At 42.4% G+C, this 118,197-nt stretch overlaps 1 protein-coding gene and 2 pseudogenes across 9 annotated transcripts; all 3 read right to left on the reverse strand.

Moving 5' to 3' along the window:
- Positions 1 to 36,179: 36,179 nt before the first annotated feature.
- On the reverse strand, positions 36,180 to 39,369 carry LOC110743605 (annotated as a pseudogene). Its single transcript, XR_002522922.2, has one exon. The product of XR_002522922.2 is annotated as an uncharacterized LOC110743605 (transcript).
- On the reverse strand, positions 36,558 to 95,613 carry CSNK1A1 (casein kinase 1 alpha 1). 8 transcript variants are annotated; one of them, XM_009209368.4, is made up of 11 exons: positions 94,885 to 95,613; positions 94,115 to 94,221; positions 68,736 to 68,862; positions 63,877 to 63,975; positions 61,391 to 61,474; positions 56,660 to 56,799; positions 55,381 to 55,459; positions 53,486 to 53,560; positions 50,668 to 50,774; positions 48,815 to 48,927; positions 36,558 to 40,044 (listed from the first exon to the last, which is right to left on the reverse strand). In XM_009209368.4, the coding sequence occupies exons 1-11, from the start codon at positions 95,005 to 95,007 to the stop codon at positions 40,037 to 40,039; spliced, it is 1,062 nt and encodes a 353-aa protein (XP_009207632.1). In that variant the 5' UTR covers positions 95,008 to 95,613; the 3' UTR covers positions 36,558 to 40,036. The 8 variants fall into 8 exon arrangements, with proteins under 8 accessions (XP_009207632.1, XP_009207630.1, XP_003900394.1 ...); XM_009209366.4 differs by having other exon boundaries at positions 48,779 to 48,927; XM_009209367.2 differs by lacking the exon at positions 36,558 to 40,044 and adding an exon at positions 40,629 to 42,315.
- Positions 95,614 to 101,164: 5,551 nt separating this feature from the next.
- LOC116274970 lies at positions 101,165 to 101,728 on the reverse strand (annotated as a pseudogene).
- Positions 101,729 to 118,197: the final 16,469 nt, after the last annotated feature.

Here is a 118,197-nt window from a genome sequence, read left to right on the forward strand (position 1 = left end):
TTTTTTTTCCGAAACAGAGTCTTGCTCTGTCACCCTGTCACCCAGGCTGGAGTGCAGTGGTGTGATCACAGCTGACTGCGGCCTCAACTTCCCAGGGCTCAAGTGATCCTCCCACCTCAGCCTCCTGGGTAGCTGTGACCACAGGCACATGCCATCACGTCTCGCTAATTTTTGTGTATTTTTAGCAGAAATGGGTTCTTGCTATGCTGTCCAAGCTGGTCTGGGACTCCTGGGCTCAAGCAATCAACCCGCCTCAGCCTCCTGAAGTGCTGGGATTACAGGGGTGAGCCTCCACGCCCAGCCTAGCATTTTCAATAAATCAGAATGTAAGCCAAGCAGCCATGAGAGGCTGACAAGCATGTCTGTGGACTGGGAAACCTGCGTTAGAGACTGACCAGTGCAGGGCTTGGCGAGCTAGGGTCCCGACACCAGACACACATCCCCCAGGCTGGGCAGGCCTTCAGTAAAGCCCACAGCTGAGCACATCAGAGGGTCTCAGGAGGGCCTGGTGGCAGGTGGAAGACACTGGCCAGATAAGCACACGGCATCAGGCAGTGGAGTGGAAGAGGTGCCAACTGCCAGGGATCCATGACCTGGGGGGCCTCACAGGGCTGGGGCAATGCATTCTCTTTTTTCTTTTTTTTTTTCTTCTGAGACAAAATCTCACTCTGTCGCCCAGGCTGGAGTGCAGTGGTGTGATCTCAGCTCACTGCAAGCTCCGCCTCCCAGATTCAAGCAATTCTCCTGCCTCAGCCTGCTAAGTAGCTAGGATTACAGGCATGTGCCACCACGCCTGGCTAATTTTTGTATTTATAGTAGAGACAGGGTTTCACCATGTTGGCCAGGCTGGTCTCGAACCCCTCACCTTGTGATCCACCTGCCTTGGCCTCCCAAAGTGCTGGGATTACAAACGTGAGCCACTGCACCCGGCTAACGATGAGTCTCATTTCCTGTCGCCTGGCTGGAGTGCAGGCCCGGGATTCAGCTCGCTACTGCAAGCCTCATTCCCGGTTTACCATTCTCCTGCCTCAGCCTCCCAAGTAACTGGGACTACAGGTCTTCGCCATCTCGGCCTGCTAGTTTGTATTTTTAGTAGAGACGGAAAGCCCACCGCGTGTTCGCCATAGGATGGTCTCATCTTCTGACCTCGTGATCCACCCGTCTCGGCCTCCCAAAGTGCTGGGATTACAGGCTTGAGCCACCGCGCCCGGCCCTGGCTAACGCATTCTTAAGACTACAAAAGCATAAATTCCATCTTTGTCACTTGCCAATAGTAGCTACTTCTTAGAGGTGTAAGGATTAAATTGATAAAAGTGTATAGTGGTTGTTCGGCGTGGTGGCAGGCGCCTGTAGTCCCAGCTATTTAGGAGGCGGAGGCAAAAGGATCACTTGAGCCTGGGAGTTCAAATCCAGCCTGAGCAACATAGCCAGACCCTCATCTCAGAAAACAAACAAAGTATATGGAGGCTTCCCCCCACCAAATCCAGAAATCATTCAATAAATACCTCTTGTAATTTGAGGTGGGAAAGAGAATTCAGAATTTTACCACAGGACAGAAATAATATCTTAGTTTATAGATCGGGGACTGAGGCCTAGAGAGGCAAAGGGTCCCGGTTTGAGTCCTGGATGAGCGAGGAGCAGGGCCCAGGTCTTCTGTCAAGTCCAGCCTCTCCCACCACACCCCATCTAAGGAACAAGCCAAAACACAGGAACAATGACTCCTGGAAACCCCCATCTTTCTGGCACCCAGAAGGGCTTTGCCCCACATCCAGTGGGCAGCTCAGGAGCTCTTCAGAGCCCTAGGCATTCTCATAGCCCTCGTACTGGGTTACACCTTTGAGAAGAGACAGAGGCCCTGCCCTCCCACACATAAGGTATCACCTCCCAAGGTGGTCACTGGGGGCAGGGATGGAGCTGAGAGGAAGGCAGGGCTCCCAGGCTGCCTCTGCCCTCTGGGTGCTGCCTCTGTTTCCCAGGAGCCTGCTTGGCCTCATCAGCATCTGCCCACAGCCTCCTCGCACCTCTTCTGATTTACAGAGCAGTTTCATTCACATCCATGATCTCTCTGCTTCCTGTGGCTGTTTCTCAGAGCTACAAATTGAGGCCGGGACTTAGAGAGCTGCTGGTCAGCAGATTCCAGACACAAGCCCAAAGCCACCAGGCCACAGGAAGACACTCTGCCTATTAGAAACGTGACTGTTGGCCGGGGATGGTGGGACGCCTAAAATCCCAGCAGTTTGGAGGCCGAGGCAGGTGGATCACCTGAGGTCAGGAGATCAATACCAGACTGGCCGACATGGTGAAACCATGTCTCTACTAAAAATACAAAGATTAGCCAGGCATGGTGGCATGCGCCTATAATCCCAGCTACTCAGGAGGCTGAGGCAGGAGAATCACTTGAACCCAAGAGGTGGAAGTTGCAGTGACCCAAGAGAGCGCCATTGCACTCCAGCCTGGGCAAAAGAGCAAGACTCCATCTCAAAAAAAAAAAAAAAAATCTGAGTGGGAAGGCAAAGTTGCAAAGTTAGAAGAGTAAAATGGAGATTATCTTTGTGACTCTGGGGCAGAAAATAACTCCTTAAACAACTCAAGATAGGCCATCAACTGGACCACCCTTTTCCAGCTGCCTTCTGAGAGTTGATGGATGTTAGCTACCTTATTGCTTTCTGAGGTTGCTTCCAGCAAGGTGCCCAGGACAGGGAAGAATCACAAGAATAAAGGAAAAGTAAAACTCTTTGAAAGGTCACTTTCTCTTGGTGTCCTGCAATTCCTATGAGATTGCGAGAGGAAAAAAAAAAAAAAATCAAAGCACAACCTTGCCACAGAGATGAGGCAAGTCTGACGGTCCTGGTTTCCAGTGGGCCTCAGAATAGAAGCCACTGCCCAAGAGCCCTCTCATACGAAGTGTTCTGCTGCTGTTAACACGAAAAGGAAAAGAAAAGACCAAAGGAAGAAAGACGGCCACTGGGCCGGGCGCGGTGGTTCACGCCTATTATTCCAGCCCTTTGAGTGGCCGAGGGGGGTGGATCACCTGAGGTCAGGAGTTCGAGACCAGCCTGGCCAACACGATGAAACCCCATCTCTACTAAAAATACAAAAATTAGCCAGGCCAGTAGCTGGCACGCTTGTAGTCCCAGCTACTCGGGAGGCTGAGGCAGGAGAATCGCTTGAACCCGGGAGGCGGAGGTTGCAGTGAGCCAAGACTGTGCCACTGCACTCCAGCCTGGGCAACAAGAGTGAAACTCTGCCTCAAAAAAAAAATTTTTTTATTTTTTTTTTTTTTTTAATTTTTTTTTTTGAGGCAGAGTTTCACTCTTGTTGCCCAGGCTGGAGTGCAGTGGCACAGTCTTGGCTCACTGCAACCTCTGCCTCCCAGGTTCAAGTGATTCTCCTGCCTCAGCCTCCCGAGTAGCTGGCATTACAGGTGCCTGTCACCACAGCCGTCTAATTTTTTGTATTTTTAGTAGAGAGAGGGTTTCGCCACGTTGGCCAGGCTGGTCTCAAACTCCTGACCTCAGGTGATCCACCCACCTCAGCCTCCCAAAGTGCTGGGATTACAGGAATGAGCCACCACGCCCAGCTAATTTTTGTATTTTTAGTAGAGACAGGTTTCATCATGTTGGCCAGACTGGTCTCAAACTCCTGACCTCAGGTGATCTGCCCACCTCAGCCTCCCAAAGTGCTGGGATTGCAGGCATGAGCCACTGCACCTGGCCAAACTCTTGTTAACTATAGTGGCTCTACTGTGCTGTCGAACACTAGAGCTTACTCCTTCTATCTAATTGTATTTTCGTGCCCATTAACTAACCTCTATTTATCTCCCTCTTCCTCCAACTCTTCCTTCCCCGGGTCTCTAGTAATCACCATTCCACTCTCTACCTTCATGAGATCAATTTTTTTAGCTCCCACTTATGGGTGAGAACATGCAATATTTGTCTTTCTATGCCTGACATTACGTTCCCTTAACATAATGTCCTCCAGTTCCATCCATGTTGCTGCACATGACAGGATTTTCTTATTTTTTATGGCTGAATAATATTCCATCATATGTATATACCGTATTTTCTTTATCTGTTCATCCATTGATTGGCACTAAAGTTGATTCCATATTTTGGCTATTGTGAATAGTACTGAATAAATGCCAGAGTGCAGGTATCTCTTCAATATACTGATTTCTTTTCTTTTGGTTGTATACCCAGTAGTGGAACTGCTGGATCATGTGGTAGTTCTACTTTTAGTTTTTTGAGGACTGTCCAATTGTTTTCCATAGTCTCTGTATTAACTTACATTCCTGTAATTAGCCAAGCGCGGTGGCTCACGCCTACAATTCCAGCACTTTGGGAGGTCGAGATGGGCGGATCACCTGAGGTCAGGAGTTCGAGACCAGCCTGGCCAATATGGCAAAATCCCCTCTACTAAAAATACAAAAATTAGCCAGGTATTGTGGTGCACACCTGTAATCCCAGCTAGTTGGGAGGCTGAGGCAGGAGAATCTCTGGAACCCAGGAGGTGGAGGTTGCAGTGAGCCAAGATCGCACCACTGTACTCCAGCCTGAGCAACAGAGCAATAATAACAATTTACCACCAACAGTGTAAAAGCACTTCCCCTTTCTCCACATCCTCGCTAGCTTCTGTTATTTTCTTTCTTTTCTTTTCTTTTTTTTTTTTTTTTTTAGACAGAGTCTCGCTTTGTCTCCCAGGCTAGAGTGCAGTGGCACAATCTCGGCTCACTGCAACATCCAACTCCCAGGTTCAAGCGATTCTTCTGCCTCAGACTCCTGAGTCGCTGGGATTACAGGCACCCACCACCACACCTGGCTAATTTTTTTGTATCTTAGTAGAGACAGAGTTTCACCATGTTGGCCAGGCTGGTCTCAAACTCTTGAGCTCAAGCGATCCACCATATAGCCTCCCAAATGCTGGGATTGGCTTGTGATCTGTTATTTTCTTTTCTCTTTCTTTCTTTTTGTTTCTTTGTTTTTCTTTTGTTTTTTCTTTTGTTTTCTTTTGTTTTGTTTTCTTTCTTTTCTTTCCTTCCTTCCTTCCCTTCCCTTCCTTCCCCTTCCCTTCCTTCCTTCCTTCCTTCCTTTCCTTCTTCCTTCCTTCCTTCCTTCCTTCCTTCCTTCCTTCCTTCCTTTGGCTTCCTTCCTTCCTTCCTTCCTTCCTTCCTTCCTTCCTTCTTCCTTCCTTCCTTCCCTTCTTTTCTTTTTTTTGAGACAGAGTTTTGCTCTTGTTGCCCAGGCTGGAGTGCAATGGCGCAATCTTGGCTCACCACAAGCTCTGCCTCCTGGGTTTAAGCGATTATCTTGCCTCAGCCTCCCGAGTAGCTGGGATTACAAGCATGAGCTAATTTTTTGTATTTTTGATAGAGATGAGGTTTCACCATGTTGCCCAGGCTGGTCTCAAACTCCTGAGCTCAAGTGAACCACCTGCTTCGGCCTCCCAAAGTGCTAGGATTACAGGCGTTAGCCTCTGCGCCCGGCCTGCTATTATCTTTTTAATAAAAGCCATTTGAACTGTGGTGAGATAATATTTCATTGTGGTTTTGATTTGCATTTCCCTAGTGTTATTGAGCATTTTCTCATATACCTGCTTGTCATTTGTATGTCTTCTTTTGAGAAATGTCTATTCAGATGTTTTGCCCATTTTTTCATCAGATTGTATGTTTTCGTGCGATTAAGTTGTTTGAGCTCCTTATACATTCTGCTTATCAACCCCTTGTTGGATGCACAGTTTGCAGGTATTGTCTCCTATTCCGTAGGTGTCACTTCCCTTTGTTGATTGTTTCCTTGCTGTGAGAAAATGTTTAGCTTGATATAATCCCATTTGTCTATCTTTACTTTTGTTGTCCATGCATTTGAGGTCTTACTCAAAACATCTTTGCTCAGATCAATCTCCTGAAGCATTTCCCCAATGCTTTCTTCGAGTAGCTTCATAGTTTCAGATCTTACATTTAAGTCTTTAAACCATTTCGATTTGATTTTTTGTGTATGGTGAGTGAGAGGGGTCTAGTTTAGTCTTCTACATGTGGATATTTAGTTTTCCCAGCATCATTTATTGAATAGGCTGCCCCTTCCCCAATGTACGTTCTTGGCACCTTTGTGGGAAACGAATTGGCTGTAAATGTGTGAATTTATTTCTGGATTCTATTCCACTGCTCTATGTGTCTGTTTTTTTGTTGTTGTTTTGGGGTTTTTTTCTTTCCCTTTTTTTTTTTTTTTTTTTTTTTTTGGAGATGGGAGTCTCACTCTGTCACCCAAGCTGAAGTGCAGTGGTGCAATTTTGGCTCACTGCAAGCTCTGCCTCCCACATCCACGCCATTCTCCTGCCTCAGCCTCCCGAGTAGCTGGGACTACAGGCGCCCGCCACCACGCCCAGCTAATTTTTTGTATTTTTAGTAGAGACGGGGTTTCACCATGTTAGCCAGGATGGTCTTGATCTCCTGACCTCATGATCCGCCCGTCTCGGCCTCCCAAAGTGCGGGGATTACAGGAGTGAGCCACTGTGCCTGGCCTTTTGTTTTTGAGATGGGGTCTCAACTCCTGTCACCCAGGCTGAAATGCTGTGGTGTGATCTCAGCTCACTGCAACCTCCACCTCCTGGGGTCAAGTGATCCTCCCACCTCAGCCTCCCGAGTAGCTGGGGTCACAGGTGCAGGCCACCACACCTGGCTAATTTTTTATTTTTTATTTTTTATATTTTTGGTAGAAACGGGGTTTTGCCATGTTGCCCAGCCTGGTCTTGAACTCCTGAGTTCAAGTGATCCACCCTCCTCAACCTCCCAAGTAGCTGGGACCATTGGTGTACACCAGCATACCTGGCTAATTATTTTTTGTACAGACAAGCTGTCACTATGTTGCCTAGGCTGATCTCAAACTTCTGGGCTCAAGAGATCCTCCCACTTCAGCCTCCCAAAGTGCTGGGATTATAGGTGTGAGCCATGGTGCCAGGCTGCATGTCTGTTTTTACGTCAGTACCACACATTGCACATATGGGGAGACTGAGGCCAAGGGAGGTCAAACCAAATTCAGCAAGCTGGTGAGTAAAGAAAACAGGGTTTGAACCCAGGTGTACCCGAGTCCAGAGCCCTTGCTCTCTGTCCACCCATCTTCGCACCCTCCACTGATGGCTAGGCTTTCCTGCCCTGGCTGTGCCCATGCCGTTCTCTGTGCCCCTGACAGGGTCCCCACCTCCATCCAAGGCCCATTCAGGACTCTGAGGTTGAGAGAGCCCAAGAGGGAAGGAAGGCGCCACTTGCAGGCCCTTCCAGCACAGGCCGATCTGGTGCTGCCACCATCTTCCAGCCAGACCCTCACCCCTGGGAGTCAGCCCCCGTCCTTCATCCCAGCAGCCTGCTCGGCAGCCTTTGGCCTGTGTCTGTTTATGGCTCCTTTCCCCAACCACTGACTCAGCCCTTCCTTTTTTGGGCCTTTAAGGACTGGAAGGGGGCAGGGAGAAGCCACCAGGCTGAGCTTCAGACTGTGAAACTCCCTATTGCTGCAATAGGAGTAAAAGCCCACAGCCAGGCCAACCCAGGAGGATCACTTGAGCCCAGGAGTTTAGGAGCAGCCTGGGCAACGTGGCGAGACCCCGTCTGTATAAAAAGAAAAATAAATGTCCACAGCCAAGCAAGAGCTGGTGGAACAAACAGCCCCTCCTGAACCTCCTGTCCCCTTCAGTACCTCCATCATCGGACTCTCTCTACAGCCAGGACAGAGTCAAGCTTCAGCTTCCTTGCCTCTAAACTGTGGGTCATAATAACACCCGCCTGTAGTAGCTCGCTAGGGCTATCATAGATAGCAAAGTAACACAAATTGGGTGACTTAAATGACAGAAGTATATTGCCTCTCATTTCTGGAGGCTGGCAGGCCCAGATCAAGGTATTAGTAGGGCTGAGTCTTTCTAAGGCTATGAGGGAAGTCTCTGTTCGAGACCTCTCCTAGCTTCTGCTGCTTTTCTCGCAGTCTTTGACATTCATTGACTTATACATGTGTTACCCAGACCTCTGCTTTCATGTTCACATGGTTCTCACCTGTCTGTGTACCTCTGTGTCCAAATTTCTCTTTTTGTAAGGACAGCAGTCATACTGGATCAGGGCCCTAATGACCTCAACTTAATTTGATTACCTGCAAAGACCCTATTTCCAAAATAAGGTTACAATCACCAGTACTGGGGGTTAGGACTTCTGCATCTCTTCTTTTTTTTTTTTTTTTTTTTGAGACGGAGTCTCGCTCTGTCGCCCAGGCTGGAGTGCAGTGGCACAATCTCAGCTCACTGCAACCTCCGCTCCCAGGTTGAAGCAATTCTCTGCCTCAGCCTCCTGAGTAGCTGGGGTTACAGGTGCCCACCACCACGCCCACTAATTTTTTGTATTTTTAGTAGAGTCAGGGTTTCACCATCTTGGCCAGGCTGGTCTTAGACTCCTGACCTCGTGATCCACCTGCCTCGGCCTCCCAAAGTGCTGGGGTTACAGACGTGAGCCATCACCCCCAGCCAACTTCTACATCTTTTAGGGAGGGAGATGTTCAAGCCATAACACCGCCTCACAGAATTGTCGAATGGATGAAATGAGCTAATGCATGCTGTGCCAGACACAGAGTCATCACTCAGCGAATGTTCTTTACTATCATTTTGTTATTATTTCTCGGCACAGTGGCTGCCAGTGTGCTGCACTGGGTCCTAAGGGGTGGTCATCCCAGGGTAGTGCAAGAGCCCCACAAATCCCTGAAATGTGACCAGCAGTGGCTCCAGAATTTCACAGTAAGGAGGAACGTGGGGGCATGGGAGGGAGATCAGGTTGGAAGGGGCTCAGCACGCTCACTGATGGATCTAAGCTGTCATGTCACATGACAAAGACAGCAGTGCTTCCTGGAGATGCTCTGAGTCCCACTCGATGCGTGACTGTGAAACTGCGCAGCTGTCCACCTGTGTCAGATCCTATCGCTGCTGTTGTAAATCCTTAGTGAAGCTTGTAGGGGAAGTGACAGTCATTGCTGGTGGTGAGTCGGCTGACTGATGTGCTCCCAAGGCTCTCCTTGATACAGGCACTTCATGCACCACGTCACCATGCTAGGCTGGTAGTCCCAGGAGGCTGAGTCACGGGGTGATGTTGGGATGCTCCCCTCGGCGGGGCTGTGTCTTGTGAGTGGTCACGTTGGTAGGGACGGCAGCTCTCTAGCTGGGAGGCAACAGACCTCCGTGCGTGAGCATGAGATGACGCAGGCTTCTCATCTGGGAGACCAGATTCAATCTCAAAGTGCTGCCTGCCTTCCGCACTTAAACTGCTTCCTCACTCAGCACTTTGTGAAGTTGAAGTTCAAAGTCCTGAATGAAAGCCTTGATAATGAATCTGACCCGACGATGATACAAAGCTTCAATTATGGAGCTTGTAAAACAATCCTGATATATGTGTGCTTCCTTGCATCTCTTCTGGGTTTCAGTTGTTCCCTGTGCCCTTTTATAAAAGTGTTTTGAGGCCGGGTGCGGTGGCTCATGCCTGTAATCCCAGCACTTTGGGAGGCTGAGATGGGTAGATCACCTGAGGTCGGGGGTTCGAGACCAGCCTGACCAACATGGAGAAACCCCGTGTGTACTAAAAATGCAAAATTAGCCAGGTGTGGTGATGCATGACTGTAATCCCAGCTACTCGGGGGGCTGAGACAGGAGAATTGCTTGAACCCGGGAGGCAGAGGTTGCTGTGAGCAGAGATTGCACCATTGCACTCCAGCCTGGGCAACAAGAGTGAAATTCTGTCTCCAAAAAATAAATAAATAAAAATAAAAAATAAATGAGTTTTGAAAGTTGCAAAAATGGAGGCTTGAGCAGGGAGCCTGGTAGAGGCATGGGGGAAGGTGGCCAAGAAATAGCTGTGGATCAGCCTGTTGGGCAAAGATCCTGGAACTTCAGTTTTGGAGGAGTGTCTGGTGGTCTAAGCCATAACAATAATTAACTTCTCAAAGCATCCTCTATGCCTGAGTACCAGACTTATGGCTCTTTTTTTTTTTTTTTAAGACAGGGTCTTGCTCTGTCACCCAGGCTGGAAGGCAGTGGTGTGATCATAGCTCACTACAGTGTCAAATTATTCCTGGGCTCAAGCTATCCTCACTTCAGCCTCCTGAGCAGCTGGGACTACAGGTGTGTACTAACCTGTCTTGCTAAGTTTTGTATTTTTAGACACAGGATCTCACTATGTTGCCCAGGCTGGACATGGCTCATTTTATTAAATCTTTGCATCAATGCCATGTGGTCAGTAGTATAATTACATCTGCATTTTATAGATGAAGAAAAGAAATGAAGGCTTAGTGACTTGCTGAAGGTCACCAAGCAAGTGGCAGGTGAACAATTTGAACACAGGCCTGATTCTAGGGTCAAAGCACTTGTCCCTGATGCCGGTCTGCTGTGGGCTGTTATGAGGACCCCAAGGCTGAAGCACAGCAACCAAGTGTCTCTAGCTTGTGTGTCTATGTAAATAAAGCAAGAGACTTAAGAGCAAGTAGAGAGGCAGGGTTCACCATGTCCTCTGTTAGGCCGGACGAAAGAACTGGTCCAGATCATACAACTGTACACTCAAGATGTGAAGAGGAGGCCAAGGCAGGTAGGTCACTTGAGCTCAGGAGTTAGAGACCAGCCTAGCCAACTTGGTGAAACCCCATCTCTAACAAAAATACAAAAAAATTAGCTGGGTGTGGTGGTGCACGCCTGTAATTCCAGCTACTCGGGAGACTGAGGCAGGAGAATCGCTTGAACCCAGTAGGCGGAGGTTGCAGAGAGCTGAGATCGCGCCACTGCACTCCCACCTGGGGGACAGAGCGAGACTCTGTCTCAAAAAAAAAAAAAAAAGTGAAGAGGAATACTACACAGCAATAAAAAAGAGCAAACTATTTTGATACACAACAATGTGGGTAAACCTCACAGACACAATGTTAGGCAAAAGAAAACCAGACTCGACACTGGGAGGTTTACATGCCTGTAATCCCAGCACTTTGGGATGCTAAGGCAGGAGAATTGCTTGAGCTGAGGAGTTTGAGATCAGACTGGGCAAGATGGTAAAGCCCCGTCTCTACAAAAAGTAAAAAAAATTAGCCAGGTGTGGGCCAGGTGTGGTGGCATGGCCAGGCGAAGTGGCTCACACCTGTAATCCCAGCGCTTTGGGAGGCCAAGGCAGGAGAATGGCTTGGGCTGAGAAGTTTGAGGCCAGACTGGGCAAGATGGTAAAATCCCATCTCTACAAAAAGTATAAAAAAATTAGCCAGGTGTGGGCCGGGTTGTGGCATGGCCGGGCACGGTAGCTCACGCCTGTCCCAGCACTTTGGGGGGCCGAGGGGCGCAGATCACCTGAGGTCAGGAGTTCGAGACCAGCCTGGCCAACATGGCGAAACCCTAAACTAAACCCTCAATTAAACCCTCTACTAAAAATACAAAAATTAGCCAAACGTGGTAGCAGGCGCCCGTAATCCCAGCTACTCAGAAGTCTGAGGCAGAAGAATTGCTTGAACGCGGGAGGTGGATGTTGCAGTGAGCCAAGATCGGGCCATTGCACTCTAGTCTAAGCAACAGAGTGAGACTCTGTCTCAAAAAAAAAAAAAAAAAAAAAACACAACTTAGCCAGGTGTAGTGGTGTGTACCTGTAGTCCCAACTACTTGGGGGGCTGAGGCAGGAGAATTGCTTGAGGCCAGGAGGTTTAGGCTACGGTGAGCCACGTTTGTGCTACTGCACTCCAGGCTGAATGACAAAGTGGAACCCAGCCTCAAAAAAAAAAAAAAAAAAAAAAAAGCTGGACACGAAAGAGCACACGCTGTTTGGGTCTGTTCAGGTGAAGTTCTAAAACAGGCAAAGCCAATCCTTTGACGACAAAGCCAAGATGACAGTTGCCTTTTGGGGAGCCTCCTTGGGTGATAGAAATGGCTCATATCTTGAACTGGGTGGTGGGTAGCTGAGTGGACAAACATGTAAGAATTCATCAAGGTGTTTACTTCAGATGTGTGCCCTTTATCATATATAACTTATATCTTACATTAAAAAGGTGTGAAGAGGGGGCCAGGCACAGTGGCTCATGCCTGTAATCCCAGCACTTTGGGAAGCCAAGGCGGGTGGATCACTTGAGGTCAGGAGTTTGAGACCAGCCTGCCTAATATGGTGAAACCCCGTCTCTACTGAAAATACAAAAAATGGCCTGGCATGGTGGCTCAAAACTGTAATCCCAGCACTTTGGGAGGCCGAGGTGGATGGATCACCTAAGGTCAGGAGTTCGAGACCAGCCTGACCAACATGGTGAAACCCCATCTCTACTAAAAATACAAAAATTAGCCGGGTGTGGTGGTGGTGCACGCCTGTAATCCCAGCTACTCAGGAGGCTGAGGCAGGAGAATTGTTTGAACCCGGGAGGGGGAGATTGCAGTGAGCCAAGATCCCGCCACTGCACTCCAGCCTGGGCAACAGAGCAAGACTACATCTCAGAAACAAAACAAAAAAAAGAGAAAGAATTAGGCTGAGATCTGTTTAAAAAATAAAAATTTAGCTGGATGTGGTGGCACATAGTCCTAGCTACTTGAGAGGCTGGGGTGGGGGAGGATCAAGTGAGCCCAAGAGGTTGAGGCTTCAATGAGCCACGATGGCACCATTGCACTCCAGCCTGGGTGACAGGGTGAGAACCTGCCTCAAAATAATAATAATAAGGCCGAGCGCGGTGGCTCACACCTGTAATCCTAGCACTTTGGGAGGCCGAGGCGGGCGGATCACCTGAGGTCACGAGTTCAAGACCACCCTGGCCAATATGGTGAAATCCCATCTCTACTAAAAATACAAAAATTAGCTGGGCGTGGTGGCAGGTGCCTGTAATCCCAGCTACTCAGGAGGCTGAGGCAGGAGAATCGCTTGAACCTGGGAGGTGGAGGTTGCAGTGAGCTGAGATCACGCCATTGTACTCCAGCCTGGGGGAAAAGAGCAAGACTTTGTCTCAAAAATAATAATAATAAATATTTAAAAATAAAGTATGCTTGGGGAAAGGAGTGGAGGTGGTGCTCATCCCTGGTAGCTTTTTTTTTGTTGTTTTATTTTGTTTTTGCGTTTTTTTTGATGCAGAGTCTTCTGCTCTGTCACACAGGCTGGAGTGCAGTGGCATGATCTCAGCTCATTGCAACTTCTGCCTCCTGGGTTCAAGCGATTCTCCTGCCTCAGCCTTCCACGTACCTGGGATTACATGCATGTGCCACCACACCTGGCTAATTTTGTGTTTTTAGTAGAGACAGGGTTTCACCATGTTGGTCATGCTGGTCTCGAACTCCTGACCTCAAACAATCCACCCGCCTTGGCCTCCCAAAGTTCTGGGATTACAGGCATGAGCCACTGTGCCCGGCCATCCCTGGTAGTTTTTTTTTTTTTTTTGAGACGGAGTCTCGCTTGTCGCCTCAGGCTGAGGCAGGCCAGATCTCAGCTCACTGCAAGCTCCGGCCCCGGCGCCATTCTCCTGCCTGCTCTCAAGTAGCTGGGACTACATGTCACACCTCAGCCTCAGCTGTTTTTATTTTAGTAGAGACGGGTTCAGCCAGGATGGTCTCTATCTCCTGACCTCGTGATCCGCCCGTCTCGGCCTCCCAAAGTGCTGGGATTACAGGCTTGAGCTACCGTGCCCGGCCCATCCCTGGTAGTTTTAACGTCCAAGATCCTGACCCAAGGTTTGGCCCATTCTCTCCTACAAGAGTCCATCTGTTGCACTTTTTAGGATTTCCATAGCTGGGAGGGAACTTCCCTTGCTCGGGAGGGCAAAATAGCTTTTGTCACTCTCTTATTTATGCATTCACTCATCTATTCTTTCAATATTCAAAGACATTTGTAGAGAGCCTGCTGTGTGCCAGGCATTGTGTTGAGCAAACAGACCAACAAAACATCTGTTCTCGTGTTGCTGTCATCCTAGTGGGGGCTGAGATTATTGCTACTCTAAAATAAGCAGTAAAGTATACAATATGTGAGTTGGAGAAAAATAAAACACGGAAAGGAATGAGGCGTGAAGGATAGGTTGCATCTTCACATTTGAGGTGGCCTAGGAAGGGCTCACGGAGAAGGTGGCATTTCAGAAAAGCTGGAAAGGAGAGTCTAGGCTGACTGCAAGTGCAAATGCTCTGGGGCCAGCCTCAGTCTCCGTGAGGGAGGCAGGCAGAAGGTCAGGGTGACTGGAGAGGGTGGTGGAGGGAGAGCCACAGGAATGGGGTGTGGGGAGTGACGGAGGACTAGAGGGTACAGGGCCTTTTTCCAATCGGGGCCTTACTCAACTGAGATGGGGTTTTCACAGTCAGCTACCATGATCTGGGAAATATTGCAAACCATCACCTGCCACCGCTGCGCGCTAGGCAGAGACCATGAGAGGGCTATGATGGAAGGGAGAGGAGAGTTTCCAGGCTCACTGGCTCTACTGTGGCTGGCTCTCCACCTTTGCTTTTCCCATCCAGTGAGTAGCATGAACCTCGACCCGCCAGGGCACTGGAGAGAAGAGGAAGGAGGGCCTATGTCCTGCACTGTGGAGGCACCAGCAGGGGCTGGAAGCAGACAAACAGCAGCCCAAGCCTCTCTTACACAGAGTAAGAAATCTTTGCTGAGTGCAGCATGTGGAATGGACCCTGTGTCCCTGTATTGCTTCTGGAGGTTTTCCAAGGAAGCAAAAGTTGCCCAGCAAGGTTCACAAGAAGCTCCTGACTATAGGCAGAGTGGGAAAGATGAGGTGGAGACAGTGAAGTCATCTCAGGCAGGGCGGCACCCTCCTCTCCTGGCTGCTGGAACTGCTGACCTCACCTCCTTCCCGCACCCAGGAACCCAGGAGGGAGCCGATCACCGTGGGGGAAGGGTTACTGGGACTGTGGAACCATGCTCTGGCAGGACAAAGCAGTCTTTACCTGCAGCATGGCACTTTCTCAGGGGTGCCGGCCCGGGTCATGTCCATTCACAGGGGGAAGGCTGGAGGGGAGGGAGTCCCTGTGTCTGTGGCCTCGCTTTCTCAGCACCTGCTGTGTGGCTCCTGCACATCAAAATCCTGCTCAGGGCTGTTCTCCCTCCTGTAAAGCAGGGAGCTGAGCTAGAGGCTTCTTTTTTATTTTTATTTATTCATTTATTTTTGAGACAGAGTCTCACTCACTTTGTCACCCAGGCTGGAGTGTGCATTGGCGCAATCTTGGCTCACTGCAACCTCTGCCTCCCAGGTTCAAGCAATTCTCCTGCCTCAGCCTCCCGAGTAGCTGGGGTTACAGGTGTGCCCCACCACGCCGCCTGGCTAATTTTTTTGTATATTTAGTAGAGATGGGTTTTCGCCATGTTGGCCAGGCTGGTCTCAAATTCCTAACCTCAAGTGATCCACCCACCTCAGCCTCCCAAAGTGCTGAATTACAGACAGGCACGAGCCACCTACGCCAGGTCCTTGCCTTTTCTTTCATTCTACAGCTGTATCCAGAGAGCCCACTGTGTGCCTGGTCTCCACACTGGGGGCCTTGGCCTCAAGGAGCTCAGTCCAGGGGGGCTCCTAGGGCCAAGCCTATGGGTACTCTACTGGCTTCTTATCTCTAAAAGGGGTGAAGCACAAGGCTGTTACCCACTTATGGGCGCATCCCAGGTGAGCTGACGTTTCCTCCCTTGTCCTCATTGTCGATGTCACCTCCCCATGGAAACATGCCAGGCCTTACATTTGAAAATACAGTCAAGCTGGGCACAGTGGCTCACACCTGTAATCCCAACACTTTGGGAGGCTGAGGCGGGTGGATCGCCTGAGGTCAGGAGTTCGAGGCCAGCCTGTCTAACATGGTAAAATCCCATCTCTACTAAAAATTCATTGCACTTCAGCCTGGGCAACAAGAGCAAAACTCTGTCTCAAAAAGAAAAAAAGAAAATACAGTCTACAGGCCAGGTGCTGTGGCTCATGCCTGTAATCCCAGCACTTTGGGAGGCAGAGGCAGGTGGATCACGAGGTCAAGAGTTCAAGACCAGCTTGGTCAACATGGTGAAACCCCGTCTCTACTAAAAATACAAAAATTAGCTAGGTGTGGTGGTAGGCGCCTGTAGTCCCAACGACTCGGGAGGCTGAGGCAGGAGAATCACTGGAACCCGGGAGGTAGAGGTCGCAGTGAGCCAAGATTGTGCCACTGCACTCCAGGCTGGGCGACAGAGCAAGACTGTGTCAAGAAAGAAAGAAAGAAAGAAAGAGAGAAAGAGAGAAAGAGAGAAAGAGAGAAAGAGAGAAAGAGAGAAAGAGAGAGAGAGAGAGAGAGAGAAGGAAGGAAGGAAGGAAGGAAGGAAGGAAGGAAGGAAGGAAGGAAGGAAGGAAGGAAAGAAAAAGGAAAGGAAGGAAGGAAGGAAAGAAAGGAAGGAAAGGAAAGGAAGGAAGGAAGGAAGGAAGGAAGGAAGGAAGGAAGAAAGAAAGAAAGAAAGAAAGAAAGAAAGAAAGAAAGAAAGAAAGAAAGAAAGAAAGAAAGAAAGAAAGAAAGGAAGAAAGAAAGAAAGAAAGAAAGAAAGAATACATTCTATACCATACCACCTGAACGCTTCTGATGAGATATTCGAAAATACAGAGCCCTGAAGTCATCTCCTACCCCCTCACAGGCACATTCATAGGCTCCTCATGGCATACAGAATCAGCCTGTCTCTGTGCCTGGCACTCATGGAGGTCCACAGTCTAGGAATTCTACTTCCCTTCTGCCCCCTTTTCACACCCCATGCTCCAGCCCTTTGGACTCTGTAACCTCCTCAGTCCTCATAAGGACTTCACTTCAGCCTCAGGCCTTTGACGTGCTTTGCCTACAAGCCCTCTTCCTACAACTCCACCAGCTAGATGTTTACGTAGTCCTTTATATTTACCCGTATTTTATAAAACATTGCTGAATGCTCATAAAAACCTTGTGGGACAGATGTCCTCCTTTACAGCTAAGTTGAGAGATTTGTCTAAGGTCACACAGCTGGTAAACAGAGGGGCCAGAATTCACTCCTTAGGCTTCAGTACTGAGCTCTCCACCCCTCACAGTGCCTCTCCCAGCTCCTGAGTAGATGTGGGGCCTCTTCTCTGGATGGACCACAGTTGTCTGAGGGCAGGACCTGAGCCTCCCCGGCCTCCTCAGTGTGGGCCATTGATGTCCGGCACATGCTGTTTCTCCTGCTCCCCTGGACTTTGGCCATCATCCCTCTCAGGCTTGGGGAGAACAGGCTCTTCTGGCAGCCACCCTGGGACAAGTCTGGCTTTCCCAGGTGGCTCCAGCATTCCCTCCACGAGGCAGGTAGGGCAAGCTGCTGTGCAGATATGCAGCTACCATGACTCATCCACAGACTGGGCATGGCCCGCCTGTCCCCTGAGCAGAGCTGTGGAAACCAGATAGGTGGGTCCAAACACAAATCAGCCCATCCACCCACTTTTTCTAGGAGCGCAGGCCCCAGCAATGTGGCCCTTGCTTTTTCCACTTGGACAATGAACTCAAGGAGATAATGCTTTAACCCTCTAGGTCTGCCCACCAGTCAGAGCTGTGTCTTCCTACATCAAAACCCACCTAATCCAACCATGTTCCCTGAGATCGTGAGAAAGAGTTCTTTGTGAACTCGGCCTCAAATTCTGGGAATAACTTCCACTTGGATATGAATACTGGCTGTTCACATTCATCAACAGCTATGTGCTTGGCACTATTCTTTTTTTTTTTTTTTTGAGACAGAATCTCACTCTGTCACCTGGGCTGGAGTGCAGTGGTGTGATCTCCACTCACTGCAACCTCCACCTCCTGGGTTCAAGAGATTCTCCTGCCTTAGCCTCCCAAGTACTTGGGATTATAGGATCGTGTCAGCACACTCAGCTAATTTTTTGTGTGCTTTTAGTAGAGACAGGGTTTCATCATGTTGGACAGGCTGGTGTCGTACTCCTGGCCTCAAGTGATCCGCCTGCCTTGGTGTCCCAAAGTGCTGGGATTACAGGCGAGAGCCACTGTACCTGGCCGTGCTTGGCACTATTCTAAACTCAACAGGCCAGGCGCGGTGGCTCACACCTGTAATCCCAACACTTTGGGAGGCCAAGGCAGGTGGATCACCTGAGGTCAGGAGTTCGAGACCAGCCTGGGCAACATGGTGAAACCCCGTCTCTACTAAAAATGCAAACATTAGCTGGATGTCGTGACAGATGCCTGTAATCTCAGCTACTAAGGAGGTTGAGATAGAAGAATCCTTTGAATCCAGGAGGTGGAAATTGCAGTGAGCCCTAGATCAGGCCACTGCACTCCAGCCTGGGAAACAGAGTGAGACTCTGTCTCAAAAAAGTGTTACACTCAACAGAGCTTTAGCCTTGATACCTGATGGTGGGCGGATAAGACAGGAGGAAAATTTTTATCCAATTGTCTAGATCAAGACCTGAATCTCAGGGTAGAGAAGAAAGTTAACCTGGGTCATTGTCAGTGTCAGAGTGAAATCTAGTAACTTGGTCTTCTACCTCCCCTAGCTTCAGTGTTATTTCCAAGGCATCAAGTTGCTTTCCAGGAGGAAGGAGGATGCTGCTTCTGTTTTAGAGCAAGAGTTAATGGAAAAGAAAGTTAGCAATGTATGCAGCTTTGATGTTGTGACTTCACCTTTAATAGAAATGGGAACAAGCCAAGGAAAAGGTCCCAGTGAAACCTGAGATAATTAATGTGGTCAGAAAGAGGCAAGAATCCATTAGATCCAGATACAAAAGCAAAGTTAATGGCCTGAACTAAAATGCTAACAGAGGCGAGTTAGGGGCCAGCACCCCCACACAATTTTCCAGAGTGCTTTAGCGAATTGAGTAGAGGCTGCTAGTTCTCTGTATTGTGTAAGAGCTGACTGTAAATGGCTCAAACAGCTGACACTGAAAGCTTTCAGCAAACTTGTCTTTTTGAAGCTGGAGGTAAATGTGGTAGGCCAGCTTTCCCAGGCCACCTCTGTTGATTACGTTGTTTTTTGTTTGTTTTTTTCTTTATTACGTTGTTTTTTAAAGCAGCATTTTAGATCATGGATTGATTTGCTAATTATACAGGGTAAGTCTTTGAAAGAGATACTCAACTCACGGGGAGGGATTATAACAGTGGGAGCTAACTTTCAGCTCAAAGGAGTTTCAGGAATCAGATCCAGAGATTGAAACCTGGAGAAGAAAAGGAATAAGAATGAGAGCTGGAAGAAAACTATTGAGACGCCTTGCTTAGGGTCCTGGGCCTGTGGGCAGCCTGGTTCGAGAAGCTCCTACTCTTGGGTTGGACGTGGTGGTTCATACTTGTAACCCCAACACTTTGGGAGGCCAAGACGGGTGGATCGCTTGAGCCCAGGAGCTTCAGACCAGCCTGGGCAACATGGCAAAACCTCATCTCTACAAAAAATACAAAAATTATTAGGGCATGGTGGCATGCGCCTGTAGTTCCAGCTTCTCCAGAGGCTGAGGTGGGAGTATCACTTGAGCGTGGGAGGTCAAGGCTGCAGTGAGCTGTGATTGTGCCATTGCACTCCAGCCTGGGTGACAAAGTGAGACCCTGTCTAAAAAAAAAAAGAAGGTCCTGTTCTCATGGTCCCCCAACCAGTGGGCATATTGTAAAACCGATCTACCTTATTCTAGAAGCTTGTCCTGGCTGGGCACAGTGGCTCATGCCTATAACCCCAGCACTTTGAGAGGCTAAGGTGAGAGGATCGCTTGAGTGCAGGAATTCTAAACCAGCCTGGGCAACATAGTGAGGACCCCACCTCTACGACATTTAAAAATAAAAAATTGGCCTGGCACGCTGCCTCAAGCCTGTAATCCCAGCACTTTGGGAGGCAGAGGTGGGTGGATCACAAGGTCAGGAGATCGAGACCATCCTGACTAACACGGTGAAACCCCGTCTCTACTAAACATATTTTTAAAAATTAGCTGGGCGTGGTGGCGGGCGCCTGTAGTCCCAGCTACTCGGGAGGCTGAGGCAGGAGAATGGCGTGAACCTGGGAGGCAGAGGTTGCAGTGAGCTGAGATCGCGCCACTGCACTCCAGCCTGGGCGACAGAGCGAGACTCCGTCTCAAAAAAAAAAAAAAAAGATCCTGGCCGACATGGTGAAACCTCATCTGTATTAAAAATACTCAAATTAGCTGGGTGTAGTGGCATGCACCTGTCAAATCCCAGCTACTAGGGAGGCTGAGGCAGGATAATTGCTTGAACCCAGGAGGTGGAGGTTGCAGTGAGCTGAGATTGCACCACTGCACTCCAGCCTGGCAACACAGCAAGACTCCATCTCAATAAAATAAAATAAATAAAATAAAATAAAATATAAAAAATAAAATAAAACATATAAAATAAAATAAAATAAAATAAGGCCAGGCACAGTGGCTCATGCCTGTAATCCCACCACTTTGGGAGGCCAAGGCAGGCAGATTGCCTGAGGTCAACAGTTTGAGACCAGCCTGGCCAACATGGTGAAATCCCATCTCTACTAGGAACACAAAAAAATTAGCTGGGCTTGGTGGTGGGTGCCTGTAATCCCAGCTACTCTGGAGGCTGAGGCAGGGGAATTGCTTGAACTTGGGAGGCAGAGGTTGCAATGAGCCGAGATTGGACCACTGCATTCCAGCCTGAGTGACAGAGTGAGACTCCATCTCAAAAAAATAAAATAAAATAAAAAATAAAAAATTAGCCAGGTGTGGTGGCTCATACCTGTAATCCCAGCTACTTGTGGGGCTGAGGTAGGAGGATCATTTGAGCCCAGGAGGCAGAGGTTACAGTGAGCCATGATCATGCCACTGCACTCCAGCCTGAGTGACAGAGTGAAGCTCTGTCTCAAAAAAAAAAAAAAGAAAGAAGAAGAAGAAGAACCTTGTCTTGATCCATTTTAGTGCTGCTAAAACACAATACCTGACACAATGAGTAATTTATAAAGAACAGAAATTTATTAGCTCATGGTTCTGGTGACTGGCAAGTCCAAGATCGAGGGACTACTTCCTGTTGCATTATAACATGGTAGAAGGCATCACATGGCAAGGGGCTGTGCACAGGAGAGCAAGAGGGAGCCAAACTCACTTTTTTTTTTTAAAGAGACAAGGTCTAGGCTGGGTGCAGTGGCTCATGCCTGTAATTCCAGCACTTTGGGAGGCCGAGGTGAGTGGATCTCGAGATCAGTTCAAGACAAGCCTGGCCAAGATAATGAAACCCCATTACTACTAAAAATATAAAAATTAGCCGGGCATGGTGGTGGGCACCTGTAGTCCCAGCTACTTGAGAAACTGAGGCAGAGAATTGCTTGAACCCGGGAGGCGGAGGTTGCAGTAAGCCAAGATCGAGCCACTGCAGTCCAGCCTGGGTGACACAGCGAGACTCCGTCTCAGAAAAAAAAACCAGACAAGCTCTAGCTCTGTCACCCAGCCCAGGCTGGTGTGGAGTGACAGGATTACAGCTCACTGCAGCCTTGACCTCCCAGGCTCAAGCAATCCTCCTGCCTCCAAATTCACTTTTATAACAAACCCACTCCCATGATAAGGGAATTCATCCATTTGTGAGGGAAGAGTCCTCATGACTTAACTACCCCTTAAAGGTCCTAACTCTCTCTTTTATTTTTTTAAGACAGGGTCTCACTCTGTCACCCAGGTTGGTGTGTAGTGGGACAATCACAGCTCACTATGGCCTCACCCACACCAGCTGAAGCAACCCTCCCACGTCAGCCTAAAGAAAAGCTGGGACTACAGGCATGTGCTACCATGCTCAGTTAATTTAGTTTTTTGTTTTTGTTTGTAGAGACAGGGTCTCAGTATGTTGTTACCCAGTCTGGTCTTGAACTCCTGGGCTCAAGTGACCCTCCCAACTCAACTTCCCAAAGTTCTGGGATTACAGATGTGAGCCACTATGCCTGCCTAGGTCCTATCTCTCAAAAACAGTTGCATTGGATATTAAGTTTCCAACATATGAGCTTTGGGGCACACATTCAAATCACAGCAAAGCTCCTTCAGGGGAACGGCCTTAGAGAAAAGGCGTTGCCATGATACAATGCTGAAGGAGGAACTGTTGGAGTCGTTTGCTGATTTTCAATAAAACAGCTCCAAGTGATTTTTGCCAAGTATCTTGGAAAGAATCCAAAGAATTGAGTGACACTGTAATAACAAAACTCTTTCCAGTTCCACATAATTTTGTGAAAAAGGCTTCTAAACTCATATGGATTAAAATAAAAAAATAAGGATAGTGTTGATAGTGACTCCTGTTCCAATCTAGGAATCAATAATATTTATCAATGTATACATGAACATACCTTTTAAAAATCCATCTCAATAAATAAAATGTAACTCTCCATATGCAAACTGTTATCAAATTTGTATTGTACTTATGTGGTTTCGATCAGTTAGGTCTAATAACTGTAATGGCAATTCTAGCCAGAAGAAGTAACACTTCAAGGTTTATGGTCACAAGAAATTAAAAATTAAAATTGGAATTCAAGTGCCTACGTCTGTTACAAAGAAATGCTATATGGCAATCATTAAAAGAGAGTATAGCATGGAAATGAATGGCATGTATGACTTAATACTGTGGGAAAAGTGAAATGGAAATAGGAGTTCAAGAAGAAAAAAGAGCAATGTGAAGTTTCTGACTGAAATTTGTCCATGTATTTTCCAAGGATGATAGTAAGTAGAGCTGCCCCAGAAGGGTGTGACTCCAGTTCCTCAATAAGTGTCACCAGCCCAAGATAATCACACTTGAAAGGAGGCCATGGGCTGCACGTGGTGGCTCACACCTGTAAACCCAGCACTTTGAGAGGCTCAGGCAGGAGGATCACTTGAAGTCAGGAGTTCGAAAACAGCCTGGCCAACATGGTAAAACCCCGTCTCTACTAAAAATACAAAAATTTAGCTGGGTATGGTGACGGGCACCTGTAGTCTCTGCTACTCAAGAGGCTGAGGCAGGACAATTGCTTGAACCCAGGAGGTGAAGGCTGCAGTGACTCCCAGATCCTCACCACTGCATCAGGCTACAGAGCTTCAGACCTGTATCAAAAAAGAAAGAAAGGAAAACATAAAAGACAAAGCAGCAGAGCTTTCATGGCTGCTGAGTGGCTCATGCCTGTAATCTCAGCACTTTGGGAGCCTGAGATAGGGAGATTGCCTGAGCCCAGGGGTTCAAGGGTAGCCTAGGCAATATGGTGAAACCCTATCTCTTTAAAAAAAAAAAAAAATTAGCCAGGCATGGTGGCATGTGCCTGTGATCCCAGCTACTCGGGAGACTGAGGCAGGAGGATTGTTTGAGCCTGGGAGGTTAAGATGGCAGTGAGCTGTGACTGCACCACTGCACGCCAGCCTAGGCAACAGAGTTGAGATTCTGTCTCTAACAAATAAAGCAAGCAGTGAGAGAGAGAGAGAGAGAGAGAGAGAGAGAGAGAGAGAGAAAGAGAGAAAGAAACAAAGAAAAGAAAGCAGCAGCAGTGAGAAAAGAAAAGAAGAAAGAAAGAAAGGAGTTAACACTATGGATATCTTTCATTGACCTTGGGATATAATTAAATTTCAAATCTGAGTTCTAATGGTGCTCAAAAAAGTACAACCCCCTATAGAAACCCTCCAACCACAAGTTTTGCAACTACTTAAAGTTACAATTTAAAAAACTAGATGTCGGGCGCAGGGGCTCATGCCTGTAATCCCAGCACTTTGGGAGGCTGAGGCAGGCAGATCATGAGGTCAGGAGATCAAGACCATCCTGGCTAATACGGTGAAATCCCGTCTCTACTAAAAAATACAAAAACAAAATTAGTCGGGCATAGTGGCAGGCGCCTGTAGTCCCAGCTACTTGGGAGGCTCAGGCAGGAGAATAGCATGAACCCGGGAGGTGGAGCTTGAACCCGGGAGGTGCAGTGAGCCGAGATGGCGCCATTGCACTCCAGCCTGGGCGACAGAGCGAGACTCCGTCTCAAAAAACAAAACAAAACAAAAAAAATCACTAGATGTCAAAAATTAGCCAGGCATGGTGGCACATGCCTGTAATCCCAGCTACTAGAGAGGCTGAGGCAGGAGAATTGCTTGAACCTGGGAGGCAGAGGTTGTAGTGAGCCAAGATCATGCCACTGCACTCTGGCCTGGCTGACAGAGTGAGACTCCATCTCAAAAACTAAAAATATTTAAAATGAATAATAAAAAACTAGATGTCAACTTAAAAGTGTGCAAAGAGATACACTATTTTCAGATTTATTTTAGGGACATGTGAGCAAAAGTGTTTGAAAAGTCTAAACCAGCAGTGACAGCCAACAAGATGACCATCCACATTTCATTTTTCTCAAAAGACTCTTCATTTCCAACCCTTTATCTTGGGAGAACTGAAAACCATTTTCTCTCTGCTTTCTGATCTGAATCCCAATTAACATGAGAAATAGGAAGACAATAGTGTTAAGAGTGAAGAAATCCAGAGGGCACAGCAGCTGACACCTGAAATCCCAGCATATTGGGAGGCCGAGGCAGGGGAGGATGGCTGAGCCCAGGTGTTTGAGATTAGCCCGGGCACTATAGGGAGACCTCCATCTCTACATTAAAAAATAATAATAATAAAAATTTTAAAAACCAGCCAGGCACGGGGGTGCACGCCTGTAGTCCCAGCTACTTGGGAGGCTGAGGTGGGAAGATTAACTTGAGCCTAGGACGTCAAGGCTGCAGTGAGCTGTGATAGTGCTACTGCACTCCAGCCTGGGCAACAAAGTGAGACCCTGTCTCTTAGGGGGAAAAAAGAGTGAAGAAACCGCTAAATTGTTTTATGGCCTTAATGCAGTCAGTCCTGCCTTTCTGGGCCAGTTTCCTCAACTGCAGAGTGTTGAAGCATATTTTAAAATGTATATTTAAAAGGCGCAGTCTTGTCCTAAAGGTTTATGATCTTGAATGTCCCTTCCAGCAATAACATTTTTAGACTCTGCTATTTTTCAATACCAGAATCTTGTGTTCTCCACGCTTCTCTCACCCCCAGCTATGTCCCCCTGGAGAGAAATGAACACATCTTTGGGTGAAACACACGCTCAGTTTATGACCCATGTCTATAGATTTACAAGTTCTTTTCTGGTTGGAAGTCACCTCACCGCCCCCACCTCCACACCCCAAGGCTGTCTTAGCTATAGCTGAGCTGCCTTCCCCCATGAGTCTATCACTAAAAAAATAGTCACTAAGCCTGTGCAACTCATGTGCCCTTCCTCAAGCATTAGGAGTAAAGATGAATGAAGTCCGGCCTTGGGGAGCTTTGTCTGGTCAGAAGGAAATGCATGTTTGAGTAATTGCAGAAACACAATTGCAGAATCTGGCGAGGAAAGCACGGCAGTGAAGGCACAGAGGAGGCATGGGCCAGCTTTTCTCGTGGTGTGGGAAACTTCCCAGAGACATTTGAATTGGCTTCTGAACAAAGAGGCAGATTGGAGAAAGTGGAAGACATTTCTAGCACAGAGAAACATATGAAGGCAAGATGGCACAATGAATCCTGGGAATTGCGAGTGTATCTGGAGTGTACAGTGTGGGATGGAAATTGGGGCTGGGAATAGAAGCCAAGAGATAAATTTGGATAGCTTGGTAAGCAGGGAACAGATCACGGAATTTGGTCATTATCCTGAAAGCAGTGGGGGTGAGAAGGGGCACATTCAAGAAGAATCATATGGAGAATGAAGTTTAGATAAGAGCTACTTCAAGTGTTCAGGCAGCCAGGCACAGTGGCTCATGCCTGTAATCCCAGCACTTTGGGAGGCCAAGATGACCAGATCACCTGAGGTCAGGAGTTCAAGACCAGCCTTCGCAACATGGCAAAACCCCATCTCTACTAAAAATATAAAAATTAGCCAGGCACGGTGGTGGACACCTGTAATCCCAGCTACTCGGGAGGCTGAGGCAGGAGAATCGCTTGAATCCGGGAGGCAGAGGTTGCAGTGAGCCGAGATGATGCCACTGCACTCCAGCCTGGGTGATGAATGAGACTCTGTTTCAAACAAACAAACAAACAAAAAGAGTTCAGGCAAGCGATAGTAAAGGGCACATTCAAGGAAATAGTGAGATGGACTTGATAGAGGAGTCAAGGGTGGCTCCCAGGTGTCCTGCTTGTCCATGCATAGAAGGAAGGGCAGGTTTAGAGAGGCAAGATAGTAGATTCATTTGTAGACATAGTGAGTCAACTGGGATAATTAGCTAGCCCTTTCAAAGCATGGATTTGGAATTCAAGTTGCACAAGAGCCTGAGGTACAAGTTTATGTGGCAAATAACTAGAGCACACAGTGTAACCAAAGTGACAAGCCACCCGAAGGGTGGGCTTTATTCTACAGCCAGCTGTTAAACACACCCAAATAAGTTCTTGAGTCATCTTCCATGTTCTTTTGGGAAGCAGAAGAGATGGCAAGTCCTTGATCAACAGACAAGCCTGAGAAAGCACTTCAGTTCTAAAGTCTGCACGAGTAGGGAGCAGTGGCTCACGCCTGAAATCCCAGCATTTTGGGAAGCCGAGGTGGGCGGATCACCTGAGGCCAGGAGTTTGAGACCAGCCCCACCAACATGGCGAAACCCCGTCTCTACTAAAAATACACAAAAAAATTAGCTGGGTGTGGTGGCAGACGCCTGTAATCCCAGCTACTTGGGAGGCTGAGGCAGGAGAATCGCTTGAACCGGGGAGGCAGAGACTACAGTGAGCCTAGATAGCACCATTGCACTCCTGCCTGGGCAACAAGAGTGAAACTCTGCCTCAAATAATAATAATAATAATAATAATAATAATAATAAAGTCTGCATGAAAGTCAGCAAGAATTAGAGAAAAAAAGAAAGTTGGGCTGGGCGTGGTGGATCAAGCCTGGAACCCCAGTGCTTTGGGAGGCCAGCAGTTCAAGACCAGCCTGGGTAACATGGCAAGACCATCTTTAAAAAAATAAAAAAGAAGAAGAAAAAATTACCCAGGCATGGTGTTGCGTGGGGCAGGATTGGTTGAGGCCAGGGGTTAGAGACTGCAGGGAGCTCTAATGGTGCTACTGCACTCCAGCATGGGTGATAGAGCAAGACCCCATCTCCAAAAATAATTAAAGTTGTTAGATTTAGGCCTATAACACTGGGTTTTTGAAAACATACTTTTAAAACAAAATAAGAACTGCATTCGGTGGTGTGTGCCTGCAGTCACAGCTAGTTGGGATGCTGAGGCAGGAGGATCACTTGAGGCCAGGAGCTGCAGGCTTCAGTGTGTTGTTATGATCACACCTGTGAACACCCACTGCACTCCAGTCTGGGCAATATAGTGAGACCCTATCTCTTAAAAAAAAAAAAAAAAAAAAAGGCCGGGAACGGTGGCTCATGCTTGTAATCCCAGCACTCTGGGAGGCTGAGGCAGGTGGATCACCTGAGGTCGGGAGTTCGAGACCAGCCTGACCAACATGGTGAAACCCCATCTCCACTAAAAATACAAAATTAGCTGAGCGTCGTGGTGCATGTCTGTAATCCCAGCTACTTGGGAGGCTGAGGCAGGAGAATCGCTTGAACCCGGGAGGTGGGGGTTGTGAGCCGAGATCATGCCATTGCACTCCAGCCTGGGCAAGAAGAGCGAAACTCCGTCTCAAAAAAAGAAAAAAAAAAAAAAAAAGCCCTGGACCAAGTATTAATAAAATTCCTTTTACAGTTAAGATGAGGATTACAGTTCTATTTTCAAGAAAGTGAATCTGGGGGTCTTTTGCTGATTCCTTTTGGGGTTATACTGGTTAACAGTGAGGCCACTTTAAAGCTCTGAATCTATAGCCGGGCACGGTGGCTTACGCCTATAATCCCAGCACTTTGGGAGTCCAAGGCGGGTGGATTGTGAGGTCAGGAGTTAGAGACCACCCTGGCTAACACAGTGAAACTCTGTCTCTACTAAAAATACAAAAAAAAATTAGCTAGGTATGGTGGCACGTGACTGTAATCCCAGCTACTGAGGCTGAGGCAGGAGAATCGCTTGAACCCTGGAGGCGGAGGTTGCAGTGAACTGAGATCGCGCCACTGCACTCCAGCCTGGGCGACAGAGCAAGACTCCATTTCAAAAATAAAATAAAAAGCTCTGAATCTACAATTGGCATGTGGGTAAAACAAAGCAATTTTTTTTTTTTTTTTGCATAGGTTCAAGATAGATGTGACCCGACAACAGATCTTGAATAAGAGATAGCAGGGGTTTTTTTGTTTGTTTTTTGAGATGGAGTCTTGCCACTCCGTTGCCCAGGCTGGAGTGCAGTGGCACCATCTTGGTTCACTGCGACCTCTGCCTCCTGGGTTCAAATGATTCTCCTGCCTCCCTCCACCTTCTGAGTAGCTGGGATTACAGACGGCCACCACCATACCTGGCTAATTTTTGCATTTTTAGTAGATATGGGTTTCACCATGTTGGCCAGGCTGGTCTCAAACTCCTGGCCTCAAGCAATCCATCTGCCTTGGCCTCCCAAAGTGCTGGGATTACAGGCGTGAGCCACCGTGCCTGGCCGATAGTAGGGTTTTAACTGACCACAAATCTGGGTCAAAACTGCTGAAAGAAAGCGAATACTATCCTGATGTACATTAATATTCAACAGCAGCTTTACTGGTCACTTTTTTATGCTAGACTCTATGAGTACAAGGGGAAAAGGAGATACGGCCTTTGCCTTAAAAAAAACAAAAAAAAACAAAAAAAACCTTACTCTTTGCTCCTTATTTTTCAAGACAGGGTCTCACTCTGTCGCCCAGGCGGGGGTGCAGTGGCACAATCATGGGTCACTGCAGCCTCAACCTCCCGGGCTCAAGTGATCCTACCATCTCAGCCTCCCGAGTAGCTGGGACTACAGGCACACACCACCATGCCAGGCTAATTTCTGTATTTTTTGTAGAGATTGGGTTTTGCCACGTTGCCCAGGCTAGTTTTGAACTTCTAAGCTCAAGCAATCTGCCCACCTCAGTCTCCCACAGGGCTAGGGTTACAGGCGTGAGTCATCACGCCTGGTCCTCTCTTCTCTTACTTATTCCTACGCCACCGACACAGAGATATTGCCCCCTAAAAGTCAAACAGCTGTTGGTCATTTATGGGAAAGTTGCAATGCTAAACCCTCAGCAGATGGGCAGGTTATTTCTTGCTATGTTTATGCATTTCCTAGCAACGGGGGACTGCATGGCTTGTTTTCCTATGTGACAAGCCCTGAAAACCAGGCAAGGAGCCAATGGAGAGTCATCTGAGTTTACAGCCTGAGGTTCTGCCTTCCTGGAAGATCTAGCCTGGATACCTGAGGGTACAAACAGCCAGAGACTGCTTCTGTGACACACCCAACTTTCTCTAAAATAGTACATACAATTTGTGAGCAAGAACATTAGAAGGAACTACACACCTATCCTCTTCCCCACATCTTTAAGCTTCCTTTGCAAATAGATGGGGGCTGAGTAGTTCTGGCCAATAAACTATGTAAAAGTGGTATGTGTGTGTCAGTTCCCACCTCAGCCAGTTCATTGCTGGTGTGCCTCTCTGCTACATCAATCTGGAAGGCCTCAAGTTCCAGACGGTGTTGTCAGAAGATCGAAGGCAGGTTACTTGGCTCACATTAAGGAGAGAGACATTTTACATAAAGCCATTATTCAAGCGTTTGTCATTAAGTACCATGACTAATAAACAGTACAGCTTTCTCTTTGACTTCTTCATAAGACATGACTTTCTGGATATCCTCCTTTGTGACTACTCCCATTCTTTTCCAGTATTTAATCATTCTTTAGCTTCATATCCCTCAGAGTTCTGTGTTCAGCCCTCACTTCCACATCAATACCCTCAGGCTGAAAGAATTCACATAGCTCTGCAACTTCACCTATCACCCCTGGAATAAGAACTCTCAAACCTGCATGTCTGGCTTTAGGTACTTCTCTTCTGACCCCACGCGTGGGAAATGTGTGGCTTCACAGATTCACGATATGTGATTCTGATAGAAAATGAAGTCCTACTAAGACACATAAAACAGATTTCTCTCCTAATTTTACATTTTCTCTTAATCCAGCTGGGGTTGAGAGGCAGGTCCTGATGGTAGGGTTTTCCAATTTCTCACCACAGCTGATTTCAAGCTACCATGTCACCAAATGTTCAATTGGGAAGAAATGAGCAGTTTTTATAAGCTAAGACATGCCTTCAGCTCTCCACTGTCTGGAGCAAGTCCTACGGTATTTGACTTCATTCCATACTCATGACTAGCCGCAGATTGATAGCCTGGTGATTACTCTCCCTTTATAGATGAGGATACTGAGACAAATAATAGGTCTTGCACCAGATCCCTTCCCAGTTCATTCTGCCACCCATTCGGTCTCATTTTTGTTTGCCAGTGGCTCTTCAAACTTTATTGTGCACCAGAATCACCTGGGGATGGCCAGGATAGAGGGTTTCTTCTTAAAACACAGATTACTAGACTCCATCCCAAGTTCCATTCAGTGGGTCTGTGGCAGGGCATAAGAATGTGCATTTCTAACAAATACCCAGACCATGCTGGTGCTGCTGGTTCTGGGATCATACTTAAAATCACTGCCCCGTGGCTAGAGTAGCAATTCAGTGGCCAAAAGGGCATCAGTTGGGTTCTTTCCTAGCCCTGCCACTAAAAAGCTCTGTGACCTTGAATGGGGTATTTTTCCAAAAGAAGCCCAGAGCTTCGAGAATTGACCATCTCACTGTTTACTTTCCATGCATCACTGCTTTCTTTTCATTTCTCTCTCTGAGCTTGTCACCACTCCAAACATAGTATCCAGGGACAAAAAAGCAGAGTAAGGAATCTCCAGATTTTGCAAGCAGCAAAGTCCTCCTATTAGGCTTGACATTCTCCTGGGTGACAATGCACATTTCAATGTGACCTAAAAGGCACAGGCAATGATTCAGAGTAAAATTAATGTACAGTGTTTTCCTTCCTGATGTCCAGTTATAAATATAGGACATTTTCTTCTAAGGACAGAAATTGCAGATAGGGTCATTTAAAAATACATTAAGACTGGGTGCAGTGGCTCACACCTGTAATCCCAACACTGTGGGAGGCTGAGGCAGGAGGATGGCTTGAGCCCAGGACTTTGAGATCAGCCCAGGCAACAGAGAGATCCTGTCTCTAAAAAAATAAATAGCTGGGTATGGTGGTGCGCACTTTCAGTCCCAGCTACTTGGAAGGCTGAGGCAGAGGAATGCTTGAGCCCAGGAGGTCGAGGCTGCTATGAGCCATGATCGTGCCACTGCACTCCAAACTGGGAAACAAAGTGAGACCGTTTCCAAAAAAAAAAAAAAAGACAAGATAGATGTATCCCATAGGAGCAGATTATTAGCCTTAAAATCCAAACTTTCAATATGTAATGGAAACCAGTGAGTCCTTACCACCAATTTCTGAGGTTGTTATTGAAGCAACTGTTAGCATTAGGAACAAGACTTTTTAGAGGGTTAGACTTGGTGCGACGACGGCATGAAGAACTTGTTTTCTGACTTCCTACCACTGATCAGAAAATTGAGGCTGGGTGCAGTGGCTCACACTTGTAATCCCAGCACTTTGGGAGGCCAAGGTGGGCGCATTGCCTGAGCACAGGAGTTTGAGACCAGCCTGGGCAACGTGGTGAAATCCTATCTTCACTAAAAATACAAAAAATTAGCCGACTGTGGTGGTGCGTGCCTGGAATCCCAGCTACTTGGGAGGCTGAGGCACAAGAATCGCTTGAACCCGGAGGTGGAGATTACAGTGAGCCAAGATTGTGCCACCACACTCCAGCGCCTGGTGATGTAGAAAGAGATTCCCTTGTTCAAAAAAAAAAAAAAAAAAAAAAAAAAAAAAAAAAAAAAATTCTACTCTCAGGACTGCTACCTGTCCTAAAAACCATCCTATTTCCCTAAAGTTGGCTTTATGCTTGCTGCCTAAATGCTTTTACTTATCATCTTCTGCCTCTAACATTTAGTATCATTTATGATCTCACTTTTGTTCAATCTCCCCCTTGGTGGCATTGCAAGGATTTGCAGACCAATAAAATTGTCATTGGATAGGGTCACGGCTGGATTGAACATTTCTTACTCTAAATACTTCATTATTTCAAATTTTGGTAAAAATGTTTGTGACTGAGGGCACTCTCATTATCAAGCCCACGTGAACCTTCCACACTTTCTATGCCACTCATTTGGCTCTGTGCTAAGGAATGGGTACTCTCTGTTGGCTGAACACATGTTTTGCTACCATTCCTCCAAGATTAATTTCCTCAAGGTGAGGAGTCTTCACCATCTGGCAAAACCTTACTCATCTTTTTTTTTTTAAGACGCAATTTCACTCTTGTTGCCCAGGCTGGAGTGCAATGGCGCGATCTTGGCTCACCGAAACCTCCACCTCCTGAGTTCAAGCGATTCTCCTGCCTCGGCCTTCTGAGTAGCTGAAATTAGTCATGTGCCACCATGCCCAGCTAATTTTGTAATTTTAGTAGAGACGGAGTTTCTCCATGTTTGTCAGGCTGGTTTCAAACTCCCGACCTCAGGTGATCGGCCCACCTCGGCCTCCCAAAGTGCTGGGATTACAGGCGTGAGGCACCACACCCGGCCTACTCATCCTTTCAGATGCAATTCATAGAGCATTTTCTCTGGTCTCCATCTGCCCCATGAGTACTGTATCTGTAACACTCTATATTGCATATGGGTCCGTTTGAATTGTCACCCCTGAATTCCCAGGGACTAGCACAGTGCCTGGCATTTAAAAACTCAATTCCTATTATCGTTTGTATAGGAATTGCACTTTGTCATAGGCTAAAAAAAATCATGCATGCCATTATAGAAAACCCAATAATGTATGCTTCATAATTTTGCAGGGTACAGGATGGTCAATGATTTTAAAAACTATCTCAAATACTTTCACTTTTTTTGGTGGCACAAGAAACACTAGAAGCTATTTTATCGGTTTTACTGTCTAAATGTAGACTAAAACATTATGCTGTTAATGGAATTACATACGTTAGCACAGTGCAAATCAGTTTTGCAATTAATAAAAAATATTTACTTAGCAACTGTTAAAAGCAGTTTCTAAAAATATCCACCTCCACCCTTTCTTCTCATCCTAAATATCTAATGTAGCACTTTCTCACCAAGATTTGTGCCGCTGTTCATTGGCATACAGAACCAATAGCAGGCTGCCTGAAATCCACAGGAATTGTTTCCAACAGTTATTCAAACTATTTTGCTTCTCTGAATTAGCAGCATTGAAGACTTAATATGGTAATGACAAGAAAAGGCTACATTTTTTTTACCTAAGACATTCTGTTCCATAAATGACAGGCTATAAAAGTACTACAGAACTATGAGAAAGAACACCCTGTCAGTGAATACACTGGTATATTAAAACAATCTACATAAACTTAGGTGCATGGAAATGTTCTAAAAGTGTAAAAGTATTCACAACTTCAAGCAAAAATAACTTGGTCAAGTTTGGTTTTATGTAGTAGACTGCAAATCTAATTAATGTATCCCACTCTTGTAGATATAATGTATCTTAAGTCCAGATACAGTTTTAGTCAAGTTTTAAGGTGATTTTTAGAAAAAAAAATCAACTGTTAATAAGACTATGAAGCAACAAGACTGGCTTTTTTTTTTTTTTTTTTTTACACATAGATGAAGTATTGATGATAACTAGGTAAGGGTTGGCTAATAAATGCATTATATTAAAAAACTGCTCTGGCTTAAATGTGCCCCTAGAAAACATATATTACCTCTAAATGTGAGTAGTACTATTTGGCCTGGGTTCTGGTCTTGCTTGGGGAGCTTGACCACATCTGCACATCTTTTGGGGCTTCATATTCGTTAATTGGTCTCTAAGAGACAAAAGAAAATGAGCTCTAGCATTTGGCTCTACATATTGATTCTACTAATGAGCCACAAAATGACCAAACATGTCAGTGGATAAATTAGTAAAAAGACTGATGATCTGCCCCTTTCTCTTCTGGACCTGCATATTTTGTGGAGTGCTCCTATTTTAGTGGATAGATGAGGGGTGGAGTTGTTTAACGACTCCTAAGGAATGGCAAACCTTTGCTATTTGAAGCCCAAAGGATCAAGACACCAGCGCAGCCTTGTAGGACACACACAATTTTTTTTTTTTTTTTTGAGACGGAGCCTCGCTCTGTCGCCCAGGCTGGAGTGCAGTGGCTCACTGCAACCTCCGACTCCTGGGTTTGAGATTCTCCTGCCTCAACCTCCTGAGTAGCTGAGATTACAGGTGCGCACCACCACGCCCAGCTATTTTTTGAATATATGTATATATTTTTTAGTACAGACGGGGTTTCACCATGTTGGTCAGGCTGGTCTCAAGCTCCTGACCTTGTGATCATGATCCACCTGCCTCGGCCTCCCAAAGTGCTGGGACTTACAGGCCTGAGCTACCACACCAGGCCCACAATTACTTTCAAAACACACACAAAGTACTGTCCTGCCTCTTAAAGTCATTCCCTCGTACTTTCACTAAAGATCCTTACTCCATTCTGCCTGTTCACATCCCCCCGCCACCCCAATCCCCAGCACTATCACATAGCAGCCTTTTGCTTATGGCAGAATCAGTTCCCATCTGGTGGATGTAATGAAAAATTCATGACTAGACTGGAAAATTACTATTAAAATTTCCCAGATTTTCATGTAAATTAAAAAATACTAAAAAAAAAAACCAAAAAAAAAAAACAAAAAAAAAAAAAAAACAAAAAAAAACCTCTGCAATCTACTGAGATTTACATATGCCTAAGCACTTCAAAGATATCCTTATCCCACTGTTATGCCAGTGGACACATCTTGTTTTGTCACTCCTACTTCTAACACCCTAAGCAATTAAGTACATCTGTATTCTCTAATCAGATATATGTCAACTAGTATGTTAGAAAATGCTACAAAGAAAGAACCAAGTTACTCCAAACATTTTACTTAAGGCTCTGTAAGACTGCTTTTTAACTTACTGGGTGTGGATACAAGGAAGCTACTCATTGCCTTTGTCTTTTAAAGTGCCTGGATCTTAGTTCAAAAATGCTCCAAGAATAAAAATACTTCACTGTTTGTGTAAAGTTAAGGACCGACGCAGAAACTATCCATTTCCTTATTATACATGGGCTCTGCCCTGCCCAAGTTTGAGGGGGCTAAGGGAGGCAATATAAGCACACAATATTTTTTCTTTTTTGAGACAGAGTCTCACTCTGTCACCTAGGCTGGAGTGCAGTGGCTCGGTCTCGGCTCACTGTAGCCTCTGCTTCCTGGGTTCAAGCAATTCTGCCTCAGTCTCCCAAGTAGCTGGGACCACAGGGGTGCAATACCACGCCCAGCTAAATTTTTGCATTTTTAGTAGAGATGGGGTTTCACCATGTCGACCAGGCTGGTCTCGAACTCCTGACCTCAAGTGATTCGCCCACCTCGGCTTACCAAAATGCTGGAATTACAGGTGTGGTGAGCCACAGCACTCAGCCAAGCACACAATTTTCTAATTTCAAAATTTTTAGATCTGAATTAAGCACACTCCATTTATAGTCAATTTAATTTTGAAACCGAAAAGACTATACATCTAAGGTGAAAACAGCTGCAATTTAAAAAATCTTCATTGCCCAACCTTCCAGTCATTCTGGATTTTATATCTTTCCAGGCTGCCATCCTATTTGATGTATACTTTGATGTACGATATTTAGACACTATTAAACTACTTTGAAAGGGGAAAGTTAAGGTCTTATAGCACTCAAGCCTGGGCGACAGTGCGAGACCCTGTGTCAAAAAACAAATCAACAAAATAAGGGAATATAACTATCTTCCCTCCAACTTTGTGCTTTGGTATCCTCATATGCAAAATGGAGATAGATGTACTTAACAGGATGATGAGGATTAGGCAAATACATGTAAAACACTTTGAATAGTGCATGACACTCAGTAAATGATGGCTCATATTATCAATCTCTGGGTTTAAAAGGGTGATATAACAAGAGAAGCACCATGGCTTAACTGCATGAAAGCAAAGAAAACCAGGTTTAAGTCTTGGCTCTATAAAGCTTACCAATTACCAAGATGCCTTGCCTTGGGCAGCCCCACTCTTTTCTGAAACAGTTCTTTAACTGTTCCTTATTACTGTCATGAGGAATAAAACAGATGACATACGTTACGGATTCTGAAAACTATAGTTTGCAAAATGGTGATTTTTCTAACACATAAATCCTTTCACCTTAAATGAGCTGACATTCTACTTCAAGTTAGAGTTTTCTCTTCTCTCCTTTTTAATGTCAACATGGAATCATGGTATCTTATTCAGTGAGTTGTAATCTTGCTACCAGTTTATTTTGATAATTGACACAGATTTAGCAAGTATAAATCCTTCAGGTGGCTCCTGTGCCCTTTTGACATGTATCAACCTTTTTGTTGTTGTTGAGACGGAGTCTCGCTGCGACACCCAGGCTGGAAGTGCAGTGGCACGATCTCAGCTCACTGCAACCTTTGTCTCCCTGGTTCAAGCGATTCTTCTCCCTCAGCCTCCTGATAAGCTGGGATTACAGGCGCCTGCGACCATGCCCGGCTAATTTTTGTATTTTTAGTAGAGACGGGGATTCACCATGTTGGCCAGGCTGGTCTTGAACTCCTGCCCATTTCAGTCTCCCAAAGTGCTGGAATTACAGGCGTGAGCCACTGTGCCTGGCCACTTTTTTTTTTTTTTTTCTGAGATTTCCTTTGTGGCACCATAATAGAATGTTCCAGGTTCATCTCATATTTCTCCATCCCAGGAGTCATTATTACTCTACTTTTGAGTATGTCCTCAAAACTGGTCTAACAAGTCATTTCAGAAAACAAACAATTTCACTTCAACAATATACTGTTTGATGACTCAACACAAACTGCATGGGCTGCTTAGATCAATTTACACTTGGTTCATTGCAATCTTTGGCTGTTTCAAACATACACTGCTAAAAAAAAAAAAAAGATTGTCATTAAGAATATTACAGTAGACGTGAAAGTTTTGAGGAGAAAGAACCCCCCACCCCCCAAATGTAAGCAATGGTAATGCATTTAAAGTATAGTATCACAAAGTCTCACTTAAGAGAGCGCACACCTGGGACAACCCTTCTTTACTATACTTCGTGGATGTCCTCACATCTTGATTAAATGGTTGTAACTGCTTAAAAACTGGCAAAGAGAAAACCTAAAATAATGCTTTATACCAGTTTGAGTCAGAACCAAATTCTTCCAGACTAGCTGGAAAACGACCCAGGAATTCACCTGCATTAAATGCTGCTGAATTTAACTGAGCTAAAATTGTCTAGGCCATCCCTTCTTAGAATTCCCATGACTCATTCTAGTCAAGAGTTATTAAGAACATATTCCTTAATAGTTCAGCAAACTTCAGGGAAAACTAGCTCATTGTCTTGGGTTCTAAAGTCCTTTTGTTTGATATTTTTATTATAATGAAATTAAACTTATGACTAGTACAGTATGCTCAGCTTAAAACATTTATGAGTACTGCAAGGTCTAACAGAAACAAGAAAAGTCTTAATAAAAATATTTGTGGATGGGAAATCATTGTGAAAGCAAACCTCCAAATATCCATCTGTAAGCCATAAGAGGATAAGCACAACCATATGGGAGGAGATAACCAGTCTCTCCCTTCATATATATTCTTTTTTATTTCTTGTTATACCTTCCCAAAACAGAGACATTCAACAGTAGTTAGAATGGCCATCTCCCAACATTTTAAAAAAACTGCACCCCCCAATGGGTGAACAAAGTAAAGAGTAGTAGCCTAGAGTTCAGCTGAGTAAGCCACTGTGGAGCCTTAAGTGGTGAGGTCTTCCCATTTCAGAGTGATGTGTCTTCAACTTGTATCATCATTTTAGCGGAAAAACATAATTTAATTTTGGTGAAATGAGATTCATCTCGCGACAGGATTAGTAACAGCATTCACTGAATTTCACATTCTTCTTTTGTGAACAGTGAAGAAAATGAATGGTAGCTAGAAGATCAATGGGATTCCAGCTCCAGCTGCAGATGGAATGACGATATACCAGACAAAAAACACCTATATTTTGATTTACAAAGCTAATAGCAGTTTTAAATCTGCAACTTAATCACAGACCAACTACACCACAACCTTTTCAAATGGCAAAAATACAAAAAAGTGTTACAAAAATATTTCAGAAAAAGTGCATAGTCTAAGTGCATAGTAAATAAAAGCACTGAAAAATATCTTGCTAGAGGGAGTTCAGCTTGGAAAAGTTATTACCAAAGCTAAACATTTTTATTTTACACAAACTATACTCAAAAATAGCTTTATGAGACCGATTTCTGGCTAAAAGTATCAAAGGGTTTATTAGTCAAGAAACAAATACCTCAACCGACAAGGGTGGATAGAAAAGAAACAAAGAAGCTGCCTACCCCAAAAGTTCAGACTTAGTAAGATTTCTTCAGTATTACGGTACTAATATCCCTTAATGGCAGAATGTGATAATCATGGAATTAATTATTGCTAAAGTAGTTTTCAAATAAAAAAAGAAAAAAGAAAACAAAACAAATTAAACTTGACACAATCTGACCAAACACGTGTCAATTTACAATTTCAAGGTTATTTTACAAAATACCTAACATTTACATAATAGGCTCCCGGCAGCATTTCCAGACAAATGTTCTTTTAATTTATCCTGACATGCTATAAATGAATAAATTACATTATTTAAAAATTATCATCAGTAAGTTTTCCTTTCTCATGGGTCAGAGAAAAAGAAATGAGCGTGCAAAGAAGATTGAGAGGAAGCGCACGCACACAGATAACTTAAAGAAGCAGGAGGGGCTGGGGAGGGTCAACAATCACTGAACCTCACACAGTGTGATGCTCTCCAAGGGTGAAAGTCAACTGCTTATAGCCACTTTACAAGTATTTTAAAGAAAAATGTTTTGTAGGGAAACCCTTTAATGCTTTCATTTTTATTCAAAATCAGTCCAGCTGCTAGTCAGCAGGCAGCAGCTACAATACCAAGTTCTGGCAGTTGCAGAACTAGATATTGTGCCTGCAAGTCATAAAAAAAAAAAAGAAAAGAAAAAAAAATGAAAGAATGCCTTTCCCCTTCAGACAAAAGAATTACTTTTTCGTTTTTTTTTTTTTAAAAAAAGAGGAAAAGTTATAACACGAAACCTAAATTGACTTGCAAAGGAATACCATGTAACAAATGGCTTGAAGTAGTCTATCAAAAAATTGGGGAGATTTTTATTTAATAGTGAGTCAGCAAGGCATTTTTTGTTGTTTAAAAAAAATCTCATTTCCTTACAGAAACAGTTTTTAGTTTTTAATGAACTTGTAAACAAAAAAGCTCCCATTTCAAAATAAAAACAAAATCCCAGATCATATAGATGTTTACAGTGATTACATTTATCTAAGCAACATACATACATGTTCAGTTGTAAGATGTTAACTAAATTTCTGTGACAAATATGCTTTTTCTTTTTAATACCAAGAACATTATAGAGTTAATGCAGAGTCCTAAAGATAATCTAGTAGTCACTAAGTTTTTCTTAAGTCTTCACTTTAGATGCTGTTATTTCTAGCACAATTAAGCAGGCAGAGTCTTTCATATGCTCAAACACTGGAATCTTTGGTTGCTACCATATCAGCTGGCTTGCAGACAAGAAGCCAACCATTTTAAGAATGTTTTAAGTGAACAACTTGCAAACCCCAGGGATGGAAAAACCCTAAGAATGCACAATTGTGAGCATTTACAACCATCACAACTGTGGCTGAAGACTGTTCATGCCGTTCTTCTGAAATGAGATCTCAAAGCAGTATAGTTCAAAACAAAAGGTTTTAACAAAAAATTGGCATATGCACAATTTCTCCACCAATTTGTGTGTGTCAACCATTTAGTTAACTTTTCCACTTGAAAAAATGCAATAGAAAACCGGACACCATGTTTCACTATCTCAGTTAATATTCACAATTACAGCGGCTACAACTCAGGACACAGCATCACCAATGCTGCCCAGAGTCAGTTTATACTGAAATTAAGTTCTTTACACCAAGTAAATGGTTGTCCACAACCACTGGCTAGTGTACATATGAACTAAAATTTCTAGATTTGGGGAGAAACAAATGCTGCTCCGATCATCTGCTCTGCTTCTTCTGTTCCTCAATTCATGCTTAGAAACCTGGTAAAAAATCAAAACAAAAAAAAAAGTTAAAATTCCAAGTTAAAAATTTTAAATTACACCCAAAATATGGAAATTGGGTGGAACTGAGCCAATAAGTATAGTGGCTCATGTTATTTCATCTCTTGTGAAAAGTATTAACTCAACTTTTTAAAACAAAATCATGAATCTATACTTTAATTTTTTCTGTTTTGAATGACTCTAGGAAGGAGTGGTACAATGAATTCAAAGCCTCTCAGCATACTAAAATAATTATTAGTAATTCAAACGATCATGTTTCTGCATTTTTAGCACCCAGAACGTATTAGGCATTCAAATATTTATCAAACCAATGAAAAACAGATTGCTTCGCTTTAAGTAAAGAATACAATTTTAATCCTACCATGAGCACAAACTTGTGCACATTATTTCTGACACAAATTAAAACGGTTAGCTTTAATAATAAATGCATTCAAGGCATAATTATCTGTATTATTTTACTAAACAAAGACCTGAGAAGCATGTAATTTCTGTAGACAGACCTTTAAAACTTCTTTACCAGCCGCATTAGATTGTTTTGTGACTCATTAAAAAATGTAAGCAAGTGATGCTTTTTTGGCTTTATTTACTACTCAAGCCTACACATGTTATACATACTTTCCTCCTCCATCACAAGTAGACCCTAGGGCTTCTACATAGGCCCCGGGCCAAGTTTGAATACAAGAAGCCTCAGGTCATAACCACACTTTATCTACAGCTAAAGGCAAAGGGAGAAAATATGCCTATCCCACATAGCCTGAAAATCTCGCAAGCACCGTTTTTCCTCTCACCAGACACCCACTCTGAGGCATCAATGCCCCTCTGGTCCACCTCCTTACAAATGAGCTAGAAACTACATACAGCTCGTTCTAGCCCACTCCAATCAATCCTCACTTCTTCAGCCCAGGCCACATTTTCTTCAATCATAAACTGCTCCTTTTCTTTTAGTTCTTTTTTCTTTTTTTTGGAGACACAGTCTTGCTCTGTCACCCAGGCTGGAGGGCAGTGGCAAGATCTTGGCTCATTGTAACCTCTGCCTCCTGGGTTCAAGCGATTCTCCTGCCTCAGCCCCCAGAGTAGCTGGGACTACAGGCACCTGCCACCATGCCTGGCTAATTTTTGTATTTATAGTAGAGACACGGCCATCTCCCATGATCTTTGTGGGAGAAACAAAATAATTCTACTATTTATTTCTTATGCATATATGCCTGTTTTTTTTGGGAAATAATAGCAAACATACAACAGAGTAGATGCATAATAGATCTTTGTTGCCTGGGTACTAAGTCCATAAGCAGCAAATGCCAAAAATGAAAGATAACAAAACTTTGAGAATATACATCACCACAGGGAATATTATTTGATGCATGTTATTAAGAAGTATTAGCGAGGTAAACCTTTCTTTTAAAGACTGTCAAGCCAAACCTTAATTTTAAAAAATCTGACTAAACCCTGTGACCTAATTGCAATTTTAAAATACAGGAAAAGTTTCAAGCTTCTTGTTTGGGAGTTTAAAAAAGAAAAAAATTACAATACAGGATAAACGATGCAGGTTAAGAAACTAAGGATTAAACAGAAATGGCCCTTCCCCCATCAGGATTTGGTTTCAAGTCCTGCAATTCTTCTTAAACATGAATTAAAAACATATTTTCACAACTACTAAAATTGTTGGGTTTTATCAGTTTTCTTATGCAATCATATTAAACTAATTCTTACGAATATACCAAATGGCTTTCAAAGGGAGAACCACCATTACTAACAAACTAAAATGGAAACATGTTACACTGTCAGTCAAAATACAAGGAAACTCTTGTGCCTTTAATAATAGGAAAACTTTAGAATATATCTGTACATCTTTTGACCTGGTATCTGAGGAATTGCTGAGTCAATAAATGATTACAATTGTTTAGAAACTGGTGAAAGGACAGCCTAACAATACTCCTGGTAGAATAGAGCAGTCAAATCCAGCTTTAACTCTTCAGATGAGTCAATGGTATGAAATTCCAGCCAGGGATCAACATTTCTCCAGTGAATTGTCCTAAGATGTTACTGAAGTATGTTTAGGAAAAAACCTCAATAGGAATATTCAACAGGTATTCAACATTCAGTCTTCAAGTACTAAGCATTCTTTTCCCCAATATGCATTAGTCTTTGGTTTTTATCTTGCAGATTAGGTGGCTTATTCAGGCTTCCAAGAGTTCAAGAACCCATCTTCACTGTAACATCAGTTAAAATGAGGAATGATTTCCTTTATTCCTAGGAAAAACAAAAAAAAAAAGGAGGGGGGGAGTTAAAACAGAGTTGGAGGATTAATGTGATGATTAAGAAGTTAACAGCTTAATTAAATTTAAAATCTGTGAAAAGGAAAAAAAAACGTTTATTTTTATATAACTAACAAGGAGATTCTATCCCTGCCCCCCACCCAATCTGAAATCTAAAATATATGTTCTGGTGCAGACGAGGCAGCTCACATCTGTAATGCTAACACTTTGGGAGGCTGAGGCAGGAAGATCACTTAAAGCCAGGAGTTCCAAATAAACCTGGGCAACATAGTGAGACTTTGTCTGTAAAAAAAAATAAATAAATAAAAGGTATGCTTTTTTTTTTTTTTTTTGAGATGGGGTCTTGCTGTTATGTTGCCCAGGCTGGACTTAAACTCCTGGGCTCAGGAGATACTACCACCTCAGCCTCCCCACACAGTGTGTATCTGTTCTTATTTGTAAATTAATTTCAAATGTTTGTGACTTTTTAAATAGAACCAGAAACTAGTTCAAAGGGCTATTTATGTAGTAGGAAGGCTTGTAAGTTTGTGACGGGGTTCTGAATTTTAGAATCCCTTCACACTACAACTTTTTAAAAGTTATTTTGAATATACTTTTCCTATAACATGGTTGTGGGTTATTTTTCTTTCTTTTTTTTTTTTTTTTTTTTTTTTGAGATGGAGTCTCGCTCTGTCGCCCAGGCTAGGGTGCAGTGGCTGGATCTCAGCTCACTGCAAGCTCCGCCTACCGGGTTCAGGCCATTCTCCTGCCTCAGCCTCGCGAGTAGCTGGGACTACAGGCGCCCGCCACCATGCCAGGCTATTTTTTTTTATTTTTAGTAGAGACGGGGTTTCACAGGGTTAGCCAGGATGGTCTCCATCTCCTGACCTCACCGCCCGCCTCGGCCTCCCAGAGTGCTGGGATTACAGGATTGAGCCATCGCAACGGCCTTTTTCTTTTTAAAAAAATTATTTAAAATAGAGATGAGTTCTCCCTATGTTGTCCGGATGGTTCTCAAAATCCTGAGCTCAAGTGATCTTCCCATCTAGCCTCAAAAATGCTGGGATTATAGGAGTGAGCCACAGTGCCTGACTGCTTATGTGGTTCTGTTGGTTGCACAGAATTAAGCTTGGAGAATTTTATATCAGACTGGCAGTATCTAAAGTTAAAGAATAATAATGTAAAAAAAAAAAACAACCCTCTAATAACTCTTCCTTCCTTACAGAAACTAAGAGTATTTAAAGTTGGGAAAGATAAATGACAATTTTAAGTATAGGAGGTATACATTATTCCTAAACTGCATTAAAAAACAGACTAAATTCTTTTGTCTTCCTTATAACAGAATTCACTTTGCTACACATTTCTGATGTTCTGGAGTTTTAAAATACCTGTTGTAATTGATTCTTTCCCCAGCTGGTAGATGCTCTGCATTCAGTACCACTGAGTCACAGCAACGCTGTATTCTTCTAGGTCTTCTAACAGTTGTGCTATCATCCAGATGATCTAACAAGTTGCAGAATTTGAAGGTCCAGCAGTCTTGGAGACATGGACTTTAGATGACCACAAATCAACTCTTGCACTTTCATCAGCATTTCCTGTTGGGTTATTTAGATCTTTCCAGCTTTACTGTCCACAGTAAAAAAAAAAAGCTGACAAAAATTCAAGATTTCAGCAAGAAGATGCAGTTCCCTGGTACTTCTTAGAAAATTCAGAGCCGTGTGTTCAGACTGTCCAGGTATTTCAAGATCTTCCCTGTGATTTGGGTGTGCTGCTAAGTGACCAGCACATTCCTAGCAGCAATTGGTGAAGTCAGAAAAAGTCAAACTAGACATCAATGGTAGATGCAGCCCAGTAAAACTGGAAGGTAATTCAAGGAAGACTGTGGACTTCCTTGTCCACATGGTAGGACAATGTGATAGAAAATATTTGTAATCTCCTCTGAATGTCAACACTTTGATAGCTATCTATATTATTGATAAAACTCCGCTTAGTAACTATGGTTAGGGTAGTAAACAAATGGGTTAAGATGATGAGAGTACAGAATAGTAGAATTATGCAAGAATCCACCTTTGGGTTCACTACCTTCTGAAATTCTCCCCCACCGCTGCCCTCAATTAAAGAAACACTGAACTTCATTAGATTTTGAATGTCCTAAAAATATTTCATTTTCCTTTACTTATTTTTAATATCTTGAAAAATACTTTATTGATAATCACATATAGTCAAAGGGAGTTAAATAAATTTCGAAGTGTGTTGGGTGTGAATCTTATGTATTTTTCTTCTGAACATGAATAAAAACAATATTATAATCTTGTAGTAATTGAACATTAAAAACTAGTACAGATAATAATTGGCATAAAGAGAAACTTTTTTTTTTTTGAGACAGAGTCTCGCTCTGTCACCAGGCTGGAGTGCAGTGGCGCGATCTCAGCTCACTGCAACCTCTGCCTCCCAGGTTCAAGTGATTCTCCTGCCTCAGCCTCCTGAGTAGCTGGGACTATGGGCGCACGCCACCACGCCCAGCTAATTTTTTTATTTTTAGTAGAGGCGGCAGCTAATTTTTGTATTTTTAGTAGAGGCGGGGTTTCACCATGTTGGCCAGGATGGTCTCGATCTCTTGACCTTGTGATCTGCCCGCCTTGGCCTCCCAAAGTGCTGGGATTACAGGCGTGAGCCACTGCGCCCAGCCGAGAAAAGTCTTTGGATGGGTATTGGAATGGAGTATTTGAAAAGATCTAAAGAATATAAGGAAGACAGAAGTCTGCCTATTATTTAATAGGCCCACATTAGCTAGATAAGCCAGACTTAAAGAATCTTTAAACATTCTTAGTAAGTTATTAAAACAACACCTTTTACTGAAGAAATAGACATATTTTTCAAAGATAACCATATAAAACATTAGTAAATGCTACCATTTTGGGGATTTTCCTACATTAGAGATTTACTTGCTTAAAATACACTTATGAAACTTAGTTCAGTAATACTAAATCCTCTGAAAGTGAAGAGTAATAAAATGCATTTAAAAAGCACCTTCTAAAAATTCCTTGTTGTGACACAGGGTCTCATCTGTTGCCTGCCCAGGCTGGAGTGCAGTGGCATGATCATAGCTCACTGCAGCCTCAACCTCCAGGGCTCAGGTGATACTCCCAACTCAGTCTCTCAACACAGGTGGGATCACAGGCACTCACCACTATGCCTGGCTTTTTTTTTTTGGCGGGGGGGTAGAGGGAGGGTTGTGGGTGGGATGTTGGAGGGAGCTGGGACAGGGTCTTACTATGTGGCCCAGGCAAGTCTAGAACTCCTAGGGTCAAGCAATCCTCCCACCTCAGCCTCCCAAATGTGTTGGAATTATAGGCATGAGCCACTGAGCCTGTCCTAAAGTTTTTAACTAGAAAACCCTAGTAGGATGTTTTCCTCATTATTAAAAGGATTTATTGGGATCAATGAATCATTGAGTTGTATGAGTTCCTTTTTTTTTTTGAGACACAGTCTCACTCTATCACCCAGATTGGAGTGCAGTGGTGCAATCTTAGCTCACTGCAACCTCCACCTCCCAGGTTCAAGTGATTCTCCTGCCTCAGCCTCCCAAGTAGCTGGGACCACAGGTGCACGTCACCACATCTGGCTAATTTTTGTATTTTTTGTAGACATGGGTTTTCACCATGTTGGCCAGACTCTCAAACTCCTGGTCTCAAGCGATCTGCTCGCCTCAGCCTCCCAAAGTGCTGGGATAACAGGCGTGAGCCACTGCGCCCAGCTGAGTTACTTCTTAAATAAAAAACCACTATAGTGGACCTTAAGAGCCTATGCTTTTAAATGCCCTTGTTCCTCAGAGACTGGAAGCAGGAGTAACATAGAGCAATTGTTTTCTTTTTTTTTTTTTTTTTTTTTGAGACGGAGTCTTGCTCTGTAGCCCGGGCTAGAGTGCAGTGGCCGGATCTCAGCTCACTGCAAGCTCCGCCTCCCGGGTTTGCGCCATTCTCCTGCCTCAGCCTCCTGAGTAGCTGGGACTACAGGCGCCCGCCACCTCGCCCGGCTAGTTTTTTGTATTTTTAGTAGAGACGGGGTTTCACCGTGTTAGCCAGGATGGTCTCGATCTCCTGACCTCGTGATCCGCCCGTCTCGGCCTCCCAAAGTGCTGGGATTACAGGCTTGAGCCACCGCGCCCGGCCGCAATTGTTTTCAAACTCCAGAATTCCTAGGAGATTTCTTAAAGGATAACCTGCTGGGCTGGGGGTTAGAAGTTAGGGGAGTATGTTCCTCATGCTTATTTCATGCCTACGGCCCTAAGGCCAGCTACATTTTCATGGTTTATGCGGGTTTCATGTAAGATTTGTCTTGAGCACAAGATTTTGTATTAAAAAAGAAAGATGTTTTCAAGATGTCAAAGAGCAAAAAGAAGTCTGCGTTCTGTGAAGTGGCACTTTTCAGTAGCAATACAGATTTACTGCCTTAGAAGTGTATTTCTGAAAAGCAGTCAATGACATGTGATGTGTTTTATGAAAAGCCTAATTTTTAAAGTCGATGTTTATGTGATAATTTGTATGACCATTGTCTCTAATGATGCTATAAAATTTTTATAAGATTTTAAGTTGCTTTCAAAAAAAATAGCTACAATACAAAATAAGGATTAAACAAGTTTAATTACAGTTCCCCCCTGCCCCCTGCAAGGAAATATACTAACTCAGTGGATCCAACTTCTCATCTTTAAGACCTGAATAGGGCAGGACAAAAATTCTGCTTGTTTACTGAATAAGAGACACACAGTAAACTAATAAATAAACTAATTCAAAATAAGGTAATTCTTTCTGAAGTCTGCTGAATGCCTGAAGTAAAATGTTCTAGGTCAGATGAGACCTCAATCTAATTTTAGTTATAGAAACTGCAACTTGCGATGATCCTATTATCCCAGCTAGCTTTAGGCAAAATTGGTTTCATTTTGTGAGGAAAAGCAAATACACTATAGGTTGTCAGGTGTAACAAGTCCTTGGGTTAGAGACTCTACTTGGTCTTACCTAAATGGTAGGACTGTTTTTCAGTGACACTAGCTACATAACACATTATGAACTTCTTGGCACTATGATTAGTTACACAATGATTAGAACACTCAAAAGGGGCAATTATCCCAACTGAGATGCAGAGGCAGAGCACTGTGTGAACATTAGTGTTTGTTACCCTGAGTTTAAATGTCACCATCTGAAAAACCCGACAATAAACCTTCAACTTTGAATCCTTCCCAAATACAGAAACATGGAATAGAAGTATCTCAACTTCATTCCTAACAGATGAGCTGCTGGGATGAGGATGACATGAGTTAATATTTCTTGAAAAGCATCTTCAGATTAGAATCTATTTTTAAATTATAAAATAGTTTAAATACAACACTAAAAATGTGAAGCAAAGATTAATCTATAAAGGCCAAGTTCAGACTAGAGCAGTCATTCAGAAATTTAAAACTTAGAAACCAAGAGCCAAATCTTACTTGCCCACTACTTCCAGAAAGTAGGCAGGTATCAGGAGGTAAGCCCCAGAAACGGGAAAAAAAACACAAAACATGAAAATGGGAGTCAAACTGTATAGCAACAGTGTGCCCTAACAGTTCTACTCCTTACAGGCAGTAAGAGTGCCAGAGAAAGGAAGAAAGGAAATAGACTAGCGGTTTCAACGGCATTTGCCGTTATCTTCAATTTGCAAGGCCTGACTGCAGACTTCAATTCCACATTAAACCCTGGGAGCCTGATATTTGCAACACTGTAAAAAATCAAGCCAAAAACAAAGGAATCGTTTTGAAATTAAGATCATACGTAGGTAAACTGCAAATGAAAGAATTATTTTTGTGACTAGAAAAGATGTGCTGAGCTTTGCGTTTATTTGAGCATTGAAGAGAGAAAATGAGATGCTCTGCAACTGAGAAGAGAGACACTTCGGGGGTCATGCCAGACTCACCTCTTGAAATTACGTCATGTTCACAATTTTCCATTTTAAATGCTAAAGCATTAACATGCAAAATAAAAAAATCTTAACATTGTTAGTCTGAAATAAAGTCAAAATATGGCTAACCAAATTCATTATTAGGAATCAACAAGTGTTAGGTCTAGGATTTTGGATTGATTGATTATATTATATTCCCAACACCAAATTTTTGGAAAGGGGGTTAATGAATGAGTAAAAAGGATGCAGTTGTTAAAAAATGACCCAAAATCCCAAGAGAAATGATATAAATATACACACATATATGTATATAGAAATACATATACATATATATGAACAAGGACATTTGGGTTTAAAGTTAGTAGTCAAATTTTCCAAGGACGTCTTTTTTTTTTTTTTTAACACAGAGCCAAATTTTATGTATTTTAAAACCACCTCCTTGATCTAACACTGTTAGAAATGAATGAATTACCCAATTTTGTATTCAATTTTTTCCCTGTAACGTCACTTGGTTCTTGGCTACTAACCTTTCATGTTACTCTTGGTTTTGTCAGTTTGCTTGCCTGTGGGGGTTTGGGCCTGCTGACCCTGCCCACTGGAAGAGGCTGCCTGCTGTGCTGCTTTCTGCTTTAACATTGTCCAATCAAACGTGTAGTCATATTGATGGTTCAGGGTCCTGGAAAACATAAAATATTTTATGTTAATCCTTTAATAACAGAGTCCAGTTATATAACCTACTAACTTTTTTTTTTTTTGAGACGGAGTCTCGCTCTGTCCCCCAGGCTGGAGTGCAGTGGCGCGATCTCGGCTCACCGCAAGCTCTGCCTCCCGGGTTCACGCCATTCTCCTGCCTCAGCCTCCCGAGTAGCTGGGACCACAGGCAACCGCCACCATGCCTGGCTAATTTTTTTTTGTATTTTTAGTAGGGACAGGGTTTCACCATGTTAGCCAGGATGGTCTCGATCTCCTAAACTTATGATCCGTCTATCTCAGCCTCCCAAAGTGTTGGGATTACAGGCATGAGCCACAGCGCCCGGCTTTATAATCTACTAACTTTTTAAGACAGTGAGAGCATTTCTTCACACAACGAATATTTCCTCAAGTGTGGCAGCTTCTAAAATATTTCTCTTATGTATAAAAAAGGCAGCATGAAAACTGAAACATCAAGTCAAGCTGTCAGTTATCTACGGGAATACTCGTAAGAGGAGGTACTTCCTAAAAACAAGAGTAAATATTCAACTGGAAGTTTGGTTATAAGATGTCTGACTGGTGCCTTGGGAAGACACTTTTCTGGGGTTAAAGGATTACCTCAATTCTCTCTCTCTTTTTTTTTTTTTTTTTGGAGACAAAGTTTTGCTCTTATTGCCCAGGCTGGAGTGCAGTGGTGCAATCTCGGCTCACTGCAACCTCCGTCTCCCAGGTTCAAGCAATTCTACTGCCTCAGCCTCCTGAGTAGGTGGGATTACAGGCGCCTGCCACCATACCCGGCTAATTTTTGTATTTGTAGCAGAGACGGGGTTTCACCATGTTGGCCAGGCTGTTCTCGATCTCCTGGCGTCAGGTGATCCACCCCCATCAGCCTCCCAAAGTGCTGGGATTATAGGTGTGAGCCATTGTGTCCAGCAGATTACTTTTTGTTTTTCTCTCTTTTTTTTTTGAGACAGAGCCTCACTGTCACCCAGTTGGAGTGCATTGGCGGGATCTCGGCTGAATGTAACCTCCACTTCCCAGGTTCAAGAGATTCTCCTGCCTCAGCCTCCCAAGTCGCTGGGATTAAAGGCGAGCACCACCTCACCTGGCTAATTTTTGTATTTTGATGGGGCTTCACCATGTTGGGCAGGGTGGTCTCGAACTCCGGACCTCAAGTGATCTGCCTGCCTTGGCCTCCCAAAGTGTTGGGATTACAGGCGTGAGCCACCGTACCTGGCTGGATTACCTCAATTCTTATTCTCTTCCAACTAAGAGTTTGAGCCACATGTAATCTATTTCCCCCCGCTTTTTCAAGACCAGTTCTGGGTTGTGCCTAAGGAACCCTACCCGAGTTTAGGACTGCTACCACTTGATTAGACTCCATGACTATGTGATATTTTAATTGCTTTTCTATTTGGTACTGTAACAAAGTTGGAGAGTTCCAGAAGGCACTGACAGCCACTTATATCTAATATGAATTATAACTATTCTGGAAAAGTTACATTCTACTTTGAGTATGATTCAACTCTCCACTCCAAACTAAAATCACCTATTTACACTGCAAATAGAAAAATGCCAAATTAGTCCCAAATAAATCAGTTTCTTAAATCTTTTATTCATGTTAGTCAGATCTGCTTTACTTTAGTATTTATCAGAATGAATTTGTTAGGTAAATTTAACCAATTTCCCTCAGAGTTTATAATCTTAAAATACCTTAAAAACTGACCTGAAAAGAATGCGGAATAGCTGCCTCAGATACATGTAATCTGGGGCTTCCTCAAAGCGTAGCCCACGACAATAGTTTAAGTACATGGCAAATTCTGCAGGAAACCCCTATAAGTTCAAGGGTTAAAACAAAGTTAAAAACAAACATTTCAAGATAGAAAAATAAATGCATTTAAGTACAAGCAAAAAGATATTTTTGGGTGAGATATTTTACCATTTCACAGGAAGATATGAGAGCTAAAATGATGGCTTGGTCTCCTCATAAATTTAAATAAAATTTCATGACTCTACCTACCCTATTATGTACAATATTAGTAGAAGAAATACATATGCTTTTCCCATATGTGCTTGTCCTATACAGTACTATGTTCTTAAATAACTTACATAGCCCACTTGTTAAAATTTGTCATTTCATCAAAGCCCCGCCTCTTCATAAACTTTTTTTTTTTTTTTTTAAAGACAGGGTCTCAATCTGTCTCCCAGGCTGGAGTGCAGAGGTGTAATCTCAGCTTACTGCAACCTCCACTTCCCAGGCTTCAAGCGATCCTCCAACCTCAGCTTCCTGAGTAGCTACGACCACAGGCACGAGTCACCATGCCCACTTAATTCTTTGTATTTTTTAGTAGAGACAGGGTTTCGTCATATTGCCAAGGATGGTCCCAAATTCCCAAGCTCAAGAGATCTGCCACTCTTGGCCTCCTCGGTCTCCCACAGTGCTGGGATTACAGGTGTGAGCCACCGTGCCCAGTCTTCAGAAGCTTTGAAATGGCTGCATGATATTCTACCTAGTATACACATCATTAACTTGTTCTTTATAACTGAACATTTAGATGTATTCTAATTTTTCTCTATTATTAATAATACTGCTAAGTACATCTATGGGTATAGAATTTTTCCACTTAGCTCCTTAGGAAAGATTCTCAACAATGTATAAACATTTTCAAGCCTCTAGGTATTTATTAGTCACCAAAAGGATTCCCCAATCAGCAATGTGGAAATACAAAATATTAAAAGAGCACAAACCTCTATATCTCCTCTCCTAGAGTAAATGCCAATGTGGAGAGTGGTAAAGTTAAAGGAGGCAGTCTCTTTCTACGTTATGATTTTGAGAAATTTCTCATGTCCTGGAGTTAGGAAGGACAGAATGGAAATGCTTGCAACATTTTTTATTGATTGCACTGATATAAATTGGGTGACCACTTGAAACATATACGTGTTAAAAGATGTAAAATAATACATATTATACATCTTTCTAAAACTCAACATTTATATACATTTATGGCCTGTGTTAATGGGAAACAGCATGACAATGAGACTGAAAACAATCTCACCACTTTATAATCACTATTTTAACTCTCACTGATTTCTTCCCTCAACTATTTATTTGTATACTGCTTTGTACTTAATTTCAGGTATATAATTCTTTCTTGTCTGAAAGACCATATGGCCTTCTTTTTATGGAAGAGATCATGGTTACTCATCATGACACAAATACCTCTCTATTCTAAACTCAATTGCCTTTCTATGAAGTTGAAAATTTCAGAAAAAATGAGTGTGATTCAAACTGTCTTCTGTATTCCTGTATTGTTGGAGAGTTGCTATTTTGGATTGCTCCAATCTGTCTGCATGTTTCCCTGTTCCTTAATGTACTAATTGTTGATAAACTTTCTCTTCCAGCACTAGTTTAGGGTAAGGAGAATATTTCTTACTTTTTCTTATAGATTAATGAGGTTCTATTGAAAATGCTTACCTGCCCTGCTTATTTTCCCCCAATTTTCAACAGATTAGAGAGCCCTAACAAACCAGAAACTTATAAAACACCTATTTTACTTACTTAAAATGTTTATTTAACTTATTTTTTATTATTTTTACTTATTTTTGTTGTTGTTGAGACTCCGTCACCCAAACTGGACTGCAGTGGTATAATCTTGGCTCACTGCAGCCTCGACCTCCTGGACTCAAGCATCCTGCCCCAGCATCCCCAAGAAGCTGGGATTACAGGCATGTGTCACCATGCCAGGCTAATTTTTGTTATTTTTTGTAGTGATGGGGTTTCACCATGTTGCCTAGACTGGTCTTGAACTCCTGGGCTCAAGCGATCCACCCACCTCGGCCTACCAAAGTGACTACGGCTGTGAGCCACTGTGTCTAGCAAAAACACCTATTTAAAAAGACCCCATGTTAAAAGCCCTTGTTAAAGATATTTAGAATAATAAAAATGTACATTTAAAATGGTGAGTAGCTACCTAACTCAATGTTACAAGTTCCAGAGCCGGCAAATAAAATGCTCCTTTTTCTTCTTGGATCATTCATTCATTTATTCACTCATCTGAGACAGAGTCTTACTCTGTCACCCAGGCTGGAGTGCAGGGGCGCAATCTCAGATCCTTGCAAGACAGCCAAGATTGCCCCACTGCAACTGGCGCTTCCCGGGCTCAAGTGATCCTCCTGCCTCAGGCTCCTGAGTGGCTGGGACCACAGACATGCATCACCGCACCCAGCTAATTTTTGTATTTTTGGTAGATAAGGGATTTGACCATGTTGCCCAGGCTGGTCTTGTGGAAATTCTCGGCTCAAGTGATCCACCCACCTTGGCCTTCTAAAGTGCTGGGATTGCAGGCGTGAGCCACTGTGCCCAGCTGGATCATTTATCTATTAATGTAGAAATGGGGTTTCCCCCTATGTTGCCCAGGCTGGTCTTGAACTCCTGGGCTCAAGTGACCTACTGCCTTGGCCTCCCAAAGTGCTGGGATTACAGGCGTGAGCCATTGTGCTTGGCTTCATTTATGTTTTTTTTAATATTCATCATGCATACTTACCTTACATAAAACTTCAACAGGCGTGGACATCTTCTTTTCACTAATCTTTTCATATTTTTGTTTCTTTGTTGCGGCCTGTGGAAAAGAATAAAATCAAAAAGATATACTCAGTGCTACTGAGAAGAACCTTAGTAGTTTAATGCACTAGACATATAAACATATACCTGTGAGATTCAAGAGAAATTTTAACCCAGAATTTAAAAAATCAAAGTATAATACATCTAAAAAATTTTTTTCCCAAACTGTTAACTTCTGATGTAAGTTTCTTCTCTAAGAACATAATTTTAGCTATAGGGAAAGGGTGAGTCTAATAGGAATATATGGATATTAGATTTAAATAAAAATGGCTGGGGCCAAAATTGAGAAGCATTTTCTTTCTTTCTATATATTTTTAAGAAGATGGGGTCTCACTATGTTGCCCAGGCTGGAGTGCAGTAGCCATTCACAGACTCAGCAGTAATTCCCTGTGGCCTCCAACTTCTGGCCTCAAGCAATCCTCCTGACTCAGCCTCTCAAGTAGCTGGGACTACAGGTATGCATCATCATACCCAGCTGAAAAGCATTTTCTTTCCTTTTTCCTTTTCTTTCTTTCTTTTTTTTTTTTTTGAGACAAGGTCTCCCTCGGTTGCCCAGGCTGGAGTGCAGCTTACCGTAGCCTCGAACTCCTGGGCTCAAAGCAATCCTCCCAGGTCAGCCTCCTGAGTAATTGGGGCTATGGGCATGTGACACTACACCCTGCTATTTTTTTTTTGAAGTAGAGGTGAGGTCTTGTCATATTGACCAGGCTGGTCTTGAACTCCAGGGCTCAAGTGATCCACCCGGCTGGGCCTCCCAAAGTGTTGAAGATTACAGGCATGAGCCACTATGCTTAGCCTGAAAAGCATTTTCTTAACCCATGTTCAACACAAGGGCAAAGGCATCAGATTAATACAAAAAAAAGTTTGTTCATCAATTAGTGACATTAATAAATGGAGTTAACTGTGTAAGTCACCATATTTTTCTAAAGTGAAAATACTCATATTGGATAAAGCCACCTACCCAAGGACTGAGCACTAGCTCACAGTCACTCAATCAATACAGGTATTTCTTTAAAGAACAGGTAAGGTACAAAAATAGCCATTAAAATTTAGGACACACCAACAGTGGTGACTCACACCTATAATCCTAGTACTTTAGGATGCTGAAGTGGGAGAATTGTTTGAGCCCAAGAGTTTGAGACCAGTCTGGGCAACACAGTGAGGCACTGTTTCTACAAAAAAAATTTAAAAATTAGCTGGGCATGGTGGCATGTTCCTGTAGTCCCAGCTACAGGTAGGAGGCTGAGAGGTAGGATTGCTTGAGCCCAGGAGGTTGAGGCTGCAGTGAGCCACGACTGTGTCACTGCACTCCGGCCTGGGCAACAGAGCATGACCATTCCCTGTGCCCCCACCCCCACCCAAAATTAGGACACGGTGATTTATCATTAACACACACTCACAAAAGTAATGGTAAACTCCTAGCTAATAGAAACAAAATGTTAGGACATGTGTTGCTGGATAAACAGGTTTTGCTGTACATAAAAACATACATTTTCAACATAATGGCAACATATTAACGTGAGAAAGTCTCCACCTTTCTTAGTCCATGTCCACTTCCATCTGGATAGAGCTAGTGGCTACCAGTGGGTACCAGCTTACTGTCTCTCAGAGGACACTGTTCTTCAGCTGAACTAAGTTCTTACTAAAATGATCTGGTTTCATTTTCCCAAATAAAAGGTAAAAAGTAAATTAAGGTTAATTCTTTATTATCTCAGAAAAATCTCAGACTTAGAAAGGACCTTAAATCTTATCTTCTCCAATATATATTTTTATTCTAAAAAAGAGACAGAAAAATCTGATAACGTGAGTCTGGTTTACCTTTAGCCCTTGCCATGGCAGGCTGGTTCTATTAAAATACATCAAAACATATCCTAATGATTCCATGTCATCTCGGCGACTAGAAAAGAGAACGTAACTTTATAAACTGGAAATATTATTACGAAAAACATATGAAAGAAAGCCAAGTACCCAGGAAAAATGTTCCCAAATGAGGAGGGAACACTATTTGGTGTCTTACGCAAGAAGCTACTTATTTAAGGTGATTTTAAAAAGTTTGTGTGCTACCTACCTCTAAACAAAACTTTTCCCATAGAATCCAAAATAAGACAAACAACTATCTTACAATTTAATTTTAAAAGAAGAAAAAGGATTTGGCTAAACAACCCTCTAAATGAGCTTAATGAACCAAGCAGGATGACATTCCTATGTTTTGCAGAAACTCATTTTAAAAACTTCAGGAGCACTGAAAAGGAGTTACGACTTAAACTAATTGAACATCTATATGAATGTATTCATGCATACATATCTATATATACATACATACAAATATATATTTAGAGATATATACATTTAAGGGTAGGTGTAGGTAATGCCTTGGCGTACGGAAAAAGTGACATTATAGTTTAACCTAGAGTATTCAGATATTCATGGATATTTCTTAAGCCTGAAATTCTTGGTATGAGGTTGTTTAACCTGGAGGCATATCATTGCTTTTCCCACTAATTACTTCTATGCTTGTTTTAAGGAGCGAAAAGTGACTGTAAAAGATGAAAGGAACTTGAAACTCTAGAACTCATGTGAAGAAACAGGAAGAGAGCAGAGACTGTGACACTTTTTTACTTTAAACTAGATCATACTAATTTACATATTTGAGTGAAGTATAACAGGAGATGGTCCATCAACCCACTTTTGGTTTATTAGGATACTGATAACATTTTCCTTTCAAAAATAAATAATGCATTCTTCCCAAACTCAACGTGAATTACTAAAGTATAAAAAGTCCCGAATAGCTTCAAAAATATATGTACTATCTTCAGCTGCAAAAAGAAACGTCAACATTGCACTTATGCTTCTAACTTTATATCACACAGTATTTTCCCCCCAAGAGACAACCTTCAACAACAACAAAAAATTCAAAAGATCTCATTTAACGGTCTTCTCTACACTGTCTAAAACAGCAGGTAAAATGATTAATAAGCATCCTTCAAATTCTCAGCCAAGAAACATCCTCAGACATTGTAAGAAACTGAAATATTTCAAAAACCCATTGATGGCTTCTGCTGTGGCTACAATAAACACATTCCATTTTCAAACTTACCTCTGCTCAATACCAAGATGTGCATTGATGCTAGCATATCGGGCAGTGCCAGTGAGGTTTTTATCTTCTCTGTATGGTATGTGTTGCCTTGTCCTGTTGTCTCTGTACTTTTTGGCCAAACCAAAATCAATAAGGAATAACTTTAAAAGAGAAATACAGAAACATTAGGTTTCCAACCTTGTTCAATTAAACTGCTTCTTATTCATTAAACGGTATCTATTCTACGCATTCGAATATATCAAAATAAAGTATCCTAAGTATTAATAGAGCAGATAATGAACAGACTTAACACCCCACCCCCATAAGTTTTTACTAGTCTTCATCAATAAATCAGGTTAAAAAAAAAAAAAGTCTAGTAGTTTATCCTTGTCATCTGCAGATTTTGCAGGCCCATTTCATTACATACTCAGGAGCCTGTCTTTATAAAGAAAGAAACATATACATGCCTGACAGCAGAAGCAACAAGTGTGCTATCTGTCATAACACCTGATAGTCTATACACCTGTTACTATTGGTAAACAAACATGAGATTTCAAAATCTAGATATAATGGCCGAGTGTGGTAGCTCACGCCTATAATCCCAGCATATTGGGTGGCTGAGGCAGGTGGATAACTTGAGGTCAGGAGTTTGAGACCAGCCTGGCCAAACATGGCAAAGTCCCATCTCTACAAAAAATACAAAAATAGCCAGGCGTGGTGGCACATGCCTGTAGTCCCAGCTACGCAAGACGCTGAGGCAGGAGGATTGCTTGAACCCGGGAGGCAGAGGTTGCAGTGAGCCAAGACCACGTCACTGCACTCCAGCCTGATCACAGAGCAAAACTGTCTTTAAAAAAAAAAAAAAAAAGAAAAATCCAGATATAAGCTATCTGAACTCTTCCCTCCTACAAAGGCCACTCTTAAATGTGCCAACAGAATGCTTGTTATCTACTCTAAAAGTCTGACATTGCCAATGAAACCAAGACTTTTTATTAATAAAAACTACTACTTAGCACTGACACTATACACGTGGGTCAAGTTAAACTTCTAGAAAATTTGACAAGTTGATATAAAAATCCCCCCAAAAAGCACTTAGCATTTAAATCAAGGTGGCTTACAATTAGCAGTTTAAGTGAGCTAACTAAAAACAAAACTAGTGTTTAGAACAAAATAACGTTTAATGTTATCATGTCTATATGGTACTCAGGGAATAAGGTATTCATTTATAACGTAGCTAATTGTATGTAATTCAAGTTTATGCTCCAGAACTTAAGCCTTTTAAAAGCAAATAACTATTTTTATGAAAAAGAAACCCAAAACATATTCATATTTACCTACCATATGAAAAGAAATAATCTTTACTTAAAATTTTGGCTTTTGTCATAAAATCACCTATTTGCTGTATTTTAATAAAAGTTAATCTACAGATATTAAGCTAGGCAGGTCTATGTGCCCTCACACTATATAGCCCTAGTCTATTGTGCTCCTAGTTAGTCCTAAATTTTGTAGTTCTTCTCTCCATTAGGCTATTGGGTCCCTTTTGACAGTTTATAATTTGTGATGTGCTGGGAAACTCGATCACCTAACCTGCAGATTTCATGTCAATAAATAAAGCAAGTTACTGATTTACGTTATAAAGATCTGACCAGGTACCTCTCTTAGGAAGATGAGTAACATCTATTTCAGCCAAGCATTATAACCTATTCTCAATTATACTTTGGACAGTAAAGACACTGACAGTTGAGCTTCAGTCACCAGGTCAACAACGAGATACTGATTTTTACTTAGTCTACTATAAAAGAATGAAGATTAAATTATTAGTAAATGTTAACTGGATGAAGACTCTCTTAAGTAAAAAGATTAAACTCCCTTCCTAAGCAATCAAGTCATTACAGGAAAATGTGTGTTGTAAAACACTAAGAAATAAAGCTCATACTTTACATTTCTCTTGATATGAAAACCAGATCAGTACACAAATATTAAAATGAGCAAAATACATTTGTTAAGCAAACAAAAATGATGATTAAGTTCTGCAGATTCATAGTGAAAAGAAAACATGGGGAAAATAAACACAAAAGGACATTCAGCTTTATGGCATTTTAAAATATCTCTAAGAAATACGTAGACATTGAATGAAGAGTGATTAGTACACAGAATTTCCTCCAGTTCACATTTTCTAGGACTGTTTCCTTTGGTACTTTAAAATGAAGGACAAAAGGGAAGAGCTCTGACATGAGTATGTCTAACAGTTTATTCATGTCTAAATCTATATTCAATAGCTCCATTTGTGACTCAATAACCAGATACTTTCTCACAACCAAAAGACTGCTTTATAAAAAGTCAGTGTTCACTGGAGAGTGCTTTCCTCCCACAATGCTAAAGGAGGAAATCTTATTTATCAAGAAAACTACAAATATGTAAACACGATCTTCTTAAACATCTCAATCTAAAAACAAAAATCTAAAGAGCAAATAATTTTAAATGTTCTCCTCTTATAAATACTGAAAATACATCAGGAAAAAAATGTTACTACTGAACAAAGATAGCCTATTCTCAGTAAACAACTGAAAGGAAAACTACTTGAAATTAAAAAAGGAAATAAAACTCTTGGTGGTTCATTACCTTCAGGTACCTATCAAGCTTCTTTAGTAGCTCTCTGTATGCTTTGCTGTTTAAAACTAATAAATATAAACATATAATGGAAGTGTTTACATGAAACCACATGATGCCAAAGATACAACCAAAAAGCTGTAAATATGTAAAGGCAGAACCAAATGAGGAAAAGTCAGTACCAAATAAGCATAAGATAATGCATTTTTATTATACGCTTTTATGTGCAAAGACACACGTACTTCCTTCAATGGGTCAAGCAACTTTTCTGTGGGTTTTTACTGACTACATGTTATAAGTAAAATGTGCGTCCATTTTAAACAATGCAGCCTATTCTTCAAAGGCACAGGGAACTGAGTTGATAAATAGGGGATAATTTGACCGGGCGCAGTGGCTCACGCCTACAATCCCAGCACTTTGGGAGACCAAGGCAGGTGGATCACTTGAGGTCAGGAGTTCAAGACGAGCCTGGCCAACATGGTAAAACCCCATCTCCACTAAAAATACAAAAATTAGCTGGGCATGGTGGTGTGCACCTGTAATCCCAGCTATTCAGGAGGCTGTGGCAGAACTGCTTGAACCTGGGAGGTGGAAGTTGCAGTGGGCCGAGATCACGCCATTGCACTCTACGCTCTAGCCTGGGCAACAGAGTGAAACTCTGTCTCAAAACAAAACAAACAAAACAAAACAAAACACCAAAAACAAAAAACAAAACAAAACCAAAAACCAAAAAAAGCAGGGAGATAATTCCATAATTCCATTCACTAGAGGCACATTTTCTTCAAAATCACTGTTGCTAATTTTAGTGTTTAGTACTTGCAGCAATTTTTTTTCCTAACCAGGGGCCATAATTTCCCCTGCCCTTCTAAAATATTCACAAGGTCATTTTACTAAAAACCTAGCTAACCTGTATGTACAAAATCTAAACAATTTAATACAACTTTCTATGTAAATTATTAAATGATGCCACGAAATGTAAGCAAAATATGTGAATGGGTAAGTAAAAATGAGGCACTATAAAACTAGAGTTTTATTCTTATAATATGCCTAATGATCCACCATCTACTGTCTTCCCCCCACCCCTTATCTAACTAGTCACAATACTTGGTACTTCTTTGCCTGAATAAAAATAACTGAATTTCTGAAACCTTTTTTAATAGCTGGAGGTGGTTCCTGGAATAAAGTTGGGCAGTGTGGAAAAGGATTAAATGATTATCCAGATGATACATGTGGATAATTAAGGTATTACAAAGTATGTTTTTTGTTTTTTGATCACTCATGCCAATACTTCCTCTTCACTGTATACTAAACTGAATGATTAAGATTCATTTGCTCAGAAGCATGAACATTTATGAACTTAAATTTTGTGGAAAAAAAGCTATTTAACTTCAACAAAAGTATAAGAAAATATGAAGAGTTCTACTTACAAATTTAGAAAATCAGTAGGGTGTTTTATCCAGCCTGTCAAAAACTAAATTTAATATATTTCGAAGTATTACTAATGGTAATTTACCATATAGCTTGATAAGTGCTTAAGCTATGTTATTGTTATATTGTTAAGAATGCAGTATCTTCTAGTTCCAGAGCATATAATGCTCTGTAAATATCCATTTGCTAGAAGTTGAGACTACAGACTGAGGAAATAAGTTCTAGAAACACTAGATCTGAAATCTGATCTACACTTACCTGAAGTTCCTTAGGGAAGGGGAAGAGAGGTGAGGTAGAATATATTCATTATACAGCACTGAAGAACTCAATTTAAATATATTTCGTGCATTAAGTTGTGTAACTCCAAATAAATTTTTAAAAACTAACAGTCTATCTCAAGTTTACTATTAGGTAAACAATTTCAATACTAGACCAACATCATTTCCTCATATGTATGTTAGAGATCTAAACATAATATCCTATTTTCATTTAGCTTTTTTCTAAACTTTATAAATTTAAAGCAAAAGCCACAAAGAAATATCTTAGTAATGTTATGTTTGCCAAGTATGTCTGAATAATGCCAACGTAAGAGGTGCTTGAGCAAGATCTACATTCTCCAGAATTAAAACAAAACAAAAATCATCAAAATAAAACAATAAAAAAGAAAAGCACATGAATTTGGGATTGAGGTTGGAATAGGAGACAGTTTCAGACCTGGTTTAATCCTGAGAAAGATGGGTCCTGAGAAGTACTAACAGTCATGCTTCTTTTCCTCTTCCCCACTGGAGATTCTAAACACTAAACAGACAATAGAGGGTGGCAGTGCATCAAACAGTATTGCTTACATTGCAACAATGGCCGGCGCAGACAGGCAACACCGAGGCATTAGAGAAAGAACAGGGTAGCCAAATGCCATCCTTCTTCCACCAAGCACTGTAGCTTCTCAGTTTTCCAAATAAGAATCACATGCTCAAGAACATTTGAATTCTGGAAATTACTCAGGTTTTTAATGCCACTATTTTGTGTCACTGCCTGAAACAGGGATAGCAATGGTGACATTTGGCTCTTTAATTTTTTTAATCAAAAATGGGGAATTTAGATCTGCAATCTTTGGTACCACAATCTGCCCTTCCCCCCCAAAAAAAGGTTGTACGGGGGAAAAAAATCTTCAGTAAGGAAGAGGTAGAAGGCATTTAGTCACCTTAAAATTTATTTTCGTAAGCATGCAGGGCTGATTACTGGAAGAGATGAGCAAATTCACTAAGATTGGAGTGGCCACTCCTAAATATCAAATTCAGAACAATTTTCCAAATAAGAAAATTTAACTTTAAAAATTGTCCTCAAAAGTCCCCCAAAACCTTTTTTTCCCCATGAATAGAAAACTACTGGAACAAGCTGACCAAAGAATCCAGTCTCATACAACTGGCATTCTTCAAACTACAATACAGAAAACACTAAAAAGCAACTACATAAACAAAACACTAATCTAAAATGTTCAAAAGCAGCATTTAGCATTTGAATCTTAGTTGAGTAAAACACTTTGCTTCTACCCCAGGGCCTCTCTAAAACAGTGTTAAACAGCAAGCAGCTCCACAAAATTATTTTTAATATCTGCAAGGAGAAAAGGAGACCTAAACCTCCTAAAAAGGTTTTCACCACTAGGTAACTTACACTTCCTTAAGACAACTATGTGATTAACAAGCTATTCTTAAGGGGGTTGTGGGGGGAAGGCAAAGTGATATCTAGGTCATCATTTAAATTTAAGGCAAAAACCATGTACTGCAATGTCAACGATGCAGAATAGGAATCACATGGTGATAATGGGTTTTTAGGGGGTAAGAAAACGGGAAGGAGAGGGCTGGGAAATGGCCAAGAAGATTGGAGTCAAATGGACAAAACTGCCCCAAAATTTAAGAACAGTAATTTTTTTTTCAACTGTATTACCAGGCTTTACAGTAATAAAAACCTGGATACTTCAGAGAAAAGCTACAAAATATTTTTTAATGCAACTTGGGAATGACAAGATATGTGTATATTTAAACACCTTTCATTATTTAAAGCTGAACAAAAATATTTAATTTCCTAAAACCTGATCAGACCAACATCAGTATCTCACATTAACAAATAACACCAATTCTAATGGTAATGGCTCCCAGTTGGCATTCATACAGGCAAACAAAGGTAAACATTTATAGCTAGACCTAAAAACACCAAACATTTCCTAATAGTTTAGTAAAACAAATGGGCATCTTCCTTCCAAAAACAAAACAAAAAAGCCACAAAAAACAAAAAAGCCCCCAAGTTGTCCTGAAGTTGAGAATTTCTATCAGATAGATCATCAGATCACAACATGCTTAGTGCATTGCCAATGCTGCCTGTCTGCCCGAGCTCAACATAGTATCGATAAAGAAAGCAATTCACTCAGTAAGACTAATCATTACAGAAAAAAATGTCAGCACAATTAGTTTCTAACTGCAATCATGCGCCACTAGCTAAAACCCAATCACCCCATAAATTGAACCACTCTCAGAGACCCCAAATGAACGCTAGTTTTGTTGTATGAATGTTCATTTCACTTGTCTACATTTTCCTTTAAAGGGAGAGGAAGGGGTGGAGAATTCACCCAATTTGGCACCCAAGTAAAAAACTGTCAACTACTTTTGAAGCAGGCCCAAAAGTTATCCTTTTAAATACACAAATTCAAGGACTGAAGAATTCTCATTATCAACCATGCTCAGTCAGCAAATGTTAACACCATGGTGACAGATAAGTCAGTGTTCCCATACTGGCACAAGCACATATATTATAAAAACCCACACTTCAGAGCCAAAGGTTAAAATCTGGTTTTAAGCATTCAGGAAGAAAAGAATATGGGGGTTTTTGCTACTTTTGTGAATGAAAAATAGATACAACTGTTCAACAGTTAAATAACTTAGACAACTACAGTTCATTTATACAGCCCTTAGAATTTTATATTTCCATATAGGTAACTAACCTCCGTTGGGTAAGTTGAAGAGAATTTATTTCAAGTTACTAAGTTAATGGAGTTAGCTGATTATCCTTATAGCACAATCTTTTAAAGCAACTGTCAACAGCAAATTCAACTTACTATGGCTTTTTAAAAGATTGAAAAGTTTACCAAAGCAATTCTTGTTGAAACTTTACTCTTTGTTCTTTCATGCAAAGAGCATTTGACTAACCTTATTACAGTGACGCCCAATACCCATTAGGAAGTTATCTGGTTTAATGTCTCTGTGTATAAAATTCTTTGTATGCACATATTCAATTCTACTGATCATCTGGAAAAAAAGGAAGGGAGAGATAATTGAGTTAAGCAGTAAATGAAAAACAACACATTATTTCTTAAGTATTTCAGTGTCTCAATTATTTAGAGTTCACAAAGACAGTGTTAGAAAAAATGAAATGGAAAGGACAACTAAGTTCTCCATTTATTTCTAGGTTAACGGGTATCTAAGCGCACACCTGCTGTGTCCTTTGGCTTCACCTTCTAGTATTAATGATTAAAACCATGGCAGGGTCTAATCCCATAGGAAGACTTGGTGTTTGTGATTTTCAAATAATAAAAAATACCTTTAGAATTGTTTCAGTTGCTACGATAAAGGAAATAAAATAAAAACTTTCCACACTCAATCCTAGGCCTTCTAAAGTAACCTGTTAAAATGGCCTGGTATTACCCAGACCTAATTCCATGCTATAAGATATACATACGCACACAGACACACATATATTTGGGAGTGGGGAATGTTGACAGATTGGCAGATAAAGCTATAAGTAGTTGTTATAATTCTTATGTAATCTCATTTCAAAAGTTAAATATTAAACATGCCATTCTTAACAGCTTTCCTTAATCAATTTATTGGAAATTATGCAAAGTCAAACATTATAGCTCAAATATCCTTTTTAATGGCTACAGCTATTTTGTGGTAGAGATGTTATGTCTTCCCCAACTCACAGTATTCTCAGATTGTTTTCCACTTTCTCCTCCTATAAATAATGCCATTAATAGACATGTATCTTCACTCACTAGTGCTTTTATTTCTATGGGCTTCAAACCCCATATAATTATGGGGAGTTGCTGGGTTGTATTTTTCATTTTGATAGATAATATCACACTGCCTTTCACAATAGGCTGTAACAATTTGGATTTACTCTTCTGGTTTTTTTTTGAGACAAGGCTTCGCTCTGTCACCTAGGCTAAAGTGCAATGAAGTGACCATAACCCACTGCTGCCTCAACCTTCCAGGCTCCAGTGATCCTCACGCTTCACCCTCTGGAGTAGCTGAAACTGTAAGGTGCATGCCACCACACCTGGCTAATTTTTTTGCATCAGCTAATTTTTAATTTTTGGTAGAGACGGGATATCGTTATGCTGCCCAACTGCTCTCGAACTCCTGGGTTCAGGAGATCCTCCTGCCTCAACCTCCCAATGTGGTAGGATTACAGGCGTGAACTACCATGCCCGGCCTCGATTTAGGAGTAAATCCTTCCATGAGGATTTTTTTTTTTTTTTTTTGAGACAGAGTCTCACTCACTCTGCTGCCCAGGCTGGAGTGCAGTGGTGCAATCTCAGCTCACTGCAACCTCTGCCTCCTGGGTTCAAGTGATTCTCCCGCCTCAGCCTCCCGAGTAGTTAGGATTACAGGCACTCGCCACACGCCTGGGTACTTTTTTGTATTTTTAGTAGAGATGGAGTTTCACCATGTTGGTTTCGAGCTCCTGGCCTAAAATGATCCACCTGTCTCGGCCTCCCAAAGAGCTGGGATTACAGGCGTGAGCCACTGCGCCTGGCCCTTCTATGAGGATTTACTCTTCCATGTACTGTCAAGCTCTACTCTTTTCCTATTTCTCTTTCGGCCTATTGTCTTCTTGTTAGATTTTAGGAGTTCTCATCATACAACAAACAATCTTTTATCTGTCATTATGTAAACAGATTTATATTAAGTATTTTTTATTTTGACTGTTTATGGCATTTCTTGTATACAATAGAAGTTTTTTTGTTTGTTTTTTTTTTTTGAGACAGAGTCTCACTTTGTCACCCAAGCTGGGGTACAGTGGCAAGATCATGGCTCACAGCAGCCTCAACCTCCGGGGCTCAAGTGATCATTTCAGCTCAGCCCCCTGAGAAGCTGGGACTACAAACGTGCACGTTACCATGCCCAGATACTTTTTGTGGAAAGTAGGGTATCGTTATGTTGCCCAGGCTGGTCTCGAACTCCTGAGCTCAAGTGATCCTCCCACTTCAGCCTTCAGCCTCCCAAAGTGCTGGGATTGCTGGCATGAGCCACCACACCCAACCTCTATCTTTTCTGTAAGACACTTACTTAGAAGTTGTATTTTTAAATAGATTCCGTATCCAAAGACTGCCAACATTATCTTTCTGTCCATATGTTCTTGCTCTTCCCAGTAGTATGTGTTAGGATTCTATTTTTTATTTGTCCCCATTTTCCCCAGAGCTTTTATTATCATGAATACACAGATTCTAAATTGTACTCTTCTACCTTGATGAATGTCTTCTGAAGCCAAACCAGTAATCTCTGGCTTAAACAACTTACACCTGTTACCTATCATCTGCAGAGCAAGACTTAGGTGTTAACTACCTTAAATGAAAGCTTTCTTGTATCTCCCTTCCTCAGAATTACATTTTTTCACATTTGTCACCCATGTACCCAACAGAGACTTCTACAACTCTACAACAAGGATGGAACATCTTATTTTTCTATCTTTCTTTGTTAGACTCTAAGTTTCTTTCTAGAGGGAAGAGACTAATTCTTATTTTTGCCACCCCAACCCCCAGCACTAAGTACAGTGGTAGGATCTCAATACATGTTCAATGTATGGATGCTTATGTGTTACTGAACAAACAAAATATAAGCCATAACTCTTTTATTAGGATTCACTCATATATGTTAGTTAAAACGTATTAGGCCAGGCGCGGTGGCTCACGCCTGTAATCCCAGCACTTTGGGAGGCCAAGGCGGGCGGATCATGAGGTCAGGAGATCGAGACCATCCTGGCGAACACGGTGAAACCCCGTCTCTACTAAAAATACAAAAAAATTAGCTGGGCGTGGTGGCGGGCGCCTGTAGTCCCAGCTTCTAGGGAGGCTGAGGCAGGAGAATGGCGTGAACCTGGTAGGCGGCGGAGCTTGCAGTGAGCAGAGTGGCGCAATCTCTGCTCACTGCACTCCAGCCTGGACGACAGAGCAAGACTCCATCTCAAAAAAAAAAAAAAAAAATTAAAGGCTTTTTTTTTTTTTTTCCTTGGAGACAGAGTCTCGTTCTATGCCCCAGGCTGGAGTGTAGTGGCACAATCTTGGCTCACTGCAATCTCCACCTCCTGGGTTCATGCAATTCTCATGCCTCAGCCTCCCGGGTAGCTGGGATTACAGGCGTGAGCCACCATGCCCAGCTAATTTTTGTACTTTTAGTAGAGATGGGTTTCACCATGTTGGCCAGGCTGGTCTCGAACTCCTGACCTCAGGTGATCTACCGGCCTTGGCTTCTCAAAGTGCTGGGACAACAGGCGTGAGCCACCAAGCCCGGCTGGTATTAAAGGCTGTTAACTTAAAAGAGATGGGGTCTTGGCTCTATCGCTTAGGCTGGAGTGCAGTGGCATTACTATAGATCACTGTAGCCTGGAACTCGCTGGGCTCAAGAGATCCTCCTGGCTCAATCTGCCAAAGTGTCGGATTACAGGCGAGAGCCAGTATGCCAGGCCACTTTTAACCTTTTAATGCTTGAGTTTGTTTTGTGCCACAAATATCACAATTTGCTCATATTTGCTTGAGCCACTCAGTACTTTTAAGGTTACAAAGCTTGGGGAGTATCAGGTGCTGATTACAGAAAATGGGTACTGCTTTCTGATCCTTTGAATTATTTGTCATTGATCTATACTAGTTGTATACATTTATGGGGTGTGTGTGATATTTTGATACATGTATACAATGTATAATGATCAAATCAGGGTAGTTGGAATATTCATTACTTCAAACATTTATATTTTGTGTTGGGAACATTACAATTCTACTCTTCTAGCTATTTTGAAATAAACGATAAGCTATTGTTAACTATAATTTCCCTACTATACAATGTAATACTAGAACTTATTCCTCCTAACTGTATTTTTGTGCCCATTAACCTACTTCTCTTCATCCTTCTGAATTTACAAACTTACTAAAATTCCACTTCAAATACCAATTCTGTTTATCTCATTATACTTTATGACATCCAATCTACATTTTTAAATGTCATTCTCTTCATAGTATTTTTATAAGCACACCGAGTTTAACTTGAAGCATTTCCAACATTTTCCTGCCCTTAAAGGCAACAAATATTGATCAAAATAAAAAATTATACATTTCTTGATATTTACCAATTATTATCTTAATGTATTATCTTTTCCCTTAAGGTTTGTTCCTTACTCTATCTTTCTCATTTCTTAAGATCGAAATATCCAAACTTTGGCTGTAAAAACCATTTAATCTAACCTACAGCCAGCATCAATCTAATTCATGACATCTTCGAAATTTCCTAGGTCTTAAGTAATACAAATGGTTGAGAATCCATTACAACAAGCAGCATCTACTTGGTTAAAAAATTCTTCCTTAAATTACTTCAGGACCTTTTTATCCTCAAAAATATAGCTTTTCTAAGAGTCCCACACATAATACATAATATTCAATTTTGCTTAATTTAAACAAAATGTCAATATACATTTATCTACAATTATATGCATACATACACTCTAAACTCTTTCTCCAAACAAAATCTTACAATAACCTGCTATATTTGACACTAAAACTTCATCTGAAGGAGCAGATTGAAAACTACTAGACTACAGATGAGTAAGAAACCAAGATAATTCCAGTTTTTGTCTTATTCCCATAGGAAAATATCTACAAGTTACATTATTATTTTTTTCCTGCCTATGCTAAGGTTAAATAGTGATGCACAGGATTTTAATACTCTGATTTATATATAATGAAATTCCAGTCAACAGTACTATTCTCAGTTTATATTCTAATCAAAATTTCACATACCTGGTCAGCTAACATAAGTACAGTTTTCATTGTGAACCTTCTTGAACAGAAATTGAAGAGGTCTTCGAGGCTAGGTCCCAGAAGATCCATGACTAGTACATTGTAGTCTTTTTCCTGACCATACCACCTAACGAAACAAAAGGAGAAGAGAGGGTATTACATAAAGCTATCACTTAATATCATCAACCCTAAGAATAAGATAGTTTTCTTTCTCTGAGTAGGTATTATTTCAGGCGAATGTTTCCCTACCCGGGAGACGAACACACTAATTAACTACAAGGCCCAAGACAAAACAAGGGTAATGAGACATTTTTTCCCCTGTCATGCAACTCCATTCTCCTATATAGATAGGACATGCATAGTAGCCTTAAAATCTCCTGTTACCAGGGCAGCTGGATTTTATACCCACCGGCCACTGATTCCTGTGGCCTTTACCAAATTCCTTAATCTCACCTGAATTTACTTTGTAACAGAAGAAATGAAGATGACTCTATCAGTCATTCCAAAATGTTTCAGAAAGCAAAGATTTCTTTTATCTGAATTCCCATCCCAGTTCGTACCAAACTGCATTTAATCAATAACTACTTGTCCTTATTCAAAAGGGAGTCATATTTTTGCTTAGTTTCAGATCACAGAAAATAACCCGTATAACAAACTAATGACACTTATTTGCTTTTAACTGGAATCATGTTTTAATTATCTTGGGCTGTATTACTGTACACAATGTGTCCCTAATAACTCAAGAAGTATCAATTGCCAGTTTCATTTATCCCAAGGACTGAAAATCACTGCAATAAATTATTTCAAATTTTGAAGCCTATGATTCTGGTAAGAGTACTTTCCTTAAAAGAAGCACTACCATTTTTCTTTCAAACTTTTCTAGATATCAAATTCTGCTAAGAAAATTGGGTGATACTTAAAATTTTGTTTAAAAAGTTATTTTAAAGCTTAAACTGGAGTCATTTTTTTGTTAATTCTGAAAAGAACCAACACCAAAATTTACCGTATCTGGAAAGCTTTATGTTTTAAAAATATTCAAAAGGGGAGAACAGGCTTTTCTTTCTTTTCCTTCCTTCCTCCTTATTTATCTATTTATTTATTTATTCATTTATTTTTAGACAGGGTCTCGCTCTGTTGCCAGGCTGGGGTGCAGTGGTGCAATCGCAACTCACTGCAGCCTTTGACCTGATCTCAAGCACTCCTCCTATTTCAGTTTCCCAAGTAGCTGGGATGATAGACATGCCATCATGACCAGCTAAATTTTTAAAACGTTTTTGGTAGAGACAGGGTCTTTTAAATTTCTTGTAAAGGCAGAGTCTCCCTATGTTGCCCAGGCTAGTCTCTAACTTCTGGGCTCAAAAGATCCTCCTGCCTCAGCCTCCCAAAGCACTGGTATTACAGGTTGAACCACTGAACCTCACCAGCTTTTTCAAAAAACTAAAATCTGTGTCAAAATTATAACAAGTATCAGTCAAGTAGGAAACTGTTTAGTGCCATTTCTTGCTTTGCTGATAAATGCCAATGATTCAAGAAAATCAATATTAAAACTAGAGTATGAGGATTTAATCTTTTAATAATATTTTTCTAGAAAATGCAAAGATAACTATACAGATGTGCTACTCTTGTGTTTCTTCTTTAAGAAAATAGTCTATTCTAACTAGTGGTCCTGGGCACCCATTAACCCTTGATGGCATCTACCAAAACTACAGAAATTTCAGGCTTAGCACTTGAGAAAGGGCAGAGGGGAAGCCTCAAATCAGAGAGCTTTAATTTCAGACGTATTCAGATAGGTCTCATAGTCAGGTATAATAAATATGCTCCCTAGAATCTAATGTTGAGAGTAAGAGATCCTAAGAGGATTATAAGCCAAAAAGTTCAGTTCCTTCCTACGACTTTTGTTTCAGTTGTTCTTGAGAACTACTTCCCAAACCTGACACATGGATAACTGTCAAGCACACAAAATCAAATCCATTTCCACATCCTCTTTGCAGAAAAAGATACTCCAGTAAGGGAAGAGTGTCTGCTTAACCTTCTAGAGGTCTTGCCCACTTCCTAGGAAACAAATGTGTCAACGTGATAGCAAAAGAGCCAGTTTTTGTTTTGTTTTGTTTTGTTTTGTTTTGAGAGTCTCTCGCTCTATCCCCTAGGCTGGAGTGCAGTGGTGTGATCTTGGCTCACTGCAACCTCTGCCTCCCAAGTAGCTGGGATTATAGGCACCTGTCACCATACCCAGCTATTTTTTGTATTTTTAGTAGAGACGGGGTTTCACCTTGTTGGCCAGGCTGGTCTCGAACTCCTGACCTCAGGTGATCCACCTCTCGGCCTCCCAAAGTGCTGGGATTACAGGTGTGAGCCACTGCACCCAGCCAGAAGAGACAGTTTTGTCTATATTGCTTAAAACAGTGTACTAAAGCTGCTGTTATTTTCCCTCTTCCACTCTTTATTCTCCCTATGGGAATTCAACACCTTTCACATTCGCTGAAAACATTTACTTGAAAGAAGCTCACAGTGATGCTTTGGGTAATACATAATAACAGTATTAAAAGGTAAGTGATAAAGCAAATAAGCTGTGTTCTCCTTTCTCTTTTCCTCATTTTATTTTCTTCGGTTATTTTCCCTATTCCTTTTTATGTGATAGGCAAATCTGGACTAGAGAGCTGTCACAAACCTACCATTATAAACATTCAACACTTGTTTAATATAAATCTAATTTATCTAGGCTTTTAAGAAAAAGAGAACACCAAATCCAGAAAGAGCTAAGGAAGTAAGAAGGCACAAAAAGTCAAATAGGCAAAAGGGAAGGCATAAATCAACTCTTATTTATAAGACCACATCTCAGCTCTAGACAGGTTTCCACTGATGGCTCAGACGTAAAACTACAAAAAATAAGCAAATGTTATAACCATCCATCTAAGCCCAAACACAAACCTGTAATGTAAAAGGCACAAATTCAGACTTTATATTTTCATGCAATTAACATGATTTCATAAAGAAATCATCTGCAAAGTAAGCCTCTAACAAAATCACCTGCGTGTAAGCCTCTAACTCCCTTAATAATTAGAAACTGGGAAGAATTAGATGAATTGAGAAGCACACTTAAAACACACACACTGTGCACTCTTAACCCTTGCTTAAATTTATGAACACAAGACATATTCACTATTCTCAAAGTCAGGAGGATTAAATACTTCATTGAAAAATAGCTTTAGGCCGGGCGCAGTGGCTCAAGCCTGTAATCCCAGCACTTTGGGAGGCCGAGACAGGCGGATCACGAGGTCAGGCGATCGAGACCATCCTGGCTAACACGATGAAACCCCGTCTCTACTAAAAGATACAAAAAACTAGCCGGGCGTGGTGGCGGGCACCTGTAGTCCCAGCTACTCCGGAGGCTGAGGCAGGAGAATGGCGTGAACGCGGGAGGCGGAGCTTGCAGTGAGCCGAGATCCGGCCACTGCAATCCAGCCTGGGCGACAGAGCGAGACTCCGTCTCAAAAAAAAAAAAAAAAAAGAAAAATAGCTTTAAAAAAATAAGCATTTCAAAGGCATTTTTCCCTGTGGAGCAACCATGCAGTTCTAAAACAACTAGGACTTTCTTTTCTATGGACCAGTACTATAACTCCTTAAAGCTAAGAGACAGGTGTTTGCATCTTTCACACTTCCTTTGGTCTCAAGGAATATATAACTTAATTCTCTAAAGCTAGCACGTCACACCCTCCATCTGTGCTTTTCCATCTGGACTAACTCATTCAGACATTATCACACACAGATTCAGAATAAGAAGTGATGTTCTGCTTATTCCAATCTTATTCTTAGTTTCTACCTTCACCTCCATGCCTCCCACGTCTATTCGGAGAGCTTTTCTCTACCTTCAATCCCAACCTTAAAACCCAGATGCCAAAGAAACCTTCCTTATGTCACGATCCCACATTGGTCTCCTATTTCCTAGAATTCCCAAAGCCATTAACTATTGCTTGTATCCACAGTCTTAACCCCTTGACAATATTCATCTACTGTTACTTTTGTGTTTGTCTCTATACCTGGTAGGATAGAGCTTACAGCTTTATTTTTATTTGAATAGTCTTTTCACAGAACCTGAGTAATGAAAAAGCACTAACCCGATTCTCTGAGGCCATTTAAGTTTATAGTCTCAAACACCAACACAAAAACCTCACTCTTATTCTCTACTTTCTAGGCCTTCAAACTAGAAACCACAGGTCTTACCTTTAGACATTTTTAAGTACAAGATGTGTTGCTACTAAATGTACAGTGGTAAAGTTATGTGCACATTGCAGGTACTCAGATATTTATGAGACTAAAAAAAGTACTCCAATTGATTTGGCCTTTATTCTTCCTAATAGTCACAAAACATTTTTAAAAAATCAAGTAATTTAGTGGGTGAAAGTAAAAATAATTTTAAAAAGACAAAATGTTCAGGGATCTCATTTTCCATTTGTTTCAAATCTATACCTTTAGACTTCAGTGTTACCTAAAAGTAGGCTGAAGAATGAGTTCATAATTTATACAACCATCATTACTTAATTACAGCATAATAAAAGTATCTAAGGTCTGAAGATGATGCCAAGAGAAGGCAAGGTCTATCTCTCTGCTCTTATGTCCTTTCCTCTAAATGCATATCCAAATTAAATCCAATTTAAAAATTAAGACATATACAAAAAGCAAAAATGTAAGACAATACATGCAAAAGTCAATGAGGCTGACAAAAAATGCTAACACAATTCACACAAAAGATCAACGAGAACTAAATCTGTCTAAAGACATATTAGGAAAATAGTCTGCTACCAGTCAGATCTTGAAGGATGAACAGTGTTTTGATAAACAAGACAGAAGAGGGCTTACCAGGCAGGGGCAAACCATTTTGGAGCATGGGCTGCCATAAAGGGAAGAGTCGAGGTGGCAGATACATAGAGCTGTAGTATAGGTTCTTCAGTGCAAGGCTTATGAGCTTTACATGCTGTAAATAACTGGGTGAACTATTACTACAGTTTGTGGCTGAGACATAATTAAAATCAGTATTTATTAGCCTTGGCATCAGTATACAATATGGAAATGGAGGAGTAGGGGAAGGAATGACAATGACATGGTTACCAGTTAGGAAGTGTTATACTATAGCTGGAGATTTCAAGCTAGGGGTTTACTTTTTCTGAAAAATCTCTTCATGAAAATGGGAGTATTTGAGAAAAAAGAAATACATATTTTTCATATAAAAATATTTAAGTATTACTATGAAACCTAGAATATTCCAGAATAAATCAGTGTAATTATTGTAATATGCACTTTAAAGTACCCAAATATATGTTAGTTCCATCACCATGACTAGGACAAAAATAACAGTAAAAAAAATTTAATCTTCCCCTTCAGACTATCAACTTAATTAGGGGTAGTCATTATATCTGTCTTGTTCACAATCCTGTATTCCCAGCATACACAAGAAATGCTCAAAACATTTGCTGAGTAAAATAATGAAAACTCATATTAGAAGCTATAACAGTCTAGGGAATGCTTGATTTGGCAGATAAGGAAAACAAAACAAGAAATGCAGAAACACTCCCTGCACTCAAAGTGAAGTCATCAGGAAGCATCTATTTATCCCTAATTCAAATAAGCCAAATAATTATAGAAGTAAAAAGTCATTTTCCAATCTTTCGGTTATTAATGTCAGAGTCTTCACTGAACAACTAAAAAGTATCAACACTGAATCAGAGCTATAATACATCCAATTTTAATAGCACCTACAAGATATCCTGAAGATACCGTCTCTCAAACTTAGTCCCTTGCCAACCCATCATCATCCAACCTTTATGCTCCTTTTTATGGGAGCAGAAAAGGAATTCGGCCTAGCAAGATCTTGCTGAACTGTAAGAACTAGCTCAAATTGTCTCTTTAGGATACTATTGCTAACAGTTCCAGCTACTCAGGCCGAGGGCGGTGGCTCACGCCTGTAATCCTAGCACTTTGGGAAGCTGAGGCTGGCGGATCATGAGGTCAGGAGTTCGTGACCAGTCTGACCAATATGGTGAAACCCGGTCTCTACTAAAAATACAAAAATTAACCGGGCGTGGTGGTGGGCACCTATAGTTCTAGCTACTCAGGAGACTGAGACAGGAGAATTGCTTGAACCCAGGCAGCAGAGGTTGCCATGAGCTGAGATCTCACCATTGCACTCCAGCCTGGATGACAAAGCAAGACTCCGTTTCAAAAAAAGAAAAAAATAAAAAACAAACAAACCAAAAAAAAAAAGAAAGAAAAGAAAAAAAACACTTCCAGCTACTCTGTTCCCTTTTCTCTAAAATCCTTTTAATTTTCCTATACACTCATATTTGTGTATGCCATTCTTAACAGCTATTTGCCATTCATTATACACAGATATATTCTCAAAACCACAGATACTACTTCTCCTCATACATCTCTTCTCAGAATGATGTTTTAAATGCATAAAATACAAGGCATTATAAAGAAAATAAATTATAGCGAAATTGAACTAGCATAAAATTACTTCTAAAAAATCAATTTTGGGGCCAGGCACAGTGGCTTATGCCTGTAATCCCAGCACTTTGGGAGGCCAAGGCGGGTGGATCACCTGAGGTCGGGAATTCGAGACCAGCCTGACAAACATGGAGAAATCCCATCTCTAATAAAAATACAAAATTAGCATTCCTGTAATCCAGCAACAGGAGAATCGCTTGAACCCAGGAGGCGGAGGCTGCAGTGAGCCAAGATCACACCATTGCACTCCAGCCTGGGCAACAAGAACAAAACTCTGTCTCAAAAAAGAAAAAAAACAAAGAAAAAACAAAGAAAAGAAAATCAATTTTGAGCCAGGCTCAGTGGCTCAAGCCTGTAATCCCAACACTCTGGGAGGCCAAGGTGGGCGGATCACTTGAGGTCAGGAGCTCAACACCAGCCTAGCCAACATGGCGAAACCCTGTCTCTACTAAAAAAAAAAGAAAAAAAAATTAGCCGCACATGCTGGCAGGGGCCTGTAATCCCAGCTACTCATGAGGCAGAGACTGCAGATTGCAGTGAGCCGAACTTGCGCCACTGCACTCCAGTTTGGGCGACATAGCAAGACTCTGTCTCAAAAAAACAAAAAAAAACCAATTTGGGATATAGTAATATACACGCTCTCATTATTATTATTTTTCGAGACAGGATCTTGCTGTGTCACCCAGGCTGGAGTGATCTTGGTTCACTACGATCTCTGCCTCCCGGGTTCAAGAGATTCTCATGCCGCATCCACCTGCTGGAATTACAGGCATATGCCACCACTCCTGGCTGATTTTTGTATTTTTAGTAGAGACAGGGTTTCACCATGTTGGCCAGGCTAATCTTGAACTACTGGTCTCATGTGATCTGCCCACCTTGGCCTCCTAAAATGCTGGAATTACTGGTGTCAGCCACGGTGCCCAGCCCCACACTCTCCTTATTAATGCATTAAATATAGGAGCAGGTCTAACAAATGCTATAATTTTGACATACTAATGAATGTAAACCATATTTTAAGATACCTGCAACAATAACGTGATATAAAAATATCTGTGATTTCAGCCGGGTGCAGTGGCTCAGTGTAGTGGCTCACACCTGTAATTGCAGCACTTTCGGAGGCTGAGGCAGACGGATCACCTGAGGTCAGGAGTTTGAGACCAGCCTGGCCAACATGGTGAAACCCCATCTCTATTAAAAATGTAAATATTAGCCAGGCATGGCAGTGGGCGCCTACAATCCCAGCTACTTGGGAGGCTAAGGAGAATCACTTGAACCTGGGAGGTGGGAGTTGCAGTGAGCCAAGATCATGCCATTGCACTCCAGCCTGGGCGATAAGAGCAAAACTCCGTCCACCCCCACCCCAAAATCAGTGATTTATATTGGTGACAAAGTCAAAGGTTCTGCTAAAACTCACGAGGTTTCCTACTTACACTTAAAATCAAAAAGAAATACTAGATTTGAGTGAGAGGCTCATGAAAATAAAAATGTAATTTTCCTTACCTGTCTAACTACACAGATCTCATGGGGGGTGGATATAGTTATGAGCCAGGTTAAGAGCCCCTGTTCCAAAGCAACTTTTGAGATAAATAGCCTGTAGAATAAGATCTAATATTTGAAAATCATGTATGTTTTGCTCAGCAGTAACGTAGGCAACTAAGATTTGTTTTCTCTCTTCTTGCCGCCTTGTTACTACTAATCCTTTGCTTACAATATTACCCCTAAGATGCTTGAATTATGGTACATTTTCATATTCTCCACCTTTGTTCCTTGCCCTTTGCCTTCAAAGATATGTAGATGGTCCTTAACTCCAAAAATTATAAAAACACAAGACAAAAAACTTTATCACTGTTCACTATCAAAGCTACTATTCATTTATCCATTCAATATTTAGAGTAGCTAACTAGACAAAACTAAATAATTGCTGCTTCCGTGGCTTATAGTGGGGAAGGGGGATAAATACCATGATGAAGGAGAGAAGAGTGCTATTGTGGGGGCACAAATTATGGGGATCCAATCTATTTTTTTAAGGGAGGCATCAGGGAAAGTTTCTCTGAAGAAGTAAGGTTGATTCTTAAAGGATAGATGGAAGAGTGCCAGGTAAAGGGGAGGATTGGCATCAGGCTGAAGTCTGGTGCTCACAAAAAACTAAGTGACATCTTACATTGGTACAGTGTGTAAGATGACCTTATTTTCTTCTTCAGGTAATTTTTTGAAAACCTGGTTTATATTTGCAACTTACTCTCATTTTTTCTTGGTTCCCATTAACATAGTTATTTCCCCATAATACCCAAAGTGTTATTTCAAAGATCACAAATAACTGAGCTAGGATGTAGTTGCAAAAAAAAAAAAAAAATCACAAATGACCTAACTTTTGTCGGTTATTGTCATCACTGCTCCAACATTGATAGCGATGGTATTGAGGGCCAGCATATAGAGAACTGGAAGGTCCAGGGAGGTACCAATGTTAAAATACACTTTTTCACCGGGAAGTGGAAAATGTACTTATAGTCTTCATAATACAAATTACAAAAGCTTGATCAAAAGTTTTCTAATAGGCAAATATATAAAAGTAGATTAGTAGTTGCCTAGGGCTGACGGGAAATGGAGTGACCGACAATGGATTCAAGATTTCTTTTTGGGATGAGGAAAATATTCTAAATTTGAATTATGGTAATGGTTGTACAACTTTGTACATATACTAAGAAACAAACTATACACCCTAAATACGTTAACCTTTATGTGGGTAAATTATAATCAATAAAGCTGTTGAAGAACTGGTAAATGACAAGCGCAATATAAAGGTGACCATAAATACAAAATACAGGAAGAAGCAATTTATTTACAAGATAAAAAAGAAGGCTTCTGGTCAGGCATGGTGGCTCAGGCCTGTAATCCCAGCACTTTGGAAGGCCAAGGCAGGCAGATCACAAGGTCAAGAGATTGAGAACATCCTGGCCAACATGGTGAAATCCTGTCTCTACTAAAAATACAAAAATTAGCTAGGCGTGGTGGTGTGCGCCTGTAGTCCCAGCTACTCTCTGGAGGCTGAGGCAGGAGAATTACTTGAACCCGGGAGGTGGGGGTTGCAGTGAGCTGAGATGGTGCCACTGCACTCCAGCCTGGCCACAGAGCGAGACTCTTGACTCAAAAAAAAAAAAAAAAAAAAAAAAAAGAAAGTGGCTTCCTAGAAATGTTAGCACCGGGGCTAAATTTTGAAAGATGCCTGTATTATTGTATTAGCTTATTAAATATTCTCCTAGTTCCAGTTACCCCTCTACGGTTTTACTGTGTCATTTCTCTGTTATAAAAACTAAAGGAGCCATGCGATAGCTCACACATACAATCCCAACACTTTGGGAGGTCAAAGTGGGAGGATCACTGGAGCTCAGGTGCCTGGAGATTAGCCTAGGCCAACAAAGAGAGACCCCGGTCTCTCTATAAAAAAACAAAAAATTAGCCAGGGGTGGTGGCATGTGCCTGTAGTCCCCAGGAGGCTGAGGCAGGAGGATCACTTGAGCCTAGGAGGTTGAGGCTAGCCACTGCACTCCAGCCTGGGTGACAGTGAGACCATGCCTCTCCCCACCCAAAAAAAAAGCCCTTTACCTACAAAAAAAGCAAGAGTTTCATACATTAAAAAATTCCTAAATATGGCCTCTGCTTATCCTTTCAATTCTATATACTTATTCCCTCTTCAGATTATCCTCAGACCCTACCATTGAGACAAGTAACTTTACTGATCACCTGTTGTGTAGGGAGCTCTAACACAGCCAAATCCCAAACCCTTTAAGTCTCATTTCTTTCCTACTTCTTGGATACAAATTATCTCCTCCTAAAAACTTACTTTCTTTAACTTCAACAGCCCATTATCCTGACTCTCCTCCTGCTTTATTAATTCCAAATTTCTTCTCCTGAGTCCTCACCTCTCAATTTACTTTCTCCACTATCACTTATATGCTGATCTTGCTTAGATCTAACCCAGTCCCAATTCCCTGGCCTAGGCTCAGTTCTGTATTTGCTGCTAACTTAACTACCCAAGAGTAAAATACAGGATATGCCATTCACCTTAATTTCAACATGTCCAAAGCCATTACCATCCACCATACTTGTAAAATATTAAAATTGGCACCCCTTCCTAAGTCCCTAATTCAAACCTCAAATTCTTAAGGCTCAAGTGACTTACCTCCACTCCTCAAAAAGGCGTAACATGTACATTAAAAAGTTTCAGGATAAAAAAGAAATCAAACATACTCCTACAAAATATTCCCTAATACACTGTTAAGAGACCAAATGGCTTTCTTTTTGTTTCTTTGTTTTTGTTTTGAAATGGAGTGTAACTGTTGCCCAGACTGGAATGTACTGGCATAATCTCGGCTCACTGCAACCTCTGCCTCCGAGGTTCAGGTGATTCTCCCGCCTCAGCCTCCTAAGTAGCTGGGATTACAGCACATGCTGCCACACTCAGAATTTTTCTGTGTATTTTGAGTAGAGACAGGGTTTTGCCATGTTGGGCAGGCTGGTCTCAAACTCCTGACCTCAAGTGATCCACCTGCCTCAGCCTCCCAAAGTGCTGAGATTACAGGGGTGAGCCACCAAATGGTTTTTTTTTTTTTTTTGAGACGGAGTTTTGCTCTCATTGCCCAGGCTGGAATACAACGGCGTGATCTCAGCTCACCACAACCTCTGCCTCCTGGGTTCAAGTGATTCTCCTGCCAAGTAGCTGGTATTACAGGCATGCGCCACCACACCCGATTGATTTTGTATTTTTCGTAGATATGGGGTTTCTCCATGTTGGTCAGACTGGTCTCCAACAACTAACGCAGGTGATCCGCCCGCCTCCGCCTCCCAAAGTGCTGGGATTACAGTAGTGAGCCACCGCGCCCAGCCTCAAATGGTTTTCTTTTGGGTAATTTTTGCACTGTAAGTTAGCACTTGTATTACAGATAGTGTTTTCTGTATGAAGATACTAAGAGAACAAATAACTGGATGAAGGGAACACTTCCCCCTACTTTTCATTAATTTGCTTAGCAAATCCTCTTTAAACGGATAGAACTAAGTATTCTAGATAAGAAACTGTAGATGAAAACTATACAAAAAGGCAAAAGTAAATTATCTACATTAGTGGAGAAAATGAATACAAAAAGAAAACAATAACATTCCGAAGTTTGATATAATGTTTGTTTTAAGTAGCAAATACAAAAGAAACAACACAAGGTCTGGGCTGGAAACATAACACACAGCAAAGGGGAAAATGAAAATGGAGAAGAAGGGATTATTATTCTTACTACAAAAAGCAGTTGCCTGGCCAGGCACAGTGGCTCACGCCTGTAATCTCAGCACTTTGGGAGGCTGAGTCAGGTGGATCACTTGAGATCAGGAGTTTGAGACCAGCCTGGCCAACATGGTGAAACACCATCTCTACTCAAAGTACAAAAACTAGCCGGGTGCAGTGGTGGGCACCTGTAATTCCAGCTACTCAGGGAGCTGAGGCAGGAGAATCACTTGAACCCAGGAGGCAGAGGCTGCAGTGAGCCGAAATTGCGCCACTGCACTCCAAGCCTGAGGAACAGAGCGAGACTCCGTCTCTAGGGAAAAACAAACAAAAAACAGTTGGCCAACAATGATAAAATGCCAACAACCAAGACAATACCATTTCCTACAACAGCCACAGCACTCAGCAAAATTCACTAACTACCCTCAACAGCTTGATACAATGAAGTGCCACAAATCTCAGCACAGAATTTCTCAGTGTGGTTCTCTGGTCTTTAGTAGAAATTCCTCGTGGTAATTATATAAAAACAAAAATAAAAACAAACAAAAAACAAAGAAAACAAAAAAACAACTCTTGGTCTCCACTCGAGAATTGGTCAAACAAAAATCTGTTGGTAGTGCAGTGTAACCCGCATTTTTTACAAACTCTGTAGGTGGTAATTATTTATACACAGCTGAGGTTTGAAAAATGCTGACTTATCAGGATTCACACGAATAGAGTCTTAAGGGTCCTACTGTTGCAACTAACCAAGGCAATCTCTAAATGTTTCAGAGTACTGTTTGAGGCTTATCTCAATATGCTACCCTTTTAAGTAAACATTCATGTCCTCACATAGTTTGAGATTTAGACATCTTTCCTCCTACTTTTCAGGAGGAGACAAATTCACAATTATATGCCAGGCTCACAGCAGATGCTCAAAAAGAATGCAAGCCTCACAAAATCATTGCCTGTTCAATGAATTATGCTCAGTACTTTTTTTGTTTGTTTGTTTTTGTTTTTTTGAGATGGAGTTTCACTCTTAATGCCCAGGCTGGAGTGCAATGGCGTAATCCCGGCTCACCGCAACCTCTGCCTCCCAGGTTCGGGCGATTCTCCTGCCTCAGCCTCTCCCTAGTAGCTGGGATTACACAGGCACACGCCACCACGCTCAGCTAATTTTGTATTTTTAGTAGAGATGGAGTTTCTCCATGTTGGTCAGGCTGGTCTTGAACTCCCCACCTCAGGTGATCCGCCCGCCTTGGCCTCCCAAAGTGCTGGGGTTACAGGCATGAGCCACCGCACCCGGCTGCCCAGTTTCTTACACTGTGTCTGGCACAGGGTAGGTACGCTCATGTGAATGTCAACTGAATGAAAGAAATGCTTGTTCTCTACAAGGTACTGTACAAGGTGTTGTATGTTAAATTCACCAAGACAGTCTCAAACTATCAGAGCTCTCATATGAAGAGTAGAAGCTAACAACACTCCCTTCTCTAAGAGAAATAAAAAATAATATTATGGAGGTTCAAAAATGGGAACACTAGGATTTCTGTAAGTAGAGCTTGGTGGTAATAATTCAATCAAAGGCAAACAGCCAAACACAAAACCAAACTCAACCTTAATAAACAGTGAATGGCTGGGCACAGTGGCTCACACCTATAATCCTAGCACTTTGGGAGGCCAAAGCAGCTGGATCACTTGAGACCAGGAGTTGGAGACCAGCCTGGCCAACATGGAGAAACCCCATCTCAACTAAAAATACAAAATTAGCCGGGTGTGGTGGCGAATGCCCGTAATCCCAGCTACTCAGGAGGCTGAGGCAGGAGAATCACTTGAACCCAGGAGGCAGATGTTGCAATGAGCCGAGACTGCGCCATTGCACTCCAGCCTGGACAAGAGCAAAACTCCGTCTCAAAAAAAAAAAAAAAATTAAATGTATATAGCTATGTAATAAAAATAGAATTTCATTATTGTACCCAGCACAATAAGAAACACAAGATACCTCTACGAGTAAGACAGCTCTCTCCCTCAAGGAGTTTCTAGAATGTATTCTTGTAGGAATGCATCTGAAACATGTGAAGAGGTAAATGGTTTCACACATCGATCTTAGATACTTTCCAGAAATCAAAGCATTTGATTACATGGGATTATAGTGTACTTTCCAGTATCATGATGCCTATTACAGGATTTCCTGAATTAACCTCCTAATTATAGGAGGAAGTATATAAATTAAGAACACAGCCTTACAGCCTGGGCAACACAAGGAGACTCTATTTCTAAAAAATAAAAATAAAAATTAGCCAAGTGTGGTGGTGTATGCCTGTAGTCTCAGCTACTTAGAAGGCTGAGATAGGATGATCACTGGAGAAGGCTGAGATAGGATGATCACTGGAGCCCAGGAGTTCAAGGCTGCAGTAAGCTATGATTGAGCCACTGTACTCCAGGCGTAGGTGGCCTAGCAAGAACCCAACTCTTTAAAAAAAAAAGAGAGAGAGAGAGAAAAGAGTATAGCCTTATTAGGTTGTAGTTCTAGGAAAAGATGGGGGTTGATGGAGGTGAGTAGCAAAGTAAAAATTATTAATTGTTATTAATTATTATATTTTGGGGATTAATAACAACTATTGTTACATATCAGAATCACCTGGGGAGTTTTTAAAAATCATGACACCTACATCATATCCCAATTTAATTAAATCAAAATACTTGTGGTTAGGGATTAGGTGTCTTTTTTTTTTTTTTAAGTTTGCCATTTGATTCCATTTGTAGCAAAATTTGAGAACCACTGGCAGAGTTGAAAGATGCAGCAGGACCTGTACAAATCACACATTAGCTGCGTGACTTCAGGCAAATTAACCACTTTGACTCACATACTTTATATGAAACACCAACTTACAAGATTGGTGTAATGATTAAATGAGACCATATGCAATGCCTGGATAATATTGGGACTCTTTTTGTTGCATGCAGAGGGAAAAAAGAATGTTTAGCGACACTGAATTCAACCAATTATTCCCTTATTTCAAAAGTACTTATCAACATTACGAATAACTAAAAGGCAATTATACCTTAAAGTTAGAACAAATCATTATATCAGAGAACAAGAGGCATCTTCTGTCCTACTGATTCCATCAATTTATGTTATGCATTAAAAAACTCTTAAGGCCTTGCTAGGCGTTCGAAAACCCTTTTATAAGTAAAACCTGACTTTACAAATTATATAATTCATTCTATTAATAGGTTCAAAGCTAGACGGCATCACAGGCAGAACCCTGACTCATAATACAATGCTCTTTCCATTTCCCTTTATGTTGAGGATCGAAATGTACTCTCTTCAGCTAAACCTTTTTGTACAGCACTTCCAAAATCCCCATTAAAAGGCCATAACATGCCCCACTGCTCACACTGACAAGAAAAAGGCAGTATTCTAGTTCTTCGAAGGAGAGCAAGGTAAAGATATCAATGATCACTGAATACCATACTCACTACCATCACCTGCAACACAACCACCATCTGATAATTTTGTCAGATAAATCCTATAATGTACCTGATGGTGATAAACAGACTACTAATCTATAGTAAAACTAACATCAAAATAATGCTTAACTGGGGACTGGAGAGAAAAATAATGCTTGGCTATAATCCAAAAGACAGACTTAAAAAAATAAGTAAATAAAATAAAACTAACACTGTCACAGAATAGAACTTACCAAGGACGGGCAGTGTGTGCATACAAAGAAAAAATCAAATAGTCCTTATCTCAATAAGGATGTAGGTTATACCAACATATGCATTTGTCAAAACTGATCCGGCAGGGTATGGTGGCTCACGCCTGCCAATCCCAGCACTTTGATAGGTCAAGGTGGGCGGATCACAAAGTCAGGAGTTCAAGACCAGCCTGGCCAACATGGTGAAACCCCGTTTCTACAAAAAATTAGCCGGCTATGGCGGGCACCTGTAGTCCCAGCTACTCCAGAGGCTGAGCCAGGAGAATCACTGGAACCCGGGAGGCAGAGTTTGCAGTGAGCCGAGATTGCACCACTGAACTCCAGCCTGGGCAACAGAGCAAGACTCCACCTCAAAAAATAAAAATCCCACTAAAACATGCATTAGTTTATGCTATGTTAGTACTGGTCAACCGATTTTCTTTCTTCTTCTTCTTTTTTTTTTTTTGAGATGGAGTCTCCGTCTGTCACCCAGGCCAGAGTGCGGTGGTGTGATCTTGGCTCACTGCAACCTCCATCTCCTGGGATCAAGCGGTTCTTCTGCCTCAGCCTCCCAAGTAGCTGGGATTACAGGCACCTGCCACCATGGCCAGCTAATTTTTGTATTTTTAGTAGAGATGGGATTTCACCATGTTGGCCAGGCTGGTGTCGAACTCCTGACTTAAAGTGATCCGCCCGCCTTGGCCTCCCAAAGTGCTGGGATTACAGGTGTGGCATTAGCTACCACACCTGGCCAGTCAACCAAAATTTTAAGGCCAGCTGAGATTGAAAATGGAAGCAAAAACAGTAACAAAATAAAGCATCATTTTACCTGTGTTTATACACTGAACACCAAGTTAAATGATGAAAGTTATGAAGACACTCAGATAAGCTCAGAAAAACTTATGTTAAACTCAAGGACTAACTTTGTAACATTTGTTCCAAATTCTAACTTTTCACTTTACAGAATTCTTGACAGCAAAAATCCCTGGTAAACAGTGACAGACCATGAGAAAATGAAGATTTAATGATATTTTAGGTACAGCTTAAATATACTTTAAAACAAAATGATCCAGTCAGGTGCGGTGGCTCACACCTGTAATCCCAGCACTTTGGGAGGCTGAGGCAGGTGGATCACTTGAGGTCAGGAGTTCGAGACCAGCCTGGCCAATACGGTGAAACCTCATCTCTACTAAAAATACAAAAAAATTAGCCAGGCATGGTGGTATATGCCTGTAGTCCTAGCTACTCAGGAGGCTGAGGCAGAAGAATCACCTGAACCCGGGAAGTGGAGGTTGCCGTAAGCCAAGATTACACCATTGCACTCCAGTCTGGGCAACGGAGTGAGCCTCTGTCTCAAAAAAAAAAAAAAGATCTAGCTCCAGGAACGACTAAAGCCAAGGCTCCTTGATCCCTGGGCCACTGACCGGTATCCAGTATAGAAGCAAAGTGAAGCTTCATCTGTATTTACAGCCACTCCCCAATGCTGGCATTACTGCCTGAGCTCAGCCTCCTGTCAGATCAACAGCAGAATTCGATTCTCATAGGAGCGCAAACCCTGCTGTGAACTGCAGGGATCTAGGTTGTGCATTCCTTATGAGAATCTAATGCCTGATGATCTGTTACTGTCTCCCATGACTCCCAGACGGAACCATTTAGTTGCAGGAAAGCAAGCCCAGGGCTCCCATTGATTCTACATTAAGGTGAGTTGTATAATTATTTCATTATATGTTACAATATAATAATAACAGAAATCAAGTGCACAATAAATGTAATGCACTTGAATCATCTCAAAATCATTCCCACCCCCACCCCACCCCCCACTAGCTCTGGTCTGTGGAAAAACTGTCTTCCACAAAACCTGTCCCTGGTGCCAAAAAGGCTGGGGACCACTAACTAAAGCCAAGGAATAACCCACATACTTTACATGGGTTCCAGTATTTACTCCAAAATGAGATACAAATATATATATATATATACACACACACACTTTTTTTTTTATTTTTTTTTTGAGACAGAGTCTTGCTCTGTCACCCAGGCTGGAGTGCAGTGGCGTGATCTCAGCTCACTGCAACCTCTGCCTCCCGGGCTCAAGCAATTCTCCTGACTCAGCCTCCCGAGTAGCCGGGACTACAGGCGCACACCATCATGCTTGGCTAATTTTTATATTTCAGTAGAGATAGGGTTTCACCATGTGGGCCAGCCTGGTTTCGAACTCCTGACCTCAGGTGATCCGCCTGTCTCAGCCTCCCAAAGTGCTGGGATTACAGGTGGGAACAACCGCGCCTGGCCACAAATTAGTAATTTCTAACAAGTTTTTATCCTGCAATCCACAGATTCAAAAGGGAGAATAAGAACACCCTGAATCATAAGCATCTAATTAAATACAAATAGGTTACTTATATTTACATAAGAGCTCTTCAGCTTCTCTATGAGGCAAAATGCCAACAAGTGAAGAAGTACAGGATGGCTCTCCATCAAATGGAACGATATGGAGGGTGTGAACAGGCATGATTTGGGCTTGACATAAAGGCGATAATGATTCTCAGGAGAACTGGAAGTTAGGACACTCTAGTAACTCCCGTGAGATTCAACAGTCTAATTTGTATTAGTAGGAATAGGGCTATATACATCTCTAACATTTTGTCTAGCTTAAAATGCTACCTAGCATTATTACATTATCTCATAAGCCAGTATAAAGCAGCTCCATGAATTCAGTTTTCCTTCGAGTTAAAAAGCACATTGCTCGTGATCTGTGATGTATGTTTTCCTGTTTTTTTTTTTTTTTAAGTCCAAGCTAAGCATGAATACTGTAATATATCTTAATGAAGACATATGCAAAGCAGCATCATCTGTTCTCTGGTAACAGCCATTATGTTATTCACAGGATATATGCTCAGTGCCAAAGATAAGATTAAGCTGCTTTTAAAAGTGAAGAGTAAGGATTAACTAGTGCTTTATAAATACGTTCTAAAACATTTGACCTTCAGACACAGAGGGCAAAAATAGTGATTAAAAAACACCAGGCAGCTGGGAGAGGTGGCATTCATCTGCAGTCTCAGCTACTCAGGAGGCTGAGGGGCAGGAGGATCATTTGAGTCCAGGAGTTTGAGGCTGTAGTGTGCTATTATCATGCTTCTGAATAGCCACTGCACTCTGCCTGGGTGACAGCGCAAGAACCTGCCACTAAAAATAAAAATAATAAAAGATGAAAGAAAAATAGGAAAAACAAGAAAGGAAGGCAGTAGTACACACAATATCAAACTGCTGGAATGCTTTCTTTCTAGCTACTATCCTTTGAAAATAGGTCTTAAAATTCCAGGACTAAAAGGCCTTAGGATCAATGAGGCCAGTGACACTTTTAAGTAGGGAACCCTTGTTCAAACAAAACCCCACCCAAAAGCTCAGTATGCAAAGGCAAATGGAAATGAGTATTTAGCTGGCAAAAGAAGCCCTAAATCTTTCTGTTCAGCACTCTCCTTTTCATTTAGAACAATCCTTTTTTTATTTTCTAAATGAGGAAACAGATGGGCTCACACAGATTAAGGAACTGACTGACTGTAGATCACCCAGTCAATACCACATGGCAGATCTACAGCTCAAACCTCCAAAACCTATCTAGATAAGAATTTTTCGGTATGTCATAATTCTTTCTTGGGTTGCTGCACAGTTGCTGATGCCTATAATCCCAGAGCTTTGGGGGGCCGAGGCAGGAGGAGCACTTGAGCTCAAGAGTACAAGATCAGCCTGGGCAATACAGCAAGAGCCCATCTATATAAAAATAATAATAAATTTTTAAAATTGTTCATTTGGAGAACTTATTAATTCAATTGAGAATGGAACACACAAAAAAAGGTTTTAACAGACACTCAATACAGCTGACCCTTGAACAAAAGGGACTTGAAATGCACAGGTCCACTTATACACAGGTTTTTTTCTGCCTCTGCTATCCAAACAAGATCAACCCCTCTTCTTCCTCCTCAGCCCAAAGTGAGGATGATGAGGGTGAAGAGCTTTATACATATATATATATATATATAGTTATTGACCATTCATGTTATTGGTAAAGCTACCAGTGAATAGTAGGCTACTAGTAGTTAAGTTTTTGGAGAGTCAAAAGTGGTCCACGCCTGTAATCCCAGCACTTTGGCAGGCCAAGGTGGTTGGATCATCTGAGGTCAGGAGTTTGAGACTAGCCTGGCCATCACAGTGAAACCCCGTCTTCACTAAAAATACAAAACTTAGCTGAGTGTGGCGGCGCGCCTGTAATCCTATGAACCTGGAAGGCAGAGGTTGCAGTGAGCCAAGATCACACCATTGCACTCCAGCCTGGGGACAGAGCAAGATTCCATCTCAAAAAAAAAAAAAAGTTATACTTGGATTCCTGACTGCGGGACATAGTAGGAGTGGGTTGGGGTTCAGTGCCCCTAACCCTAGCATTGTTCAAGAGTCAACTGTAATTTTAAGTGAGCTCTCACATATTAATTCACAAGGTCCAAGGATTTTTTTTTTTTTTTCCCTGCCTCAGGTTTATTTGTACAAATAGCACAGGAGGCCCCCAGTTCCATGAAGACGGCAGCCCAGGGCTCGCACCAGTCCTTCTGTCCTCACATTGGCAGACAGAGATACCTACTCTGAAGCCTTTGTAGGGGCCTGGGCGCCTTTGGGAGCCTGAGCTGGAACCGAAGCTGGAGCTGCAGCCTGGGCCTTGGTTGATCCTTGGCCTTGGCTGGCACAGCCTGAGCCCCTTGGCAATGAGGACACAAGCATGCTTCCCAAGCTTGGGTGGGCAATGTAGGCAAGTCAATTGAGTTTGCAGCTGACACCCTTTGGGATCTTGGGCTTAACCTCCTTGGGCTTTACGAGGGTCTTGCTAGCCTCAGCACATGCACTCATGGCCTTGGCATTGTTGGCCTGCATCTTATTCAGGCCCTTCTTGTGCTTCTTGGCAAAGTGCATGTTCCTCAGGAACCTGGGGTCCACCATTTCTGTGCCATTTTTGGGACTGCTTGTGTGTGGTGTGGTTCTTGGACTTGGCCATGTCTGTACCTTAAGCTGTGGCTCCCAAAGCGCCTAGAACCGGAAGCTTCTTTTCTTAAAATATCAAGAAAATGGATACCATTCTCTCACCCTTGCTTTTTTTTTTCTTTCTTTTTTTTTTTTTTTGATACGGAGTCTCATTCTGTAGCCCAGGCTGGAGTGCAGTGGTACGATCTTGGCTCACTGCAACCTCCACCTCCCATGTTCAAGCAATTCTCCTGCCTCAGCCTCCTGAGTAGCTGGCACTACAGGCGCACGCCACCACACCAGGCTAACTTTTTTTTTTTTTTAGTATTTTAGTAGAGACAGGGTTTCACCTGTCTCTACTGCCCAGGCTGGTCTCGAACTCCTGAGCTCAGGCAATCTGCCCACCTCGGCCTCCCAAAGTGCTAGGATTACAGGCGTGAGCCACAGCGCCCAGTTTATCCTTGCTCTTCACTCTGGATGCTATGCTTCTTAACAACAGGTCTCTCAAATTACACAGGAAGGACCTGATTAAGCAGGTCATCTATGCAGGCCAGGTAATTTTCAGTCTCTGTTGCAAGATATACCAAAGTATCTTTAAAGCAAATTCTGGCTGGGTGCGGTGGCTCATGCCTGTAATCCCAGCACTTTGGGAGGCGGAGGCGAGCAGATCACGAGGTCAAGAGATAGAGACCATCCTGGCCAACACGGTAAAGCCCCGTCTCTATTGAAAATACAAAAATTAGCTGGGCGTGGTGGCATGTGCCTGTAGTCCCAGCTACTCAGGAGGCTGAGGCAGGAGAATCACTTGAACCCAGGAGGTGGAGGTTGCAGTGAGCCAAGATTGTACCACTGCACTCCAGCGTGGTGACAGAGTGAGACTCCATGTCAAAAAAAAAAAGCAAATCCTACAGGGAGTTTTGTAACACAAAACATAGGAAAGTGATTGAACAAATTTGTATATGAAGGATAAAGGCAGCAAAATCTAACTTTTTAAAATTAGTGACACTTCTAAAACAATAGATAACACATAACTTTTATCTAGCTAACACTAAATAGTCAACTTAATTCAATACTTACCAAGTGAATATTTATTAAATATGTACCATGCATAGGTGATACAGAAATAGTGGGGAACAAACTGAGGGGGATGGAAAGATGTTGCTATCCAAATAAAGAACGTTTACGTAAATCTTTATCCTTTTCGCTTCAATGGAAACAGTTTTTCTTTTTCTTTTTTTTTTTTTACATTTCACTTTAAAACCAATGAACCACTTTTGTTTCCATATACCTGACCCTACCACTCCTAAAGCAAATTTACCCTTTCTACACTCATCCAATTACTGTGTTCTGCCTTAGAGACTACACCCAGAAGCCACACTCTCTATTCTTGGTTGCCTTACTAAACCAGTTCACCAAGCTTTCTTCCTTAGAGCCAGATCCTGAAATCCCATCTCCTCTCTCAGGAAGCCTTAACTTGAAAGCCAGGTTAATCTGTTTAGCCCCACCCACAGACAGCTTAAAACTACCATAACTCTCTCTGCACTCACCACCTTATAATAGGCACCTATTACTATAATTCTGCTCAGAAGTTAATTTATTCATGTGCTTATTCAGTACATTACTCATTGCCCTTATGGGTCTGTATCAGGTCTTAAATAAAAGCTACCAGATAAAAGGACATGTACTGTACTTCGGTTTAGCACTGAAAATGACAATGCTTAATGTTTTTTAATGATTTCAAATACATTAAATTTAACCTGATTTGTGAAATTTATAAAATCTCCCAACATAGATGAATCTCAAAAACATTATGTTAAGTGAAAAGTGCCAGACACAAATGACCTCATTTTGTATGATTCCATTTATATGAAATTCTAGGAAAAACTATAGTGATGGAGTGAGGGGCCTTATTTTCCCACATAGTAGGTTTTTTTTTAAAGGCAAGAATGATTTTAAAACCTCAAATCTATATCATCTCAGATTTCATATTAATATTCACCTCATAAAAGAAATTTGAGGCCGGGCGCGGTGGCTCAAGCCTGTAATCCCAGCACTTTGGGAGGCCGAGACGGGCGGATCACGAGGTCAGGAGATCGAGACCATCCTGGCTAATACGGTGAAACCCCGTCTCTACTAAAAATACAAAAAACTAGCCGGGCGAGGTGGCGGGCGCCTGTAGTCCCAGCTACTCGGGAGGCTGAGGCAGGAGAATGGCGTAAACCCGGGAGGCGGAGCTTGCAGTGAGCTGAGATCCGGCCACTGCATTCCAGCCTGGGTGACAGAGCGAGACTCCGTCTCAAAAAAAAAAAAAAAAAGAAATTTGAAATTTTCTTCCAAAAGATTTACTTGCTCATTTACAACCAATAGCACATTTTATCATTCAATTGTCCATTAAAACTATAAATCAGCATTGGAACTTTGTTTCTTTTTTTGTGTATGTGTGTTTTTTTTGGAGTCTCGCTTTGTCGCCAGGCTGGAGTGCGGTGGCGCCATCTCGACTCACGGCAACCTCCAACTCCCAGGTTCAAGCTATTCTCCTGCTTCAGCCTCCCGAGTAGCTGGGATTACAGGCACGCGCCACCATGCCCAGCTAATTTTTGTATTTTTAGTAGAGAGAAGGTTTCACATGTTGGCCAGGCTGGTGTCGAACTCCTGACTTCAAGTGACCCGCCTGCCTTGGCCTCCTAAAATGCCTGGATTACAGGCATGGGCTCCCCGCGCTCAGTTGGCCTTTTGAGGCGGGTCTGTCTGTCGCCCAGGCTGGAGTGCAGTGGCTGGATCTCAGCTCACTGCCAGAGCTCCGCCTCCGGGTTCGCCATTCTCCTGCCTCAGCCTCCCGAGTAGCTGGGACTACAGAGCCATACCTCATGCGGCTGGATTTTTTTGTATTTTTTAATTAGAGGCGGGGTTTCGTGTTAGCCAGGATGATCTCGGTCTCTGACACCGTGATCATGCGTCTCGGCCTCCCCAGTGCTGGGATTACAGGCTTGAGCCACCGCGCGCGGCCCCGGCTGGAGCTTTTTTTAAGGACAGTTTTATTGGGGTTGTTTCCATGTAAAGACTATGCAACCCAGTCCTTAATTCAAGATACGAAAAATACAAACTGGAATAGAAAAAGGGGCTACAGGCCGGGCCCTGGTGGCTCATGCCTATAATCCCAGCACTTTGGGAGGCCGAGGGAGGTGGATCAACTGAAGTCTGGAGCTGGAGACCAGCATGGCCAACATGGCAAAATCTTGTCTCTACTAAAAATCAAAAATTAACCTGGCATAGTAGTGCAAGCCTGTAATTCCAGCTACTTGGGAGGCTGAAGCAGGAGGATCACTTGAACCTGGGAGGCAGAGGTTGCAGTGAGCCAAGGTTGCCCCACTGCACTCCAGCCTGGGCAACAGAGTAAGGCTTCGTTTCAAAAGAAAAAAACCTGGGCACGGTTGCTCACGCCTGTAATCTCAGCACTTTGGGAGGCCGAGGCAGGTGGATCACCTGAGGTCAGGGGTTCGAGTACAGCCTGGCCAACATGGTGAAACTAAAATACAAAAATTAGCTGGGTGTGGTGGCTGGCGCCTGTAATCCCAGCTACTCAGGAGGCTGAGGCACTAGAATCGCTTGAACCCAGGAGGCAGAGGTTGCAGTGAGCCAAGATCGTGCCATTCACTGCACTCCAGCCTGATCGACAAGAGCGAAAACTCAGTCTCAAAAAAAAAAAAAAAGAGTCTCCAGCAAACAGTAAACACCATTCTCACCTATTCTGAATATTTTTGCAAAAGGTATTTTAGATTGTTGCTGAAAAACAGCTTGGTTTTAAACTATATTTTAGTCTCCATTCCATGAAGAGGCTCTTTAATCCCAAAAGTTAAAACATTACTCTAAAACCCTCCAAAGTAAAGTTAACCATTTGACAGAACAATGTCTTTCTATCTCGTCATCTTTTATCCTCGTTACTGCTATTTGCACTCACCAATATTCCACACCAACAAAGGCCGCAATTTCTCTGATATTAAGATTTACTGCCAAACTCAACAGGTTAAAATTACTTATCAAAGTGTGGCTAAGTGATCAAGATTTCTTTTAATACAATTGATTTGAGTAAATTTTAACATAGTTGGTGCTGCTCAAACTGCCTTTGCCATTACCTATACAAATTTAGTCCCGACTGAAATGTGCCAAATATGACCATTCACGAAAGGAAAGAGTAATTAACACTTTTAAAAGAACCACAAAGGATTTTACATAGTATAATTCAACAATTTCATGTCACATCTGCTGCAGAAATCACAAACATTGTCACTATGCCATCTCCTTCCTCGAACCCCCACACCGCCTCTTGCAGCTTTATTCTTGGCTTTTCAAAGGTTTAATCCACTCGGGGCTGCTAAAGGAGGAATCAAGGAAGCATAATTTGTGAACCCAAGCTGAGAAAAGGGCAGGAATATGGGGTTGAGTCACGTCGTTCCGCCATTTTCTAAGCGGAGGAGGAAGACATGTTGGAACAAAAACACAACAAAAGAGCAGCCATTTCCCAAGCCAGCTCCAATAGCAACTCGAACTGACACTGCCGGGTCGCTTCAGCACCTTCAAATCCACTTCACTGGACAAACCTAAGAACATCAGACGTGCCGCCGTAAAAAAGGCAGCAGCCAACCCTTCCGCGTAGGGATCAAAGATGACCCGCACGCATAACTGCAAACGAAAGCCTCGGGAAGAGAATGACGGAAGCGAAATGGAGCAGTGTAATACAATGAAATAAGTTGGCAAATTGAAATTTACTCAGTGATTGCGATGACTTACAGGAAAGCACCAGCTACAAGGAACCCAGGTAACTAAAACAAGACCCGGATTCAGCTGGTCTCATTACCTGCCTCTACCCACTTCCCCATTCCGTGCTTCCCTCAGCGGATCGCCTACATGCACGGGGTTCTTACCGTATGTGGGGGATGCCAACCCCACCTTGAAGAATCTTATAGAGCTTGCTCTCGTACAGCAACTGGGGATGCCTGGCCTTCTGAGATTCTAGCTTCACTGCCACTTCCTGCAGGGGAAAGAGGGGATGATGGCATCAACATCCCTACGGATTCAGTGTCACTTAGGAAAGGAGAGAGACATTAGCAAAACTCCAAGTCGCGACTACAAGGAAGAAGTGAAAAGCTGGAAAGAGAAAGCTCTCTGTAATTATAAAACGAGGCAACCAGCCTCAAAGGCCTCTTCAGGGGGTAGTGACGAAATCGTACGTCCTCTAAAGTGCAGGAAAATGATTCATCCAGAAAAAAAAGGCAACCTCTGAACGTAGTGAGAGGTTTTTAAGGAACTAGGCGATCGGAAACTGTTCTAATTGGAACAAGAGGCCCAGTAGGATTAAAAATTAAATAAAAGAAAAGAAAAGCATGGGAATCACAGAAAGAGGATTTTGTCGTTTCCACCTTAAAAGTCGGTTAAAAAAAAAAGCTCGACGAAGGGACATTTATGGGACGTGTTTAACAAGCTGGGAAACTAGTTCCCCCAACCTTTCTATCGGGTTCTTGACCCTTTTAGGGAAAGAGCGGGCGAGGATCGCAAGCCAGGAAAACTAGCTCCCTGGACTCCCTGGCGAGTGCGTGCGGTGAGGTGAGGCCCGAGCACTTTGGGGGTGCGCGGTGGTGGTGGGGGGAATGAGGAAAAGCGCAGCGTTATCGTGAACCCCACCCCAGGTGATTACCTCGCCGTTGGTGATGTTGATCGCCAGATAGATGTCCCCAAAGGAGCCAGACCCGATCTTCCGTACCAGTTTATATTTCCCTCCGACAATGAATTCGGCCTTAGAGCCGCTGCTACTCGCCATCCTGAGAGACGAAGATGGAGTCTGGGGCCAAGCCCCGACACCTCTGGGAAGACGACGGAGGCCTCTGGGGCTCCTACACTGGGCAAGGCTACGGAGGAAGGCGGCAGGAAACAGAACACGGAGGCCTTTACCGGCGTTCGGGGCCCAGAATCAGCCGAGGGGAACCTGATCACCGCCGCTCAGTCAGGTTTCTTTTTGCCAGGCCGCAGTTTGTGAAGGGCTTCTCGCGGTTACCAGGCTGGGCCACTTGTTTCTCGGCGGCCGCCGCTGCCTCGCTTGCGCGGCGACGTCGCGGGCTGGAAAAGGGGCGCGGTGAGCTAGGGCGGCGATACAGCTACCACCACTGCCGCCGGCTCCGGCCCTGAGGGACCCCTGTCACTCCGCCGACGCCGCCATCTTGTTACTCCAGCTCCAGCCAACACAAAATGCCCCCAGTCCCCGGGAGCCGCTTCTTCACGGCGCAGAGCACTCTGGGAAAGGGATCTGGGGCGCTCGCTCCGAAGGATCGGCAGCGAGAGGGCGGAACCGGATCCGTGAGAGTCGCGGCCCACGCTCCGAGCGTCACCCTGTCACCGCCCAGTAGCGCATGAGCGCTGCAACTCCTGCTGACTGCGCAGGCGTGCCGCGGCCTGCCTCACCCCGCCCCGGGCTTTCTTCCACTTCCGGTCGGCGGCGGCTCAGCCGGTGTTACCTGTTACTCGCCTCGGACCCGCAGGGTCTCTGGAAGGATGAGTGGCCACAGGCCTCGATGTTGGGAGGAGTCACCTTCATGTTTCGTGTCAGGCCTCCTTAGGAGTTGGGTATTGACCTTTGCTCTTTGAGGCGGTTTTTAACCTTTGATCTTTCTTCTGGCCGCTCCCCCGGACCGGCCTATTCCAACCCAGTTTCTGTTTGGAAAGAGGCTATCGCCTCTGGTGGAGAGGAAGAGAAAAGCAGCCCGCGTTGAGGAATCGTTCAGGGCTCTCGGTTATAGCAAAGCCTAGCTAATTACCCTTCATAATTAGAATTTTCTTCTCTACTACGGAGTGTTATAGACCCTCTTTCCACAGGAGGGGAAAAAAGAAAGAAGCCGGAATCCCCCTGCCGTCCTACGTCTTTGCATTATTGCCTCACTACCACTTTTGATCTTCAGAAGAAAACCCAGTATCTTGTTCATAGTGAAGATTAGGGATAGATGGAATCAACAGAAAATTAATTTAACAAGAGTGAAAAAACTGTTATGCCCCCCAACCCCACCAAAACAACAGCAAAGAATCGTATGTTGGTCATGTTGAAAACCGCAGTATTAACCTGAACAGAGTAGAGGTAACTATTACAAAATTTAATTGACAACATTTAAAGCTACACGGAATTTTTTTTCTTTTTTACTAAAAATCGATCAGAGAATCAGATCTTGACCACGTTTTGTATTACAAAATTTGACCTGGGAAAATTGGGTTGAGTAATAGTAATGTTCACAAAAGAAAGCTCCATGGTTTATGCTATCATCTTAAGTCAGACCTCAGTCGTAAACATTTAAGCTAAGCCTATCCTAAATAAAATTTAATTAAAATAGAAATGAGGGCTGGGCGCAGTGGCTCACGCCTGTAATCCCACCACTTTGGGAGGCCGGGGCGGGCAGATGACTTGAGGTCAGTTGTTCGAGACCAGCCTGGCCAACATGGCGAAACCCCGTATCTACTAAAAATACAAAAATTAGCTGGGTGTGATGACGTACACTTGTAACCCCAGCTACTCGGAAGCGGAGGTTGCGGTGAGACTAGATCACGCTACTGCACTCCAGCCTGGGCAACAGAGAGACCCTCTCTCAAAAAAATAATTAATTAAATAGAAATGAGAGAAAAATGTGAAGAATTTTAACTGCAACTTTGAAAGGTGATCAAGTAATTAAGGTTAGTAATAGGGTTCATCTCGGAAGATAACTGAAGAGAGAGGGGAAGAGACTTCCCCTAAAGTTTAGCATGAAGTTTTAAGGCACAACCAACACCCAGGGTGCCCAACTCCCAAATCACCACTATTAGACATCGTTCGCCTTTGGTGACTCTAAAGCATGTTTTGACTAAGTTAAAATCTGCTGTTAAATTCTGGTCTAAAACGCAGCCGGGTGCAGTGGCTCACACCTGTAATCCCAGCACTTTGGGAGGCCAGAGGTGAGTGGATCACCTGAGGTCAGGAGTTCGAGACCATTCTGGCCAACATGGTGAAACCCCGTCTCTACTAAAAATACAAAAACTAGCTGCGTGTGGTAGCGTGTGCCTGTAGTCCCAGCTACTCAGGAGGCTGAGGCAGGAGAATCGCTTGAACCCGGGAGGCGGAGGTTGCAGTGAGCCGAGATGGTGCCCCTGCACTCTAGCCTGGAGACAGAGCAAAACTCCGTCTAAAAATTAATTAATTAATTCTGGTCTTAAAAAAAAAAAAAAAAAAAGAAAGCCAAGTTTAAGCATCTTGAATTTTCCAGAGATCACTCCTCTTCTGCTAATTTTCTCACACACATCCAAAGTTTAATGGATTCCTCAGCTTGGGGAGTGCTCCATAAGGGGATGAGGTATACATTTAGAATGATATTTTGGTGTTGTGATAAAAATGCTCAATGAAGCCAGGGGCGGGGTAAGGGTGGGCATGGAGTGATCTAAATTAGTGATTCCCAAAGGTCTGTGTATGGACAGATGCAAGTCGCTAACAAAGTTTTCCATGAGGATGTGAGAAAAGTAAGCAATACATTTTTCATATATTTATCTGATTTCACATTATATTTCATTCTGAGATTTAGTCTTTTCACATATGTGTCATTAAAATGCTCTTTTATGAAATGGTGCCGATGGTAGGTGGTTTTGGTTTTTTAAATATTCTTGCTTGATTAAAAGTTAAGCCCGGGTGCGGTGGCTCATGCCTGTAATCCTAGCACTTTGGAGGCCGAGGCAGGCGGATCACAAGGTCAGGAGTTCAAGAACAGCTTGGCCAATATGGTGAAACCCCATCTCTACTAAAAAATACAAAAATTAGCCGGGCGTGGTGGCGGGCGCCTGTAGTCCCAGCTACTCGGGAGGCTGAGGCAGGAGAATCACTTGAACCCGAGAGGTGGAAGTTGCAGTGACTGAGATCGTGCCACTGCACTCCAGCCTGGGCTACAGAGTGAGACTCTGTCTCAAAAAAAAAAAAAAGAAAGGAGTCTTCTAAATGTACCAAAGAGCAATTTCTGGCTCCTAGATCAGATGCATTCACTAAAAATATCAAAAGTGTAGAATAAAAATTGTAGACCTTGAGGGAAATATGGAGATCACCTAGTTCAATAATAATAATTGTATTTTTTTAATGCTTTGCAATTTACTTATGAGTCAAAGTCTTACTCTGTCACCCAGGCTGGAGTACAATGGCACCACCATAGCTCACTGTAGTCTGGACCTCGTGGGCTCAAGCAATCCCCCTGCCTCAAGCTTCCCCAGTAGCTAGGACTATAGGCAGGCACCACCATGCCTGGCTAATGTCTTTTTTTTTTTTTTTTTAACTTTTTGTAGAAATAGTGTCTTGCCTTGTTGCCCAGGCTGGTCTTGAACTGCTGGACTCAAGTGATCCTCATGCATCATCCTCCCAAACTGCTAGGATTACAGGCATGAACCACTGTACCCAGCCTGCAATTTAGAGTACTTTCACACGTGTCATTTGTGCCCCAGTAAGACAAAGTGACTTGCCCAAAATCATAGATATCTTAGTGGCAATGACAGGACTAGAGCCACAACTACTACCAAAAGAAAGAGAAAAGGGAAAGAGTAGAACACAAATTTGGACAATCATGTCCCAGGGATTACTTCTGTGTTCGTAGGGAATTCGAGATGAATTTTATTAACTTTTTTTTTTTCTTGGCTGGGTGTGGTGACTCATGCCTATAATCCCTGCACTTTGGGAGGCTGAGATAGGAGGATCTTGTGAGGCCAGGAGTTCAAAATCAGCCTGAGCAACATAGACCCCATCTCTACAAAAGTGTTTTTAAATAATAAAAACAAAAACTGTTTTTTTTAAGCCACAGTGTTTACTCAAGGAACGGTCACTGGTAGCCAGAACATGCTTCGAGTGAAATGATAGAGACAAGCACAAGAAGTCTAGATGGATGCTAAAAACAGAAGGGTAGCCTGCCAATCTCTAGAATTGTTTAGTGTAAGTAAGTAGAAAAATGGAATGCCTTAGAAACGTCCGTGTCCCAAGTGTTGTTTATTTTATTTATTTATTTATTTATTTTTGAGATGGAGTCTCACTCTGTCGCCCAGGCTGGAGTGCAGTGGCACAATCTCAGCTCACTGCAACCTCCACCTCCTGGGTACAAGTGATTCTCCTGCCTCAACCTCTTGAGTAGCTGGGATTACAGGTACGTTTCACCATGCCCAGCTAATTTTTGTATTTCTTTCTTTCTTTTTTTTCTTTTTTTTTTTTTGAGATGGAGTCTCGCTCTTGTTGTCCAGCCCGGAGTGTAATGGCGCGATTTTGCCTCACTGCAACCCCTGCCTCCCAGGTTCAAGCAATTCTCCTGCCTCAGCCTCCCAAGTAGCTGGGATTACAGGTGTGTACCACCACACCCAGCTGATTTTGTATTTTTAGTAGAGATGGAGTTTCACCATGTTGACCAGGCTGGTTTCAAACCTCTGACCTCAGGTGATCCACCCCCCTCAGCCTCCCAAAGTGCTGGGATTACAGTCACGAGCCACTGTGCCTGGCCGTAATTTTGTATTTTTAGTAGAGATAGGGTTTCTCCATGTTGGCCAGGCTGGTCTCAAATTCTTGACCTCAGATTATCCGCCTGCCTCAGCCTCCCAAAATGCTGGGATTACAGGTGTGAGCCACCAGTGTCAGGTGTTAAGTCTTACATAGTCCTGTGCATAATCAGCATAAGGGAAGTCATGGAGTGACTGAAAACATGAAGACATTAGAAATATGCAGTTGGGGCCGGGCGCGGTGGCTCAAGCCTGTAATCCCAGCACTTTGGGAGGCCGAGACGGGCGGATCACGAGGTCGGGAGATCGAGACCATCCTGGCTAACACGGTGAAACCCCGTCTCTACTAAAAAATACAAAAAAAACTAGCCGGGCGAAGTGGCGGGTGCCTGTAGTCCCAGCTACTCGGGAGGCTGAGGCAGGAGAATGGCGTGAACCCGAGAGGAGGAGCTTGCAGTGAGCTGAGATCCGGCCACTGCACTCCAGCCTGGGCGACAGAGCAAGACTCCGTCTCAAAAAAAAAAAAAAGAAATATGCAGTTGGGTCAGAGCGATAATGCATTCAGCCTGTTTTTCAATCTTGGATAGTGATGCCATTTCTGTCCCTTTCTTTTTTTTTTTTTTTTTTTTTGTTACAGAAGGGTGCTTCTTCCTCCTTTCTCGAGTGCTGTGGCCGGATCTCAGCTCACTGCAAGCTCCGCCTCCCGGGTTCACGCCATTCTCCGGCCTCAGCCTCTCGAGTAGCTGGGACTACAGGCGCCCGCCACCTCGCCCAGCTAGTTTTTTGTATTTCTTAATAGAGACGGGGTTTCACCGTGTTAGCCAGGATGGTCTCGCTCTCCTGACCTCGTGATCCGCCCGTCTCGGCCTCCCAAAGTGCTGGGATTACAGGCTTGAGCCACCGCGCCCGGCCTCTGTCCCTTTCTTTAATCAGTCCCTGTTCTCCCCCTCTGCATTGTCCATGGGGTTTTGTGAAAGTGGATTGCTGTATCTATGACAGTGTTTTGCGGTAGGCACGTCTGTGCAAAAGTACCCCAAAGTCTGAGGAAGTTGGGATGCTGAAGAAAGAAGCTGACAAATACAATATTTTAGAAAGAAACATTTAATAAGGAATTATGAACAGAAGCAATTGAGTTCAAGGAACAGAAGCCAAGATGATAGATCCCCATGCCATTACCCACTAGACCCGGGGCTTATATACCACAGGGAAAGGAGTGGTTCAGATATGAGCTGTAGGACCATTGAAATGGATAACATCAAAGTTGTTTGACCTAAGAGTAGGATTTACAGTAAATATCTGCTGTTACACAAGGAACAATAGATAAACTGGGAATTTTCAAGGACTTCCTGGAACTGCAGTTAAACCAAAATGGTGGTTTAGTTTCCAAGATGGAGTTGCTTTGTTTGTTTGTTTATTTATTTATTCTTTTAATTACATTTATTTTAATGCTGAATTTACTCCCATGCCATAAGTTTTTGTTTCTTCTGGGATATCTTTTTCTTCTGGAAACAAAAACCTCCTCTTCTCGTTTCAGAACAATCTGTTCCTTTTCAGTAAGGATCATCTCAATGTGGCAGAGAGAGCTCATGTACAGGTTAATCTGACCATGAGCTCTGTAGGTCCGGCGGCACATCTTAGGTGCTTTGTTCACTTGGATATGCTCAGTGACCAGAGAATCTGCATCTAAACCCTTATGTTCAGCATTACTCTCTGTGTTTTTAAGCATGTGCAGCAAAAATTCAGCACTCTTTTTGGGCCACTGACCTTGTGTCCGGCCCCACTGCTTGACCTGGGCACACCTGCCAACTCCACCATTGTATCGTCGGAATGGTACGCACTGTTTCTGTAAAGTGACATCTTTCAGATACTTCGTGGCTTTTCGTATATACATACCCTTGATGGCCTGGGCAGTTTCACGAGTGTTCTTAAAGTGAACATGAAGATTGGAACCTCTTGATTTGCATGATTTCGTGGGGTTCTCCGGGTCAAGTGAATAGCGAACCATTTTCACAGATTACCTCAGGTCACTTAGGGAAAGAGCTGCTTTATTTATTTATTTATTTATTTATTTGGGACAGGGTCTCGCTCTGTTGCCCTTGCAGGAGTGCAGTGGTATAATCATGGCTCACTGCAACCTTAATCTCCCAGGCTCAGGCAAGCCTCTGCCTTAACCTCCCGAGTAGATGGGACCACAGGCATGTGCCACTGCACCTGGCCTAACATGGAGTTGCTTTAGCCTCTCATCCAGGAGGAGTTGCTTTAGCTTCCACAGTTAGCAACTTCAAACACATTTGAGACATTCTGCATATATTTCTTACTTTTTATGGCCTCATTAACCGTAAATGTATTTCAATTAATGTCATTTTTTGAATATATGTATTCTTTTGATTCATATAGCTTCTAGATTCTGAGGATTGGTAAGTTCCGTATGTTTATTACCCAATGATTTTTTTTTTTTTTTTGAGACAGTCTCACTCTGTCTCCCAGGCTGGAGTGCAATGGCATGATCTTGGCTCACTGCAACCTCCGTCTCCTGGGTTCAAGCAATTCTCCTGCCTCTGCCTCCCAAGTAGCTGGGATTACAGATGCCTGCCACCATGCCCGGCTAATTATTGTATTTTTAGTAGAAATGGGCAGAGACGGGGTTTTGCCGTGTTAGCCAGGCTGGTCTCAAACTCCTGACCTCAGATGATCCACCCGCCTTGGCCTCCCGAGGTGCTGTGATTACAGGCATAAGCCACTGTGCCTGGCCGTTTTTTTTGTTTTTTTGTTGTTGTTTTTTTTAGAAATAGAGATGGGGACTGGCCGGGCACCGTGGCTCACGCCTGTAATCCCAGCACCTTGGGAGGCTGAGTTGGGCAGATCACAAGGTCAGGAGTTTGAGACCAGCCTGACCAACATGGTGAAATCCTGTCTCTACTAAAAATACAAAAATTAGCTGGGCATGGTGGCTTGCACCTATAATCCCAGGTACTCAGGAGGCTAAGACAGGCAAATGGCTTGAACCCAGGAGGCAAAGGTTGTAGTGTTGTAGTGAGCTGAGATCACGCCACTGCACTCCAGCCTGGGTGACAGAGCAAGACTTGGTCTCAAAAAAGAAAAAAAAGAAAGAAAGAAACAGAGACGGGGGTCTCACCATATTGTTCAGACTGGTCTTGAATACCTGGGCTCAAGTGATCCTTCCGCCTCGGCCTCCTAAAGTGCTGGGATTACAGGTGTGAGCCACTGCACCCAACCAACCTAATGATCTTTAAAAAAAGTATATCTGTGTGTATATATATATTTATATATGTATAAAATATTTACTGTTCTTTTCCTTATAAATGTGACATTTGAAAAATCTAGAAAATTTAGATAAATTGGAAAAAAAACTCTTAGAGATAATCACCAAATGTTAACATTTTGCTGTATAAAATTCCAGCATTTTTCTATGCATATGTTTATATGTGTATGTATATCACTATATCTGCATATCACACTACTGCATTGTAGCCTGGGCAACAGAGCAAGACCCTGTCCCAAAGAATGTAAGTACGTATTTTATTTTTCATTTCTTAAAATTTGCAAAAACTGGCTGGGCGCGGTGGCATGTACCTGTAGTCCCAGCTACTCAGGAGGCTGAGGCAGGAGAATAGCTTGAACCCAGGAGGCAGAGGTTGCAGTGAGCCAAGATCGCACCACTGCACTCCAGCCTGGGCAACAGAACAAGACTCCGTCCCAGCGAGGGGGCAAAAAAAATTTGCAAAAACTGGTTATGGTGTACATTTTGTTTTGAGATCTGTGTTTTTCATGTAATGATTTGTCGGAGACCTGTTTCCACACAACTAATTTTCTGAAATATCATTTTTAATGTCCGTATGTTAGATATGAATCATATTGATGGCACAACATCTAACCAATCCTAGTTGAGTATTCTGGTTGTTTCCAAACTTTTGCTAATATAAACAAAGTAATGCTGTAATGAATATTCCTGTAGCTAAATCTTTGCTGGCATCTAAAATTAATTGGTTAGGATATATTTCTGGAAATGCTACTCTTCTTAAAGTTCCTTGTATCATAAACAACAATTTCCAATTGTGTTTTGATATAGTTTGTGGTGATTAAACCCGTATTCCTGGACTATTTAATCTTTTCATTTATCTTTACAGACTTAAAAGAGATTGTTAGGTTTTCTTTTCTGACCAGCATATTGCTCTAAAACTCAATAAATTTAATTGTGCAATTCCCCTATTCTCTCTCCCCCCCCAATTTCAAAATCTCAAGAATTTTGCAAGTCTGTTGTTTGCAAGGATGTGCTCGTGCTATTAAAAATGTCTGTTTCATGACATAGCTAACAAGACACATTTGTTGCCCGTTAGTGAAGCAATTGAGTTCTACAGATACTTAGATTCGGTGAAGGCAAGCGGCAGGGGGCAGGGGTGAGGAGAATGAGTTTCCTGGAAAAGGGAACAGATGTCTTCAAAATCAAAACTACAGTGAACCGAGTATAAGAAAAAGTAGTCTCATGTCTTTTGTTTCACTCTTGTTGCCCAGGCTGGAGTGCAATGGCATGATCTTGGCTTACTGCAACTTCTGCCTCCCGGGTTCAAATGATTCTCCTGCCTCAGCCTCCCAAGTAGTTGGGATTATAGGCATGCGCCACCATGCCCAGCTAGGCTAATTTTGTATTTTCAGTAGAGGGGGTTCTCCATGATGGTCAAGCTGGTCTTGAACTCCCGACCTCAGGTGATCCGCCTGCCTTGGCCTCCCAAAGTGCTGGGATTATAGGTGTAAGCCACCACTCCTGGCCTATTTTATTCTTAAAAATTATTTTGGGCCGGGCGCGGTGGCTCAAGCCTGTAATCCCAGCACTTTGGGAGGCCGAGACGGGCAGATCACGAGGTCAGGAGATCGAGACCATCCTGGCTAACACAGTGAAACCCCGTCTCTACTAAAAAATACAAAAAAAACTTAGCCGGGCGAGGTGGCAGGCGCCTGTAGTCCCAGCTACTCGGGAGGCTGAGGCAGGAAAATGGCGTGAACCCGGGAGGCGGAGCTTGCAGTGAGCTGAGATCCGGCCACTGCACTCCAGCCTGGGTGACAGAGCGAGACTCTGTCTCAAAAAAAAAAAAAAAAAAGTATTTTGGGGTGGGAGAAGAGAAACCAAATTATCCCTTTAGTTGGGTATTTAAGGACAGATTAAATTATGTCAGAAAATGTTACCCTGACCTTGGTCAGGAAATCTAAATTTAATTGTGACCCTCCCTTAAATATTTTCCTGGGCTTCAATGTTGTAATCTTTTAAAAGATAAGTCAGATTTTAAGATTGCTTTAAAAATATTGTGATATTGGCTGGGTGCAGTGGCTCATGCCTGTAATCCCAACACTTTGGGAGGGCGAGGGGGGCAGATGATTTGAGCTCAGGAGTTTGAGACCAGCCTGGGCAATATGGTAAAACCCTGTTTGTACTTTCAAAGAAAAAAAAATTGTGCTATTACTGACGATGACTCCTATATTTTGAAGTAGAAGGAAGAAACTAACATACTCTTTGTCTTTTACAGCTTCTTAAAATTCAGATAAAATGTAAAACTCTGACAGGCAGATCTTGACTTGTGCTCCTTAACACTTAAATGTTAGGAAAATCAGATTCTCTAACCACGAATCATAGCAATAAATAGGTAGTTAGAAATTAGAAGATACTGGCCAGGCGCAGTGGCTCACGCCTATATCCCAACACTTTGGGAGGCCGAGGCATATGGATCACCTGAGGTCAGGAGTTCGAGACCAGCCTGACCAACAAAGTGAAACCCCATCTCTACTAAAAATACAAAAATAGCCAGGTGTGGTGGCAGGCACCTGTAATCCCAGCTACTTGGGAGCCTGAGACAGGAGAATTGCTTGAACCTGGGAGGCGGAGGTTGCAGTGAGCCAAGATCTTGCCGTTGCACTCTAGCCTAGGTGACAGAGCGAGACTGTCTCAAAAAAAAGAAAAAGAAAAAGAAAAAGAAATTAGAAGATATTCCCAAATTAGAAGAGATTAGAGGGTGGGCGCAGTGGCTCATGCCTGTAATCCTTAACACTTTCAGAGGTCAAGGTAGGAGGATTGCTAGAGCTCAGGAGTTCGAGACGGGCCTGGAAAACTTCATGAGACCCCGTATCTATTTAAAAAAAGAGAGAGAGACAGAAGTAGCATGACCCACTACACTCCAGCCTGGGCGACAGAGCAAGACTCCATATCAAAAAAAAAAAAAAAAAAAAGAAAAGACGCAGTAATTATACCTTAGTTTTCAGTATCGCTTTCCCTGGAGGTAGGGGAGAGGCATTACTTAAGTGACCTCTGTAAATCTCTTTTAGTCTGAAAAGTCCTTCCATAGATTTTCATAAAGGGAAAACACAAAATTACTTTTGCTCTTCAACATAGTCTTATTCTTGGCAAAGAGTTACTGTGAAATAATGCCTGAGGCTTTAACTCATTTGTCTGCAATGAACACTCTGCAGTGTAATATATACAATACTAGAGATATGTCCTGACAGGGAGGAAATTCAAGTCATCAATGTTCTGTCTACTCATTGAAAACATTACTGATGAGGCCAGGACTTGAGAAGCACAAAAAAAGACTAAATGCTGCATTTCGCCTGCGTTTCCTATCCCACTCCCATTGCCTTATTCTGATCAGTCTGTCCCAGCAATATTTAGATAATCAAATTGTATTTTAAATTTTCTATTTTAATCACAACAACCATTAATTCCTGGAAATGTGCTGTCATATGTGACATTTTGGAATATTTGTGTTAGCTATTTTTATTTGGAAGAATTTTATAGTGTTTTGGAGTTTCTGCAATTTCTATGTCCCTTTCTTTTCTCAGCCGCTGTTCTCTTCCTCTGCATTGTTCATTAGCAAGGGCATGAAACTGCTCCTCGTGACTCATTATTACTCACTATAGTAATCTAACTCTTCTTTGTGAGACTAAATTTGGAAGATGCTTGAGTTGCCATTCCTGAGGAGAGCTGGTCCTAAGAACACATCCTGTTAACTCTTAACTCTCCATGCTAATGCCAGGAAGCACTGATGCTTATCACAGAAAATGAACTAACTGCTCCCATTTCATCCTGCTAAGCCCAACACCACTGCAAAAAGACTTTCTGCAGTGAACAGAGCCAGGACCCTGAGTAGGGAAAAAAAGAACTTTGGGCAAAAAAAGAACTTTGGGTTTTAGGGCCCTAATCTACAAAGCATACAAAGTCAGTTTGTATTTATATGGCACTGTATAGCTCATATTTTGTGATTCACTAACTTGTGCTTTTCCTGGCCAGTATACGAGCTAGGTAACCGCAGCTATTGTATCCATTGTATGTGTGAGGAAGCCGGAGCTTACCCAAGAACACCAGCTTTTGAGAAGGATTCCTTACATTCCACACCTCTGTTCTATGATGTATGTCTGTTTACTTTTACAGGGAATATGTCCTGTCCAGAGCTTACTGCCTGTTCTAGATCTGAATGGGGAGTAAAGTAGCAGAGACTACATAAGTAGGCCTACATTTGACTTAAATCATCCCCCTCCCGGCGTGGCTCGTTTACACAATTCATCTGCAACTCAATGAATCTCAGTTCTGCCGCTTGGTGTTCTGTCAGGGTCTGACTTCCAGCTGTGCCCGAACTCCCATAGTTTTGAGAGTCAGCACCCATCTTCATCGTGTCTGAATCTCAAACCCAGTAGTTCCTGGTGTGCTCTCCGGTTCCTTGATCCAGCTATCTGATCCCGGTTACTCACCTCTGTCTTTCTGTACCCACTAGCCATCCTTCCTAGACAATGCTGCTTATTCCTACCTCATCAGCGTTCATTTCTTCTGCCTCTCCCTGTCAGATTCTAAAGCCAATTGACCTATTTAAACCTTAGCTACCCACCAGCCTTTCTACACCCTTCTTGCTTCCTGTCAGACTCGGAACCTGATCTGAACTCCTAAATCTTGCTTCCCTGTGTGTGTTCTGTAGGCCAGGCAAATGATAGACTTAAGACTCTTTCTACTTACCTTCTAGCCCCCTCTAACCTATATGGAAGCCATGTTTTGATGATTTGTTGCTTAGAATTTCAAGTTCTGTCATTCTTCTTAGCCTGTATTTTTTTTTTTTTTTTTTTGAGACAGAGTCTCGCTCTGTCGCCAGGGCTGGAGTGCAGTGGCCGGATCTCAGCTCACTGCAAGCTCCGCCTCCCGGGTTCACGCCATTCTCCTGCCTCAGCCTCCCGAGTAGCTGGGACTACAGGCGCCCGCCACCTCGCCTGGCTAGTTTTTTGTATTTTTTAGTAGAGATGGGGTTTCACCGTGTTAGCCAGGATGGTCTCGATCTCCTGACCTCATGATCCGCCCGTCTCGGCCTCCCAAAGTGCTGGGATTACAGGCTTGAGCCACCGCGCCCGGCCAGGCCTGTATTTTTTTTGTCCTACACTGTATCATTGATTGCCATAGCTTCTGCCCTAGTTGATATGGGATATGTGAGAACACTTTGTTTGGGCCATAAACCTCTTAGAAATAAACCCTGCTGCTGTTATTATTAGGCAATTCAAGCCAAAGGTGACTTTCTCTAACCTTCCTGGGGGAGGGAGACAAGCTTTCAGCTGAAATAGAAACTTAACAATTATTGTCCAAAGCCAAAAATAAGAAAGTGTAACAACTATGACATTATCACTTCTGATATCTTCGTGTAGAAGATTCCTTTTGACAAGGTCATCACTGTAGACTTTCAGATGTGTCATAGGAAACAGAGATAAAAATTTCTAGATTATTCTAAAGATTTTAGAACTTTTCTTCTAATCAATGTGAAGATACTGAGTTTGAGTTTTCATCTACCCTGATTGATTTTCCCACGCATAGGTAATAATTAGTTTAATTTTTTTTTTTTTTTGAAACAGAGTCTCACTCTGTCGGCCAGTCTGGAGTGCAGTGGCACGATCTCGGCTCACTGCAGCCTCCACCTCCTGGATTCAAGCAATTCTTATGCCTCAGCCTCCTGAGTTGCTGAAATTGTAAACATGCACCAACACGCCTGGCTAATTTTTGTATTTTTAGTAGAGATGGACAGGGTTTCGCTGTGTTGACAAGGCTGGTCTCGAACTCCTGTCCTCAAGCAATCCATCCACTCAGCCTCCCAAAGTGCTTTAATATTTATACAGTGCTTTATACAATATTAGTCTTACCTATGGTATTTTATGTCATAAAAAAATTTCACTGGGAAAATAATTTCATTATTTTAAATTTCAGATAGGGCAACTTAAGCCCAGATATCTTACTTAACTTGCCCAGGTGCACAAAAAGAGTCAAGGATGCATCTTGCACTTGAACTCAAATTTTTCTTACTCCAAAGAACCTGCTTTTTCATTTCTCCAGTTTATGCATCTCAGGACTACAAAACACCCTGGAAAGGAAACTGCTCATCTCTTTCAAGATTAAGGGAAGATATAAAAACAGACGTCCTCTGCTGGGCACGGTGGCTTCCGCCTGTAATCCCAGCACTTTGGGAGGCCAAGGTGGGTGGATCACCTGAGGCCAGGAGTTCGAGACCAGCCTGACCAACATGGAGAAACCTTTCCGTCTCTACTAAAAATACAAGGTTTGCTAGGCGTGGTGGTGCATGCCTGTAATCCCAGCTACTCAAGAGGCTGAGGCAGGAGAATTGCCTGAATCCAGGAGGCGGAGGTTGCCGTGAACCGAGGTCGCACCATTGCACTCCAGCCTGGGCAACAAGAGTGAAACTGTCTCAGAAAACAAAACAAAACAAAACCCCAGACATCCTCTTAATAGATCCCATGGTATGGCACAGCAAGGGATGTTAATGAACCCATGCCACATCATGATCTTAATGGTTATACAATACTGCCATCTTGAGGATATGATCAGTAGTTGTTATTCTAGCCAGCCTACTGTGGCCTAGCACCACGAACAGCCAGAAAGCTGAATCTGGACAGTCAGATATTAAATACCCAGGAATGAGCTACAGTCAAGGAGGCCAAAATAACATTGGAGGAGCTAGGTAAGTATTAGGGGATTCAGCAAACCTATGGTGCTTTCAGAACAAGGTAAATGAAAAGGACCAAATTAGGGCACATTAATTCATGTATGCAGGATAAGAAGAACGGGGCCTTTTATTTATTCCCAAAGCACCCTGTTCTTCCTTCTAGTATTGTGCCATCTAACTGTATTATAATTGCTATGTGGACCGATGAGCCATGACAGCAGAGAATAAGTCCTGTTACAGTTATATCTGCACTGTGTCCCCAGCATTAGCACACTGGGTAATAAGTATTTAGTAAATATTTTGTGGCTTAATGGGTGACAGGCATAGGCAGCAGGGGACAAAGTCAAAATAATGGCAGAGTCAGTTTTCCAGATTCCCAGGTCAGTGCTACTGTCTACTATACAACATATATTTATGAATGGCAAAAGCATACTGGCTACCAAGAGACACTGAAATATACCTAGCCTTATAGGTGGCCACCAGCAATGATAGCCATCAGTCATGTCTCTAAGGCTGTAAGCACTGGGCTTATTTATTGAATACCACTTTGGACCAGTCACTGTACTAAGTGCTGGGACTGCAATGAAGAACAAAAAAGATAGCCCCAGCCCTTATGAGGTTTACAGCCTAGATCTAGACTATACTACTGATCAGACAGGGCCTTTCACGGTCATCGTGACTTGGTGAGGACATGTGATTCCATGATCTGGTCTTAGCTTTGTAATGTCAGAAACTCTAATTTTTTTTTTTTTTTTTTTTTGAGACAGAGTTTCCCTCTTGTTGCCCAGGCTAGAGTGCAATGGTGCAATCTCTGCTCACTGCAACTTCCACCTCCCAGATGCAAGCAATTTACCTGTCTCAGCCTCCCAAGTAGCTTGGATTACAGGCATGTGCCACCACGCCTGGCTAGTTTTTTTGTATTTAGTAGAGACAGGGTTTCACCATGTTAGTTGGGCTCATCAGGAACTCCTAACCTCAGGTGATCCACCCGCCTTGGTCTCCCAAAGTGCTGGGATTACAGGCCTGCACCACCGCACCCGACCCAGAAACTCTATTTTATCTGTAGCTTCAAAAACCCTATGTGGGCTAGGCACGATGGCTCACACCTGTAATCCCAGCACTTTGGGAGGCTGAGGTGGGTGGATCACCTGAGGTCAAGAGTTCCAGACCAGCCTGGCCAACATGGTGAAACCCTGTCTCTAAAAATACAAAAATTAGTTGGTCATGGTGGCAGGCGCCTGTAATCCCAGCTACTCGGGAGGCTGAGGCAGGAGAATTCACTTGAACCTGGGAGGCAGAAGTTGCAGTGAGCTAAGATTGTGCCACTGCACTCCAGCCTGGGTGACAGAGCAAGACTTTGTCTCAACACCACCCCCCGCCCCACAAAAACCAACCAAACAACAGCAGCAACAAAAAAACCCCTATGTTGTGGGGATTATTATCACCCCAGATTTTTATACCTAGCTCACATAAATGAGGAAACTAAGTATAAGACAGGCTAGTTAACTTGCCCAAAGTTACAAAAGATAGTAAGTGGAGGAGCCAAGACATGAAATTTCAAGTTCACTGTCCTTCCAGTGTGTGACAAGGACCAGTTTATTCACTTGTTAATGGTTATAGCTTTCTCTGTCAATCCAACAGAACCGTTATCTCACTGAGAACTACATGTCATTCTACTCCCCACTTTCAATTTTATATGTATATATGTGTGTATATATATCTCTTCTAATTATATATATAATCATGTCACTTACTCATTAAATACTTCAGTGTATATTTCCTAATAACAAGACTACATTTTCTTTATAACTGTAGTAATTTATCAAATTCAAGGAATTTAATATTGATACAATACTATTGTCTAATCCATAGTCCATATTCAGATTTCATTGATTGTCTGAATAATGATTTATATTTTTTACCAGTCCAGGATTCAATTCAGGATCAAACATTGTATTATTTCTTGTTGTCTTAATTTCCTTCCATCTGGAATTTTCAGCTTTTATGTTTCTTCACCTTGACATTTTTGAAAACTACAAACCAGTTTCTCTGTAAAACGTCCTTTAATTTGCATTTAGTTTGTTTGTACATGATAAGATTCAGGTTATGCTTTTTGGCAGGAATACCTCTGAAATAACATTGTGTCCTTTCCTTTGCATCACATCAAAAATTATATTATGCCAGCCCAGCATATCTCAGTATTGATAACATTAGCTTTTATCTTTTGGTTAAGGTGGTGTCCACAAAGTTATTCCACTACCATTTCCCTTTTGTTTGTTAATAAGTAATGTGTGGCGAGGTATTTTGAGACTACATAAATATGCTGTTCCACACTAAACTTTCACTGTGGCATCCATTAAGGTTTTTCTAAATATACCACTCCTTCTATATTTATTAGTTGAATTTTATATTCTTCTTCATTTCTTTCTTTATATATCCAGTTATTTATATCAGTATGAACTTATGGATTATTATTTTACTTAATGGATTATAACCTGTTAATGTTTATTCTGATGGTTAAATTATGTCAGATTTGGTCAGTGAAAGCCCCTTCAAGCTGACTCCTGATCCTTTGGCTCCTATGTTATTTTAACATGTCCCCTTGATTCTTTGACACTTTCTTTTTGGCATAAATTGTTTCAGACCCTTCTTGCACATTCTCTCCCTTAGCCATGGAATCAGCCATTTCTTTGAGGATCCCTGGTTCCTCTTAGTGGAGAATGGTAGTATTTTAGAAACTAAGATCTGGATGCCAAATGTGTTTATCTCTATTGGTTTGTCATTACTTCTAGGACCTCTTAGCAAACAGATATCTCTTCCTCTCTTTCTCTCTCTCATCAGTTTATATGCATCTAATTCCAGTCCAATTTCACAAGGTACATTCTAGTGTTCTTCTTTTGCACACACTTTTTCCCTCCACAGTCAGAAACCTGATTCTCATTATCTATCTATCTATCTATCTATCTATCTATCTAATCTCTGGTTCAAGTTATCCTCCCACCTCAGGCTCCTGTGTAGCTGGGACTACAGGTGTGCACCACCACACCTGGGTAATTTTTTTATTTGTTTATTTTGTAGAGACAGGGTTTCACCATATCGCCTAGGCTGGTCTTGAATTCCTGTGCTCAAAGAGTACTCCTGCCTTGGCCTCCCAAAGTGCTGTGATCATAGGCATGAGCCGCCGAGCCTGGCCAATACACTTATTTAAGCCTAAAATGTACAGAAGATAGATTCAGAATTGCTAGCCTGTACCTCTGAGAAAGCAAACCTAATTAAAATTCAGTATTTATTTATACAATGTTTTGAAGTAAAATTTACATACTGAGAAATATACAATGTTAGGTGTGCAATTCTCTGAGCTTTAACAAATGCATATACCTTGTATCCCACACTCCTATCAAGATACAGTACATTGGCCAGGCACGGTGACTTATGCCTGTAATCCCAGCATTTTGGTAGGCCGAGGTGGGCGGATCGCCTGAGGTCAGGAGTTTGAGACCAGCTTGGCCAACATGGCGAAACCCCCATCTCTACTAAAAATACAAAAATTAGCTGGGCATGGTGGCGTGCGCCTGTAATCCCAGTCACTTGGGAGGCTGAGGCAGGGAGAATCGCTGGAACCTGGGAGGCAGAAGTTGCAGTGAGCTGAGATTGTGCCATTACACTCCACTCTAGGCAACAGAGGGAGACTCCATCTCAAAAAAAAAAAAAAAAAAAAAAGATACAATACATTACCATCACTCTAGAAAGTTCCTATAAGTCTTTTCCTAGTCAGTCACTTCCCCATTCAGAGATAACAACTGTTCTGATTTTTTTTATCATAGATTTGTTTTCCCTGTTCTAAAAAATATGTGTGTGTATATTTATGTATATGAAGTCATATAGTATGTGCTCTTTGTGTCCAGCTTCTTTTGTTCAGCCTAATATATGTGAGATACATTCATGTTGTTGTATACATTAGTAGTTTGTTTCTTTTTGTTGTAAAGTAGTACTTTGTTTTTTGGATGTGACACAGTTTATCCTTTATACTATAAGTGGATACATAGGTTTTAAAATTTTGGCTATTATAAATAAAGAAGGTATATACATTTTTGTACATGACTTTCTGTGGGCACATGTTTTCATTTATTTTGGTCAAATACCTACTAGTTGAATTGCTGGGTCCTAATAAGAGAAACTTCTGTTTATTTTTGTTTATTTATTTTTATTTTTATTTATTTATTTTTGAGATGGAGTCTTACTCTGTCGCCCCAGGCTGGAATGCAGCGGTGCGATCTCTGCTCACTGCAACTTCTGCCTCCCAAGTTCAAGCGATTCTCCTGCCTTAGCCTCCCGAGTAGCTGGGACTACAGGCACCTGCCACCATGCCTGGCTAATTTTTGTATTTTTAGTAGAGGCGGGGTTTCACTATGTTGGCCAAACTGGTCTTGAACTCCTGACCTCAGGTGATCTGCCCACCTGGGCCTCCCAAAGTGCTGGGATTACAGGCGTGAGCTACTGCGCCCAGCCTTATTTATTTATTTTGAGACGGAGTCTCACTCTGTCACCAGGCTGGAGTGCACTGGCGCAATCTCGGCTCACTGCAACCTCCACCTCCTGGGTTCAAGAAATTCTCCTACCTCAGCCTCCTGAGTAGCTGGGACTACAAGTGTGCACCACCATGGCCAGCTAATTTTTGTATTTTTAGTAGAGACAGGGTTTCACCATGTTGGCCAGGATTGTCTCGATCTCTTGACCTTGTGATCTACCCACCTCTGCCTCCCAAAGTGCTGGGATTACAGGCGTGAGCCATCATGCCCGGCCAACCAATAATTTCTTGACTTGTCTTTCTTACAGATTGATATCACAGAGCTGGGCATGGTGGCTCACACCTGTTATCCCAGCACTTTGGGAGGTGAGGCAGGTGGATCACCTGAGGTCAGGAGTTCGAGACCAGCCTGGATGACATGGTGAAAACCCATCTCTACTAAAAATACAAAAATTAGCCGGGCATGGTGGTGCATGCCTATAATCCCAGCTACTAGGGAGGCCAAGGCAGGAGAATCGCTTGAACCTGGGAGGCAGAGGTTGCAGTGAGCCGAGATCGTGCCACTGCACTTCAGACTGGACAACAGAGTGAGAGACTCTGTCTCAAAAAAAAAAAAAAAATTGGTATCTCAGGAGACAGAAGAAATAATTCTCAAAACTTATGTTCTAGACTTAGTAGAATACATTTTTCACATGGTTATAGAGATCTTTGCAGAAAGCAACCACATGAGAGACACTGTGGTATAGTAGTAGACTTGGCTTCAAATCCCAGTCACCTATGAGCTATATAATCTTGGACAAGTTACTTAATCTTTCTGAGCCTCAATTTCATCATCTGTAAGATGTGAATAATATCTGTCATATAGGATGATTGTCAGGATTAGAACCAATCTATGAAACATTACTGACATGTATTAGGCACTCAATAAGTAGCACCTATTTTCATTATTACTATGGAAAGAATGGTAGATTTTACAAAGTAGAATAAAAAATTAGATATGATCCCAAGACTGAGACTCTAAAAGAGGTAGACAGCTTTTTAAAAATTTATCAGAAAAATATATTTACTCAACTCATAGCATTGCCCGTATTGTGGTGCTAAGTACACATTTGGCACAACTTACCTCTTTCTTCTCAACCTTCCTTTGCTTACCTCTGGGACTGCAAGTGATTCTAATGATTAAAAAAATGGTATGGGAAGAAAGTATTAGTGCTATAAAGAAGTTCTCTGATTAGCTAAAATTGTAAAAGGTTGAGAAACAAACATAGCACCAACTTGTCCAGGTTTTGAGAGTTCAGCTCAGTTGCTGTATTAAGCACATTATACAGATTATATTCTTCAATCCTTTTAGTTTGGGGCCTACAAATTATTAGAAGATGATTGCTATGTGGACATTTGTCATTTTCCTGGTTGCCCAGCCTCCATGTTACCATTATGCATTTGGGAAGCAGGACATTGTGTAAAGCAGGGCCCTGGATCTCATTCATGGAAGCCAAAAGAACTTGGTATCAGTTTTCTCTGATTATGATTCTGGAAAGAAGAGTGAAAAGAAGCAGGCAATGTGTAAAGTTCATTCAGTAAATTCAGTTCATTCAGTGAATTTCAGTGGTGGTGACATTCAATATTCAGTACCAGTAACAGCAGCTAGGTCATCTATGGCATCCAGTCCCCAGGACCACAGCCTGAACGGCAGGGCCAGTGGCATTGCCAGTGTCCAGCAGAAGCATCCTTCCTCTGGCATGGTCTCCTCTGTGGGTCTGGCCACCTGGCCTCCCATGGTGCCTGTCTATATTACTAACCCAGTTCTCTAACCTTTCTACTGATTCTTTCAGCTCCTCAATACTCTTTCAAGAAATTCCTTTTCTGCTTTGGTTAACCAGAATCAGCTTTTGTTGCTTGCAACCATGGACTCTGGCTAGTAGCTAGTCTTTAGGTAATGTGCAACCCTAAAGACTCCAGTGCTGCTTATTTTAGTAAAAATCCCTTAATAAAGTCATGGTCAAATTTGCAACTGGTCTAGGAGTTCTGTGAGGGCTCGCTTTAAGGCCCATACACCTCAGGCAAAAGAAGAAATACCAAGGAAAGGGGCTGTTGTCTCTTGACTCTCAAATATCTGCTGCCCCACCCTTATCCACCTCTTTCTTTGCCTCCCACAACGTCTTCACACTCACTCATCTACCCATTCAACAAACACTTATTCAGCACCTACTATGCACAAGGCATTATGCCAGGCAATAAGAGGAATCTAAAGATCAATAAGCTAACCCTGACAGTATACTTTTGAATTTTGAACTGGCAAATGTATTTTCTTTTCAAAATACATAAAATTTAAAAATGGATCACTCTGTCGAAGGTAGAAGTGAAAGGGAACCCTTTTGATTTGTGTCACTGAGGGCAAGATGATGTTCATTTCTTTGTAAATGTTCTAGAAATCACATAGATTCCTTTGTTAGAGGTTTCCAGTCAAAAGCAAACCAACAGCTCTCCAGAGGATTGAGAAAATAATGCCCCTTCTAAAGTCAACAAGTAGATCGCTGCTCATCAAGATCCGTGTGACTCAGGTGAAAGATGGTGGAGTTAGTGGCAGTGCATTAGAAATGCCACTCAAAATAACTGAGTCCTAAAATAGAATCAAATAAACATCAGTTTCAAATGAAAAATATTATCCAGCTTATTTCAGTCTCCTTAAATTGCCAAATAAATACTTGGGATCCTATAATACAGCAGTTGCCCCGGGGAGTGTTGACACTTACATCTAAAACCACAGAATACTCAACACAAGCAAGGAAGATGGGCACACATTAGAAGTGCAAAGTATTCCATCACATACTTCTGAAAAAAAAAAAGCAAAGTAAAACATGTAAAACAGATTATTTCATACATTCAGGAAAAACTGGTCAGGCACATACACACTTTACAGGAGTGTGAACTGAGGCATTGAGCACTCACAAGACCCTCACCTGGAAACAATCAGGAAGTCTGATCTAGGAATCAGACTCAGCTTTGGGGTCAGCTCTTCACTTCCCAGCCGACTTTGACAAGCCACTTAGCCACTCTAGGACTCGGTTAGTTTCTTTATCAGTAGGTTAGAATAGACAAAATATCAGCATTGAAGGGAACCTTAGCGATCACCTCAATCAATTTTTAACTTGCACCTGACTTTTCTTTGAAGCATCTCTAACAAGCTTCTCTACTTGAATGTTTACTTTTAGTGACAGGATATGCTCTCCAGGCAACGGACGTTATTATTATTATGATTTTTGGGACAGTCTCGCTCTGTCGCCCAGGCTGGAGTGCAGTGGTGCAATCTTGGCTCACTGCAAGTGAAGCTTGCACTCCGTCTCCAGTGTTCAAGCAATTCTTCTGTCTCAGCCTCCCGAGTAGCTGGGATTACAGGTGCCCACCACCATGCCCAGCTAATTTTTGTATTTTTAGTAGAGATGGAGTTTCAACATGTTGGCCAGGTTGGCTTCGAACACCTGACCTCAAGTGATCTACCTTCTTTGGCCTCCCAAAGTGCTGGGATTACAGGGGTGAACCACCGTCCCCCGCCAACTGATGTTATTTTTTAAATACTCTAATTGTTAGAAAAGTTCTTCCTTACATATTAAATTGCAATGCATCTCCTTATAGTTTTCTGCATCCTGGAGGCCTCTAAGGTCATGTAGGTTAGGTCTAATCCATAGGACTACTTTTTTGAAAAGTCCTCAACTTCCCCTTCTCTTACTTTTCTTTTTTTTTCTTTTCTTTTCTTTCTTTTTTTTTTTTTTTTGACGGAGTCTTGCTCTGTGGCCAAGCTGGAGTCCAGTGGCGCGATCTTGGCTCACTGTAACCTCTGCCTCCAGGGTTCAAGCGAGTCTCCTGCCTCAGCCTCTCAAGCAGCTGAGATTACAGGTGTGCACCACCACGCCCAGCTAATTTTTGTATTTTTAGTAGAGATGTGATTTCACTATGTTGGCCAGGATGG

Source organism: Papio anubis, chromosome 5, assembly GCF_008728515.1.
Source record: "Papio anubis isolate 15944 chromosome 5, Panubis1.0, whole genome shotgun sequence".
NCBI classification, from domain to species: Eukaryota; Metazoa; Chordata; class Mammalia; order Primates; family Cercopithecidae; genus Papio; species Papio anubis.

Bases quoted from the DNA above. Each gene is read 5' to 3' on its own strand.
- CSNK1A1 (XM_009209365.2), bottom strand. From the start codon at position 95,007: ATGGCGAGTAGCAGCGGCTCTAAGGCCGAATTCATTGTCGGAGGGAAA. The intron at 61,475-63,876 runs GTTAGTCAAATG...TTGTCTGTTTAG, and splicing joins TTGGGCGTCACTGTAATAAG to TGTTTAGAATCTCCAGTGGG. The intron at 42,316-48,778 runs GTTAGTAGCCAA...TGTTTTTCCTAG, and splicing joins AACCAAGAGTAACATGAAAG to GAATAAAGGAAATCATTCCT.